This window comes from Staurois parvus, unplaced genomic scaffold (assembly GCF_062004578.1).
Source record: "Staurois parvus isolate SC_StPar_1 unplaced genomic scaffold, SC_StPar_1.0 ptg002043l, whole genome shotgun sequence".
Classification (NCBI taxonomy): domain Eukaryota; kingdom Metazoa; phylum Chordata; class Amphibia; order Anura; family Ranidae; genus Staurois; species Staurois parvus.
Window position 1 is genome coordinate 213,148 of NW_028319839.1, and position 144,179 is coordinate 357,326.

Here is a 144,179-nt window from a genome sequence, read left to right on the forward strand (position 1 = left end):
TAGGGCGAATACGTCTGGAGGAAAAGAAATGTAATCTCCAAACACGGAAAGGTTTCTTCACAGTGACAGATGTGAAAATGTGGATAAGACTCCCTCAAGAGTTGGTTCTGGCCAGCTCAGTGGATTGCTGTAGGAAAGTCCTGGATTCTTTTCTAGATACACAGAATATAACTGGATATAACATTTATAGGTAAAGTTGATCCAGGGAATATCCGATTGCCTCTCGGGGGATCAAGAAGGAATTTTTTTCCCCAGCAGGAGCAAATTGGATCATGCTTTGCTGGGTTTTTATGCCTTCCTCTGGATCAACTGTGGGTATAGGATTATAACTTTTTTTTTTCTATGGTTGAACTGGATGGACTTTTGTCTTTTTTGAGCCAGACTAACTATGTAACTATGTAATTATGAATAGGCAGGAACAAGAACAACTCTGACAAGAGAAAAACCTGGCGCCAGATCGATGTGTACAGAAGCGTGACAGCTGGTACCATTCCAGTCAGTAAGCTGTCCTTAGAAAATAGGAATAACATTCTAGCATGGACCTGGCAAAGTTCTTTGAGGATTATTGGGTGTAAGCCATCTGGTCCTGGTGATTTGTTCACATTAAAGTCTTGTTAATCTGAAAGGTTGGCTCCCCTTCCCCGCTCCCTCTGTAGACCTGCAGTGTCTCCCGCCGTCCTCCTTGCTCTGAGTTCAGCGGCGGTGGCAGCAAGGCGGTACATTCAGAGGAGGAATCCTTTCTTCCATTCCTCCTGCCCTCTTCCCTGCTGTGAGTTCAACAGCATTGGCTGCAGCAGGCAAGTACATGTAGAACAGGAGTCCACCCTGCCATTTCTCCCACCCTCCACAATGCTGAGTTAAGGTAGGGGGAAGATTGTGGGGAGAAGGGGGCTGTGATGTCAGAGGGGGGATCTGTGATATGGGGGGCTGTGAGAGACAGGAACTGTGATATGGGGGAGCTGTGATATGGGCGGGTTGTGATGTGGGGGGGCTGTGAGAAGGAGAAGCTGTGATATGGGGGCTGTTAGAAGGGGGAGCTGTGATATGGGGGGCTGTGAAGTAAGAGAGAGGAGCTGTGATATTGGGGGCTGTGAAGTGAGGGGGGAGCTGTGAAATAGAGGGGCTGTGAGAGGGGGGAGCTGTGATATGGGGGGCTGTGAAGTGAGAGAGGGGAGCTGTGATATGGGGGGCTGTTAAGTGAGAAGGGAAGCTGTAAAATTGGGGGTTGTGAGAGGGGGGAGCTGTGATATGGGCTGCTGTAAAGTGAGAGGGGGAGCTGTGATATGGGGGGCTGTAAAGTGAAAGGGGGAGCTGTGATATTGGGAGCTGTGAAGTGAGGAGGTAGCTGTGAAATGGGAGAGGGGAGCTTTGATGTGAGGGGGCTGTAAAGTGAGAGCGGAAGCTGTGATATTGGGAGCTGTGAAGTGAGGGGGGAGCTGTGAAATGGGGGGCTGAGAGGGGGGATCTGTGATATGAGGAGCTGGGAAGTGAGGGGGGAGCTGGAAAATGAGGGGGGCTGTGAGAGGGGGGAGCTGTGAAGTGAGAGGGTGAAGCTGTGATATGAGGGGCTGTGAAGTGATGGGGGAGCTAGGAAATGGGGGCTGTGAGAGGGGGAAGCTGTGATATGGGGGGGCTGTGCTGTTAGAAGGAAAGCTGTGATATGGGGGGTGAAAGAAATTAATTAATCAAATTTATAATTCAGCACTTATATTGATGGCAAGCTTGCAAAATATTTGGTTTTTATGATTAATCATAATTAATATTAATATGTTTGAATGGTCGCCTTAAGCCGATGATATTATTTAATTCTTCAGTAATAGCTGAGACAGTAAAATATGAGTTAGTTAAGCTGAGACCAGCTAAACCAGCTGAAGACTATATTTAGGCATAGCTGGTTAGATGTCTCTAGTAAATGTCAAAGGTATTAGAAGTGACTTACTATTACTTAATGTATTTTTAATAGTATCTGTGTGTATTTAGTATAATATACAATATTGATACATATATAGATTAGTGATTATACATTTATATGCTGTAAAGATATGTTAAGTTATATTATAATTTAAATATGAATAGCTGAGGCTTATAGTATTATGTACATCAGCATGTACCTGTCCATCAAACATCATATATATAGTGTCCCGTCTTCTATGATATTGCTTTGCTAGCAGTACTGACTTCCTTACAAGCTATGACACTCATTCGCTGCATAAAAGGTCCATAAGGGACAGTGGACAGAGACTCTTTCGCTGACACACACACACACGTCTAAGAACCTTCTGAGAGACTGCAACAGGTGCATGCTGCAAGACAAGATCGTCACTTCCATCTATTTCCAGCTTCTTCACAAAGTCTCGAGAAGGACAAGGAGAGCATGGACATGGTGCACATGGTCAGATAGCCATGAGAATAATGGTGACTTTCCTTTAAACTTCTGCTTGATATTTCTACAGTAGTTTTATCTACATGGAACTGTTCATGATACGCTTTACATTGTTATTTTAAGCCATTATGTGCTAAAATAAAATCACGCTTTATTTTTTATTTCAAACGGCTCTTTCATTCATAATCGCCTCAAGACACTAAAAGAAGCAATATATGTGTCTAAAATCCAACAGGGGGAGCTGTGATATGGGGGAACTGTGATGGTAGAAGATATGAAGGGTCTGTAATGTCAGGAGGGGGAGAGCTGTGATGTGGGGGATTGTGGTTGCAAGGGGGACTGTGATGTGAAGGAGGGCTGTGATCTAAGCGGGGCTATAATGTTGGAGGGCTCTGATGTGTAAGGGATTTGTGATATACGGAGGCTGTGATGGGAAAGGGGGGACTGAGGACATTAATGTAAAGGGGACTGTGATGTGAAAGACCTGAGTAGTAGAAGAAAAATTAGATTTGGACTTCTGCAGAAAGAAAATGTCACCAACCGGACCTCCATGAATTTTAATTCAGTACCCCAGCTGTATGGGGTGAATGTGATTTTGACTTTGCCTTTGTACTATTTATATATTTAAAAAATGTTACACTTACAGAAATGAAAGCCAATGGGTTTGTGAAAGACAGTCTTTCCCATGAGCTTAGTTCTGTTCCAGTCATATATCAGTTAAGACCATATGGCCCTTACACTAATGGAATATCCCTTGGATTACAAAATGTAAGCATTATATACAGTACAAGGTGTGACAATTTAATTCCTTAAGACTCTGGCGTTGCTCCATGGTGGTGACTCAAAGAGCCATTCACACTTGTGCGTGTTCTAACATGTTCTAACCTGCACTTGCCTGAGTCGCAGACAGGTTGACTTTTTGGAGAAGTAGAGGAAATAACGTGTGTGTTTTGCGCTGTTGGCAGAAAATGAGTGACAAAAATCTGGAGCAGCGGATTAACATCACATTTTGAATGAAAATTGTCAAAAGTGCAAGTGAAACTTTAGCTGTCTTACAATAGGCTTATGGTGAACATTCCTTGAAGAAATCAAATGTTTTTAAATGGCATAAATGGTTTAAAAAGGGGTGGGAAGATGACCACGATGATGCAAGAAGTGGGCAGCAAAAAATGCAAAGGACGGATTCAAATGTGAAAAATGAAAAGGTTGCGGGAATCTGTTTGGAGAAATAGACCAGAACTCTGGCCTAACAAGTGGATTCTCCACCACGACAAGGCTCCTGCACATGATGCATTAAGTGTTTGCGAGTTCCTGGCCCAGAACTCCAGTCTGAAACTTGACCCTTGACCTTATTCCCCTGACTTAGCACTCTGCAAACTTTGGACTGTTTCCAAAATTAAAAAACTTCTTAAAAGGATATAGATTTGATGACATTCTGGACATCTAGCTGGGCAGTGTTCTGGTAAACAAATTCCAGGTATGTTTTCGGCAGTGGCACAGCCATCTAGGAAAATGCATCCTTTCACAAGGGAACTACTTTGAAGGTGAGAACAGCCGCTAGGGTATTGGTAAGCAAATATTGTTTTTTTTTTACAGCCCATTCCTGGTATTAAGTTGTCACACCACATACATTGTACAGTTTGCTATTAATAAATTTAAGGCTTGAGAAATATAACTTGTCCGCATTTACAAAAGCTTATGTTTTCCCAAACATACATTTTTTCGGTTGTAATGCTGCTTCATGTGAACTCCATGATATTTCCTAATAAATACATTTACACTTACAAGCCACTTTATTAGGTACACTGTGCTAGTGCCAAGAAAATATCCCCCACACCATTACACCACCACTACCAGCCTGAATGGTTGATACAAGGCAGGATGGATCCATGCTTTCATGTTGTTTTCACCAAATTCTGACCCTACCATCTGAATATCGCAGCAACCAGTCTGCCCATTCTCCTCTGACATCAACAAGGCATTTTCCTCCACACAACTGCCACTCACTGGATATTTTCTCTGTTTTGGACCATTCTCTAAAAACCCTAGAGATGGTTGTGCGTGAAAATCCCAGTAGATGAGTAGTTTTTGAAATTCTCAGACCAGCCCGACTGGCACTAACAACCAAACCAAAGGTGCCAAATGTTAACTTAAATCCCCTTTATTCCCTATTCTGATGCTCATTTTAAACTTCAGCAAGTCATCTTCACCACGTCTAGATGCCTAAATTCATTGAGTTGCTGCCATGTGATTGGCTGATTAGCAATTTGTGTTACCGAGCAATTGAACAGGTGGACCTAATACAGTGACCTGTGAGTGTAAATCTTTAAGCCCAATCTCTTTAAAAAATGGTCATAAAATACTTGAGTTTCCGTTGTAGAGCTGACTTCACATCTTTATTTTTCAGGCTGTAAATGAAAGGATTTAGCTTGGTAATCACAGCTGTGTTGAGCAAAGACCAAAATTTACTAGACTTAGTGGTGCTGATTGGGGTTAAGTATTGACAAACAAGACTTGCATAGTAAAGAGTAACAACAGTTGGGTGTGAGGAACAAGTGTAGAAAGCTTTAGATCTCCCTGTACTAGTCTTCATTCTCATTCTGGTGGCAATGATGAATGAGTAGGAGATGAAGGTGAGGAGAAATGGGGTAAAGGTTGAGAGTAAACCCCCCTGTGTGAACATCAACAGCTCTAAAATAGAAGTGTCACTGCAGGAAAGTTTCATCAGTTCTACAAGGTAACAGAAGAAATGGTTAATTTCATTGGAAACGTAGCATGAGAATCTTGAAAATATACCCATTGCGGGTAGAATTTGTAGAAGACTAAATGACCAACAGAATATGGCCAAACCAGCACAGACGCTACAATTCATGACAGTTGAATAATGAAATGGTTTGCAAATGGCAACAAAACGATCGTAGCTCATGATAGTAAGAAGGATTAACTCATTGCCGCATAACCATCTAAAGAAATAACCATCCAAAGAAATACACCTGTGCCATGCAGTCATTGAAATATACTACATTATCTCATGTTACAAAGATAACAAGGATCCTGTGTACTGTTACAGTGGTAGAAGAAATGTTGACAACAGACAGATTACAAAGGAAGAAATACATTGGAGTGTTGACCTGAGGATCCAGACAAACCAATAGAAGAATGGACATGTTGCCACCAAGAGATATGAGATAAATGAGAAGAACCAGGAAAAATATAGGAACCTGTAATTGGGGGTAATCCGAAAGCCCATTAAGAATGAAGAAGGTCAACATTGTCTCGTTTTTCTCATTCATTTTTTAACTTTAAGAATTTAGCTAATCAGTAAGATTACCTTCGGTAAACTATTAGCCAACCAGACGCGGAGTACACAACACGTTTACCAACCTCCTACTGACAGTCTGTCCATAGGTTAGATTTTGCAACACACTTGCGGACTAAACTGAAAAATGTAAAGAGCGCTAGGTATCAGTGTATACTACCAAAAAATACAACTTCAAAAAAACTTTTAAACAAGAAATATTTTTTCCGGATAAAGATCTACAAATATTGTGCTATCAAAAAAGCCAATGTGTCCATAAATGTCCACAACCAATAAACCAGCTATGGTGCCAGTAGGGATCTATGCAACACTCTTGAATGTGCTCCAAACATTGCTTGCAAAAAAGTGCTCTTCAAATAGTGATCTTCAGTGGTCCCACTCCTTTCCCTGAGACTCACCAAACCTTTAAACCAAGCAGTAAACAGATCTATATGCGCTTGTGTACTGTTTCCGGGATCTGTATCTCCATCTTCCTCTATGTCCCCTTATATGCACTCATTAACTCAGGGATAAAAGGCCATAAACAGGATCATTGCACAACCAGTTTAATAGAAAAAAATGTATCACAGACAAAGAGGTAAAAAAACACTCACATGCTCTGTTGCCAAGACCGGCACCCAGCGAATCCCAGCAATGGAGAATTGGCATGCATTCCACTGGCCGGAAATTGCACCACTGGAAGTGATATCAATGGCTATGTGACCTCGGCTCAATGTGTTTCACCGTCATCGGCATCTTCAGGAAGCTAATTTGCAGACTAGGGGCTTACGATTAATGAATCCTCTCCTCATTTACTCAATTCAACCCTGTGCCTAGCCAAGTCAAATGAAAATATATTTCACTGTCGAAGAAGAATAACACTTGATCTCTGTTTCCTTATTTCATGTAATACAACATTTTGGTAAGTCACCCACAACAAATTATTGACTGACCTTTTGAAGAGCTTTTTTTACTCAACATCAGCTGGATCAACTGTGGGTATAGGATTATAACTTTTTTTTAAAATGGTTGAACTGGATGGACTTTTGTCTTTTTTCAGCCAGACTAATTATGTAACTATTCTCAATGAAGAGATCTTTTCCTCACCCGTACACCATTTTGCAGAAACTGTGTTGTGCAGGCTTAATGTAGTATGTGGGCTTTTCTTTCTTATGAGGAAATAGGACGATGGTAAGAATTATTTTTAAATATCTGCTCTGTCTGCATTAGGGCACACCACCGTTAAACCATTCGAAGAACTTTTCTATCATTTGACCTGGATGTCATAATATTCATAGCAGGTGCATATAATATGGTACATGGTATGGTTATTAGCATGTATCTTCTTGGTACTGTGGATTATATGCCAACGATATGTACCCACACTACTCTGATCATTTATGTTAAGTTCTATCCATGATTAACCCCAGTGGGTGTCGGGGTGTGTGGCTTGGATGGAACTAGGCTGAGGCTGCTATTATCTGTGTGACGGAAGGGCTTGCACAGTGTGCAGCGATTAATATATTTCCTTTGCCTTCACGTTCTATTGGCTTGTGTTTATAATTGCATGCCCATTGGTGGGACAATTGTTGGTTGGGAGAAGGGACTCTTCCTGGGTTGACATTTAATGGTTTCTTCCCTGTAAACCATGTTAAACTTTCAACAAAAATTTAAAAAAATATATTTTGCCTGATATCTGGACATTAAGTCCTCATGCACACTAGACGTTTTTACAGCGGCTGTTTTTGGCTTTTTGGAGATTTGCACCAGATTTTGTACTCTCCAGTTTTAGTAAATGAACCCCAATGTGTCTCTCTTGCCCATCTCATATAGTTGGGAGCTATGTTTTATATATAGATAATGGAGCATTTAATACACTGCAAAGGATTTACAGAGCACTAGGGGATACCTAAAGAGACAGCAGAGCAGAAGCAGCCCACTTTGAGGCAGGGGTTGTCTCATTAACCACTTGAGCCCCAGAGGATTTACCCCCCTTAATGACCAGGCCTTTTTTTGCTGTTTGGCGCTGCACTAATTCAAATGATAATTGCGCAGTCATGCAATGCTGTACCCAAACTAAATTTACGTCCTTTTTTTCACACAAATAGAGCTTTCTTTTGGTGGTATTTTATCACCTGTGCACTTTTTATTTTTTGCGCTATAAACAAAAAAACACGAAAATTTTGAAAAAAAACCCAATATTTTCTACCTTCAGCTATAAAAAATATATCGTAAACTCAAAGTTAGTCATAAATTTAAGCCAAAATGTATTCTGCTACATGTTTTTGGTAAAAAAAAATCCCGTGCATTAGCGGGCAAACTCGCGCTATCTGGGAGGGGTGCTAACACTATCGGAAGTCACCAGTGACACTAATACAGTGATCAGTAAAAATCTGTTCACTGTAATCAATGACACTGGTGACAGGGCAGTGAAGGGGTTAACTGGGGGGGGGGGCGATCAAGGGGTTAGATGGGATTACTGGTGTATTAGCGGGCAATCTGGCGCTATCTGGGAGGGGCGCTAACACTATCAGAGGTCGCCAGCGACACTGATACAGTGATCAGTAAAAATCGGTTCACTGATCAGTGACACTGGTGACAGGGCAGTGAAGGGGTTAACTCGGGGGGGGGGCGATCAGGGGGTTAAATGGGATTACTGGTGTACTAGCGGGCAAACTGGCGCTATCTGGGAGGGGCGCTAACACTATCGGAAGTCGCCAGCGACACTGATACAGTGATCAGTAAAAATTGGTTCACTAATCAGTGACACTGGTGACAGGGCAGTGAAGGGGTTAACTGGGGGGGGGGCGATCAGGGGGTTAAATGTGTCCTAGAGTGTTCTAACTGTGGGTATGTGCTGTTTTACTCACTGTTTGTATGTCTTCTCTGTCTAGAGCGGAATGTGTCCAGGCAGAGAAGATTGACATCATATCCTGTCCTGTGTAACTGTCAACACAGGACAGGATAGGACAGGGACCAATCATCTGATTTCAGCCAGACATCACTGGCTGAAATCGAATGATTGATCCCTCCAGGATCAAATGGTGTCACCCGTGGGTCGGCAGGAACGCGCGCGCCCCCTGCCGGCGAAAACGTCGGGAGTGCGGAGCCCGTTTTAAAACGTGCTTTTGCGCCCCAGTGCCGCCCTGCACACGTGTATATGCAGTGGCAGGGCGGCAAGTGGTTAAGAGGTCAGTGCTGGTCTCTCCCGATGTTCCATTCTGCTGTGCAGCCACTGAGGGATCCAGCTGCGGCTGGACTCTAGTGGCCCAGACTCTGCCTGAGTTCCATTGGAGTAAGGGGGTCCCCAGAAGCCACATCAGCTCTGCCTGAGACCACCACACCAGCTTTGTCTGAGACGCTGCCGGCTCTATCTGGGACTATCACATCAGCCCTGCATGAGTGTATGCTTCTCCTGTGTTGTCTGACCTGTTTATGAACTGCCTCTTACCTCCCTGTTGGATTACAAAGTGCTGTAGAGACTTTAACTTTGCCCTCCGGGGCTGAATTACAAAGTATTTTGGGCTCTCTCTCTGCACTACTCCCCATTCAGTGACTGTTGTCTGTTTTAATAAAGCTTTAAGTGTTTGCCATCTGCCTTGTGTGTTCTGTCCCGCTTACCCTCCATCACAATATCCAAACAAGGAGACAGTCAAGTCTTTAACTGAAGGCTTTACAAACGGTTTCCAGTTCCTGTATTTTCTGGATCAGGTTGTATTTTAGTTAACAATTTGAAGTCCGTTTCACAATTTCCACATATAGTTAGGGAAAAATTAAACAAAGAACTTCTAGAAGGCCGTATGGCCGGACCATTTACAAATCCACCTTTTTCATGATCACTTTGTCTCCACCTGTTGCTGTGCCCGTCTCCCGACCTTCTTCCTTTTCTTTCCTCTCTTCCTTCAATATCTTTACATCTGGTGTCTCCCCCCTCCCCCCTTTTTTTCTCCTCTCTCCTTTTCTCTTTCCTCTCTGTCTGGGTGTATTCTCTTGGTTTTATGGAATTATCTCATTACTGTTGAATATCGCCTGTCTGAGGATGCCCCCCTTGTATCTATGTTTGGATTCATCTTCCTTCATCCCCATGGATCATACTGATACCTATGTTGTTGTTTTTTGCCCATTCCATTGTCGATGTTCTTATTATTTTCTTATATTGGACATTTGTGTACATCACATTGCAGTGTCAGTGGGCGGGGCGGTGGGTCCTCTGGTGGGAGGAGATTGGACATTTGTGTACATCACATTTCTCTTTCACTTTCCTCTTCTATACATTGCATTGAGCCATCCTGAGCACACTCCCTCTACCCGGCAACTGGTGATCAGCTCTGAGTTCATTTTCCTATTGGACAGAGAGCCAAAATCATCCAATCAGCACACAGTTCCGCCCTCCTGTACACAGTCCTGACTCACCGTGTGACTCTCCCTGGGCTGTGTACGGTGGACGGAGCTGAGGTTTGGGGTCTCTGTGAGGCGGAAGAAGATGATCCCCCCCATCCTGATTATTATCGGGGTCTCCGGGGTGTATGGAGGTGAGTCTGGGGGGAGGGGCTGTTACTTATAAATATGATGTCATATATTTCCTGATATTAGGAGAGACAATGTTATATATTAGTGATGTCACACCTGTACGGATATCTCCTGTATATGGAGAGCGGTGATGTCACACCTGTACGGATATCTCCTGTATATGGGGAGTGGTGATGTCACACCTGTACGGATATCTCCTGTATATGGGGAGTGGTGATGTCACACCTGTACGGATATCTCCTGTATATGGGGAGCGGTGATGTCACACCTGTACGGATATCTCCTGTATATGGGGAGCGGTGATGTCACACCTGTACGGATATCTCCTGTATATGGGGAGCGGTGATGTCACACCTGTACGGATATCTCCTGTATATGGAGAGTGGTGATGTCACACCTGTACAGATATCTCCTGTATATGGGGAGTGGTGATGTCACACCTGTACAGATATCTCCTGTATATGGAGAGTGGTGATGTCACACCTGTACAGATATCCTGTATATGGGGAGTGGTGATGTCACACCTGTACAGATTTCCTATGTATATGGAGAGTAGTGATGTCACACCTGTACGGATATCCCCTGTATATGGGGAGTGGTGATGTCACACACAGATATAAATGTACAGGGGTGTACAGCCCCCCCTCTATGACCAGCTGTATGCTGTACCAGGAATGCTGCAGTTTTCCTCTAGACATATCACACGCTCGCTCAGCATTCTACCGCTCAGCCGGAATCCTCACAAAGCCGTATTTTCTGCGTTACAATTTGATATAAAATACCTCGTAGCGTTTTTCTAACATTTGTTTGCAATTCACAAAACAAGAACAATACTAAAACACGGCGTGCGGCATTTATCTCAGGACGTGATATCCAGGGGGGTGGATACAGTGGGGAAGGATTAGAACCCCTGTCAGTTTTTATTGCTAATAAAGAGGTAAAATGGTTTGTGGCCAGTTCCCACTCCGTGCGTTTCTGCCGGGTTCACACTCCATGCGTTTCTGCCGGTTTCACACTACACGCGTTTCTGCCGGGTTCCCACTCCATGCGTTTCTGCCGGGTTCCCACTCCATGCGTTTCTGCCGGGTTCCCACTACACGCGTTTCTGCCGGGTTCCCACTACACGCGTTTCTGCCGGCTTCACACTCCGTGCGTTTCTACCGGGTTCACACTCCACGCGTTTCTGCCGGCTTCACACTCCATGCGTTTCTGCCGGGTTCACACTCCATGCGTTTCTGCCGGGTTCCCACTACACGCGTTTCTGCCGGGTTCCCACTACACGCGTTTCTGCCGGGTTCACACTCCGTGCGTTTCTACCGGGTTCACACTCCATGCGTTTCTGCCGGGTTCACACTGATGCAGTGCGACACATCACATGGGATCCGCAGAGGAACCACACCGCATTCCTGTGCAAACCACATGTGGTCTCTGCGGTGCAGTTTCAGCCGTACATTTTTTATGGCTCAGATCGCACCGCATCGGCACCAAAATAGTTCAGGACCCTTGTTTTGTCGGCACTAGTATCGGATTGCAGGATATTCTCACCCATGTGATCCGATTCTGCACATCACACTGCGTTCTGCGATACGATTTCGGGGTGTTAACTTAACATTCACACCCGCAGTCGTTTGCATGAACGGGGTGCAATCAAGATGCGGTGTGGAAATCTCACAGAAACCGGAGTGAATCCGGCACCACATCAGTGTGAACTCGAGCTCAGCTGCTTTTTTTCTGCATCCAAAATGCACAGAAAGTAGGTGATATGGTTGTCAGTGTCATAGTTCACATCAGTGCTTGCAGCTCCAGTGCGTTCCGGATGCAGAAAAAAAGTAGAACACGCGGCATTTTTCCTGCACAGAACTGTACTGTAACGTGGTAAAATGCATCAAAAATGCACCGGAACGCACATGTCCATATTTAAATTGATGAAAAAGAGAGGGGGAAAAATGAACTGGAACACATCAAAAACGCACCGTAACGCGTCAAAAAACATATAAAATGCACCAGGATGCATAAAAATGCATCCAAACCGCGCATGCAGAAACGCATCTGGACTGCGTTTCCATAGTGTGAAGCGACTCTTATTATTATTATACAGTATTTATCAAGCGCCAATAGTTCGCTCAGCGCTGTACATTACAAAGGGGGACAGAACATGTGACAGAACAATACCAATACAATGCAAAACATGAGGGGATTGAGGGCCCTGCTCCTTGGAGCTTACAATCTAGGAGGGAGGGGATAGTGGTACAGGAGGAGATAGCTGTGGGGGATGGAGTGGTAGGAAGAGTGGAGGAGGTCGGCAGGTTAGCAGGGGGTGGGGTAGGCTTCCCTGAAGAGATGGGTTTTCAGGGTGCACCTAAAGGAGAGGAGAGTAGGTGATAATCTGATGGGTTGGGGCAGGGAGTTCCAGAGGATGGGTGACACCCTGGAGAAGTCCTGGAGGCGGGCATGGGAGGAGGAGACCAGGGAACTAGAGAGAAGGAGGTCTTGTGAGGAGCGGAGTGTGCGTGTTGGGCGGTACTTGGATATTAGGTCGGTGATGTAGTTCGGGGCAGTATGGTGGACGGCTTTGTACGTCAGTGTTAGGATTTTAAATTTGATCCGTTGCGCAATCGGAAGCCAGTGGAGGGATTGGCAGAGGGGGGTGGTGGAGATGGAGCGGTTGGAAAGGTGAATGAGTCTGGCAGCCGTATTCAGGAAGGACTGAAGCAGGGATAGCCTGTGGTGAGGCAGGCCAGTGAGGAGGGAGTTGCAGTAGTCGAGTCGTGATATGATGAGGGAGTGGATGAGCTGTTTAGTGGTTTCTGGGGTTAGGAACGTGCGGATTTTGGCGATGTTGCGGAGGTGGAGTCTGCACGAGTTTGTTAAAGATTGGACTTGGGGCTGGAAGGATAGGTTGGAGTCCAGAATGACACCAAGTACTCTGGCCTGCGGGGCGGGTTTGATATTGGCGTTGTTGGATGTAATGGAGAAGTCAATGGGGGGTGGGGTTCGGGCTGGGGGGAAGACAAGAAGCTCGGTTTTGGAGAGATTCAGTTTAAGGAAGTGGAGCGACATCCAATCTGATATGTCGCTCAGTAGGTGTGTGATTCGGGCTGAGACCGAGGGGGTGAGGTGGGGGGTTGAGAGATAGATTTGTGTGTCGTCGGCATAGAGGTGGTAGTTGAAGCCGTCAGAGTGTATGAGTTGGCCAAGGGAGGAGGTGTAGATGGAGAAGAGAAGGGGCCCAAGGACAGAGCCTTGAGGGACCCCAACAGAGAGGGGGAGTGAGGGGGAGGTGGTAGCATTATAGGTAACGCTGAAAGAGCGTTGTGACAGGTAGGATGAGAGCCAGGAGAGAGCAGAACCTCTGAGGCCGAGGGAGTGTAGTATTTTGAGGAGGAGGGGGTGGTCAACTGTGTCGAAGGCCACAGAGAGGTCAAGGAGTAGGAGCACTGAATAGTGGCCATTAGCTTTGGCGGTTAGAAGGTCGTTGGAGAGTTTGAGTAAGGCGGTTTCGGTGGAGTGTAGGGGACGGAAGCCCGACTGTAGGGGATCGAGGAGGTTGTTGTCGTTGAGGTGAGAGCATAGGCGGGTGTAGACGAGGCGCTCGAGGAGTTTAGATGTAAGTGGGAGCAGGGAGATGGGTCTGAGGTTGTTCGGGTCATTGGGGTCCAGGGAGGGCTTTTTAAGTATGGGGGTGATGTGTGCATGTTTCAGAGGGGAGGGGAAAGTGCCGGAGGAGAGGGAGAGATTAAAGATGTGGGTGAGGGAGCGTAGGATGGAGGGGGAGGGAGGTCGTAGGAATTGTGAGGGGATAGGGTCGAGGGGGCAGGTGGTGAGGCGGGCATCAGAGAGGATCTTGGAGACTTCCTCGATGGTAGTAAGGTCAAAGGTGTGGAGTGTTGGGGGAGCTTCAGTATGAGGAATGTAGGGTGGGGTGGAAGTGGAGGTCAGAGCAGTGGTGGGGCCGTGGGAGAGGGGTGATGAGGGGGTAGCTGAGTGAGGGGGAACGGGGTTGGAGGGAGTTTGAGGAGTGACGAAGTCCCTGCGGGTGAGGGGGAGGGGGGATGAGGGGGTAGCTGTGTGAGAGGGGACGGGTTGAGAGGGCGTGTGAGTTGCGGCGATGTCCTTGCGAATTGTGTCAATCTTGTTTTTGAAGTGATTGGCAATCTCAAGGGCGGTGAGTGAGGTGCTAGGTGGAGGTGGGGGTGGAGAGAGTAGAGAGTTGAAGGTGGAGAAGAGTCGGCGAGGATTGGAGGAGAGGGCCTTGATGAGGGTCAGGAAGTAGGCTTGTTTGGCTGCGTGGAGGGAGGAGGTGTAGGTGCGGATGGCAGATTTGTAGCGGGTGAAGGCTTGTTGGGATTTTGTTTTGCGCCATAGTCGCTCCAGGGCACGACTGTGTCGTTTGAGGGTTTTGGTGTGATCAGTCTGCCAGGGCTGGAGCGGTCGGGGTCTGATGTTGCGTGTGGTTAAAGGCGCTAGTGAGTCAAGGGCTGCTGACAGCGCATTGTTGTAGGCAGTCATAGCCAAGTCGGGGCAGGACAAGGGGAGGATGCTGTCATGAAGTTGATCAGCTGCAGAGTGGAGGGGGGCAGGGTTAAGGTTGCGGAGGTTACGGCTGGTAGTGTGACATTTGGAGGGGTAGGCTTTGGAGGACGAGGAGATAGAGAAGGTAATCAGGTTGTGGTCAGAGAGAGGGAAGGGGGTGTTAGTGAGGTTGTGGGGAGCGCAGTGGTTGGAGAAGACAAGATCAAGGATATTTCCGTCGGAGTGGGTGGTGGATTGTATGCACTGCGCAAGTGCAAAGGAGGAGGTTAAGTGGAGGAGATGGGATGTGTCTGGGTTGTCAAGGTTGACAGGGATGTTGAAATCCCCAAGAATGATGGTGGGTAGCTCAGAGGAGAGGAAGAAGGGTAGCCAGGAGGAAAAGTCATCCAGGAAGCGGGGTATGGATCCAGGAGGCCGGTATATCACAGCAATCTTCAGGGAGGTTGGGGAGAATAGTCGGACGCAGTGGGCCTCGAAGGAGGAGAAGGATAGGGAGGGGGGGTTTGGGAGGACTCGGAAGGTGCTCTGCGATGACAGGAGCAGACCAACCCCACCACCTTTACGACCGTTGGGCCTGGGTGAGTGGGTCCAGGTGAGACCTCCGTAGGAGAGTGCAGCAGGGGAGGTAGAATCAGTGGGCTGGATCCAGGTTTCTGTAATCGCTAGGAGGTTGAGGGAGCGGGAAACAAAGAGGTCGTGGATGGCGGTAAGCTTGTTGCACACCGATCGGGCGTTCAGGAGTGCACATGAAAATGGGGGGAAGATTTTAGGGAGCAGGGGGACAGATACTAAGTTGTGGGGGTTGCGGTAGGACGTGGAGGCGGGAGGGTGTTGTGCGGGTGAGGGAGGTGGAGGGCCAGGATTTGGGGAGATGTCCCCCGCGGCTAGGAGGAGGAGAAGGGTGAGAAAGGTGGCATGGGAGCGGGATGTGCAGGAGCGTGAGAAACTACTAGTGGAGGTGTTCGGGTCAGTGGGAGAGTGGAGTAATAGGAGGAGGTGGTGGGTGCCATAGAGGGGCGAAGGAAGCAGTGAGGACACAATTTACAATTATTTAGGAGGAGCAGAGGGATATAGTGAATGGATTTTGGGAACGGAGGAGAGGAAAATGAGAAGGAGGAGTAGAAGAGGCATTTTGGGGGGGTTATGAGAGCAGTAGTAGGGAGATGATAGCAATAAGGGGGGAGATGTACCGCAGAAATCTGCCAACTCACTCAGTCAGCGCGCTCCCTGCTGCATGTGTATTAATACAGAAGAAGAAAGGTGACTGGGATACAGTGAAGGGAAGCTGATCCCACAGGACACACGCGGCGTATCAAACACAACGAAGTCCAATGAAGGAAATACAAAATATCTATAAATGTCAAATATTGAATGAAAATAGTCAAAAATCAGACATATAAATTCCCTTCTTCCACCAATAAAAAACACAGCATTGCCATTGGGGAGATTTCCCTTCACTTCCTGTCCCATAGCCAAAACAGGAAGTGAGAGGAAATCCCTACAATAAAGGGAATACCTTGGGGCCCCCCAGGTCACGAGGACTAGTGCCCCCATCGGAAGATTTCCCCTCTATTACTGTTCTGGGGACAACCCAAAATGTGGGAATTTCTTTCACTTTCAATGATGATGGTAAACAGGACAAATAGAGAGGGGGGTCTCCCTATCGGGGCCACAGACAGCAACAAACACCTGAGCGGGGTTCTAATCCATCTCCACTCTGTCCAACACTAAGTCCCCGGTCACATTGGATGTGAATTGCCATGTGATTTGTATGCCGTGTGACTTGTGAATCGCATGCCAAGTCGCACCCCATTGTCCGCAATTAGAGCGGAGCCGCCCCGATTCCTGGAGTAGTCCATGCGCTGCTTTTGGTGCGATTTGTATAGAGATCTGTGTCATGTCTTACAAATCGCACCTGAAATCAGCTTGTCATCCGACTTCACTGTAAGTTGTACGATTTCAGAGTCGGGTTTGGTGTGAGCGGCTTGTAACACAAACGTTTTGCCTTTAGTTATACTTTATGTAATCTGAACCCGATGATTCCGTGTTTTTCCATATTTTGGTTTTTATACATTACTCTTTATCCACTCGCCCTCCTGAGGATTCCCCCCCCCCTCCCCCCCCTCCTGACCAGGACATTGTTTGCATTACAGCACTGTGTTACTTTACCTGACAATTGCGCGGTCATGCAACGCTGCACCCAAATGAAATTTACCTCCTTTTTTCCCTATAAATTGAGCTTTCTTTCGGTGGTATCTGATCGCTTGTGCGGTTTTTTATGCTATAAAAAAAAGACCGACAGTTTTGAGAAAAAAACAATATTTTTGACTTTTTGCTATTAAACATGTCCAGTAAAAAAAAATTAAAAAATCTAATTTCGTCATAAATTTAGACCAAATTGTATTCTGCTCCATGGCTTTGCTAAAAAAAATCCCATTACGTGTAAATTAATTGGTTTACGTGAAAGTTATAGCGTTTACAAATGGTGGTATAGATATTGGGATTTTTTTTTTCTTTATTTTTAATTAGTAATGGCGGCAATCAGTGACTTATAGCAGGACTGCGACGGACATTCTGACACTGGGGGGGAACTGACTTGGTGTCACTGACATCCCCAGTGACACCAATACAGTGATCAGTGCTAATAAAAAGTACTGACACTGTACTATAAAAGGGGTTAACATGAGGGGCGATCAAAGGGTTAACTGTGTGCTGTGTGTGTTTTACTGTGTGCCAGTGTGTTTGTGCTTCACTGTAAGCACACTGCTTTGCATGGCTGTACTATGCACAGCCAAGCAAAGCAGTGTGCAGGAGCTGACAGGAGAGAGAACTCTTTTGCTTACTGTACTAATGGCACTGGGCAGGAAGGGGTTATTTTGGGGCTATCAAAGGGTTAACTTTGTGCTGGGTGTGTTTTACTAGGGGGCGGGATGTGTGTGCTTCACTGTAAACACATTGCTTTAGATAGCTTTGCACAGCCATCCAAAGCAGTGTGCACAAGCTGACAGGGAGGAGAACTGTTAGTAAACAGTTCTCCTCCCCGTCGGAGATCTTCGGCAATTACTGGGCACCAGTGAGTAATCACCGGCTGGGACCCAGTGATTGACAGCCATGGCTGCGAATGGCGGGTAGGGTGCACACCCCCCACACAGAAATGCAAAATCACGTATATATACATGTGATTTTGTGCACCCCTGTAGCTGTATTTCTGCTATAGAGCAGTTGGGAAGCTGTTAATTAGGGGCTGTGACATGAAAGACCTGAGTGATAGAAGAAAAATTTTATTTGGACCTTTGCAGGAAAAAAATGTTACCAAATGGACCTCCCGTGAAATTTAAAGCAGTACCCCGGTATAAAGTGTGGTCACCTTAAAGAGGAGATTGCCCCCCTCCCCCCCAAAAAAAAATAATACTTCAAAGTCAGCAGCTACAAATACTGTAACTGCTGTCTTTTCATATTCGGGCACTTACCTGTCCAGGCATCCAGCGGTGTCCTCTCCTGAGCCGATTCTTCAGTCATCTATTGGGTGATGGCACCGCCATCTTGACTAAGGGAAACTGGCAACGAAGCCTTGTGGCTTCCTACTGCGCATGAGCAAATCGCTCTGCATTTTGTGAATGGGCCGCAGTCTTTTGGGATCTGTAAAGTGTTCCAGAAGGCTGTGGAGGAAGGAGGGGGGGGGGCATGGTAAACTGAGTCGGGAGTGGGAACCTGTCAAAACCAGGTACCTGCTCCCCCCAAAAAAATGCTAAATATGGCAGCGAAGGGGGGGGGGGAGGCAGACAAGTGGAGCTGTTGGGTGGAGCTCCACTTTAAGTAGCCAGTGTCATTAGAGTCCAGTTATCCGATCCAACAACATTAAAGTGATATTAAAGGCAATTAAACCCCCCCCCCCATAAAATAGTGGATCTGCACTGCATCTGAGCACCCCAAACCAAACACACTATTTCATTCATTTTTATTATTCAAAGCAAGCTCCCCCATCCCTCCATGTCTCCATGCTTTATTTTACTGAGAAATCACTTAGAAAAATACCCCCAGGCATTTCTGGCTGTGGCCATTTTGAGTAAGGGCAAATGACTCATGTAGCATATACTTCCTGAAATCCATCTGCCCTTAGCTCAGGCATGCATAGGGTGCTTAGCTGAGAAAACTCCTCCTCTCCTCCCCTTCTGAAGACTCCTGGGATGTATGACATCATCTGCCTAGGCATGGAAACCAGGAAGTAACTGAAGAAATTAAAAAAAAAAAGTTATACCTTCCTATCTATTTACTAATGCTGGCAGCATAAGGATGAAAAATAATCAATGTTGATTGGAGAGTGAAGATCCTCTTTAATGGAAGGTTTGCCACCATTTTGACTAATGTCTTCCTTACAGAATTAACCAAATTTCAGGGTTTCACTCCGGGAGAATGTTGGGGTTCTCCACCTTTTCACAGCCATATTGGGAAATGTCTGAAATCCATTAGGACGGCAATCTGACTTCTTGCTGATTAACTAGTTACCGACCGCAGATAGCCGAATGACGGCTGCACTGGGGCCGGCCAGTTCTGGGAGGGCGTCATATGACGTCCTCCCAGAATGCGCTCTCCTGCGCGCCCTAGGGGGCGCGCATCCGGCGATCTCCGTGATTGCTGTGTCCTATGCACACAGCTGATCACGTGATGTGGTAAAATGTCAATCACAGCGGCCTTTTACCACGTGATCAGCCGTGTCCAATGACACGCTGATCACCGGGAAATGCAATTGCCAGTTCTTGGCTGCACTTTCCTCACGCTGTCAGAGAACCGGCAGTTGTCAGCAGGGATCGGCACCGATCATCAGGGGACTGATGATCAGTGCCCTGATGATCGGTGCCCAGGAGTGTCATCCACCATTTCCTCCCACCTGTTCCCAGAAGTGCCACCCACCTGATCCCACCAGTGCCCATCAGTGCAGCCCAGCGGTGCCACCAATCAGTGCCACCTATCAGTGCCGACTATCAGTACCCATCATTAGTGCCACCTATCTGTGCTACCTCATTAGTGCAGCCTATCAATACCCATCAGTGCTGCCTGTCAGTGCAGCCTCATCAACTCATATCAGTGAAGGAGAAAAATTACCTGTTTGCAAAATTTTATAACAGAAACAAAGAAACATTTTTTTTCAGAAAGTTTTGCTCTTTTTTTGTTTATAGCACAAAAAGTAAAACACCCAGTGGTGTTTAAATACAACCAAAAGAAAGCTCTATTTGTGAGAAAAAAATAATAAAAATTTCATATGGGTATAATGTTGCATGACCGCGCAATTGTCATTCAAAGTGCAACAGCGCTGAAAGCTGAAAATTGGCCTGGTAAGGAAGGGGGTACAAGTGCCCGGTAGGGAAGGGGTTAATCAGACCTTTTTGCGGTGCCTGTAATGGTTCCGTGCACTTCAGGTGTAATGCATCTCTCGATATCTGACATTTGTGGATCTCGGGGTGTTGGACGGCCCGCTTCGGTCTGACTGTATGAAGGGTCTGGTAATGTCCTCCCAATACCTCAATCCATCACACCTTTTGTTGGGTTCTCTTCTATCACTCTCTAGAGCCCGGTGGGGGTCAGACCTGGGGGAATAATGGAGGAAGTTTTATGGGTCCAAACTAGCGTTTCTTTGTTTGCTAGTCACAGATTGCAACAACTTTTACTTTCCATCATTTTTATTGTTTTAGTAGAAAAGAAAAAAGAGTTACAGACATTTGATAAGACAGAGGACTGAGTAAGACACAAGGAATCGCCAACTAGGTACAAGTATACAGAGAACACGGCACAGTGTCATAGAACTGAACTCTGCATAGATGGAATAGTTGGAGCTCCTCGTCTCTACAGAGAAATAGTCCATGTCAGGATTTGTAATAGTCCACATGGCTTATCAATCCCCTGGAATTCCTCCACAGGATAGGTATACAGGACTCCCCTAATTGCTCTAATTGTGGGCTTCCCCCAAGTGACCTTATCCACCTGATATGCCAATGCCCAAAAATATTTAGATTTGTTTTTAGAAACGCGTCGGGCAGAACCTCCCTTGTGACGTCATCGCGTAAGAATTACCATTTTTACAGTTCCTTGTTGTTTGAGGATTTAATGATTGCTATAAAGTTCATGATGGTTGTAAGTGCGGTTCTTTTGTTCAATAAATGTTTTTTAAGTTATTTGCACTATGAGAGGCACCTTTTTATTTTTACATGAGTTCATGTCAACCCTACGAGATCGGGACGGTCTGAGGAGTCTTTGATGATACATGTGGTCTGACTTGAGTTATATGAGTCTGGATGGAAGTATTCAGAACAGGCGTTTGTTGACCCCCCTATAGTTAAGGTGTGACAGGATCTGGTAAGCCCCCAATTTGTCATCACGGTGGTGCAGGACTCACATTGGTGGTTATATTGGAATGAAGATTTTTGGCTATTCATCACAAAACACGGGGACTGTTCTATAGACCCTCTAGGGACTGTTACACATATGTCAGCCCTATTCACACCACAACTTCTGGCATTGGTTCACCATTGAGCAGTTTTTTCCCTGTTTATCATTGGTTATGTAATAATTGTACACTATTTCTGTATTATTTCATTTTTGTTTTTTATTTAGCGCAACACTAGAGGTTTATTTGTATTTGTGATTTAGAGAGGATATCCTCTTGGTGTGTTTGCTGCTTTGTACATAATTCGGTTTGAGTATTTGCGTGGATATTGATCAGGGTGGATTTGATTTAAATCACTAGTCAGTAAGGCTTGATGTAAATCCTAGTTTTCTACATAAAGACTAATTCTTGCCGGTATAACTTTAATATACAAGTAGATGAAGATTTTTAGAATAACTTTTCATATTAGTTTTTTTATCCCCAGTTTAATAGGTTAATCATTCATATCACTGTTCAACAGCTAAAAAGTTTTGGGCATAAAATTAGCTAATCTTACATAATTTTGGGGTGCTGAAAACGAAAATGACCCTAAAAAATGTGGATTGGCTCTAGTTTCCATGATATATTCACCCATCTAATGACGTAAGCCATTCAAAATTATGATGCAACTTCAGCTGCATATTGCGCAATTGATATTAGTGACCAATAGAAAATTGCATGTATACTGAGATGATGCAATATTAGCCTTTAATTGCATCACTTCACTGCATAAAAGCTGCAGTATCTGTAGCTGATTGTAGTTCGTCTTTACATTTCGTTTTATGCTTATATAGGCTACTCAGTAATGCCTCGAACTTGTGTGAATAAAGCAGATAATTTCTGCTATATCTGCGGTGAAATAACTTTTATCTCACAAATAAGGAGGATAACAGGAATGATTAAGAAAGCCTACAACTTGTATTTTGGCTGCAAGATAGGAGACCAGGACAAGAGCTGGGCACCACATATATGCTGCAATTCTTGTGGGACGGCACTGGAGCAATGGTTGAATGGAAAAAAGGCATCTATGCCTTTCGCTGTGCCAATGATTTGGAGAGAGCCAACAGATCATGTTAGTAATTGTTACTTTTGTATGGTGCCTCCAATTGTAAAAGGGCTAAATAAAAAGAAAAAGTTATCTGTGCACTATCCAAATATTCCATCGGCAATACGTCCAGTTCCTCATGGAGAGGGGCTACCAATTCCTAAAGCACCAGAATCCTTCGTGGTTGAGTCAAGTGAGGAAGAACCTGAAGCGTGTAGTCACGTGCAGTTGTAAGAGATAGCCCTTTCCTCGAATACAAGAGAAAAGCCAAGAGAAGCAAAACCGACACAAACTGAAGACAAAACTAGTGAGAATCCTAAGTATTAAAATGATTCAACTTAGCTTATGGCTATAATTTTTCTTGGTAATCCTATGCAATATATTATGCCATTTAGGCTTTGTTATGTAGTCAATATCACTTGCTTTATATTTGTGGAAAGACATCTATCTATATAATTATTGTGCATTATGTAGTCATTACGCCTATAGTAGAAAACTTTCCGTTTACAGAAAAACTAGAGCCAATTGACAAATTTCATTGTTATATTTGAACTCAGAATGTGAAATTCATTAAGAAATGGATCCTTTTGTTTCCAAAACTGGCAAAAAATAAAAATTTGTTGAACAGTGTATTTGGACAACTTTTCTGTTGTACTTAGGAAGGAGAAAAATAATCATTACCTTAATAATAACAATTTAAATAGATTTATTCAACTGAAACAGAAACATTCCAGCATATGTGATTTGCTTAAACATCCATGTTTGGTAACTAATTTGGCTAAACAAAATCTATATATTTGAAGAAACTTAGACTGTCAGCCCCTTCCTCCTCCTCACACTTAGTTTCACTTTCTTCTTGTGCAGATCTATTCCACTCCAAACAATCAGAAAAATATTGTTTCTATTCTATTCACTGAACTTCTTGAAACTTAGCAGTGAAGGGGCTGATTCTGTATTCATAGGTTTGTAGAAGTTAGGATGAAGGTCTTTTTCTTAACTCTGTTCATGTTATAACATTTTTGCTGTGAAGAAGAGGCATGTGATCTCCGCTGAGTCCAATTCAGTTTTGAGAACTGCAAAAGTAAACCAACATCTGTGATAATATCTTGTAGGCAGAGAAACTGCCCAATAATCTTACAAAGACCTCTGGAAGAGCATGACATTGTGAATGGATTCATGGAATTTATTTACCAAAAAAATTAAACATATACAGCCTTCTTCTACATAATTAAAAAACAAATCTTTATTTCATGATGGAATAACCTTTGGATGGTAATATATTTTCCTCAAAAAGTATTTTATTTAAAAAAATCTGATTTAAATAAAAAAAAATCCGATTTAAATAAAAAAAAATCCGATTTAAATAAAAAAAATCAGATTTTTTTTTGATTTTTTAAAAAAAATCATTGATTTTTATCCACCCTGATATTGATTTAATATATGATCATTAAAGTCAGTTAAAGTAATGCAGCGCCGTATCACAAAAAATGGCCTGGTCAGGAAGGGGGGTAAATCCTCTGGAGGGCGAGGGGCTAAAGAGTCTCCTCTCTGGAGGGGGTGAGTTATGCATGCTGTTGCTGGTTTATAATCTGACCAGCCATTAGCTCTGGTGAGTTCATTTAATCTCCTTTGGTGGTGGATTTTTCACAATTGGTTCAAGTCACTGAAGATATATATATATATATATTTTTTGGACACGAATTTATGTTTGGACACTATAATTATTTATTTTAAACACTAAATGTTTTTGGATGATGATATACACCTTTGTATAAGTTTGTTATTAGCGCATACCTTTTAATTAGGATTACACTCAGGAATACTCTGCAGCGTTGCTCCGGGATCCCTGTATCACTTACCTTGTCCTGCGCTCCCGTGATGCCCCCCCTGCAGTGTCCCCAGCCATCTCCTCCAGCCAATGCCGGCATCCATCTTCCAGGTTCCGTTCCCTGTGAGCGGCGGGACGTACGGGGAACGGAACTGGCGGGAAATTTAAAAATATTAAAAAGTGACATTCACTAAATAAACTAAAATCACATAGTATAACTTTCCTGTATCAAACCATTTCACATACATTTTGTCCCGAGTGCTTTGTCCGGCGCCCTGCCTGCATTTTTACTGTTCTTTCTGCCTGGAAACTGAGAAACGTCCATGGCGTCCAAAAAGCGTCCCTTTACGTCAAAATCGGTTTTAGACCGTCTAGAGAACAGCGATAGTAAATCAGAACGACTTGCAGAATTGAGTGATAATGATTCGTGGGGGAAATTCGTCATCAGACACTGAAAACGATTCTGCGACTTTGCTCAGCGATGTGCGAACTTGGCGCTATATTTCAAATTTCAGTGTTTTTGGTTTGATTACATTATTGAATTAAATGTATTATTTTTTATGATTATTATATTATAATTTATGATTTTGTGTTTCAAATTTTATCATACCCGGGATGTTTACTAGACTCTTGTTCGGACAGATTTCAGTGAGTTATTCCTAAGAATTACAGGCTTACAATAAAAAAAATTACATATTTCCATGCAAAAAAAGTACCGCTTTGAGCACAGAAATACTGACATAATCAGACCGCTAGGGAGGATAATTAAACAAGCTGAAGTTAGGAGCTGATTGGCTCTCATGCACAGCTACACCAGATTCTGAGTGCTCCAGTTTTAGTAAATCCCCCCCTGTGTACTCGGTACGAATTGCACCTTTGCCATTACTGGCATTTCTTCTGAGGACTCTGGTTGCTCGGCTGTCATGTACATCCACAGGCTTCGGTGCTGGCTGAGTGATCAGAGGAGTGCAGCAAGTAAAGGTCGGACTTGTCTTCGTCTTACTTGCACCCAGCAGTGAGTAGCAGGAACTCCAGCTTTGTCTTGTATACAGAATATTGATCTGTGATGTGGCAATGTTCTAGGGGTGTGCCAAGAATAATCCTGAGCCTAGGCTGCCCCCCCTCATTGACCTAACAGTTACTGCGGGGAAGGTCTTTGCTGCCGACACTTACATAGACTATTCTGCCTGGCAGGGGGCAGTTTAGGCCTCATGTACACTGGGCATGTATCCGGGGGGGGGGGGGGGCATGACACTCCAGCATATAGGTACAGACAGAAGGCACTGGTGCACCATTCAGCCCCGCTGCTGGCCGCCTGTACAACTCTATAGGATTCTGACAGCTGCTGGATGGTGCACCGAGCACTACTAATGTTTAGAGCGATCAGTCTGTCTGCAGTCGCAACGAAACGCACCAAAATCGCACTGGAATGCACATGTCCCTATGTAGATTGAAGGAAAAGAGAGGGAAAAAGTGAACCAGAAAGCATCAAAAACACACCGAAATCCATCAATAACATGCATCCGGAACACATCTGGACTGCGTTTCTATAGAGTGAACCGGCCCTCAGAAAAGTCCATTCTCTTGCTCTCAGCCTCCTCCAAATCTTCAGATTTCTATTTTTGCTGCTGTGATCCAACTTCCCGTTAGAGGGTAGCCATGTTTATTGTCTATGGTCCCACTGGATGTAGGGACTACCCATCCTTGCTTGTACTAAGATGAACTAGGGACTATGGACAATGGAAGTTGTAGTGTGCAGAGAGCAGTGTACATGACTGCCACTAACATGCACTGCTCATTCCAAACATGAAATGGAAGTGAGGAGGAAAAGGAGAGGTGTGGGAGCTCACAGAGGACAATATACAGAGGAAGAAACATAACAGAAAAAAAAATCATGACAAATAGTTTACAGGACTTGTAAGTAGTGGATGTAAATGGATTATTTTCAGAGAAAAAGATACAGTTTAGTGTCATTTTAATGGTTCGATCATCTGTCAGACCTCTGTTGCTTCCTGGGTCCCTGTTGTAGGGCCAGTTCACACTCCATGCATTTCAGTTGCTTTTTTCCTGCATCCAAAATGCACAGAAAGTAGGTGATATGGTTGTCAATGTCATAGTTCACATCAGTGCTTGCAGTTCCAGTGCGTTCCGGTTGCAGAAAAAAAAAGAAACGGACTGCATTTTTTTCTGCGCAGAACTGGAACGCGGTAAACATGCACCGGAACACACCAAAAATGCGCTTGAACGCACATGTCCCTATTTAAATTGAAGAAAAAGAGGGGAAAAATGAGCAGGAATGCGTCAAAACCGTATCAGAAATGCTCATGCAGAAACACATCCGGAACACATCTGGACGGCGGTTCTATGGTGTGAACGGGTCCGGAGAGTTTGGCCTTCACAGGTGCAGAGAAATCTCTCCAATAAGGACTCAGCAGGATTGTAAATTGTGAAATAAAACCTCCCATCTGTCATCATTCCAGACTCGTTACCCAACTTAACAATAACAATCATTGGTGGGATTATAACGGAAGTGACAAAAAATAATTTGCTGAGAATAAAAAATCTTCTCCCTTGTTTTACCCAAAGCCTGGGCAGCCTAGATCCCATGGTGTGCTCTGTGTACATGACACACTCCTGACCCCTGCACTATGGATGCTACCTGGTTGTCACTATGCTTGCTGCCTTTTTCTTCTCCTCTGAGTACCCAAGAGGGCCCCTGTCAGATCGGTTGTATAGGGCCACCCTGATTGTGATTCATTGGCTGTACAGGTAGTGCAGTCAGCATATGTTTGGAAATCTTCTCAGTCTGATAGTTTGCTGGGTGATCACACTGATCCTCATAGCACTCCTGCAGGTGATGTCCTGGAAATGTGTGTTGGGATTTGTATTTCCTCTCCCATGATGACGTCAGTCTAGGCTGAATATATACAGTGCTGTGTAATGGGAAATTGTCTATTCCTTTTATTATTGCTAAGTGCAGTAACCCATGGCAACCAATCTGATTTCACTTTACAGCTGTCAGGTGACTGAGAGGAGATCTGATTGGTTACTATGGATTGTTACATTCAGAACTTGGCTATTTGTGTTACTGAATACCCTCCATGTCTCTCTATCAGACAGTCACTCTCTGCGGTATTATGTGACTGGAGTCTCCTCTCCGGGATCCGGGCTCCCTGTGTACTCTTCAGTCGGATATGTGGATGATAAGGAGATAGAGAATTATAACAGCGACACTCGGCAGAAACTTCCCAAGACTGAGTGGATGAAGAAACTGGGACCTGACTACTGGGAGAGGAACACACAAATAAGTCGGGGCAATGAGGCTAGTTTTAAGTGCAGAGTACAGACATTGATGAGACGATTCAACCAGACTGGAGGTGAGACAATTCTTACATTTCTATTTCTTTATTACACCAAATACAAACATGGAATAAAATGTATACAAATGTGCCAGAAATGTGTCTGATGTATGAAAAGATTGGGGGCCGTTTACTGAATGCTCAGTGAGTATGGTATACATCGGGGGCCGCAACCCGTCAATCGTGATCGACTGGTAGACCACGGGGAGCCCGAAAGGTCGATGATGACCGCGGTTCTGCCTCCCCCCAGCCTCCGCCGCTCTCATGTTATCAGCAGAGCAGAGAGCAGGAGGCAGCATAGTGCTGGATGGAGGGCGGGGTCAGGGGCGGAAGCTGCTCATTGATTGGTTGCTAGGCTGTCCTAGCAACCAATCACCAGCTTGGTATTATGAACTCCGGCAGCTCCTGCTCCCGCCTTCCACCCAGCACTGTGTTGTCTTCTGATCTCCGACTGCTCTACACACGCTGACAGGTAGGCAGTGCTACCCGTGTGTGATATGGGGGGGCAGGAGACACTGTGGGGGGTGAGGGGCTTAGGAGACACAGTGTTGGGGGACAGGAGACTGTGGGAGGGGGGACACAGGAGACACTGCTGGAAGGGGGGTGACAGAGTAAACTACAGTGTGGGAATTTTGTTGAGAAAAGGACAGGGGACACTGCTTTGGGGGATGTGAAGGCAGAGGACACTTTGTGTGTGTGTGTGTGTATGGGGGGGGGGTACTGCTATGGGGCAGGGTAGAGGACACTACACGGGGGGAGGTGATGTAAAGGAGGGCAGAGGACATTGGTTTGGGGGGGGGGGGTACAGAAGACAACTGGGGGGAATGGGCCAGAAGGTATGATAATGGTTGGATGTGGTGTGGAAGGGGGCAGAGGACACTGCTTTGGGGGGGTACAGAACACTAATGTGGGCAGAGGGGGGCAAAGAACACGGCATAGGGGGTAGAAGACACTGCTGTGGGGGGAGGGGGCAGAGGGCACTACAGTGGATGGGGGTGATATCAAGGGGGTGGAGGACACTACATTTGTGGGGAGGGTACAGTACACTACATTGGGGGGTGATGGGGGGTCATCCTCTGAAAGGTTGCCTACCCCGGTATACATGGTGAAGTTGTGTTCATTCCAATTATCAAAAGCAGTGTGCAAACAATCCTGTCTTTCCTTTCCCTTGTACATGATTGGGTATATAACATGAACAGAGCTCTGTCTTATTACTAAGCTCAGTGAATGTTCCCTTTGCATTGTGATCTGTCTTTTCCTTTAGTAGATGAACCCCATTGCTGTGACTTCACAAAACAGCTAAAGTTGGAGAGATGACATGAACAGCGATCCCAGAGAAATCTCTTGTAGCAATGCTGTCTGTCTCAGGGCTGGAGAGCTGTGACCCACCACCGCTTTAGGATTCTTATAAAGACAGTAATGATCTGAAGTCAGAGAACGTCACTAGATAAGAAGTTACCCCCAGAGTCCTGTATGTGGTCCCCAAAAACTAGATTTGTCTGGTCCTGTATTTATAGGATTACCAGGGACATGTCTAGTACTCTGTATGTACACCGACATTCCATGTGACCTCAGATCATGAAATCAGAGGATACTACAAAGATTACTACTGTACAGAAAGTGTGCAGAACCTTTGTAAGGCTACGTTCACACCTATGCAGGTTGTGTTTGACCTGTTTCTGCGTTGCATTTTTTTAAAATTTATTTTTCTTGTTGCTAGGCAGATTTAAAACTTTTGTCGGTTTTGCTCCCGCACTTATTCCCTTGGTTCTATCTAAGATTATAAATGTAATAAGTGATTACAACCTTTTGTCTATACATGAATTTAGCCAATCCTGATGTGGCTAATACCAATAAAGTTAATACCAAATGATAACAAATGTGCAAAAAATAAAGATCTAATTTATTTACACAGAAAAGACGCTTGTTATTAATCAGATATAACAAAATATAATGTAGCCGTATAACTTTAAAAGTAGTAATATTACAATGCAAATACAGAATGTTACCAATACACAGAGATGACTACAGGAAAGACAGTTACAGAAAAGAAACAGAATAATACGTTACACAGACATCCTGATGACTGGGCTTCCAAAGAGAAAGTGTGAGTCTTGCTTTGGTCTTATATACTCTTTGAAAAGACCACTCCTAGACACACCCACCCAGGTAAAGTCACACCCCTCCTCATATCTTCACCTCTAATGGGTGGGCTCAGGACAATAGTCAGTTTAGGTCACCAGCTGCCTTCCTTCCCCCTCACCTCAATCCAGTCTTTTGAAGTGACATCCCCCACAGTTATTTGTCACTTTATTACAGCAGTTCTCAAAATGTCCAGTTTCTGGAATTTCTTTAGAACTGAGACTTAGATACCTATCAAAAGTTCACAATATTGTTCATGAAGGTAAAAATTATTGTAAGCCCAAAATAGCCATTACAAAACGCGGAAAAAACGCAATACTTTCTTTTCTGCAGCGTTTCCATTGAAGTCTATAGAACAAAAAACGCAACATTTTGCTTTCAAAACAGTCCCCGGCCCTTTCAAAAAACTCACCGGGTGAAAACGCGGAGATGTGAACATGTCCCATAGGAAATCATGTTAAATGGACTGTACTGCATTTCTGCAAAACGCTGTGGAAAACGCTTATGTGTGCACCTGGGTTCAGATGGGGCCCAATCCTCCAGAATTTACATCTTATTAACAAACATTCTTACCCAGCAAATTCTAGAGAGATCTCGGACTATGAGGCCCTATTCACATCGTGTAGCAGAAATGCGATTTTGACAGGCGATTATCATGCGATTTTGAGTGTTGCATAGGGTAACCCATTCACTTGAATAGGCTGTGCTATGCTCGTTTGTCACCTGTAGCAAACTTGCTCATCAGAGTTGGACGCGGAGTTCCCCCTTTTTTCTTTTCTCGTAGTGGAAGCATTCCTCAGCCCTCACTCCCTACCCCTCCCTTCCTGAGAGGCAAACGTTATCTCCTGACAGATGGTGGGGGGACAACACAGGCTAGGCCTTCCTAATTTGGTACCAGCCGTGTGTGTAAGTGTAACCTTTTTCACCCATCATAAAACAGATAATAGCTTCTCTCCCGGACTTAAAAGAGAATTGAACATTCCTCAGGTCAACTGTATGTTTCATGTCATGGATTATGAAGCTGTTAGTTTTAACTGAGAGTCCACTGACATCCTGGCCAACATATTGTATTGGGCAGACGCAGAGCCACCCCCCCTTGCCGGGGGGGGGGGGGGGATTTTAAAAAGAGGATAGCAAGTCTGAGAAGGAGAGTTAGAGTTGTTACAGATCTCCTCAGCTTAACACCGGAACGAGGAGAGCAAGAATCATCCTGCTCTGCAACTTGGATCTGCAAACCAAGGCAAGGGCAAGTAACTTAACCCTGTAATTTCCTTCCTAATTATCTCTTTGCTGTGTCTTTATATACATATATATTTTTTTGTGACATCTCTTTGTAAATATTTTATTGCACCTGTTTGACTCTTTTAGTAAAAAATCTTTCTTTCTGAAAGTGTTAAACTGTTTTTAAGCGCTTACCTGCAATTCACAAATTCCTGCCTTTTGAAGAGACGCTACTGTTTGTTTACTCCCTGCCCAATTGACCATATTGGACAGGTGACTTTTCAATCATTATAGTGTATTTCTGACAGAGTCCATCTTTGTACATTTCAAGACGGTGGTGGCAGTAGAAGGGTTAGTTGCGTAATTAACCCGACCCAGTAACAATCGCATTCAGGCTGCAGGCACCGATTGTAGTCCATTAGCTGGGCAATCGCTGTGCTGGGTGCAGCTGGGTGGGGCCTTGTTATGCGCGTCACACCGCGGTTTTAGATCGGCCGGTCCTTCAGTCACGAGTTTGGTGAGAAGGTCTGGGGTCTGACGCCGTGGGCGTGACGTATTACTGTTAGTCGCGGTCGTGTGATTGTCGCATGTTGGTGGTGACCGTGCGATTGTGACATCACCTACAAAGCTCCTGCTCCTTTTCCGGTGACAAGCTTCACACTATTTTGAAGGGGGCAGTTTGCCACAATAGCCGTGCAAAAATCGTGTCAGAGTCGCATCCCGTTTGGGGTGTCATTGAAGGATAATGTTTTTATGTTGTTCTGCAGCTGCCACACGATTTAGGATCGCAGGAGGAATTGCATCCCATTTGGGGTGTCATTGAAGGATAATGTTCTGTTGTGCTGCAGCTGCCGCACAATTTGGGATCGCAGGAGGAATCGCAGCGATTCTTCTCACAATCCCAAATCGCGAGATGTGATCGGGGCCTAAAATCTCATAGCTCCTATGGGCTGGTTGTGGTCACATGGTTCTGTGCAAACATAATGATGTCACACTTGTCCTCATTATTAGAGTAATAGCAAGCCTTTAAAGGGTACACCCTGGACTCTCCCTCCAGTGTTGTAGTCACCCCCTGGACTCTCACTCCAGTGTTGTAGTCACCCCCTGGACTCTCAGTCCAGTGTTGTAGTCACCCCCTGGACTCTCACTCCAGTGTTGTAATCACCCCCTGGACTCTCACTCCAGTGTTGTAATCACCCCCTGGACTCTCACTCCAGTGTTGTAGTCACCCCCTGGACTCTCACTCCAGTATGTTACAGATGGGGTTCCAATCCTTAGGCAAACATCTCATAACTCCATCATCATTTAGGGATGTCATCAATCAGCAGCATATTCCCATGACATAGCCTAGAGCAGCTTCCTGGAACGTTATACTGCTTATTCCAATAGTAAAGATGGCCGCTCCGCCACTTCCGGTTTGCGTATTACGTCAGATGTCACGTCCCTTGACGTGTTTCGTCACTTCTGGACTTCTTCTGAAGGGATACCGACGTCTGAACGACAGTTCCTCTTATCTCAACCTGCATCAAACTTCTGACGAACAGATGGAATCTTTTTCCTGCTCTTTGGTTTTCCAGGTTTGGCCGCAGTTCCTAATGCACTGGGTCCTTCAGGAGAGGAAATAAGAATTTAGCGGCGAGTAAGAATAGCCAAGAGGAGATGATTATGGGAGCGGACATTTCCTTGTGTGAGGAGCCGTCACGTTTTCACCCAGAGCTTCACTCAGACTCTTCTTGGCCGCCTCCAGTTCGCTCACAAAGTTCACTCCAGTTCGCTCAAAAAAAATTGGTCACAGCAGGTCACATGGTACTGGAAACGGGGCCGGTACACAGGTCTGTCATTGGCCGTGCCGTAAAAGGACGCCGCCATATGGCGTCCACCCAGGGGGGCGAGCTGCTCACCTGGCCGCCTTTGTGCTATTGGCCGGGGGGAACCGGTTAATGTTAAGCCTGCTGTCTTACCCTCTCTGTGCCTTACCCCTCTCTCTTTTCTCCCCCCTCTCTCTCTTCTTCCCCCCCTCTCTCTCTCCTTCCCCCCCTCTCTCTCTCTTCCCCTTTTTCTTTTAACCCCCCTCTCTCTCCCCCCCCCTCTCTCTCTCTCTCCGCTCTCTTTCTCTCTCTCCCCCTCTCTATCTTCTTTCTCTCCCCTCTCTCTCTCCCTTCTCTCTCTCCCTCTCCTCTCTCTCCCCCCTCTTTCTCTGTCTCTCTCCACTCTCTTCCCTTCTCCCCCCCTCCCCACATGAAGCTGCATTGCTGTCACAGGGGGTCGGGGATCACACACTGACCTGCTGCAGGATACAAGGCATTCCAGCTCAATGATGACTCCGCTCTCTGCTCTGCCCGCCCCTCCAGTTCTCCATCTTCAGCCCCCGTGGCAGGGATGTGGCCCCGCCCCTCTGCTGAAACTCCGAGGAGGAGAGGTGTCTGTAGTGCCCACCCCTGCTCTGCCCCACCCACCAACACTTTCTGATCCAGCCCCTCCAATGGTCGTCCTCCGCTCCTTCTCCCCACTTACTACATGAACCTCGCTGTCCGTCCCCTCAAGGCTTTCTTATTTCCTCCTTTTAGCATCGGCACATACAGGGAGGACTGAGCCTCTCATGGGGCCCTCTAGTAACCCCGGGCCCTCGGGCAGTGCCCCTGCCCTGTACATATCTCCTCCCTATACCATCACCTCCTACATATCACACACATGACACCCTCTGATCCCGGCTCACATCTCCCTCTTCTCTCTGCAGGGATCCATATCGTCCAGAATATGTCCGGCTGTGAGCTGAGAGATGACGGCACCACTGCGGGGTATGATCACCACAGATATGATGGGAGAGAATTCCTGTCTCTGGACACACAGAGATGGATCTATATCCCGCCCATGAATGAGGCTCAGATCACCACACAGAGATGGAACAGTCCGGAGGAGAGAGTGGGGGAGAGAAAGAAGAATTATCTGGAGAATCTCTGTCTGGAGGAGCTCAAGCAATTCATAGAGTACGGGAGAGAAGATCTGGAGAGGAGAGGTGACTGTATACATGTTTATTATCCACACACAATGTATACACGCTCCACCCTATGTACACGCTCCACCCTATATACACGCTCCACCCTGTATACATGCTATACCCTATATACATGCTACACCCTGTATACACGCTACACCATATATACACGCTACACCCTATATACACGCTCCACACTGTATACACGCTACACCCTACATACACATTACACCCTATACACATGCTCCACCCTGTATACACGCTACATCCTGTATACACGCTACACCCTATATACACGCTATACACTGTATACACGCTATACCCTGTATACACGCTCCACCCTATATACACGCTCCACCCTGTATCCACGCTATACCCTTTATACACGCTACACCCTGTATCCACGCTATACCCTGTATACACGCTCCACCCTATATACACGCTCCACCCTGTATCCACGCTATACCCTTTATACACGCTCCATCCTACATACATGCTACACACTGTATCCACGCTACACCCTTTATACACGCTATATACTGTATATACACTACACTCTATATACATGTTACACCCTATACACATGCTACACCCTATATACATGTTACACGCTACACCCTATATACACGCTACATCCTATATACACACTCCACCCTGTATACACTCTACACCCTATACACCCTGTATACACTCTGCACCCTATACACCCTGTATACACTCTGCACCCTATACACCCTGTATACACTCTGCACCCTATACACCCTGTATACACGCTACACCCTATACACCCTGTATACACGCTACACCCTATACACCCTGTATACACTCTACACCCTATACACCCTGTATACACTCTACACCCTATACACCCTGTATACACTCTATATACACTCTACACCCTATACACCCTGTATACACTCTACACCCTATACACCCTGTATACACGCTACACCCTATATTCCCCGTATACACTCTGCACCCTATATACCCCGTATACACTCTGCACCCTATATACCCCGTATACACTCTGCACCCTACATACCCTGTATACACTACACCCTATATATCCTGTATACACTCTACACCCTACATACCCTGTATACACTCTACACCCTATATACACGCTACACCCTATATACACTCTACACCCTATATACCCTGTATACACTCTACACTCTATATACCCTGTATACACTCTACACTCTATATACCCTGTATACACTCTACACCCTATATACCCTGTATACGCTCTACACCCTATATACCCTGTATACACTCTACACTCTATATACCCTGTATACACTCTACACCCTGTATACACTCTACACCCTATATACCCTGTATACACTCTGCACCCTATATACCCTGTATACACTCTGCACCCTATATACCCTGTATACACTCTGCACCCTATATACCCTGTATACACTCTACACCCTATATACACTCTACACCCTGTATACCCTGTATACACTCTATATACCCTGTATACACTCTACACCCTATATACCCTGTATACACGCTACACCCTATATACCCTGTATGCACTCTACACCCTATATACCCTGTATGCACTCTACACCCTATATACCCTGTATACACTCTACACCCTATATACCCTGTATACACGCTACACCCTATATACCCTGTATGCACTCTACACCCTATATACCCTGTATGCACTCTACACCCTGTATACCCTGTATGCACTCTACACCCTATATACCCCGTATACACGCTACACCCTATATACCCCGTATACACTCTACACCCTATACACCCCGTATACACTCTACACCCTATACACCCCGTATACACTCTACACCCTATACACCCCGTATACACTCTACACCCTATATACCCCGTATACACTCTACACCCTATATATCCCGTATACACTCTACACCCTATTTACCGTGTATACACTCTACACCCTATACACCCCGTATACACTCTACACCCTATATACCCCGTATACACTCTACACCCTATATATCCCGTATACACTCTACACCCTATTTACCGTGTATACACTCTACACCCTATTTACCGTGTATACACTCTACACCCTATATACCCTGTATACACTCTACGCCCTATATACTCTGTATACACTCTACGCCCTATATACCCTGTATACACTCTACACCCTATATACCCCGTATACACTCTACGCCCTATATACTCTCTATAAGATCTGGAGAGGAGAGGTGACTGTATACATGTTTATTATCCACACACAATGTATACACGCTCCACCCTATGTACACGCTCCACCCTATATACACGCTCCACCCTGTATACATGCTATACCCTATATACATGCTACACCCTGTATACACGCTACACCATATATACACGCTACACCCTATATACACGCTCACACTGTATACACGCTACACCCTACATACACATTACACCCTATACACATGCTCCACCCTGTATACACGCTACATCCTGTATACACGCTACACCCTATATACACGCTATACACTGTATACACGCTATACCCTGTATACACGCTCCACCCTATATACACGCTCCACCCTGTATCCACGCTATACCCTTTATACACGCTACACCCTGTATCCACGCTATACCCTGTATACACGCTCCACCCTATATACACGCTCCACCCTGTATCCACGCTATACCCTTTATACACGCTCCATCCTACATACATGCTACACACTGTATCCACGCTACACCCTTTATACACGCTATATACTGTATATACACTACACTCTATATACATGTTACACCCTATACACATGCTACACCCTATATACATGTTACACGCTACACCCTATATACACGCTACATCCTATATACACACTCCACCCTGTATACACTCTACACCCTATACACCCTGTATACACTCTGCACCCTATACACCCTGTATACACTCTGCACCCTATACACCCTGTATACACTCTGCACCCTATACACCCTGTATACACGCTACACCCTATACACCCTGTATACACGCTACACCCTATACACCCTGTATACACTCTACACCCTATACACCCTGTATACACTCTACACCCTATACACCCTGTATACACTCTATATACACTCTACACCCTATACACCCTGTATACACTCTACACCCTATACACCCTGTATACACGCTACACCCTATATTCCCCGTATACACTCTGCACCCTATATACCCCGTATACACTCTGCACCCTATATACCCCGTATACACTCTGCACCCTACATACCCTGTATACACTACACCCTATATATCCTGTATACACTCTACACCCTACATACCCTGTATACACTCTACACCCTATATACACGCTACACCCTATATACACTCTACACCCTATATACCCTGTATACACTCTACACTCTATATACCCTGTATACACTCTACACTCTATATACCCTGTATACACTCTACACCCTATATACCCTGTATACGCTCTACACCCTATATACCCTGTATACACTCTACACTCTATATACCCTGTATACACTCTACACCCTGTATACACTCTACACCCTATATACCCTGTATACACTCTGCACCCTATATACCCTGTATACACTCTGCACCCTATATACCCTGTATACACTCTGCACCCTATATACCCTGTATACACTCTACACCCTATATACACTCTACACCCTGTATACCCTGTATACACTCTATATACCCTGTATACACTCTACACCCTATATACCCTGTATACACGCTACACCCTATATACCCTGTATGCACTCTACACCCTATATACCCTGTATGCACTCTACACCCTGTATACCCTGTATGCACTCTACACCCTATATACCCCGTATACACGCTACACCCTATATACCCCGTATACACTCTACACCCTATACACCCCGTATACACTCTACACCCTATACACCCCGTATACACTCTACACCCTATACACCCCGTATACACTCTACACCCTATATACCCCGTATACACTCTACACCCTATATATCCCGTATACACTCTACACCCTATTTACCGTGTATACACTCTACACCCTATACACCCCGTATACACTCTACACCCTATATACCCCGTATACACTCTACACCCTATATATCCCGTATACACTCTACACCCTATTTACCGTGTATACACTCTACACCCTATTTACCGTGTATACACTCTACACCCTATATACCCTGTATACACTCTACGCCCTATATACTCTGTATACACTCTACGCCCTATATACCCTGTATACACTCTACACCCTATATACCCCGTATACACTCTACGCCCTATATACTCTCTATAAGATCTGGAGAGGAGAGGTGACTGTATACATGTTTATTATCCACACACAATGTATACACGCTCCACCCTATGTACACGCTCCACCCTATATACACGCTCCACCCTGTATACATGCTATACCCTATATACATGCTACACCCTGTATACACGCTACACCATATATACACGCTACACCCTATATACACGCTCCACACTGTATACACGCTACACCCTACATACACATTACACCCTATACACATGCTCCACCCTGTATACACGCTACATCCTGTATACACGCTACACCCTATATACACGCTATACACTGTATACACGCTATACCCTGTATACACGCTCCACCCTATATACACGCTCCACCCTGTATCCACGCTATACCCTTTATACACGCTACACCCTGTATCCACGCTATACCCTGTATACACGCTCCACCCTATATACACGCTCCACCCTGTATCCACGCTATACCCTTTATACACGCTCCATCCTACATACATGCTACACACTGTATCCACGCTACACCCTTTATACACGCTATATACTGTATATACACTACACTCTATATACATGTTACACCCTATACACATGCTACACCCTATATACATGTTACACGCTACACCCTATATACACGCTACATCCTATATACACACTCCACCCTGTATACACTCTACACCCTATACACCCTGTATACACTCTGCACCCTATACACCCTGTATACACTCTGCACCCTATACACCCTGTATACACTCTGCACCCTATACACCCTGTATACACGCTACACCCTATACACCCTGTATACACGCTACACCCTATACACCCTGTATACACTCTACACCCTATACACCCTGTATACACTCTACACCCTATACACCCTGTATACACTCTATATACACTCTACACCCTATACACCCTGTATACACTCTACACCCTATACACCCTGTATACACGCTACACCCTATATTCCCCGTATACACTCTGCACCCTATATACCCCGTATACACTCTGCACCCTATATACCCCGTATACACTCTGCACCCTACATACCCTGTATACACTACACCCTATATATCCTGTATACACTCTACACCCTACATACCCTGTATACACTCTACACCCTATATACACGCTACACCCTATATACACTCTACACCCTATATACCCTGTATACACTCTACACTCTATATACCCTGTATACACTCTACACTCTATATACCCTGTATACACTCTACACCCTATATACCCTGTATACGCTCTACACCCTATATACCCTGTATACACTCTACACTCTATATACCCTGTATACACTCTACACCCTGTATACACTCTACACCCTATATACCCTGTATACACTCTGCACCCTATATACCCTGTATACACTCTGCACCCTATATACCCTGTATACACTCTGCACCCTATATACCCTGTATACACTCTACACCCTATATACACTCTACACCCTGTATACCCTGTATACACTCTATATACCCTGTATACACTCTACACCCTATATACCCTGTATACACGCTACACCCTATATACCCTGTATGCACTCTACACCCTATATACCCTGTATGCACTCTACACCCTGTATACCCTGTATGCACTCTACACCCTATATACCCCGTATACACGCTACACCCTATATACCCCGTATACACTCTACACCCTATACACCCCGTATACACTCTACACCCTATACACCCCGTATACACTCTACACCCTATACACCCCGTATACACTCTACACCCTATATACCCCGTATACACTCTACACCCTATATATCCCGTATACACTCTACACCCTATTTACCGTGTATACACTCTACACCCTATACACCCCGTATACACTCTACACCCTATATACCCCGTATACACTCTACACCCTATATATCCCGTATACACTCTACACCCTATTTACCGTGTATACACTCTACACCCTATTTACCGTGTATACACTCTACACCCTATATACCCTGTATACACTCTACGCCCTATATACTCTGTATACACTCTACGCCCTATATACCCTGTATACACTCTACACCCTATATACCCCGTATACACTCTACGCCCTATATACTCTGTATACACTCTACGCCCTATATATACTGTACACACTGTGTACGCACTATACACTGTATACCAGGGATTCACCAATATACCAGAGCTCAAAATGTATCAGCCGAAAATATTGTTAGCATTTTGCCTATAGGAAAAAAAGGAGCCGATAATGGCTGTTGAAAATGTGCAATTTTACCGCGATTAGGGTGCGTTTTTCATAGTCATGTGACTCAAAAAACATCAAGACGCAACACGTGCATTTTTTATGCATTTTCAATGCATTGCAGGCTTGGCTCACACCAGCAATTTGTGTTTTTGTCTGTTTTGAATGTGCTTTTTTGACGTTTTTTTTTGGCCAACTTGCTGGGCAGATTAAAAACGCAAAATGCATCAAAAACTAAACACAGGAGTTTTTTATGCATTTTTGCTGTTTTCAGTGCATTTCAGCCCTGTTTCATACCAATGCAGTTTGCGTATTTTGTCTGTTTTGCTGTTCTTTCTCAGTGCATTTTGCGTTTTTGATGTGCTTTTTAAAGCATTTTTGGGGGCCAACTTATTACTGGGCAGATTAAAAACTGAAAATGCATCAAAAATGAAACTCATGAGTTTTTGATGCATGTTTGCTGTTTTCGATGCATTTCAAGCCTGTTTCACACCAATGCAGTTTGCGTATTTTGTCCTTTTTGCAGTTCGTTTTGCCTTTTATTCACGCACGTTTTTGACACATTTCTTGATGCGATTTATGTTTTTAGTACCTTTTTTTTTTTTTTTTTTTTTTTGCCCACCTTGTCACTTGACCCATGTGTGTCTTTTGATACGCTTTCAATGCATTTCAGGCCCGATTCACACCAATGCAGTTTAAATTTTTTTTTTCCATTTAGTAGTGCATTTTATTTTTTATTTTGTTTTTGTGTCCAACTTGTTGCTAGACTGAATAAAAACACAAAATGCATAAAAAAAAAATGTGCATTTTCAGTGCATTTCAGGCCTCTTGCATACGAATGCAGTTTGCCTTTTGTCTGTTTTGCAGTTCTTTTTCAGTGCATTGTGCATTTTTGACGTGCTTTTTAAAGCATTTTTTTATTTTTTGCAAATTTATTGCTGGGCAGATTAAAAACACAATGCATAAAAAACGCAACACGTGTGCATTTTTTATACGTTTTCAGTGCATTTCAAGCCTGGTTCACACCAAAGCAGTTTGTTTTGTCTGTTTTTGCAGTGCTTTATTGCATGTGCGATTGACGCATTTTTTTTTTTTTTTTTTTTTTTTGTATTTTGTCAACTTGTTCCTGAACAGATGCAAAATGCATCAAAAACACAACACCAGAGTTTTTATGCATTTTCAATGCATTTCAGGCCTGTTTTATACCAATGCAATTTGAATTTTGTCTGTTTTGCAGTTTTTTAGTGCGTTTTGCATTTTTGCACTCCTGTTTTTTTTTTTTTTAATTTAAATATTTATTTTTCAGATATGACAATACAAAATCCACTATAAAAAGGCAACAAAAAAAAACATTCTCATAAAAACACTTATTTCATATCATTTTCCTCCCCTTAACCCACTTCCCACCCTCCCCCCCCAACCCTCTTCTATGGACCCCTGACATCTATCTAAACAACTTTTATCTCACGTCCTCTGGATACAAAGATTTAAAAGAGAGAAATTAAATTACTATATATTTTTCTTTTTTTTTTTTTTTTTTTTTTGTATTTAATTACAACTTTACTTATTTGCTCTTTGTTTTAAATTCCTCCCATTTCTCCCATTTCATATAATATGCCTCCATCCTATCTTCCTGTATGTAGTATAGTTTCTCCAATCTAGCAATCTGGTCCACTCTATTCCTCCAATCCTCTTCCTCCGGCGCCTCAACTTTACGCCAAAACCTTGGTATCAAACCTTTTGCTGCATTTAAATAGCATAATATACCCAGTTCTTTATATTTATTCACTGATATTTTTGTATTATGAAAAAGACAAGTTTCAGGGTCCAATCCAATCTCAGTTCCAGTAATAATCCTAATTTGATGTACAATTTTTCTCCAAAATACTTGTAAACATCGTGCCCAACCCTCCACACCCTCGCCAACACCAAGGTTGTTTCTCCCCACTCATCTTGTGCTCTACCGTCGGAGTAACATACCACCTTATCAAACATTTGTAGTTCATTTCCACATCACGCATACTGACATTCTCATGTACCAGTCTATATATTTTTCTTTGTGCGTGCTCCTCCCACTCCACCCCTAAATCCCTTTCCCATTTTTCTATATATCTTAATTTTAACTTATTATCTAAATCAGTGAGGATTTTATATACTTTTGCAGTGCCGTGCTTCCCATAACCTCGAACTTCCAAATACTTCTCAAATAAATTCCAATCTTCTCTAATTCTAAGAGGCTTCATCAATTTCCCCACAAATTGTATCAATTGGTTATACCTCCATATATCTATCTTAGTGAAAATCTTTCCCTCTTCCTTTTTCAAATCCTCCAGTGTCCTTAAATTTACCCCCTCCATTACATCTCTCAGCTGAGCATCTTCCTTCTTAATCCATTTTCCTGTAATTTCCTCTTTACCTGGGGGAAAAAACTCTGAATTTCTCAATGGCATTAGCAGTGAATTAAAAACCCAATTCCTCTGTTTGTGCATTCTATCCCACTCCCTTAATACAACCGAAGTATATGGACTCGTGCTCTCAGCTAATTCTCTAAACTGTGTTGACACCCAAACAATCCTACTCAAATCCTTTCCACTAAGTGTATTTTCTATTGTGACCCAATTTTTACCCTTTGAATTGTGCATCCAATCAAAGATTCTTGCTAGGATAACTGCCCTGTAATATCTTCTGAGATCCGGTACTCCCACTCCACCTTTCTCTTTGTTTCTACTTAGCACTTCGTATGCTATTCTAGGTTTTCTATTTTTCCATATACCGTATATACTCGAGTATAAGCCGACCCGAATATAAGCCGAGGTACCTAATTTTACCACAAAAAACTGGGAAAAACTATTGACTCGAGTATAAGCCCCATCATTAGTATCAGTGGGAGGAATAGTGCCCCATCATTGGTATCAGTGGGAGGAATAGTGCCCCATCATTGGTGTCAGTGGGAGGAATAGTGCCCCATCATTGGTGTCAGTGGGAGGAATAGTGCCCCATCATTGGTGTCAGTGGGAGGAATAGTGCCCCATCATTGGTATCACTGGGAGGAATAGTGCCCCATCGTTGGTGTCAGTGGGAGGAATAATGCCCCATCATTGGTGTCAGTGGGAGGAATAATGCCCCATCATTAGTATCAGTGGGAGGAATAGTGCCCCATCATTGGTGTCAGTGGGAGGAATAGTGCCCCATCGTTGGTGTCAGTGGGAGGAATAGTGCCCCATCGTTGGTGTCAGTGGGAGGAATAATGCCCCATCATTAGTATCAGTGACACCAATGATGTGGCACTATTCCTCCCACTGACACCAGTGACACTTGCTGACCCCTGTTGCAGTATGGTGCTGCTGCAGCCAGCATATGTGGTTGCAGCAGCACCTCTGCACTGCACACTTACCGGCTTTTCCCTCACTCGATTTTCGCGGGTCCGCTCGGCTCCGCCTCCTCGCCCGTGATTGGCCGCCTGTGTACCTTTCCTGAGCTACAGTTCTGGCGGCCAATCACCAGTGAGGAGGCGGAGCCGAGCGGCAGGAGTGAGGGAGTGGCCGGAGTGACGGAAGGAGCAGCGCTTCCTGGATGGATCATCGTGGGAGCCAGGTAAGAGACAGCAGCCCTCTGCCCACCCCTGTACGCGCCCCCTTGACGGTGACTCGAGTATAAGCCGAGGGGGCCGTTTTTCAGCACAAAAAATGTGCTGAAAAACTCGGCTTATACTCGAGTATATACGGTATATCTTGTTACCATTCTCTTAATTATCCTAAAATACAGCTCTGGGAGTTTAATGGGGATCATCTGAAATTTATACAGGATCTTAGGAACAATTACCATTTTTATCAAATTAATACGCCCTAACCAGGAAGGGTTTCCTCCACCCATTTTCTTCAGTTCCTCCCTAATTTTGTTTAACAATGGGATATAATTTGCTTCATACAGATTTTTCTGTGAAGGGGTAAGTTTCACTCCCAGGTAATTTATTTCTCTATCTTTCCATATAAAGGGAAACTCTCTCTGTAGCTTTACTCTTTCACTTCTTGGAAGATTTATATTTAATATCTCTGTTTTACACTCCTGTTGTGCACTCCTGTTTTTGACCTTTTTTCTTTTTCATTTTTTTATGCGGTTTCTTTAAAATAATAGAAAATAAAAAAATATTTTTTTTTGGCCAACTTGTTGCTGGGCAGATTAAAAAGCAAAACTTGTGAAAATGTGTCATAAACGCACATAATTAGTTTTTTGCGTCTCTGTTGATTTCTGTTGCACCGAACATGCAATGTTTTGCATTTAAAAAAAGTCCCTGACCCTTTCCATAAATTCAGCGGCTCGAAAAGCATAGATGTGAACGTGTCCCATAGAAAGCCATGTGTAATGGACTGTACTGCGTTTCTGTAAAAAAAAGCCGTAAAAAACGCATTGATGTGAGTCACGCCTCAATGGGGAGGTGCATTTTTGGTGCGTCTTTTTTTTTATTTTTGTTTTTTTACTTCCCAAATATGCACCAAAAATGCAGCAAGCAGGATTTAACACCACAAGGGAAGCGCAACGGACCAGTGTAAAGACATACATTGAATTTAAAGGGATGCATTTTTCTTGAGCTTTTCTTGTGCCGCCTTCTACTTTTTTTTTTTTTTTTATTTACTCAAAAGCGCTGCAAAAACTGCTCAGTGTGAAAGCAGCCTATTGCTATGTAGGTCCCCGCTGCTCCATTTGTATATTCGCACACAGAGCTATGGCTTGGCCCGCCCCCTCTCTGCTCACTGGCTGTGATTGACAGCATTGGAAGCCAATAGCTCCTGCTTCTGTCTCAGCCAATGAGAAGAGGGAGGTCCGGGATAGCCGAGACTCCAGTGCACATCGCTGAAGGGAGAGGGTTAGCTGAGTATATGGGGGGTCTTGGGGGGATTCTGCACACAGGTTTTTTACCTTCATGCATAGAATCCATGGTTACATAGTTAGTCTGGCTGAAAAAAGACAAAAGTCCATCCAGTTCAACTAGAAAAAAAAAAGTTATAATCCTACACCCACAGTTGAGGAAGGCAAAAAAACCCAGCAAAGCATGATCCAATTTGCTCCTAGAGGGGAAAAAATTCCTTCCTGATCCCCCAAGAGGCAATCGGATATTCCCTGGATCAACTTTACCTATAAATGTTATATCCAGTTATATTCTGTGTATCTAGGAAAGAATCCAGGAGTTTCCTACAGTAATCCACTGAGCTGGCCAGAACCAACCCTTGAGGGAGTCTATTCCACATTTTCACAGCTCTTACTGTGAAGAAAACTTTCCGTGTTTGTAGATTAAATGTATTTTCCTCCAAACTTGAAGAGTGCCCCCTTGTCCTCTGTGATGACCTCAGGGGGAATAACTCTACACCGAGTTCACTGTATGAACCACTGATGTATTTATACATGGAGATCATATCCCCCCTTATGTATTATACATGGTGATCATATCCCCCCTTATGTATTATACATGGAGATCATATCCCCCCCTTATGTATTATACATGGAGATCATATCCCCCCTTATGTATTATACATGGAGATCATATCCCCCCCTTATGTATTATACATGGAGATCATATCCCCCCTTATGTATTATACATGGAGATCATATCCCCCTTATGTATTATACATGGAGATCATATCCCCCCTTATGTATTATACATGGAGATCATATCCCCCCCTTATGTATTATACATGGAGATCATATCCCCCTTATGTATTATACATGGTGATCATATCCCCCTTATGTATTATACATGGTGATCATATCCCCCCCTTATGTATTATACATGGAGATCATATCCCCCTTATGTATTATACATGGAGCTCATATCCCCCCTTATGTATTATATATGGATATCATATCCCCCCTTATGTATTATATATGGATATCATATCCCCCCTTATGTATTATACATGGAGATCATATCCCCCCTTATGTATTATACATGGAGATCATACCCTACCTTCTGTATTATACATGGAGATCATATCCCCCCTTATGTATTATACATGAAGATCATATCCCCCCTTATGTATTATACATGAAGATCATATCCCCCCTTATGTATTATACATGGTGATCATATCCCCCTTATGTATTATACATGAAGATCATATCCCCCCTTATGTATTATACGTGGAGATCATATCCCCCCTTATGTATTATATATGGAGATCATATCCCCCCTTATGTATTATACGTGGAGATCATATCCCCCCTTATGTATTATATATGGAGATCATATCCCCCCTTTTGTATTATATATGGAGATTATATCCCCCTTATGTATTATACATGGAGATCATATCCCCCCCTTATGTACTATATATGGAGATTATATCCCCCCTTATGTATTACACATGGTGATCATATCCCCCCTTATGTATTATACATGGAGATCAATATCCCCCTTATGTATTATACATGGCGATCATATCCCCCCTTATGTATTATACATGGAGATCATATCCCCCCTTATGTATTATACATGGAGATCATATCCCCCTTATGTATTATACATGGAGATCATATCCCCCTTATGTATTATACATGGAGATCATATCCCCCCTTATGTATTATACATGGAGATCATATCCCCCTTATGTATTATACATGGTGATCATATCCCCCCTTATGTATTATACATGGAGATCATATCCCCCCTTATGTATTATACATGGAGATCATATCCATCCCCCTTATGTATTATACATGGAGATCATATCCCCCTTGCATGGCCGGGTCAGAGCCCAGACTTAGCCACTTCAATACTGGGCACTTTTACCCCCTTCCTGCCCAGGCCAATTTTCAGCTTTCAGCTCTCTGGCACTTTGAATAACAATTGCGCAGTCATGCAACGCTGTACCCAAACGCTGTATAGGAAAGAAGAATTTATTTGCTATAAACAAGCATTTAACTGAATTAAATCGATTCACTCAGGTTTTTTGGTTGTGATTGGCCACAGCTAATCACATAAACACAGATGGGCTGTGATTGGCCCAGTCTGTACATGTGAGCAATCACAGCTAGTGACACAATTGTGTATAATGGATGGCATGAATGGAAGCCATCCATTGTTTACAATTATCATGTGACCTGCTGTGATTGGTCACAGCAGGTCACGTGGTACTGGGCCGGTACACGGATCTGTCATTGGCTGGGTTGAAGGTACACAGCCAGTGACAGATTTCGTCATAGTGCAGCGAGATCCCAGAAGGACGTCATGACGCTCACTCGGATCGATGAGAGACCCGCTCGGCCATCATTCTGCTATTAGCCGGATGGGAACAGGTTAAAGACGGCCTTGATCTTGTCTGTAGAGCTGAGAACACGATCCATCACTTCCCCTAGTAAAAGCACCACTTAGTGTACACCAAGCACATAGCTAGGCACACACTTAACCCTTTGATCACCCTAGATGTTAACCCCTTCCCAGCCAGTGTCATTAGTACAGTGTCAGTGCATATATTTAGCAATCCGGGCGGCAGCGGACACTACTAGGGCCCTGGAACACCTGCGGCCCCCGGTGAAGCATCCAGGAGGGGTGCCGATCAATTTTGCCCCCCCCCCCGAAACCGCGGCCTACCGCGACCCACGAAGCCGCAGCCTCGATTAATTCACGGGCCAAATCGCGGCGCCACTGCTCCTTCCCTCGGCCCCTGCCCTCTGACACACAGCGGGGTGGTCCTCCCCAGGCGGCCCCTGACCCTCTCCACCGTCTCCAGGGGCCACAGCAACCTGACGCAAGGCTACAAGCACCTAACAAGGACCACCTCACTAAGATCAGCCTCGCAAGGACCACCAAGCAGACAGCAACCTAGGAAGGACCGCAGCCTAACAAGGACCACCTCAGGATACCCGCACGGCAGCACCACCACCCGCACAGCCACCACCACCAGAATGGGTAAGCCGCCACCACCAGAATGGGCCACAACGAACCGGGACGCCTCCGCTCCAGCCCGAGAGGACACTACCACCCCCACCCGTGAGGAGAAGCCACCAGCGCGGACAGGGTAAGCCACCACCACCAGAGCGGCACCCCTGCTCCCCACCGTGTGCCGCCCCCCCCGTGCCCTGCCACCGCATAGCCCCGTGCCCCATCACATGAGCCTGCCACGCGGCCTACAACACCCACAGACGCCGGGCCCTATTACACCTACAGGCGCCAGACCCTGCCGCTCCCACAGACGCTGGGCCCTACAGCACCCACAAGCGCTGGTGGGAGAGGGCGAAACAGCCATCACCCCTGGGACGCCGTCGCACCGCCGCTCTTCCCCATTGCGAGAGGTAAGCAGCCATTACCCCCACCGAAACTGCCACCACCAACACGGGATGCCACCAGCACCTAGAGGGATCCACAGCAGCGCACAAGGCTTCAAGGACCACCACAGGCAACCCGCACACCAGCACCACCACCCCTCCACCTGAACCCTGCCAAGCAAGTCTCCGCATCGCCCAGACACCACACACACCGACCCCAACCCAGCTCGACCCAAAGGACAAGTAACAGTCGCACAGCGCTTCAAATCCGCCCATCTAGTGACCACTCACACCGGCCCCAGCTCAGCTTGTCCTAAAGACTAGGACCCTAGATGTTAAACACCACAACGAGAGACCCCACTGCACTCCAGCCTGTCTCCAATCAAGCGCCCCTGGAAACCACCCATCCACACCCGATCCCCTCTCCCTAAACTCCAACTACCAGAATATACAGCAATGAGATACGCCACTGCACACTGGACTATCGACAGCCAAGCCTCCCACCACCCGGGCACCTCCCTAAAAAGCCTCTTCCACTCCTCATATTCCTCTCCTCCGTCCCCAAAATCTATTCACTACACCCCTCTGCTCCTCCCAAACAACTGTATATCGTGTCCTCATTGCTTCCTTTGCGCCTCTACGGCACCCACCACCTCCTCCTAATACTCCACACTCCCACTGACCCGAACACCTCCACTGGTAGATTTGCACGTTCCTGCACATCCCGCTCCCATGCCACCTTTCTCACCCTTCTCCTAACCGCGGAGGACATCTCCCTGAACACCAGCTCTGCACCACTTCGCTCACCCACACAACACCCTCCCGCTTTCACGTCCTGCCGCAACCCCCGCAACTTAGTATCTGTCCCCCTACTCCCTAAAACCACTCCCCATTCTCGTGTGAACTCCTGAATGCCCGATTGGTGTGCAACAAGCTCACCGCCATCCACGACCTCTTTGTTTCCCGCTCCCTCAACCTCCCAGCGATCATGGAAACCTGGATCCAGGCCACCGATTCCACCTCCCCTGCAGCACTCTCCTACGGAGGTCTCACCTGGACCCACTCACCCAGGCCCGACGGTCGTAAAGGGGGTGGGGTTGGTCTGCTCCTGTCACCACAGAGCACCTTCCGAGTCCTCCCAAACCCCCCCTCTCTATCCTTTTCCTTCGAAGCCCACTGCATCCGACTATTCTCCCCAACCCCCCTGAAGATTGCCGTAATCTACTGGCCTCCTGGACCCGTATCCTACTTCCTTGATGACTTCTCCGCCTGGCTACCCTTCTTTCTCTCCTCCGAACTACCCACCATCATCCTAGGAGACTTCAACATCCCTGTCAACATTGACAACCCAGACACATCCCAACTCCTCCACTTAACCTCCTCCTTTGCACTTGCAAACTGCATACAATCCACCACCCACCTCGACGGTAATATCCTGGACCTTATCTTCTCCAACCGCTTCGCTCCCCACAACCTCACTAACACCCCCTTCCCTCTCTCTGACCACAACCTGATTACCTTCTCTATCTCCTCGTCCTCTAACGCCTACCCCTCCAAATGTCATACTACCACCGGCCGTAACCTCCACAACCTGAACCATGGCCCCCTCCACTCTGCAGCTGATCAACTCCATGACGACATCCTCCCCCTGTCCTGCCCCAACCTGGCTATGACTGCCTACAACAAAGCGCTGTCAACAGCCCTTGACTCACTAGTGCCTTTAACCACACAAACCACCAGACCCCGACCGCTCCAGCCCTGGCAGATTGATCACACCAATACTCTCAAACGACACAGTCGTGCCCTGGAGCGACTATGGCGTAAAACCAGATCCCAACCAGCCTTCACCCGCTATAAATCTGCCTTCCACATCTACACCTCCTCCCTCCACGCCGCCAAAAAAGCCTACTTCCTGACCCTCATCAAGACCCTCTCCTCCAATCCTTGCCGACTCTTCTCCACCTTTAACTCTCTACTCTGTCCGCCCCTACCTCCACCCAGCACCTCACTCACCGCCCTTGAGATTGCCATTCACTTCAAGAACAAAATTGACACAATTCGCAAGGACATCACCACAGCTCACACTCCCTCCAGACCCACCCCCACTCACACAGCTACCCCCTCATCACCCCTCTCCCTCGACACAACCCGCAGAGACTTCATCGCTGCTCGAACTCCCTCCAACCCCGTCCCCTCACACACAGCTACCCCCTCATCACCCCTCTTCCACAGCCCCACCACTGCTCTGACCTCCACCCCACCCAACATTCCTCACACTGAAACACTCTCAACACTCCACACCTTCAACCTTACAACCACTGAGGAGGTCTCCAAGGTCTTCTCTGATGCCCGCCTCACCACCTGCCCCCTCGACCCTATCCCCTCACAACTCCTACGACCTCCCTCCCCCTCCATCCTACTCTCCCTCACTCACTTCTTTAATCTCTCTCTCTCTTCCAGCGCATTCCCCTCCCCTCTGAAGCATGCACACATCACCCCCATTCTCAAAAAGCCCTCTCTGAACCCCAATGACCCGAACAACCTCAGACCCATCTCCCTGCTCCTATTCACATCCAAACTCCTTGAGCGCTTAGTCTACACTCGCCTAAGCTCTCACCTCAACGACAACAACCTCCTCGATCCCCTACAGTCCGGCTTCCGTCCCCTACATTCCACCGAAACCGCCTTACTCAAACTCTCCAATGACCTTCTAACCGCCAAGGCTAATGGCCACTACTCAGTGCTCCTACTCCTTGACCTCTCCGCAGGCTTCGACACAGTCGACCACCCCCTCCTCCTCACAAAGCTACACTCCCTCGGCCTCCGAGGCTCCGCTCTCTCCTGGCTCTCATCCTACCTGTCACAACGCTCCTTCAGCGTCACCTACAATGCTACCACCTCCCCCTCTCTGTTGGGGTCCCTCAAGGCTCTGTCCTCAGGCCCCTTCTCTTCTCCATCTACACCTCCTCCCTTGGCCAACTCATACACTCCCACGGCTTCAACTATCACCTCTATGCCGACGACACACAAATCTATCTCTCGACCCCTCACCTCACCCCCTTAGTCTCCACCCGAATCACAAACCTACTGAACGACATATGAGTCTGGATGTCGCTCCACTTCCTCAAACTGAACCTCTCCAAAACCGAACTCCTAGTCTTCCCCCGCAGCCCGCATACCACCCCCCACTGATTTCTCCATCACGTCCAACAATGCCACGATCAGTGATTGTAAATCCTCCTGCGCTTCTATGGAAAACCCCCCTCCTAATTGATATGCGGGACGCCATTTTCCTGGTTATCAGGAAGTATTATCAGAGGTTTGCAGTTTGCCCATATAGGGACGGAATTGCCGCTGTACAACTGAATGTGAGTTACATTTTGGCTATATGTGATTAAACCCTTACATATTGGAAATACTACACTATGGAGGATCTGTTTTTTCACTCACTATTTCTGTGAGAGAGAGTTTGCAGACAATCTCTGGTGAGGAGCCTGTGAGGCATAACAGTGAAGGAGTGGAGGAGGCCTGATAGGAGGAATATCAGGAAGGTGCCAAACCAGGAATTTTGAGGATCCAGGGTGATCCTAAAGGCTTGTGGGCCCCTAGGGGTCGCAGGAAGGAGGTGAGCAGGCATTGCAGCCGAAGTGGAAAGAAGTGTGTTGGTTCACGAGTGGCACTATCTATATATAAACACTGTGCATGTATATCTCTTAACCAGACAAACGCATTGACTCCTGCTGTTCTTCTTTGGGTAACTGCATTTATCTGCTACCTCCACTCTTAACCAGACAAACGCATTGACTCCTGCTGTTCTTCTTTGGGTAACTGCATTTATCTGCTACCTCCACTCTTAACCAGACAAACGCATTGACTCCTGCTGTTCTTCTTTGGGTAACTGCATTTATCTGCTACCTCCACTCTTAACCAGACAAACGCATTGACTCCTGCTGTTCTTCTTTGGGTAACTGCATTTATCTGCTACCTCCACTCTTAACCAGACAAACGCATTGACTCCTGTTAAATTCTCACCAAATGTTGTAATTATATCTGTGTATCTGTTGACTTGTCCTCACCTCTAGGCGCACTCAGGTTTATGACTGTGGCCTGGTTCCTAAGAATCATCCCCCCCTATTCATGTGAGCCTTATCAGCTTCTAATTGGGGCGGAGTTGAATGCTCATTTGAGCATCTCCCTATAAATTTAGTTCAGCTCATGGGGGAGATCTCTGATGGGGGGCACAGTCTCTGATGGGGGTGCTGCTTATGATGGAGTGCGGCTTTGAATGAGTGCAGAGCAGTTAAACACAGCAGTTGAACTAAAGCAGCAGGAAGACACAACAACAGCAAGAAACTCTACTGCATGCTGGACAGACTGCAAGGAAACACCCTGGGAAACATCTCTTACACACCTGAGTCCCACTCCGTGTACCTTTATATAATACACCCCTCTTCTGCTCTTCATATTACTATCCTCTGTTCACAAATCTCATTTCTTTACCCCTCTGCTCCACCCCAAAACTTGTACATCTCCCCCTCATTGCTATCATCTCCCTACTATTGCTTTCATCACCTCCCCAAAATGCCTCTTCCACTCCTCCTTCTCATTTTCCTCTCCTCTGTTCCCAAAATCCATTCACTATATCCCTCTGCTCCTCCCAAACATTTGTATATTGTGCCCTCACTGCTTCCCTCACCCATTTATGGCACCCATCACCTCCTCCTATTACTCCACTCTCCCACTGACCCCAACACCTCCACTAGTAGTTTCTCACGCTCCTGCACATCCCGCTCCCATGCCACCTTTCTCACCCTTCTCCTCCTCATAACCGCGGGGGACATCTCCCCGAATCCTGGCCCTCCACCACCTCCCTCACCCGCACAAAACCCTCCCACCTCCACGTCCTGCCACAACCCCCGCAACTTAGTATCTGTCCCCCTGCTCCCTAAAATCTCCCCCCCGTTTTCATGTGCACTCCTGAACGCCCGATCGGTGTGCAACAAGCTTACCGCCATCCACGACCTCTTTGTTTCCCGCTCCCTCAACCTCCTGGCGATTACGGAAACCTGGATCCAGCCCACTGACTCTACCTCCCCTGCTGCACTCTCCTACGGCGGTCTCACCTGGACCCACTCACCCAGGCCCAACGGTCGTAAAGGTGGTGGGGTTGGCCTGCTCCTATCACCGCTGAGCACCTTCCGAGTCCTCCCAAACCCCCCCTCCCTATCCTTCTCCTCCTTCGAGGCCCACTGCGTCCGACTATTCTCCCCAACCCCCCTGAAGATTGCTGTGATATACCGGCCTCCTGGATCCATACCCCGCTTCCTGGAAGACTTCTCCTCCTGGCTACCCTTCTTCCTCTCCTCTGAGCTACCCACTATCATCCTTGGGGATTTCAACATCCCTGTCAACCTCGACAACCCGGACACAGCCCGTCTCCTCCACTTAACCTCCTCCTTTGCACTTGCACAGTGCATACAATCCACCACCCACTCCGACGGTAATATCCTTGATCTTGTCTTCTCCAACCGCTGCGCTCCCCACAACCTCACTAACACCCCCTTCCCTCTCTCTGACCACAACCTGATCACCTTCTCTATCTCCTCATCCTCCAACGCCTACCCCTCCAAATGTCACACTACTACCAGCCGTAACCTCCGCAACCTTAACCCTGCCTCCCTCCACTCCGCAGTTGATCAACTCCATGACAGCATCCTCCCCCTGTCCTGCCCCGACTTGGCTATGACCGCCTACAACAATGCGCTGTCAACAGCCCTTGACTCACTAGCGCCTTTAACCACACGCAACATCAGACCCCGACCGCTCCAGCCCTGGCAGACTGATCACACCAAAACCCTCAAACGACACAGTCGTGCCCTGGAGCGACTATGGCGCAAAACCAAATCCCAACAAGCCTTCACCCGATACAAATCTGCCTTCCACACCTACACCTCCTCCCTCCATACTGCCAAACAAGCCTACTTCCTGACCCTCATCAAGGCCCTCTCCTCCAATCCTCGCCGACTCTTCTCCACCTTCAACTCTCTACTCTCGCCACCCCCACCTCCACCCAGCACCTCACTCACTGCCCTTGAGATTGCCAATCACTTCAAAAACAAGATTGACACAATTCGCAAGGACATTGCCGCAACTCACACGCCTTCTCAACCCGTCCCCTCTCACACAGCTACCCCCTCATCCCCCCTCCCCCTCGACATAACCCACAGGGACTTCGTCGCTGCTCAAACTCCCTCCAACCCCCTTCCCCCTCACTCAGCTACCCCCTCTACACCCCTCTCCCACGGCCCCACCACTGCTCTGACCTCCTCTCCCACCCCACCCTACATTCCTCATACTGAAGCTCCCCCAACACTCCGCACCTTTGACCTTACTACCATCGAAGAAGTCTCCAAGATCCTCTCTGATGCCCGCCTCACCACCTGCCCCCTTGACCCTATCCCCTCACAACTCCTACAACCTCCCTCCCCCTCCATCCTACGCTCCCTCACCCACATCTTCAATCTCTCCCTCTCCTCCGGCACTTTCCCTTCCCCTCTGAAACATGCACACATCACCCCCATACTTAAAAAGCCCTCCCTGGACCCCAATGACCCGAACAACCTCAGACCCATCTCCCTGCTCCCATTTACATCTAAACTCCTCGAGCGCCTAGTCTACGCCCGCCTATGCTCTCACCTCAACGACAACAACCTCCTCGATCCCCTACAGTCCGGCTTCCGTCCCCTACACTCCACCGAAACTGCCTTACTCAAACTCTCCAACGACCTGCTAACCGCCAAAGCTAATGGCCACTATTCAGTGCTCCTACTCCTTGACCTCTCTGCGGCCTTTGACACAGTCGACCACCCCCTCCTCCTCAAAAAACTACACTCCCTCGGCCTCAGAGATTCTGCTCTCTCCTGGCTCTCATCCTACCTGTCACAACGCTCTTTCAGCGTTACCTATAATGCCACCACCTCCCTCTCACTCCCCCTCTCTGTTGGGGTCCCCCAAGGCTCTGTCCTCGGGCCCCTTCTCTTCTCCATCTACACCTCCTCCCTTGGCCAACTCATACACTCTCACGGCTTCAACTACCACCTCTATGCCGACGACACACAAATCTATCTCTCAACCCCCCACCTCACCCCCTCGGTCTCCGCCCGAATCACACACCTGTTGAGCGACATATCAGACTGGATGTCGCTCCACTTCCTTAAACTGAACCTCTCCAAAACCGAGTTTCTTGTCTTCCCTCCAGCCCGGACACCACCCCCCATTGACTTCTCCATCATGTCCAACAACGCCACCATCAAACCCGCCCCGCAGGCCAGAGTACTTGGTGTCATTTTGGACTCCAACCTATCCTTCCAGCCCCAAGTCCACTCTTTAACAAACTCATGCAGACTCCACCTCCGCAACATCGCCAAAATCCGCACGTTCCTAACTCCAGAAACCACTAAACAGCTCATCCACTCCCTCATCATATCGCGACTCGACTACTGCAACTCCCTCCTCACTGGCCTGCCTCGCCGCTGGCTATCCCCGCTTCAGTCCATCCTGAATACGGCTGCCAGACTCATTCACCTTTCCAACCGCTCCGTTTCCGCCACCCCCCTCTGCCAATCCCTCCACTGGCTTCCGATTGCGCAACGGATCAAATTCAAAATCCTAACACTGACGTACAAAGCTGTCCACCATACTGCCCCGAACTACATCACTGACCTAATATCCAAGTACCGCCCAGCACGCACACTCCGCTCCTCACAAGACCTCCTTCTCTCTAGTTCCCTGGTCTCCTCCTCCCATGCCCGCCTCCAGGACTTCTCCAGGGTGTCACCCATCCTCTGGAACTCCCTGCCCCAACCCATCAGATTATCACCTACTCTCCTCTCCTTTAGGCGCACCCTGAAAACCCATCTCTTCAGGGAAGCCTACCCCGCCCCCTGCTAACTTGCCGACCTCCTCCACTCTTCCTACCACTCCATCCCCCACAGCTATCTCCTCCTGTGCCACCATCCCCTCCCTCCTAGATTGTAAGCTTGAAAGAGCAGGGCCCTCGATCCCCTCATGTTTTGCATTGTATTGGTATTGTTCTGTCACATGTTCTGTCCCCCTTTGTAATGTACAGCGCTGAGCGAACTATTGGCGCTTTATAAATACTGAATAATAATAATAATAATAAATATAGAGAACACTTGGAATAGATGGATTTGAATTGGAATATTGGACATTAAATGAAGTTGAAGTGGCACCATCACCCGATATTGATTTATTTATTTATTTATTATTTTTTTGAAGTGGCACTATCACAATATATTTTTATGGAATATGATTATAGTTTTTTATTTGTAATAGAGTGATATTTATGGGGGTATTTAGTGGTCTAAGAGCACTTATCACAATAAGGATCACAGCACTTATCACAATAATTATATATTATATATTATTTATTATAATGGTCCTGTTTTATTTGTATGTTTAAGCGCTACACTAATTTATTTATATTATAATGCCACGATCAGGCCCACCCCGCAGGCCAGAGTACTTGGGGCTGGAAGGATAGGTTGGAGTCCAGAATGACACCAAGTCCAATCTTTAACAAACTCATGCAGACTCCACCTCCGCAACATCGCCAAAATCCGCACGTTCCTAACCCCAGAAACCATGAAACAGCTCATCCACTCCCTCATCATATCACGACTCGATTACTGCAACTCCCTCCACACTGGCCTGCCTCACCGCGGGCTATCCCCGCTTCAGTTGATCCTGAATACGGCAGCCAGACTCATTCACCTTACCAACCGCTCCATCTCCGCCACCCCCCTCTGCCAATCCCTCCACTGGCTTCCAATTGCACAGCGGATCAAATTCAAAATCCTAACACTGACGTACAAGGCTGTCCACCATACTGCCCCAAGTTACATCACCGACCTGGTATCCAGGTACCACCCAACACGCGCACTCCGCTCCTCGCAAGACCTCCTTCTCTCTAGTTCCCTGGTCTTCTCCTTCCATGCCCGCCTTCAGGATTTCTCCAGGTTGTCTCCCATGCTCTGGAACTCCCTACCCCAACCCATCAGACTGTCACCTACTCTCCTCTCCTTTAGGCGCACTCTAAAAACCCACCTCTTCAGGGAAGCCTACCCCAGCCCCTGGTAGTTTCAGACCTCCTCTACTCTTCCTACCACTCCATCCCCCACAGCTATCTCCTCCTCTGCCACTATCCCCTCCCTCCTAGATTGTAAGCTCGAAAGAGCAGGGCCCTCGAACCCCTCGTGTATCGCATTGTATTGTTGTTGTACTGTCGCATCTATTGTCTCCCATTGTAATGTACAGTGCTGAGTGAACTGTTGGCGCTTTATAAATACTGTATAATAATAATTTTTATTAGATATGTTTTATAGCAGAAAATAAAAATATTTTTTAAAAAAGTGTCACTCTTTTTTTTGTTTATAGCACAAAAAGTCTGTAAATTTCATTTGGGTGCAGTGTTGCATGACCGCGCAATTGTCAGTTAAAGTAACGCAGAGCTGTATCGCAAATAATGGCCTGGTCAGGAAGGGGGGTAAATCCTCTGGAGGGCAAGTGGTTAAAAGACAAAAGCGCTGATCAGTGTGAGTCATCCTGGGGGTCAGACAGGCCGCTTCCTGTCAATGAGATGTATGATGGATCGTCTTCTGAAGGAATGTCCTCAGGACTGCTCTGTGTTGATGGATCTACACCCCACTGACATCACTGACAGCTCACCTTCTATTAGAGTGAATGGTGGGGACTGTGGCCTCATAGTTCTATGCTGGAGATCATCATACTGTATGTGTCCACATTCATCTCATAGGACAACATAGATTACATTTGTCAGTAGATCACATACCTTGTTTTCTCTCTCTCAGTGCATCCAGAGGTGAAGGTGTGGGGCCGCCGTCAGTCGGATGATGTGACCAGACTTCAGTGCCTGGTGTACGGGTTTCACCCCCGACCTGTGGATGTGAAGTGGATGAGGAATGGGGAGGACCATGTTCCTTCGGATGAAATGACTCCAATTCTCCCCCATCCTGATGGCACCTATCAGATCAGAGTGAGTGTGGAAGTCCCAACCAAGAAGGGAGACACTTACTTCTGTCATGTGGACCACAGCAGCCTGGGGGATGAGACTCTCCAGTGTGAAATGGGGTGAGTAAGTAGGACTTCTGCTATCTGTCCATACACCACGGGGTTATTTACTAAAATGTGGTGCAGCTCTGTATAGAAACCAATCAGCTTCCAGGTTTTATTGTCAAAGCTTCATTGAACAAGCTGAAGTTAGAAGCTGATTGGCTCCCATGCACAGCTGCACCAGATTCTGAGTGCTCCGGTTTTAGTAAATCTCCCCCTGTGTGTTTATCACAAGTAATGCTAAAATGGAAACATCCTTTGTAATAAGCCGGCTGTGTTTGTGTCACTAAATGAAGGAGAACGAGTGCAACCGAGGAACAAAACAAAGTACTGAGATACAGAAATAGCATTCAGACCGTACACAGCAGTATCTGGGGTAGTATTTCCCAGCACTGTGGCTGGTCGGTGATTTGTTGAGATTTGAAATCCATTTACAATGAAAGATCTGCCTTTGTATGGTTATCTGTAGAAAATTCCAGAATCTCCATGTCATTGGCATGTCATCATTTCATATTGTACCAATGATCACTGTCAGAGATATAAGATATATTGTTCTTGATATATTAATCATTAGTAAAAGTATTTCTCCCATGTTCTGTTCTGTAACATTGCCAATGGAGGGATTTGTTCTCCTTTTGTACCTCGGTAACTCTGGATTTAAAGGGTTAGTTCATACATAACTGAGAATTTACAGATAAAGTGTTACTAAACCCACAACAGTAAAATCAGTCTGTATATGTTGTAAATCATACTTATTATACTCACTGTGGAACTTAAGAGGGTAATCCTCTGCCTTGTGTAAGAAAGGCTGTTTGATCCTGTCTTCTCTGATCCTGATCTTCTTTTGCTGTCCCCAATCCATCAGCTATAGATAGAGCAGCACTGGCAAGTCTACACATGCTCTGTTTACTGTGTATTGATAGGTGTGTTTTTCATTTTTGTTTTTTCTTTTGGGAGGGTGCATGTGATCAGCACAGGGCCAATCAGCGCTGTCCAGACAGAGGGTCAGGGGTTATGCGTCTTTGTAGGATAGTCAGAGGAGAATGAAAACTCCTCCTATAAGATTAGCCAGTGCTCGGCCAGACATTGATAGAAGTCACAAGACTGCTACATACTGCTGGTGAGAAAAAGTATTAAGCAGTTTATATTTGCTAAAATAATTGCATTTCCATGTTGTGTGTACTGTGGGAGATCAGATGTAGTGAAAGCAGGGTCCGGGGAGACCGGATATAGTGAATGCAGGGTCCGGGGAGACCGGATATAGTGAATGCAGGGTCCGGGGAGACCGGATATAGTGAATGCAGGGTCCGGGGAGACCGGATATAGTGAATGCAGGGTCTGGGGAGACCGGATATAGTGAATGCAGGGTCCGGGGAGACCGGATATAGTGAATGCAGGGTCCAGGGAGACCGGATATAGTGAATGCAGGGTCCGGGGAGACCAGATATAGTGAATGCAGGGTCCGGGGAGACCGGATATAGTGAATGCAGGGTTTGGGGACACCAGATATAGTGAATGCAGGGTACTGGGATTTGTAACACTTTAAAGGAGGCCATAGAGGCTGCCATTGCTGACTGGTTGATAATTGCCTGTTTGTCACACTGACCCTTTTGGCTTCACAAACCTAGAACAGGTATACAAATAAAGAGTCCAAATTTTACTCTGACTTAGTTGATTTGCATATTTTGTTCCAGGTCAATAACATAGAAAATAATGAAACCAGAGGGTCAGCATGACAGCCAAGTAAATGCTGGTTGCTCAGGACTCCCGGTGGGATGGGAAATCCCGAGAGAGCAGTGGAAGGCGTGGGGGGGGCTCCCCTCCTGCTGCTTGTGCAAGCAATTGAGCAGCTAGTTAGCCGCTCCGATTGCTTGTACAAGAGAGCCGACCGCCAGCTCTAAAAATATGTATTGGGGTGATGCCTGCAGCTGCAGGCATCACTCCGGTACAACCACCAGAAACTCCAGAAGTGGCTAAGCTGCTCATGGCCGTGGTTGCACTCTTGCCCCCTCCATTGACAGTTAATAGTGAAAGGACCACACATAGGCTGGAGCTTTGGGTGGAGAAGAGGACAACACTGGACTGGGGGTGAGGGTTAATTGTATTGTTTGATTCTACCCCCTAGACCTACTCCCACTACAAGGGTAGATTTTGACTAACTCCTGTAGCTGGGCTTTACAGTAATGGGGCAGGAGCTTTTTTTGTGCAATGAGGTGCATTGATGGTCTATTCAGAAAGCTCTATTACAGTGAGAATGGGCCCCAGTTATCTGCTTATACTATTTAGTTGCTGTACCATACCAGTGCACTGTGCTGTAAACAAACATTATACTTGTAACGCTCCCGCTTCCCTGTCCGTACACTGTCCACAGACACCACCGCTGACCATACAAGACTAGACAACACCAGTCTTGTACTAAACCAGGAAATATACTGCTTTATTTTAACACAGACACAAGATATATACATTAAAGGGAACAATTCTACCCTCCCTGCATAAGGACACAGGGCGGGGCAAATCAAATCTAGCAACCAGAGACACGTCAGCAGACACCCCCCCCACCAAGCCAATACACAAACACATACATCCCATAATAGTTTGCTTCCAAGCAAGACACACAATAGAACGAAGGGATACAACCACATGACATTAAACAATGAACAACCCCCCACCCCACCTATACATGTCTACACAATATCAGAACATTTCACCCTGCACCCCTAACAGGCACAGGGAGACTTACACATAAGAGGGATATGGGAAGCTGAGACGGGTCTCCCCACCCCTCCAAAGTGAGCTGTGTTCCATGGGCCCCCCACCCAAAGTGACTCCCGTCACATATCTCCCCTTTCAGCAGGAGACTAACACAGGAGGAGACCCCAGACGGGTGGACTCTGAAGTTAGTCTGTACTTCCAGTCCCCCAATGCCAGCGCCCACACAGTACCCCAAACAAATTGTCCCAAACATAGCATTACTCACCCAGCCAACCTCTGCCTCTCTCGTAGAACATACCCGCCGCTGGGGAGAAATATGGACTGGTCCTTCTCCCTGAAGTCCTCTCAGCCGCTGAAGAGAATACATGGTGGCTGGGCCGACTCCATCATGCTGTTGGGGATCTGGGCCGACTGCCCAGCATCCCTGTGGTATCCAGGTGGTGACTGTAGTCTCATCCACTTTGACTTGATGGACATCACCCAGTGTTCGCAAAGTAAGGCTGACATCTTCTTGTCCCAATGCCAGACCCTTTTCTGGGGTTGTGTCAGTGGAGACCGAAGTCCCATCCACGGACATCAGCTCAAGCTGCAGTTGTGAGGTGCCGATTGCATGCTCTTCCTGTAACTCCTGCGGTGCTGATTGTTGTGGGCAAAGGTCAACAACGCCCTGCCCTGATGTCAGCTCTTCTGCTGGAGGTGCGCCGGCTGGTTCCCCCTCAGCAGAAACGTAAGTCCCCAGTCTCTGGAACTGGTGTCTGGGGATAGGGGTTCACCATTTCCTGTCCATGGAACTCAGAAGATGTTACCAGTGCTGGGCAGAGTTCAGAAATGTTTGGCCCCGTTGCCAGCTCTTCTGCTGGAGGCTCACCGACTGGTTCCTCCTCAGCAGAAAAGTCAATCAAATCCCCAGTCTCTGGAATTTCCACTGACGATTCTTGGGCATGCTGCTGAACATGTTTTAGCAGTTGCCTGTATGCCCTTTCCAGATCCTGTTCTTTCATCAGCAGGTATTCCAGATCTGGTTCAAGCTCTGAGACCCTTGTGAGACCGAACATAGCCTCTCTGTCTTCTCGCAGGTCCTCCAGGGTAGGTTCTACTTCATCGCCAAACACAAAATTATCTGTAAGGCTCTCCCACAGCAATCCAGGGCCACCAAAGTCATATCCCTCCGGAGAGCATTCTGTTGTCAGCCCTAAATATTCCTGCTCTGCGTACCATTGCAGAGCCCGATATCGGTTGTCCATCTCTATCTCCTGCTGGGCCAGCCTGTCCAACTCAGTCATCCATTGCTCCTGGGGTCACTCTCCCAGGAATGGCATCCGTAACTTCCATAACTGGGGTATGCTGCAAGAACGATCAACAGCAGCCCTGGGAACTCTGATGCCAGGTCCATATCTCCACTGGGGTGACCGACGTCTACTTTCCTCATCTTGAATCCCAGTTTTGGTTTGGACGTCTTCAGAGCTTGGAAGCACAATCGCACTGCTTGCCACCAATGTAACAGAACCGGACCCCGACTGCACTTGGGTATTTCCGTTAAACTCCCGCTTCCCTGTCCGAACACAGATCCACGGACACCACCGCTGACCATACAAGAATAGACAACACCAGTCTTGTATTAAACCAGGAAATAGACTGCTTTATTTTAACACAGACTCAAGATATATACATTCAAGGGAACAATTCTCCCCTCCCTGCATAAGGACACAGGGCGGGGCAAACCAAATCTAGTGACCAGAGACACATCAGCAGACACCCCCCACCAAGCCAATATACAAACACATACATCCCATAATAGTTTGCTCCCAAGCAAGACACACAATAGAAGAAAGGGATACAACCACATGGCATTAAACAATGAACAACCCCCCACCTATACATGTTTACACAATATCAGGACATTTCACCCTGCACCCCTAACAGGCACAGGGTGACTTACACATAAGAGGGATATGGGGAGCTGAGACAGGGGTCTCCCCACCCCTCCAAAGTGAGCTGTGTTCCATGGGCCCCCCACCCAAAGTGACTCCCTTCACAATACTGTATATAGAATCTCTTTAGCACACCTTCTCTTTGCAAATGATTCAGAAGAATTTCCACCCTTCCCGAGGTGTTATTTCCACGATGATCACACTAATGCCTGCTAACTGCACTGTGTTATTTATGGTGGACTGGTGATTGTTATCCTTCATGTTCCCCCCCCAACACCGCACACATGTTTATGAAGTGTCAGGTCTGTTCTACACATTCCAGAAACCCAAATCTCTGTGGACCTGGCTGTGCTCAAATCCATCCTCCTGGCACTGACATCATCCATGTGTGAGTCTGTTTCTTCATTATAGATGATTATATCTCATTTAGTGAATTATAATGTGCACTTGTAATGATATGATGGAACAATGCAGGAACAATGTGCTTCTATGACCTGCAATCAGCTGATTCTGGGGCTAAATACACAAGACTGTCAGTAGATCTCACATCATGTTACTTCTGTGTTTCCCTCAGATCCTCCTAAGGACAATATTCCTATAATTATCGGGGTTGTTGTGGTCGTTGCTGTAGCGCTGTTTATCGGGGCCGTTATTGGAGTCGTCATATACAGGAAACGCTCCGTTTCAGGTGAGATTACTGCACATTACACACCAGAGCTCTATTCATCATATAGGAGAACCAGACATGAGTCCTACACACTGATCAGGAGGAAGCCCTTGTATATGGACAACGAAGAAAATGATATGTCAGCACAGAGGGAAATTTAAAGTGGTTGTAAAGACTCAAGGATCTTTTGCCTTCATGCATTCTACGCATGAAAGGAAAAAACCTGTGTGCAGCAGTGCCCCCTGTCCCCTCATTACTTACCTCAACCCCATTGAGATCCAGCGATGAGCACAACAGCCTTGGCTGTCCCGGGTCTCTGCCTCCTCAATGGCTGAGATAGCAAGCGGGAACCATTGGCTCCCACTGCTGTCAATCATAGCCAGTCAGCCAATGAGGGGGGGGCCAAGCCACAGCTCCATGTGTAAATGGACACACCGAGCAACGACTTGGGAACACACCTGCTCGGGTGCCCCCATAGCTAGCTGCTTGCTATGGGGGCACCCGACAGAAAGGAGGAATGCCGGCAGGGGACCCAAGAAGAGGAAGATCCAGGTTGTTCTGTGCAAAACCACTACACACAGCAGGTAAGTATAACCTGTTTGTTATTTTATTTAAAAAAAAAAGAACCTTTTAGTATCCCTTTTTAAAGGCCTTCATATGGTTCTGTTATCAAACATTTCTAAAAGCAAGCTCTCTAATTACAGTCCCTAGTTCAGTATTTTAGATTTTAAAGTTGTAACAGAATTGGTAATTGGCCAGACGGTGACTGTAACTCGCAGTTCACTAAAGCTGGCCATACATTATACAATGTTCTTGTTCAATTTCCTTTAGATCTACCTTCACCTATGTAGTGCAAGGGCCTGCCTGATTGCATACAAACTGAAAGTGTTTAGGTTTGAACTAATGAGATACGGTTTTGGTAAATCTAAAGGAAAATTGTATAATGTATGGCCAGCCTAAACCGGTACAATGTTAGAATCTATCATGCAAAACAAGTCCAGAATGGGGGGAAAGCATGAATACACTGCAGAATAATACACAATAGATGATGAAAGCTGCACTAACATGGAGTCCTCCCAGCAATGTCTATGTGGCTCAGTCATGGTAACATGTGGCTGTATAGTATAGTCTCTATTAGAAGTCTGGCTGAGAATCATCACTTCAGTAAACAGTTCACAACAAGAACAGCTTCCTGCTATTATCCTCATAAACCGCGTCCCTCACAGTGAAGTCCAGGGTGGCTCCGGTAACACAGGCAAACGGCTGGAACAGATATTGTACAGATATTGTTCAGGATTATCTAAAGTTTAGGGCAATTTGTGAAGACCATTGATGTCATTTGGAACAGGAAATCTCACCGACCAGCATCAGTGAAAACCATCCGAAGGTCTCCACTTCATTAAAAACAAAGTACCAGCAAATACAGAATAGAGATGTATACTTTTTAATGTGATAATTAATTGAAGATATTTGCGTGACTTATTATATATGAAGAGTTTCAAAAACAATTTTCTGGTTCCTAATTTATCAAATTCTGGTTTACTTTAGGACAAATGCCTGCTGATCGCAATATTTATGTTCCGGCTCCCAGTAAGTAACATTATTATGTGTTCTGTCCCCTCTGCAGTGTTATATTATGGGGGCTGAGCTGTAGAGTGATGCATATTGATCTGATATTGAGGCAACATTGTTTACAGACATCGCACTGGGGACAGGAGAGAAAATGATCTGGCAACAGATTGCATGCTGCGGGTTCATTCTGTGATGATCTATTTTCCAGTCTATTAAAGTAAATGTGAACCCTCCCTTGTAAAACAAGCCATTCAGTTTAAAATATAAATGAAAGGCAAAACATTTGTGTATAGATATAAAAACCTTTATAAATACATTTTTTTTTTGTTTTTTCTTAATAAGGCCTCATGTACACAGGTCATTTTTTTACAGCCACGTTTAGGGGCGTCAGTCGTATTATTATATTTTATTTTTCTTCAAAACAGCCCTCCATGTTATCCTGTGTCCATGCACACATAGACTTTTAGAAGTTTTTAGTAGCAGTAGCGTTTAGCAGCAGGAAAAAAAAAAAACAGGATCAGTGCATCCAGCAGCAGCAGTGTTTTTGGCAGAAAAAACACTTGACATGACTAAACGCATCTGAACTCGAGGCGCGTTTAGCACTTGAGCGTTAGTTCATTTCAGTGGCCAGAATAAATTATCATTCTGGCCAATAAAATGAATTAATGCCCAAGTGCTTGATGCCAGGAGGACAGCTTCTAGGGGAGTTTTTTTGTTTTTTTTTAAATGTCCTGTGTGCAAGAGGTCTTAGTGATCACATTCTCTCAGCTCTCAGCTGCATAAGGAGCTCAGGGAGCTGGGGGAGGAGAAACAGTGACACACTGCCATTGGGGATGGCATGTCAGGACAAGTCTGATCATAGGAGGAGAGCAGGCTGAGTTCCCAGCACAGCTATAGAACTGACCACGCTTGTACTCTCATGCCTAGTGTGGTCAGTTTTTGATTGGAAAGCAGAGGGACTAGCAGGAACACCAGGGATTTCACACAATGGAAGCAATACAAAGAGAACCGAATACCCTCTGACAGCTGAAACATTAGCGCTTAGTTTTCACAACTAAAATACCGCATGACTTGATAAAATATAAAATAACTCATGCAGTATTTTAGTAGAGTTTTTTGGTGAATTCAAACGTGTTTTTTTTTTATTAACAAATGTGGTATCCTACTGCATACTCGGATGTGGTAAGATACCGCTCAGTGAATTGTGTCCTGTGTTCAGTAAATTTTCATGTCTGTGGTAAGTTTTGTGTTGTGTAGCATTACCTTTAGTGAACTAAACAAAATACTATCAAAATAAGCAAAAACGCACAAAATATAGCGCTAGTGTTACACCTTTTTTGGGTTGAGTCTAATTTTCATGTGAAGGAGTAAAATATTTTATCAATGGCTGCCAAAGGGTCCCTCCACCCAGATCTGATTGGTGGGCTGGAGCTCACAGCTTCACCTCCCTTCCCATAGAGTCTGAGAGCTGCATGAACACTCTCTGTGCAGAAATATAAATAGGATCCTACAGCAGGGTTTCCCAACAAAGGTTCCTCCAGAGGTGGTTAGGGGTTCCTTGAGCAATGAGCAATGTGCCTCTCCGATAAGTTCCCATTGACACCATTGATCTTTATAGCTATTGTGGGAACTCGCTTCAAATGGTAGAGCTCTTCTTGTTAAAGCACACAGCAACTCGCTTCATTAGGGCTTTTTTGCCCACTTTTATTTAAAAGAAAAAGTTCAACAAAAATGCTTCCCACGCAGGGGTATCCACCATCAAGCAATACCAACAAAGATTCAGCCTCCTGGCTTGTACACAGTTCATTGTCTGTCTCCTGCAGACTCTTCCCAAATTATGGCCACTAGCACACAGCTAGTCTGGCTTCCACCTGACTCCAAGGCAGAGACCTCCCGTCTGCCAGGGTGGAGCCCTCCTGACTCCTGTCTGCCAGGGTGGAGCCCAGAACCATGGTTAGGCCTCTATAAAAAGGCCTGCACACACCTGTGCAATCAGTGTGCTGGGGGTTCTCAAAACACGGACCCCGGATTGGAGATTTCATCCCTCCCAGATCTCTTTGAAATCTCCACGCTCCAGATCCCAAAACAAACTTAATGAATAAATGAGGAAACCGAAAAGTCAGTTTCTTCTGCAATACATCAACTCTCTGGAGCCCCTCAACCTGCCTGGTTGAGAATCCAGGGTTTTCAGCTTTATTTTGACCGTGGCAGGACACCGCACTGCCACACTATCTATAAGGGGCTAATTCCTCCCAATGACCACAAATGTAAGGAACATTCTTCCCACTGACCATCACACGAATGTATCATGAGTTGTAGATATAGAATTTTTAGCGGAGGCTCCCTGAGATCGGAGAGTTGTGTTGGGTTACTCTGTGTTGAAAAGATTGAGAAAGTCTATCCTACAGGGAGACTGAGACCTTTCTATTAGATACACCAGGTGTGAGGACCCGTCCACCTACTGTATGCCACCAGATCAGGAATTAGTAGTTTGACATCTTCCCATATCTAATACTGAAACATCCATTTGGGGGGATCTCATACTTTAATAGAAGATGTCAGATAATATAATGGAATCATCAGATTTAGATGAGTTTTATAGTCACAACGTTCATTTTATAACATCAGCATTGTAATAACAAAACAACCAACTGTTATTCTTCACAATCCAATATAAGTGTACTTCAAACATCTCCTTTCTTGTTATGAGTGATGCATGTCTGCTGGCCCTCAATTTCCACAACTTCCTGGATTCCCAGCATGCTTTGCAGCTTTTCCTCTGCTGTTTGCTTTCCATTTCTACGGACTACATATCCCATGGTACCTTGCTGCTTGCAAGCAGTGATTTTTGTACTGACTCCGCCTCCTGAGACTCCTCCTCCCAGCACCCAGTTCAGAAGGCAGGCTCTGTGAAATGTGTGGCACAGCAGTGCCTATGAACAGGGCAGAGTGAATACGTGTGACAACGTATTTTAAGATCTGAGAATACAAGTTTGTTTTCTTCATATTAGACACAAACCCTGGAGCCCCTCACCATGTGTAGGAGAAAACCCAACGTGACACATACTGTATCCACCGTCTACAAGCCGGCCACCCAGGGACTTACTGTACAATATACAGTATATTGCAGCGCTGGAAATATGTGAAATGTTAACCACTCGCCCTCCAGAGGATTTACCCCCCTTCTTGACCAGGCCATTTGTTTGTGATGCGGCGTTGCATTATTTTAACTGACAATTACACAGTCATGCAACACTGCATCCAAATTATATTTAGGTCCTTTTTTCCCCACAAGTAGAGCTTTCTTTTGGTGATATTTGATCGCCTGTGTGTTCTTTTATTTTTTTGTGCTATAAAAAAAGCAAAAATGTTGAGAAAAAAAACAATATTTTTTACTTTTTTCTATTAAACATGTCCAGTAAAAAAAAAATTTTAAAATCAAATTGTCATAAATTTAGACCAAAATGTATTCTGCGACATGTCTTCGCTAAAATAAATCCCAATGCATGTAAATTAATTGATATATATAATAGAGGTGTAGCGCTAAAAAATCCATATAAAACAGATAAGTATGCCAATATGTCCACTGATATTATTTACAAACGTATGTCAGACCATAAATGGATACAACGTCTGATATAACAGCAGATGAACTTCCGACTCCAACCAAAAGTGAAAAATGCGTACTCACCGGAAGCGCCTAGATAATGCGCATATATATCCTCAAGGTATAATGGTCAATCCGGTGAACTTTTCCTCATGGTGCAGTCATCAAACCGTTAAGGAAGCGTTTGAATCCACTGGTTCCGAGGATCCTCCTTAAGGTTGGTGGGATAATCAGCCTGGATAAGGATCTCCAATTCCTCCGGATATGCTGGGTACTAACTGCTGCCTGTGGGCTTAAAAGCTCCAAATAGGAGCCACAAAAGAGGTGCCCATAGTGTAGTATATTGAATAACTTTTATTGGTAGTACCACAAGAGACAGATAGGGTATAGCGATGAGCAAATAAATATCACTATACCTCCATTAAAATGGCCGCCTGGGCTTCCTTCTAGCTCCAGGTGGCAGTGTTGTCATGTGCGGTCTGGTTTCTCCTGAGGCCTTTCGTGCAATGGCACTTCTTCAGAGGGAGAACCGACAGCCATGACTAGTGTACAGGACTTATATAGAGTGAGTGGCACGTGCGCACCGCGCCACCACCATTTTGTCGGAGTTCACCGCAGTGCGCATGCGCGACTCTCCGTCGGCCATTTTGCTATAGGCTGAATATCATAATACATTGCTGTGGATGGGAAAGGTAAGCAAACACAAGAGGTTGAACACTCCACCTCTTTACAAGGTTGTAATAAGGGTACAGACCGCACCATACTATTGAAGCATAAGCGCAGTGCGCATGCCCAATCCCGGCGCGGCCATTTTGCCTTAGGTCTAGCTATAAGCACGCTGAAATCAATATATTTACTGTATACAAGGGTAAAGTGCTTGTACAGTAAGTATGTAAGGGACCCATGCCCCAATGTCAGCCCCAATGTTAGATCTGTACCAGACCCATACTACACAGTTACAGGGGCAAACAGGATGACGCTTCCCCAAAAATAAAAATAATAATAATGAAAACGGTATGTATACTGAATAGTGATACAAGCCAGTATCACATCCACAGCAATCAAAGTGTAAACAATTTTAGATAAAACATAGTAAATATATATATATATATATATATATATAAAATGATAAAAGACTATTCTGTCAATAAATACATCAAGTCAGAACCAGAAATTAGATATAAGCATGAATATAAAGATATAAATTCATGCCAAAAAATGGCGTATAAAAATATATAATAATAAAACCAATAAAACAGTAAAATGAACAGAGAAAAGTTAATATACCGTATTTGCCGGCGTATAAGACGACTTTTTGACCCTTGAAAATCTTCTCAAAAGTCGGGGGTCGTCTTATACGCCGGTACACATGTTAGGGGGGCTGCGGCATTAAGTACAGGGGTTTGCAGGGGCTGACGTCTCTTACCTGGATCCAGTCCCACGACGATCCGGTCCAGGAAGCGCGGCGTCTCCTTCAGTTCGGCCACTTGATGTTCGTGCGGCTGCGCGGCTCCGCCTCCTCACCGGTGATTGGCCGCCAGAACTGTAGCTCAGGTAAGGCACACAGGCGGCCAATCACCGGCGAGGGGGCGGAGCCGAGCGGCCCCACGAAAATTGAGTGCCAGAGCAGCAGGTAAGTGCTCTGTGTAGAGGTGCTGCTGCAACCACATATGCTGGCTGCAGCAGCACCATACGAGAACAGGGTCAGCAAGTCTCAGTGGGAGGAATAGTGCCCCATCATTGGTGTCACTGATACCAATGATGGGGCACTATTCCTCCCACTGATACCAACGATGGGGCACTATTCCTCCCACTGACACCAACGATGGGGCACTATTCCTCCCCCCCACTGACACCAACGATGGGGCACTATTCCCCCCCCCCCACTGACACCAACGATGGGGCACTATTCCTCCCCCCACTGACACCAATGATGGGGCACTATTCCACCCCTCACTGACACCAATGATGGGACACCATTCCTCCCACTGACACCAATGATGGGGCACTATTCCTGCCACTGATACCAATGATGGGGCACCTATTCCCCCCACTGATACCAATGATGGGGCACTATTCCTCCCACTGATGCCAATGATGGGGCACCATTCCTGCCACTGATACCAATGATGGGGCACCTATTCCCCCCACTGATACCAATGATGGGGCACTATTCCTCCCACTGATACCAATGATGGGGCACTATTCCTCCCACTGACATCAATGATGGGGCACTATTCCTCCCACTGGTGTGCATTGGAAGAGGGGTAGTCTTATACGGCGAGTATAGCCCAAACACTACATTTTAGCAGGAAAAGTAGGGGGGTCGTCTTATACGCCCAGTCGTCTTATACGCCGGCAAATACGGTAATGTGGCAATATGGACAATATCAAGATCAGCTATTGGCAACAAAGCAATTTATATCCAATTCAATATTGAAACCAAGCGGATGCAGGGTGCACAATTCATACACCCACTTTGTCTCAGCTTGGGAGACAGCCCTGGTTTTATTGCAGCCCCTCCAGTGTGGTTTGATAACATCAATTTCTGTAAACTTAAGGGTGGAGTGGTCACAGTTATGATGAACCCTGTAGTGGTTGGACAAGGAGTGTTCCTTGTAACCCTTTTTAATATTAGAGACATGTTCTCGTAATCGGTCTCGTAGTCTTCTAGTAGTGCGCCCCACATATTTCTTGCGGCAAGGGCACTGCAGTAAATATACTACATATCTATTGTAGCAGGAAACAAATTTATTAATTTTATACGTCTTGCCAGTGCTTTCAGAGGTAAACGCATTTATTCTGAATTTCCTGCCAGAGCTACATTTGCACATAATGCATTTATTGCAAGGGTGGAATCCGTGTAGGTCGGAAAACAAAGAGATCGTTTTTGGCGGGTCCACTACGTTAGGGGCAAGAGTGTGTCTCATAGATATGGCCTTACGATATATAATCTCAGGCTTTTCTGGAAGAATACTAGATAGCACTGGGTCAGCTTTCAAAATGTTCCAATTTTTCCTAATAATACTGGCAACATTTTTGTGTTGGATAGAAAAAGTAGAAATAAATGGGCAGATATTTGGTCGTGTCACTACTTTGTTGCTATCCCGTAACATATTACTCCGATCCATATTTGCAACAGAATCAATGATAGTATCCAGAGTAATAGCATTATATCCCTTTTCCTGGAATCTATTTTTTTAAATCTTGGCCTGTGTGTAGTATGAGTTGAAATCTGTACAATTACGTCTTATCCTCGTAAATTGGCCCTTTTGGGATATTTGCCAACCAAGTCGGATGATGGCAACTGTCTATTGGGATATAACTATTACGGTCAGTTGGTTTGAAAAAGGATTCCGTAACTATTTTGCCATTTGTAATAGTCAATGTGAGATCTAGAAAATGAATGCTGTCCTTGCTATACGTATAAGTCAAGTTAATATTGGCTGTATTGTTATTTAATGTACCAAAAAAGTTGATAAGGGATTCTTCATCTCCTTTCCATAGTAGGAGGATGTCATCTATATATCTTTTATAAGTTATTAGTTCTGGCCAGTCTCTACTGTAAATCATAATCTGGTTCTGATTTGATGTATTTATTGACAGTATAGTCTTTTATCATTTTATATATATATATTTACTATGTTTTATCTAAAATTGTTTACACTTTGATTGCTGTGGATGTGATACTGGCTTGTATCACTATTCATTATACATACCGTTTTCATTATTATTATCTTTATTTTTGGGGAAGCGTCATCCTGTTTGCCCCCTGTAACTGTGTAGTATGGGTCTGGTACAGATCTAACATTGGGGCTGACATTGGGGCATGGGTCCCTTACGTACTTACTGTACTAGCACTTTACCCTTGTATACAGTAAATATATTGATTTCAGTGTGCTTATAGCCAGACATAAGGCAAAATGGCCGCGCCGGGATTGGGCATGCGCACTGCACCTATGCTTCAATAGTATGGTGCGGTCTGTACCCTTATTACAACTTTGTAAAGAGGTGGAGTGTTCAACCTCTTGTGTTTGCTTACCTTTCCCATCCACAGCAATGTATTATGATATTCGGCCTATGGCAAAATGGCCGACGGAGAGTCGCGCATGCGCACTGCGGTGAACTCCGACAAAATGGAGGCGGCGCAGTGTGCACGTGCCACTCACTCTATATAAGTCCTGTACACTAGTCATGGCTGTCGGTTCTCCCTCTGAAGAAGTGCCATTGCATGAAAGGCCTCAGGAGGAACCAGACAGCACATGACAACACTGCCACCTGGAGCTAGAAGGAAGCCCAGGCGGCCATTTTAATGGACGCATAGTGATATTTATTTGCTCATCACTATACCCTATCTGTCTCTTGTGGTACTACCAATAAAAGTTATTCAATATACTACACTATGGGAACCTCTTTTGTGGCTCCTATTTGGAGCTTTTAAGCCCACAGGCAGCAGTTAGTACCCAGCATATCCGGAGGAATTGGAGATCCTTATCCAGGCTGATTATCCCACCAACCTTAAGGAGCATCCCCGGAACCAGTGGATTCAAACGCTTCCTTAACGGCTTGATGACTGCACCATGAGGAAAAGTTCACCGGATTGACCATTATACCTTGAGGATATATATGCTCATTATCTAGGCGCTTCCGGTGAGTGCGCATTTTTCACTTTTGGTCGGAGTCGCAAGTTCATCTGCTGTTATATCAGACGTTGTATCCGTTTATGGTCTGACATACGTTTATAAATAATATCTGTGGACATATTGCCATACTTATGTTTTATATGGATTTTTTTGCGCTACACCTCTATTATATATATTTATTACTGTTGAGTGTTTGGTACCTCTTGGTGTTTTAGCGGCTGTTTTTTAGGAGCGCTCACTTCTTACAAATTTTTTTACATGTAAATTAATTGGTTTACGTGAAAGTTATAGCATTTAAAATGGTGATATATAAACTGGAATTTTTTTTTTTAATAGTAATGGCGGCGATCAGTGACTTATAGTGGGATTGCAGCAGGCATTCTGAGACTGGGGGGGGGGGGGGGGGATCTGACTTGGTGTCTCTGACATCCCTAGTGACACCAATACAGTGATCAGTGCTAAAAAAAAAAGCACTGACACTGTACTAATGGCACTGGGCAGGAAGAAGTTAACATGTGGGCGATCAAAGGGTTAACTGTGTGCTGTTTTACTATGGCGCTGTGCGTGTGTGTTTCACTGTAAGCACACTGCTTTGCATGGCTGTGCTATGCATAGCCATGCAAAGCAGTGTGCAGGAACTGACAGAAACAGTTCTCCCACCCCCACCCCCCCTGTCGTAGCTGCTAGACAATCACCGGCTCACCCCCTACCCGGAACTGCAAAATCACGTATGTATATCTACGTGATTTTGGGCACCCATTCCGCCCTGTAGCATTTCTGCTATAGGGCGGGCGGGAAGCGGTTAAAGGTATATAAAATTATTTAACGTAAATATTACAATAACTAATACTATAAGCTCACATATTCTCCTTTACATTGGTGACATTGGGCCCCATCGAGAGAAAGGTGACAAAGTGTCAGATCAGAGGTCCTGGTTAGTACAAAGACTTCTGTCATTTATATTGTAACATTTACATTGGAGTACAACCAAAAATAAAAATCTCTGTCTTTACAGGATGACAATTGTCTGAAGATCATCAACAAAGAGACGGAAGATATTAAGCCGTTCTGCTTTCAATCTGCCGGCTTGTTTTAGCGTTTATTCTCTATTTCAGGTGGACCCGTCTTCTATTGAATAATGAGCACTTTGTTCAGGATGTTTGGACCGAAGAATCATTTTTAGATATAAATTTATTTTTAGCATTCTGTTTAAGGACCTCCCCTTCCTGTATTAATTTTGGATGGATGAATTTTTATTGGTGTCTATTACCTGATTGAACGATTTTATCATACTTCCTGTTCTGACACTCCTCAAAAGAAAGGAATTGGAGGGAAATTTCCCTGACAGGGTCCACACAGCAATAACAATTTTATAGTCCCAACTCTTCCCTACTTTGTCTATAATAAACAAAAAAAAGTGTTTAATAAAAGTATTTGTTAAACTGATTTTGCCATATGTGAAATCAGATCTGTGTATTTCAGAGTAGATGGGAAGAATGAACAAATCCTATTTTATTATTAAGTTGAACACTAGGTTTGCTTTTTCTTGCACAGTTACATTGGCCTGGCTTAGATCAATGTATGTATGTATATCACATACCTCACACATCTGATTGATGTTCGGAGAGCGGACCGCGGCTCCTTCTTCTTCCCAATGCTGCTGCCAGTTTGAGCCCAGGCTATAGTAGTTGCAAGATCCAGGGAGTAACGAGCTGGTTGACCATGAGCGGTCCTGGCGTGGTGCTGTTTGTGTGTTTTGTTAGCCATCTTTTCTCTGGACTCAGGGCAGATGGGAGAGCGACGCAGTGGCAGAGGAGTCTTATTCATGGAGGATCCAGTTTGGTGATCCTACAGGTGTTTTGGCCGTTTTCGGGTCAAAGCAAGGAGGTGAGCAGGTATTACAGCTATTTGTGGATATCTTTTTGTGGTCACGCACATCCACCACCCACGTTCACGGGTGTTTGACACATTGGACTACGTGGTGTTTCAACACCAATGTGGACATTTGTTCACGTATTTTAATTCTATACACAATATTTTTTTAGTGTCATGCATTTATTATAATTTTTTATGTTTATTTTCTGTGACAGTTATATACGCAAAACACATTTGTGGTCACGTGTGTGTTTTGTTTACACAATTTTTGTTTTGGAGTTAATATTTGAATTAGGGAATATTATTATTTGGGAGATTTTTTGCATCGTTTTGATTTACGTGCGTTGTTCATTCATCTTCATTCCCATTTTGGACAGAGTTTATGCTTGGTCCCATTTGGACTATTTGTATGTTCACCATCACTTTTAGATCCCAATTAGGATCAATTCACAGACATTATTGTGTGATTATTATAGCCACTTTCTTTCATCACTTTGTGGATTGATACTCACTTTTCTCACCTTAAAGATCCCTGGAGGATCAAGTCACTTTCGGACACCATAGTAGTATTGTAAGAAGTTTATGAGGACTAAGTCACATAGGTAATACATTGTTTTTGTATTTTGTTATATATTTTTTCACTTATGTTCATTTTTGGATATTCTGGTTATGTTATTCACATATGCATTTATTATTCAATATAGCGCTACATCATTTACTGTGCAACTTATGTAGGAGGATTTGTTTCATCTCTGTGTATCACCTGAGGCCAGTCACTTCACTAGGTATATGTAAGGATTTACAGCCACTTTCAATCTGTATTGATCCTTCAATCCATACAGCAGCAGGCTTGGTGAGGGCATGTCACTTTAATGAACTGCTACATGTTTGAGGATCCCTATATAGAGAATCTGACTTTACCCGCTCAGAACAAAGTAACAGTCTATTTACAGGCCACCCAACATACCTCATCATTTCCCCCGACTCCATTGCTTTGCAGTCTTTACCTCTGTGTAGGCTCCATGTCAGATGGGATTGGCTCTTTTATAGGATGATGATGTCACCCTCCTCTCTCACTTGTCAGGGTTCTGGCTGGTCGCTCATCCCCAAGCACTGCTTTCTGGGAGGATGTTACATCCTGTCCCACACCCAGGTATTTTTGGGGGGCTTCAACAAAGTGGGGTATCACTGGCCATGGAGACGCAGTAACAGAGCAGAGATGGTGGGAAAAGGAGCGAAGCGGAGCAAGAGGTATGGCGAGTAATATTCTGCAGAGTACCTATACAGAGGGTCCTGGAGATTGCATTGGAAGGATATTGGAGGAGGATCATTATCAGGGGACCATAGGTGATCCTGAAGGCTGGTTGGAGATATATTGAAGGAGGAGAGCTATTAGCTGGTGATGTGAAGGATCGAGGGTGATCCTGAATGCTTTTTGGCCCTTTGTGGTCACATAAAGGAGGTGAGGAGGCACTGCAGCTGGAGTGAAAAAAGTGTGTGCTGGCACTTTCACAAATTCATCACGTATTGCATGTTACATGTTTTTAGAAACACCTTTTGTTGCTATTTCATGGACTATTAGAATGTTTATTTATGAGATTTGAAGTGACACTATCACGTTTATTTTATTCATTTTTTGTGTGTCACTTGTATAGGTCACTAAGGTGACCCCAGCACTATTATTGTTTGTGTTATATGTAAATATTGCCATCACTTTCACTAGTCACAATATTGATTGAGTAATTTTATTATTATTTTTCCTATTATCATTTATTTATTCTTAGTTTGTAGCGCTACACTATTTTTTACATTTGACATACAGATTGGTTATCGGGTTTGAGTGTTAGCTGCTAGAGATTAGGGCTTACTTCCTTATCAGCGCAGGAGGATTTTTTCTAATACTGGAAAGGGAAATGTAAATGAGTTGGGGGAGTGAGCTTTAAAGAGACCCTGTCACTTTGCCCTGAACTCTGAAAGTAGCAGTCTCTATTATATTTGATAGCAGGGTGTTTGAGACCCCAAATATAAAAATGTGTCAGCATTATATGTATTGTGATTGGATAAAGACGTACATCCCCCCAGCCTAACATCCTTCTACCCTGAATATATTAAACCCATCATATTGTTAAGCTGGGTTTTCTCTTCTTCTATGATGACACCCGTTAGACAACAGCAATCCGAAGCCTAAACCATGAACATGTTGTGAGGTTTTATTGGGTTTGAAATAAAAATAATTTGTGAAGCTCCGAATCATTTTGCTTTAATGTCTACCTAAACCTTCTCATGTCCTGAAGCATATGTACCTTCTGTGATAAGAGTGACTTTTAGGGGTGGGGGGACCCCTGTATCAGCTCCCCAGATTCCTCTTATGTGTAACCCACCCTGTTCCTGTTAGGGGTACAGGGTGGTTGTGGCGGAACCGTTCTGCCTGGGCTTCCTGGTGCGGAACAATGCGAGCTCAAAACCAATCCTTCCCTGCTATCCCAAACCATGAGTCGGAACTTCGTGTAGGGTGAAATGAATCAATCTTTATTAAACACAGCTCAGTATATACAGCTTCACCCCCACCAGACAGCCTGGCACCGGGTTTTCCCCACCCACAACAAAACCCTACCACCAATAATATAGTATGAACTCTATAGAAGTGAAAGACTACAAGGTCACATTTCCCAAAACAAACAGTGTGGAATGCCTGTGTACATAACAGCTGCTAAACATATACAGCTTTACTAAGGGGAGAAAACTGAAACAGAAAGGGCAAAATGTTATCACAAAGGGATGGTTCATCACAGTGATCTGTCCTGATATTGTGTAGATATGTATAGTTGGGGTGGGGGGTTGTCCATTGTTCACTGCCATGTGTTGCTGCATCCCATTGTTCTATTGTGTCTTGCTTGCCAGCAAACTATTATGGGATATATGTGTTCCTGCCACCTGGTGTATCCCTTTGTTCTATTGTGTGTCATGGTTTGCTGGGGGGTGTTTCCAGCAGCCCTTCCCCCTGATGGGTCGGCCTGCAGATGTGTTTCCTGTTCCTGGTTGTATTTCCCCGCCCTGTGTATATATCTTGTGTTTGTGTTAAAATAAAGCAGTTCTACTTCCTGTCTTAAGAAGAGTCTGGTGAATTGGTCAGCTTGCACTGCACTGAATCACATGTGAATTGTACAGAATGCAGTGTGCATCCCTGTGTGATCCATAGTGGGAACCTAGGCTAACCCCCGCTAGATATACCATGACCTGGATACATTTCACCCTTCACAGATATATTGCCAAATCTGCATGAACAAGTTACAAGTACAGATATCAAAATAATTTGACCGTCTTTATTTGTAAACATCGTTACTTTCCTGAAAAAAAAAAAAACAACTGAATCTGGCAGTTATCTATGCAGAATTTTGTAATGTAATCAAGATAAATTGTATTTTAATACATTGAAATGTTTAGATGATTACAAATTTCCTTCTTACATATTTGCACTGTCAATAAATCTTTTCTAAACAAGTTTCTATATGTTTCTTATTTGTGGGATGGGGTCCCTGGTGGCACAAATGACTACACTGGGTTTGTTCAGTAAGGCACCACATAGAGAAAGGATGCCATGCAGTAATCTCTATCGACCAATCACATTCCAGTATAGTCAGCCTGTGCTGAGAAGGGTCCTATAGTGGGGCAGTGGAAGGGCCGATGTGTGAAATCTGTGAACTTGTCTGCCGTGGTATTAGGGAAGTTGAGCCTCTAGTGAGCGTGATATAATGTATGGTGTGATGAGTGTAGTAGAGTCCGGCTGGCAGAACTAAAGGGGTTCTCTTTCCAGTACGAGTGACTGGCCCATAATCAGTCGGTCCCTGGGGGAGCACCATGGGTGTCCCCACAGTATAGAAGTGTGGGATATGACACCCTGTGTAAAATGAAAGCACGGCCATGCATAGACACAGGGATGTGTATCAGGAGCTCTACTGCTCTTCACTTGTTCTCAGAAAAAAAGACTTTCTACCATAAAGTATATGAATTTACCATCAAGTCAAGAATATTAAAGCACAACTTCTTTAACCGCTTTCCTGCCGCCATATAACAGATATACTGCTACAGGGCAGCAGGAGTGCGCAAAATCACGTATACAAGCATGATTTTAAATTTCCAGGTAATCACTGGGTCCCGGCCGGTGATTACTCACCAGCACCCGGTGATCGAGGAGCATTACTGACGGGAGAGAACTGTATGTAAACAATATAGTTCTCTCCCGTCAGCTCCTGCACACTACTTTGCATGGCTCTGTATAGCATAGCCATACAAAGCAGTGTGCTTACACAGTGGAAAGCACTAACACAGCACACAGTTAACCCTTTAATCACCCCATATGTTAACCTCTTCCTGCCCAGTGCCATTAGGACAGTGTCACTGCTTTTTGTTAGCACTGATCATTGTATTGGTGTCACTGGGGATGTCAGTGACACCAAGTCAGTACCCCCCAGTGTCAGAATGCCCACCGCAGTCCCACTATAAGTTGCTATAACTTTCACATAAAGCAATTAATTTACACTTATTGTTCGCAAAGACATGTCGCAGAATACATTTTGGCCTAAATTTATGATGAAATTTGATTTTTTTTTTATTTTTTACTGGACGTTTAATAGCAAAAAGTCAAAAATATTCTCTTCTAAAAAGTGTTTGTCTTTTTTTTTAAAACGCAAAAAATAAAAAACGGACAGGCGATCAAATACCACCGAATGAGAGCTCTGTGTGGGGAAAAAAGGATGTAAATTTAATTTGGGTGCAGTGTTGCATGACCGCGCAATTGTCAGTGAAAGCAACGCTACGCGGTATCACAAAAAATGGCCTGGTCAAGAAGGGAGGTAAATCCTCTGGAGGACAAGTGGTTAAAAGGAAACCTGTATTTGGAGGAATCTAGAGGCTACCAAACCTTGTTCAGTGAATGCCGTTTGCATTGTTTTCATGGGGATTCGGTAGCTTTTGGTGTTTTCATTGAGTCGTGGATCCAGAATAATTATGCAGAAATGAGAAGTGAAATTTAGGGGATCTATACAGAAAACAATTTCTGTGCAAATGTTTCAGCATTCAACAGCCGCCACAAATAATCCCTGAAATGTGGCTAATATGTTTGTCTGTGATTGGCAGCTCCCTAGGTCAGGGTTAGATTTGGGGGTCAAGGTTGGGGTCAAAGGTTAGGGTCAGTGTATTTTAAGTAGGATTAAAAAAAAAACAAAACGTGTGCTAATGTTTCTGGGCCGTACTACGGGTACAAACAACAAATAACACACATATGTGATATCACTGCCATCATCAGGAGCTGGAACATTTATTTTGGGCTTTTTGTTGGTTGGTGAAAAAATAGCATTTGGTACTAGTTTGTACCAGTTTTCTTTTAACCACTTCCAGTCCGGACACTTCCACCCCCTTCCTCCACGGGCCAATTTTCACCTTTCAGCGTTGTCACACTTTGAATAACAATTGCGTGGTCATGCAACACTGTACCCATATGAATTTTTTAGCCTTTTTTTAGACAGATAAAATTTTATTTTGGTGGTATTTATTCACCACTGGGATTTTATTATTTTTTTTGCTATACAAACGAAAAAGTCCAAAAATTTTGAAAAAAGTGTTTTTTTTATAAAATTTTGCAAATAAATAATCTTTCTTCATAAATCTTGGCCAAAATTTATTCAGTTATCTTTTTAGTGAAAAAAAATAACCCAAATTAGTTTATAACCAAAAATTATAATTTTTTAAAAACTCTTTTTACATTTTTTTTTTACATTTATGTTTTGTTTTTGTTTTTTCTAACATACTGTCACCCTAGCAGTACAGTGTCACCATGGTGACACTGTACTGCTTGTGGAGGGTGATGAAGATTTTTTTTTTTTTACACCGATTGCTTTTTCACCCATAAAGGCTATAGAAGCAATCATTTCTCCTTCTCTCTAGCTGCACTCTTGCAGCTATTGAGAACTACTGTGTGAGCTGCAATTGGTCACAGCTTGTCACATGGTACAAGGCTGTTGCGAATAGCCTTGTACCATGTGATCTCGGTGATCATTCACAGATTTCACACGTAGTAAGCAATGATGTCAGGAGGGACATCTTGCTTACTATGCATGTGATCACTGATTGGCCAATCAATGATCACACGATCAGGACCTCGCACAGAGGTCCCCTATGACAGTCGGTGTTCCACTGAGGACACAGTGGGCACCAGATCGCGGTGCTGCGCACTCCCAGAGAATGGCAACCCGCCCCTGGACTGCCACCGTCCGGCCGTTTATGTAAAAAAGATATGTATATACATATAAGGTTACTGTGCCTTAGTTTGGGCGGGAAAACAAGTATCACGTGACCTGGGAGAACATTCCAGAAGGTCACATGACTGGTGGAAAGTTGTAGAAAGTGGGGCTCATTATATATAGGAGCTCCATCGGCGGGAGATTGCCAGCTGGTCGGTGTCAGTACAACGAGCTCCAGGGAACCTGCACCTGACCATGAAGACGCTGATGAGGAGAGTGTTGGAGGGAGCGGGCACCAGCGGAGGAGGAGAACGGCTCAGAAAATGCCTACATATGGCTGAAGAGGATGAGGAGCGGTGGAAGCAACTGGAAGAGACAGCGGAAGACGAGGCTGAAGACTCACCAGGATGTGGTCGGGACAGAGGGAGACCAGCGGCTAGGAGTCCACATAATCGCCCACAGAACTGGCGTGGCCCGCCGCTGCGTTCACATCCTTCCCCGGGTCACCAGGAGGCCGGTCTGGAGCAGCAGGAAGAGGCGGCACCAAGTGTGGGACGCAGCAGAGTAAATCCCCCTGAGAAGAAGAAGAGGAGGGGCCAGTCCCCATCCCCGCCCAGAAGGCCTGGTAGGAGGGCCCAACACTCAGCTTCACATGAGGTGGCTTTGGAGGCAGCGGCGGCTGAAGAGGTTGCTAGGCAACCGACTCTGCTTTCCTCAGGGCGGGAAGGTCAGGTGACTGACACAGAGGAAGAGCCTGTGCATGTTATCCCGGCCATAACCAGCGGGGGCAGAATTGGTCAGCACAGGGCTCCTATGGAACAAGTCATTGAGACAGAGACATCTAGTGGTGAGTTAACAGATTTATTGCATTGTATTTTGGATTATTTAAAAAAATTGCTAATATTATTATTATTATTATTTTATACTACAGTATTTATAAAGCGCCAACAGTTCTCTCAGCGCTATACATTATAAAGGGAGACAGAACATGCAACAGTACAATAACAATACAATGTGATACACGAGGGGTTCGAGGGCCCTGCTCCTTCGAGCTTACAATCTAGGAAACAATATTCCTGCTTCTGTTAATACTGATACTAATTATGCGGCTGTTTGGTCAAATGCGTTAGGTAGTTCCAATTCAGGGGATAATATTTTTCCCATCAATCATTCTATAGGAAATTTTGTGAGCAATGCTTTGCCTTTGGTACAGTCTACAACACCTAATTTGTCTATTAATAATTCAGCAGTTCCTGAGACGTGTCTAAAGGAGGTATTGCCTTGTGAAATATCGCCGCTAGGTTATCACCTCTCAGCTCAGATAAAAGAAAACATTTGGAAAGGGGATCTTTTTTAGTTATTTTGTCTTTACTCCCATTTTACACATAAATTGGAAAAAAAATTGGATGAAAAAACTGATAATGACAGACGGAGACCAATGGTGAGATCATTTAACAATTGGTTACAGGCTTTCACTATTTATTCTAGTGTTTTGGGTGAAAAACACCCAGAATACTGCAGCGGTTTATTCCAACATTTGGAACATGTGTTGGAAGCATAGAAAAGCTTTGGTGGATTAGGTTGGTATCACTATGACGAGTCTTTTAGACAACAATGATCTATTTACCCTTCTTTATAATGGGGAATGAAAGATGTAGGATTGTGGCTTAATCTGATTCTTCCACAAAAGCTGCATATGTAACACTACAATCTACACCCGCCATCTCTCCTTATAAAGAGGTTACTGCTCTGCTTTTAACAAAACCCAGTGTAAGTGGGGAAATTCTTGTAAATACAAACATGAACGCTCCTTTTGTTCAGGACAACACTCTGTACTTAAATGTCGCATTTCAAAACCAAAGAGATAACTTTCCAAAAAGCTTACACACCAGTGAAATTAACAAACATGCTTAATTGGCTGGAAATATATCTGTCACGGTATAGGGGCCCGGCCAATTATTAATTCCAGAGTGTCACGATATTGGTTCTCTGCCAGCCCAGTTATTAATTCCCAGTTATTAATTCCTTGTTCCTTTAGTCCCTCCTGGCCATAGGAAGAGCATCCTCCAATTAGTATTCTACTCCTGTGTGCCAAAGGCCCCTAGCTGTAATTAACGCGCCCCCTCCACAAAAGGTCCCAAATTCAATTAGTGTATTCTCCCCATTGTTATCCGGTTTACAGATACAAATTCAATTATTGTGTTTCCTTCCCTATCCTTCTTGCCCATCCTGGTTTGTATCCAAATGTATATTCTTCCCCACTGTTATCCCGTTTACAGCTGCAAATCTAATTACTGTGTTTCCTTAACCATCCTGTCCGACCTGCTTTTCTGCCCAACTGTAACATCCTCCCCACTGCCCTCCTGTTTACAGCTACAAATTCAATTACTGTATTTCCTTTCCTATCCATTCCCTCCATTGTCATCTAAAATGTCCCTAAACTCAATTAAGGCCTTCCATCCATTGTCATCCTGCTAATGACCCCCCCTCCACCTCTCGTCCTGCCCCAGGGTTTAACCACTTGAGCTCCTGAGGATTTACCCCCCTTAATGACCAGGCCTTTTTTTGCTGTTTGGCGCTGCACTAATTCAAATGATAATTGCGCGGTCATGCAATGCTGTACCCAAACGAAATTTACGTCCTTTTTTTCACACAAATAGAGCTTTCTTTTGGTGGTATTTTATCACCTGTGCGCTTTTTATTTTTTGCGCTATAAACAAAAAAACACGAAAATTTTGAAAAAAAACAATATTTTCTACTTTCAGCTATAAAAAATATATCGTAAACTCAAAGTTAGTCATAAATTTAAGCCAAAATGTATTCTGCTACATGTTTTTGGTAAAAAAAAAATCCCGTGCATTAGCGGGCAAACTGGCGCTATCTGGGAGGGGCGCGAACACTATCGGAAGTCACCAGTGACACTAGTACAGTGATCAGTAAAAATCTGTTCACTGTAATCAATGACACTGGTGACAGGGCAGTGAAGGGGTTAACTCGGGGGGGGGGGGGGGGGGGCGATCAAGGGGTTAGACGGGATTACTGGTGTATTAGCGGGCAATCTGGCGCTATCTGGGAGGGGCGCTAACACTATCGGAAGTCGCCAGTGACACTGATACAGTGATCAGTAAAAATCGGTTCACTGATCAGTGACACTGGTGACAGGGCAGTGAAGGGGTAACTGGGGGGGGGGGCGATCAAGGGGTTAAACTGGATTACTGGTGTAATAGCGGGCAATCTGGTGCTATCTGGGAGGGGCGTTAACACTATCGGAAGTCGCCAGCACACTGATACAGTGATCAGTAAAAATCGGTTCACTGATCAGTGACACTGGTGACAGGGCAGTGAAGGGGTTAACTGGGGGGGGGCGATCAGGGGGTTAAATGTGTCCTAGAGTGTTCTAACTGTGGGTATGTGCTGTTTTACTCACTGTTTGTTTCTTCTCTGTCTGGAACGGAATGTGTCCAGGCAGAGAAGATTGACATCATATCCTGTCCTGTGTAACTGTCAACACAGGACAGGATAGGACAGGGACCGATCATCTGATTTCAGCCAGACATCACTGGCTGAAATCGAATGATTGATCCCTCCGGGATCAAATGGTGTCACCCGCGGATCGGCGGGAACGCGCACGCGCTCCCCCTGCCGGCGAAAACGTCGGGAGCGCGGAGCCTGTTTTAAAACGTGCTTTTGCACCCCAGTGCCGCCCTGCACACGTATATATGCAGTGGCAGGGCGGCAAGTGGTTAAGAGGTCAGTGCTGGTCTCTCCCGATGTTCCATTCTGCTGTGCAGCCACTGAGTGATCCAGCTGCGGCTGGACTCTAGTGGCCCAGACTCTGCCTGAGTTCCATTGGAGTAAGGGGGACCCCAGAAGCCACATCAGCTCTGCCTGAGACCACCACACCAGCTTTGTCTGAGACGCTGCCGGCTCTATCTGGGACTATCACATCAGCCCTGCGTGAGTGTATGCTTCTCCTGTGTTGTCTGACCTGTTTATGAACTGCCTCTTACCTCCCTGTTGGGTTACAAAGTGCTGTAGAGACTTTAACTTTGCCCTCCGGGGCTGAATTACAAAGTATTTTGGGCTCTCTCTCTGCACTACTCCCCATTCAGTGACTGTTGTCTGTTTTAATAAAGCTTTAAGTGTTTGCCATCTGCCTTGTGTGTTCCGTCCCGCTTACCCTCCATCACAATATCCAAACAAGGAGATAGTCAAGTCTTTAACTGAAGGCTTTACAAACGGTTTCCAGTTCCTGTATTTTCTGGATCAGGTTGTATTTTAGTTAACAATTTGAAGTCCGTTTCACAATTTCCACATATAGTTAGGGAAAAATTAAACAGAGAACTTCTAGAAGGCCTTATGGCCGGACCATTTACAAATCCACCTTTTTCATGATCACTTTGTCTCCACCTGTTGCTGTGCCCGTCTCCCGACCTTCTTCCTTTTCTTTCCTCTCTTCCTTCAATATCTTTACATCTGGTGTCTCCCCCTTTTCCTCCCCCCCCTTTTTTCCTCCTCTCTCCTTTTCTCTTTCCTCTCTGTCTGGGTGTATTTTCTTGGTTTTATGGAATTATCTCATTACTGTTGAATATCACCTGTCTGAGGATGCCCCCCTTGTATCTATGTTTGGATTCATCTTCCTTCATCCTCATGGATCATACTGATACCTATGTTGTTGTTTTTTGCCCATTCCATTGTCGATGTTATTATTTTCTTATATTGGACATTTGTGTACATCACATTGCAGTGTCAGTGGGCGGGGCGGTATTAGTGGGCGGGGCGGTGGTCCTCTGGTGGGAGGAGATTGGACATTTGTGTACATCACATTTCTCTTTCACTTTCCCCTTCTATACTTTGCATTGAGCCATCCTGAGCACACTCACTCTACCCGGCAACTGGTGATCAGCTCTGAGTTCATTTTCCTATTGGACAGAGAGCCAAAATCATCCAATCAGCACACAGTTCCGCCCTCCTGTACAGAGAGTCCTGACGCACCGTGTGACTCCCCCCGGGCTGTGTGAGGTGGACGGAGCTGAGTTTTGGGGTCTCTGTGAGGAGGAAGAAGATGATCCCCCTCATCCTGATTATTATCGGGGTCTCCGGGGTGTATGGGGGTGAGTCTGGGGGGAGGGGCTGTTATTTATAAATATGATGTCATATATTTCCTGATATTAGGAGAGACAATGTTATATATTAGTGATGTCACACCTGTACGGATATCTCCTGTATATGGGGAGTGGTGATGTCACACCTGTACGGATATCTCCTGTATATGGGGAGCGGTGATGTCACACCTGTACGGATATCTCCTGTATATGGGGAGTGGTTATGTCACACACAGATATAAATGTACAGGGGTGTACACCCCCCCCTTCTCTATGACCAACTGTATGCTGTACCAGGAAATGCTGCAGTTTTCCTCTAGACATATCACACGCTCGCTCAGCATTCTACCGCTCAGCCGGAATCCTCACAAAGCCGTATTTTCTGCGTTACAATTTGATATAAAATACCTCGTAGAGTTTTTCTAACATTTCTAGCAATTCACAAAACAAGAACAATACTAAAACACGGCGTGCGGCATTTATCTCAGGACGGGATATCCAGGGGGATGGATACAGTGGGGAAGGATTAGAACCCCTGTCGGTTTTTATTGGTAATAAAGAGGTAAAATGGTTTAGGGCCAGTTCACACTCCATGCGTTTCTGCCGGGTTCACACTCCATGCGTTTCTGCCGGGTTCACAATCCACACGTTTCTGCCGGGTTCACACTCCACGCGTTTCTGCCGGGTTCACACTCCACGCGTTTCTGTCGGGTTCACACTACACGCGTTTCTGTCGGGTTCACACTACACGCGTTTCCGCCGGGTTCACACTCCATGCGTTTCTGCCGGGTTCACACTCCATGCGTTTCTGCCGGGTTCACACTCCATGCGTTTCTGCCGGGTTCCCACTACACGCGTTTCTGCCGGGTTCCCACTACACGCGTTTCTGCCGAGTTCACACTCCATGCGTTTCTGCCGAGTTCACACTACACGCGTTTCTGCCGGGTTCACACTGATGCGGTGCGACACATCACATGGGATCCGCAGAGGAACCACACTGCATTCCTGTGCAAACCACATGCGGTCTCTGCGGTGCAGTTTCAGCCGTACATTTTTTATGGCTCAGATCGCTCCGCATCCGCACCAAAATAGTGCATGACCCTTGTTTTGTCGGCACTAGAATCAGATTGCAGGATATTCTCACCCATGTGATCCGATTCTGCACATTGCACTGCGTTCTGCGATACGATTTCGGGGTGTTAACTTAACATTCACACCCGCAGTTGTTTGCATGAACGGGGTGTGATCAAGATGCGGTGCGGAAATCTCACAGAAACCGAAGTGAATTCCGCGCCGCATCAGTGTGAACTCGAGCTCAGCTGCTTTTTTTCTGCATCCAAAATGCACAGAATGTAGGTGATATGGTTGTCAGTGTCATAGTTCACATCAGTGCTTGTAGCTCCAGTGCGTTCCGGATGACGAAAAAAAGTAGAACACGCGGCATTTTTCCTGCACAGAACTGTACTGTAACGTGGTAAAATGCATCAAAAATGCACCGGAACGCACATGTCCATATTTAAATTGATGAAAAAGAGAGGGGGAAAAATGAACTGGAACACATCAAAAACGCACCATAACGCGTCAAAAAACATAAAAAATGCATCCAAACCGCGCATGCAGAAACGCATCTGGACTGCGTTTCCATAGTGTGAAGCGACTCTTAAACCGCAGAAATCTGCCAACTCAGTCAGCGCGCTCCCTGCTGCATGTGTATGAATACAGAAGAAGAAAGGTGACTGGGATACAGTGAAGGGAAGCTGATCCCACAGGACACACGCCGCGTATCAAACACAACGAAGTCCAATGAAGGAAATACAAAATATCTATAAATGTCAAATATTGAATGAAAATAGTCAAAAATCAGACATATAAATTCCCTTCTTCCACCAATAAAAAACACAGCATTGCCATTGGGGAGATTTCCTTCACTTCCTGTCCCATAGCCAAAAATAGGAAGTGAGAGGAAATCCCTACAATAAAGGGAATTCCTTGGGGCCCCCCAGGTCACCAGAACTAGTGCCCCCATCGGAAGATTTCCGCTCGATTACTGTTCTGGGGACAACCCAAAATGTGGGAATTTCTTTCACTTTCAATGATGATGGTAAACAGGACAAATAGAGAGGGGGATCTCCCTATCGGGGGCACAGACAGCAACAAACACCTGAGCGGGGTTCTAATCCATCTCCACTCTCCAACACTAAGTCCCCGGTCACATTGGATGTGAATTGCCATGTGATTTGTATGCCGTGTGACTTGTGAGTCACATGCCAAGTCGCACCCCATTGTCCCCAATTAGAGCGGAGCCGCCCCGATTTCTGGAGTAGTCCATGCGCTGCTTTTGGTGCGATTTGTATAGAGATCTGTGTCATGTCTTACAAATCGCACCTGAAATCAGCTTGTCATCCGACTTCACTGTAAGTTGTACGATTTCAGAGTCGGGTTTGGTGTGAGCGGCTTGTAACACAAACGTTTTGCCTTTAGTTATACTTTATGTAATCTGAACCCGATGATTCCGTGTTTTCCCGTATTTTGGTTTCTATACATTACTCTTTATCCACTCGCCCTCCTGAGGATCCCCCCCCCCCTCCTGACCAGGACATTGTTTGCATTACGGCGCTGTGTTACTTTAACTGACAATTGCACGGTCATGCAACACTGCACCCAAATGAAATTTACCTCCTTTTTTTCCTATAAATTGAGCTTTCTTTCAGTGGTATTTGATCACTTGTGCCGTTTCTTTTATGCTATAAAAAAAGACCGACTGTTTTGAGAAAAAAACAATATTTTTGACTTTTTGCTATAAAACATGTCCAGTAAAAAAAAATTAAAAAATCTAATTTTGTCATAAATTTAGGCCAAAATGTATTCTGCTCCATGTCTTTGCTAAAAAAAAATACCAATACATGTAAATTAATTGGTTTGCGTGAAAGTTATAGCGTCTACAAATGGTGGTTTATATACTGGGATTTTGTTTTGTTTTTTTTTAATTAGTAATGGTGGCGATCAGCGACTAACAGCAGGACTGCGACGGACATTCTGACACTGGGGGGAGAACTGACTTGGTGTCACTGACATCCCCAGTGACACCAATACAGTGATCAGTGCTAATAAAAAGTACTGACACTGTACTATAAAAGGGGTTAACATGAGGGGCGATCAAAGGGTTAACTGTGTGCTGTGTGTGTTTTACTGTGGGGCGGTGTGTTTGTGCTTCACTGTAAGCACACTGCTTTGCATGGCTGTACTATGCACAGCCAAGCAAAGCAGTGTGCAGGAGCTGACAGGAGAGAGAACTCTTTTGTTTACTGTACTAATGGCACTGGGCAGGAAGGGGTTATTGTGGGGCTGTCTAAGGGTTAACTGTGCTGGGTGTGTTTTACTAGGGGGCGGGATGTGTGTGATTCATTGTAAACACACTGCTTTAGATGGCTGTGCTATGCAGAGCCATCCAAAGCAGTGTGCATGAGCTGATAGGGAGGAGAACTGTTAGTAAACAAAACAGTTCTTCTCCCCGTCGGAGATCCTCGGCAATACCGGGCGCCGGTGATTGACAGCCACGGCTGCGAAAGGCGGGTAGGGTGCACGCCCCCCACCTGGAAATGCATAATCACATATATATACGTGATTTTGTGCACCCGTGCCGCCCTGTAGCTGTATTTCTGCTATAGGGCAGTTGGGAAGCTGTTAATTAGGAGCTGTGATGTGAAAGACCTGAGTAATAGAAGAAAAAATAGATTTAGACCTTTGCAGGAAGAAAATGTTACCAACCGGACCTCCGTGAAATTTAATTCAGTACCCCGGTATAAAGTGTGGTCACCTTAAAGAGGAGATTGCCCCCCTCCCCCCCAAAAAAAAATAATACTTCAAAGTCAGCAGCTACAAATACTATAGCTGCTGTCTTTTAATATTCGGGCACTTACCTGTCCAGGCATCCAGCGGTGTCCTTTCCTGAGCCGATTCTTCAGTCAGCTATCAGGTGCTGGCACCGCCATCTTGACTAAGGGAAACTGGCAACGAAGCCTTGCGGCTTCCTACCGCGCATGAGCAAATCGCTCTGCACTTTGTAAATGAGCCGCAGTCTTCTAGGATCTGTGAAGTGTTCCAGAAGGCTGTGGAGGAAGGAGGAGGGGGGGGGGGCATGGCAAACTGAGTCATAAGTCTGAGTGGGAACCTGTCAAAACCAGGTAACTGCTCCCCCCAAAAAAATGCCAAATATGGCAGCAAAGGGGGGGGGGGGGGGGGGAGGCAGACAAGTGGAGCTGTTGGGTGGAGCTCCGCTTTAAGTAGCCAGTGACAATAGAGTCCAGTTATCCAATCCAACAACATTAAAGTGATATTAAAGGCAATTAAACCCCCCCTCCCCCTCATAAAATAGTGGATCTGCACTGCATCTGAGCACCCCAAACCAAACACAGTATTTCATTCATTTTTATTATTCAAAGCAAGCGCCCCCTTGCTTAGAAAAACACCTCCAGGCATTTCTGGCTGTGGCCATTTTGAGTAAGGGCAAATGATTTATGTAGCATATACTTCCTGAAATTCATCTGCCCTTAGCTCGGGCATGCATAGGGCGCTTAGCTGAGAAAACTCCTCCTCCTCTCCTCCCCTTCTGAAGACTCCTGGGATGTATGACATTATTTGCCTAGGCATGGAAACCAGGAAGTAACTGAAGAAATTTAAATAAAAAGTTATACCTTCCTATCTATTTACTAATGCTGGCAGCATAAGGATGAAAAATAATCAATGTTGATTGGAGAGTGAAGATCCGCTTTAATGGAATGTTTGCCACCATTTGGACTAATGACTTCCTTACAGAATAAACCAAATTTCAGGGTTCCACTCCGGGAGAATGTTGGGGTTCTCCACCTTTTCACAGCCATATTGGGAAATGTCTGAAATCCATTAGGACGGCAATCTGACTTCTTGCTGATTAACTAGTTGCCGACCGCAGATAGCCGAATGATGGCTGCACTGGGGGCGGCCAGTTCTGGGAGGGCGTCATATGATGTCCTCCCAGAATGCGCTCTCCTGTGCGCCCCCGGGGGCACGCACCCGGCGATCTCCGTGATCGCTGTGTCCTATGGACACAGCTGATCACGTGATGTGGTAAAAGGTCAATCACAGCGGCCTTTTATCACATGATCAGCCGTGTCCAATGACACGCTGATCACCGGGAAATGCAATTGCCAGTTCTTGGCTGCATTTTCCTCACGCTGTCAGAGAACCGGCAGTTGTCAGCAGGGATCCGCACCGATCATCAGGGGACTGATGATTAGTGCCCTGATGATCAGTGCCCAGGAGTGCCATCCACCATTTCCTCCCACCTGTTCCCAGAAGTGCCACCTACCAGTGCCCATCAGTGCAGCCCAGTGGTGCCACCAGTCAGTGCCCAGCAGTTGCACCAGTCAGTGCCACCTATCAGTGCTGACTAACAGTACCCATCATCAGTGCCACCTATTAGTGCCACCTATCCGTGCTACCTCATTACTGCTGCTGACTATCAGTGCCTATCAGTGCAGCCTCATCAACGCACATCAGTGAAGGAGAAAAATTACCTGTTTGCAAAATTTTATAATAGAAACAAGGAAACTTTTTTTTTCAAAATTTTTGCTCCTTTTTTGTTTATAGCGCAAAAAGTAAAACACGCAGCGAAGATTAAATACAACCAAAAGAAAGCTCTATTTCTGAGAAAACAAATGATAAAAATTTCATATGGGTATAATGTTGCATGACCGCGCAATTGTCATTCAAATTGCAACAGCGCTGAAAGCTGAAAATTGGCCTGGTAAGGAAGGGGGTACAAGTGCCCGGTAGGGAAGGGGTTAATCAGACCTTTTTGCGGTGTCTGTAATGGTGCCATGCACTTCAGGTGTAATGTATCTCTCAATATCTGACATTTGTGGATCTCGGGGTGTTGGACGGCCCGCTTCGGTCTGACTGTATGAAGGGTCTGGTAATGTCCTCCCAATACCTCAATCCATCACACCTTTTGTTGGGTTCTCTTCTATCACTCTCTAGAGCCCGGTGGGGGTCAGACCTGGGGGAATAATGGAGGAAGTTTTATGGGTCCAAACTAGCGTTTCTTTGTCTGCTAGTCACAAATTGCCACAGCTTTTACTTTCCATCATTTTTATTGTTTTAGTAGAAAAGAAAAAAGAGTTACAAACATTTGATAAGACAGAGGACTGAGTAAGGCACAAGGAATCGCCAACTAGGTACAAGTATACAGAGAACACGGCACAGTGTCATAGAACTGAACTCTGCATAGATGGAATAGTTGGAGCCCCTCGTCTCTACAGAGAAATAGTCCATGTCAGGATTTGTAATAGTCCACATGGCTTATCAGCCCCCTGGAATTCCTCCACAGGATAGGTATACAGGACTCCCCTAATTGCTCTAAATGTGGGCTTCCCCCAAGTGACCTTATCCACCTGTTATGGCAATGCCCAAAAATATTTAGATTAGTTTTTAGAAACGCGTTGGTTAGAGCCTCCCTTGTGACGTCATCGCGTAAGAATTGCCATTTTTACCGTTCCTTGCTGCTTCAGGATTTTATGATCTATAAAGTTCATGATGCTTGTAAGTGCGGTTCGTTTTGTTAAATAAATGTTTTTTTAAGTTATCTGCACTGAGAGGCACCTTTTTTATTTTTACATGAATTCATGTCAACCCTACGAGATCGGGACGGTCTGAGGAGTCTTTGATGATGTATGTGGTCTGACTTGAGTTATATGAGTCTGGATGGAAGTATTCAGAACAGGCGTTTGTTGACCCCCCTATAGTTAAGGGGTCAAAGGATCTGGTAAGCCCCCAATTTGTCATCACGGTGGTGCAGGACTCACCTTGGTGGTTATATTGGAATGAAGATTTTTGGCTATTCATCACAAAACAAGGGGACTGTTCTATATACCCTCTAGGGACTGTTACACATATGTCAGCCCTATTCACACCACAACTTCTGGCATTGGTTCACCATTGAGCACTTTTTTCCCTGTTTATCATTGGTTATGTAATAATTGTACACTATTTCTGTATTATTTCATTTTTGTTTTTTATTTAGCGCAACACTAGAGATTTATTTATGATTTAGAGAGGATTTCCTCTCGGTGTGTTTGCTGCTTTGTACATAATTTGGTTTGAGTATTTGTGTGGATTTTGACTTATTATATGATCATTAAAGTCAGTTAAAGTAACGCAGCGCCGTATCGCAAAAAATGGCCTGGTCAGGAAGGGGGGTAAATCCTCTGGAGGGCGAGGGGTTGAAGAGTCTCCTCTCTGGAGGGGGTGAGCTATGCATGCCATACTTGAAAATTGGCCAATTTTTCAGCCGAAAAAAAAATAGGCCGATTTTCGCACCATTAGTGGGTTAATTGGTCGGCCGCTTCGGGGTTTTGGCACATTTTACTGTATATCGGTAAAGTTGGAGACTTTGTGGCCGATTTTCCCGGCAATGATGGGCAAATCGGCCAATCGTTTTACCGATAAAAAATCTGTGCATGAGCTGTGACCTGCAAGAAGAAGAAAAAGAAGAATAATTCCTGTCCGCCATTATATTTTATATGAAAAGTCTTGCGGTTGCAACAATGTATCTACAGTATTTGTATCCGAATAAAAACATCTGTATCCGAAATGGATACAAATGGATACATTGTTGCAACCACAAGACTTTTTCATGTCAAATATAATAGCGGAGCTCTCTGCGAGGAACAGAAGTAATTAAATGCCGGCCATAGACGGGATCAAAATCGGCCGAATTTTTTTACCGTTGGTGGAAATGTCGGACGATCAAACGACCGATTTTTTTTAGTTTTTTTATTAAAAATCAGCCGATTTTCGACCCGTCTATGGCCTGCATTAGGCAGCAGGGCTGCATGTACAGAAGGTTAGGAATGCTGAGTACACTGTGGGGGTGATTTACTAAAACTGGAAAGTGCAAAATCTGGTGCAGCTCTGCATAGAAACCAATCAGCTTCCAGGTTGTAGTGTCAAAGCTTAACCCCCCTGGCAGTATTCCCGAGTTTAGCTCGGGGAAAACTTTCAGTACCAAAAGCGGTAATCCTGAACTACACTCGGGAATACTCTGCAGCATTTCTCCGGGTTTCCTGTATCACTTACCTTGTCCTGCGCTCCCGTGATGTCCCCCCTGCAGTGTCCCCGGCCATCTCCTCCAGACAATGCCGGCATCCATCTTCCGGGTTCAGTTCCCTGCGACGTCGGGATGTACGGGGGACGGAACCGGCGGGAAATTTAAAAATGTTAAAAAGTGACATTCACTAAATACACTAAAATCACATAGTATAACATTACTGTATTAAACCATTTCACATACATTTTGTCCCGAGTGCTTTGTCCGGCGCCCTGCCTGCATTATTACTGTTCTTTCTGCCTGGAAACTGAGAAACGTCCATGGCGTCCAAAAAGCGTCCCTTTAGCGATAGTAAATTACAACCACTTGCAGAATTGAGTGATAATGATTTGTGGGGGAAATTCCTCATCAGACACTGAAAACGATTTTGCGCCTGAGCTCAGTGATGTGCGAACTTGGCGCTATATTTCAAATTTCAGTGTTTTTGGTTTGATTACATTATTGAATTAAATGTATTATTATTATATTATTATTTTTTATGATTATTTAATATATTATGATTTATGATTTTGTGTTTCAAATTTTATCATACCCGGGATGTTTACTAGACTCTTGTTCGGACAGATTTCAGTGAGTTATTCCTAAAAATAACAGGCCTACAATAAAAAAACGACATATTTCCATGCAAAAAAGGTACCGCTTTGAGCACAGAAATATGGACATAATCAGACCGCTAGGGAGGTTCATTAAACAAGCTGAAGTTAGGAGCTGATTGGCTCCCATGCACAGCTGCACCAGATTCTGAGTGCTCCAGTTTTAGTAAATTCCCCCCCCTGTGTACTCGGTACAAATTGCACCTTTGCCATTACTGGCATTTCTTCTGAGGACTCTGGTTGCTCGGCTGTCATGTACATCCACAGGCTTCGGTGCTGGCTGAGTGATCAGAAGAGTGCAGCAAGTAAAGCTCGGACTTGTCATCGTCTTACTTGCACCCAGCAGTGAATAGCAGGAACTCCAGCTTTGTCTTGTATATAGAATATTGATCTGTGACGTGGCAATGTTCTAGGGGTGTGCCAAGAATAATCCTGAGCCTAGGCTGCCCCCCCTCATTGACCTCACAGTTACTGCGGGGGAGGTCTTTGCTGCCGACACTTACATAGACTATTCTGCCTGGCAGGGGGCAGTTTAGGCCTCATGTACACTGGGCATGTATCCGGGGGGGGGGGGGGGCATGACACTCCAGCATATAGGTACAGACAGAAGGCACTGGTGCACCATTCAGCCCCATTGCTGGCCGCCTGTACAACTCTATAGGATTCTGACAGCTGCTGGATGGTGCACCAAGCACTACTAATGTTTAGAGCGGTCAGTCTGTCTGCAGTCGCAGCGAAACGCACCAAAAACGCACTGGAATGCACATGTCTCTATGTAGATTGAAGGAAAAGAAGGAAAAAAAATGAACCAGAAAGCATCAAAAACACACCAAAACGCATCAAAAACATGCACCCGGAACGCATCTGGACTGCGTTTCTATAGTGTGAACCGGCCCTCAGAAAAGTCCATTCTCTTGCTCTCAGCCTCCTCCAAATCTTCAGATTTCTATTTTTGCTGCTGTGATCCAACTTCCCGTTAGAGGGTAGCCATGTTTATTATCTATGGTCCCACTGGATGTAGGGACTACCCATCCTTGCTTGCACTAAGATGAACTAGGGACTAGGGACAATGGAAGTTGTAGTGTGCAGAGAGCAGTGTACATGACTGCCACTAACATGCACTGCTCATTCCAAACATGAAATGGAAGTGAGGAGGAAAAGGAGAGATGTGGGAGCTCACAGAGGACATTATACAGAGGAAGAAACATAACAGAAAAAAAATCATGACAAATAGATTACAGGACTTGTAAGTAGTGGATGTAAATGGATTATTTTTGGAGCAGAAGATACAGTTTAGTGCCACTTTAATGGTTTGATCATCTGTCAGACCTCTGTTGCTTCCTGGGTCCGTGTTGGAGGGCCAGTTCACACTCCATGCATTTCATTTGCTTTTTTCCTGCATCCAAAATGCACAGAAAGTAGGTTATATGGTTGTCAGTGTCATAGTTCACATCAGTGCTTGCAGTTCCAGTGTGTTCCGGTTGCAGAAAAAAAAAGTAGAACAGGCTGCATTTTTTTCTGCACAGAACTGGAACGCGGTAAAAACGCACCAAAACACACCAAAAATGCACATGTCCCTATTTAAATTGAAGAAAAAGAGAGGGGTTAAAATGAGCGGGAATGCGTCAAAAATGCATCAGAAATGCTCATGCAGAAACACATCCGGAACACATCTGGACGGCGTTTCTATGGTGTGAACGGGTCCGGAGAGTTTGGCCTTCACAGGTGCAGAGAAATCTCTCCAATAAGGACTCAGCAGGATTGTAAATTGTGAAATAAAACCTCCCATCTGTCATCATTCCAGACTCGTTACCCAACTTAACAATAACAATCATTGGTGGGATTATAACGGAAGTAAAAGAAATAATTTGCTGAGAATAAAAAATCTTCTCCCTTGTTTTACCCAAAGCCTGGGCAGCCTAGATCCCATGGTGTGCTCTGTGTACATGACACACTCCTGACCCCTGCACTATGGATGCTACCTGGTTGTCACTATGCTTGCTGCCTTTTTCTTCTCCTCTGAGTACCCAAGAGGGCCCCTGTCAGATCGGTTGTATAGGGCCACCCTGATTGTGATTCATTGGCTGTACAGATAGTGCAGTCAGCATATGTTTGGAAATCTTCTCAGTCTGATAGTTTGCTGGGTGATCACACTGATCCTCATAGCACTCCTGCAGGTGATGTCCTGGAAATGTGTGTTGGGATTTGTATTTCCTCTCCCATGATGACGTCGGTCTAGGCCGAATATATACAGTGCTGTGTAATGGGGAATTGTCTATTCCTTTTTTAATTGCTAAGTGCAGTAACCCATGGCAACCAATCTGATTTCACTTTACAGCTGTCAAATGACAGAGAGGAAATCTGATTGGTTACTATGGATTGTTACATTCATAATTGGCTATTTGTGTTACTGAATACCCTCCATGTCTCTCTATCAGACAGTCACTCTCTGCGGTATTATTACACTGGAGTCTCCTCTCCGGGATCCGGGCTCCCTGTGTTCTCTTCAGTTGGATATGTGGATGATAAGGAGATAGGGAATTATAACAGCGACACTCGGCAGTATCTTCCCAAGACTGAGTGGATGAAGAAAGTGGGACCTGACTACTGGGAGAGAGAGACACAAATAAGTCGGGGCAGTGAGGCTGTTTCTAAGCACAATGTACAGAGAGCGATGAGCCAATTCAACCAGACTGGAGGTGAGACAATTCTTACATTTCTATTTCTTTATTACACCAAATACAAACATGGAATAAAATGTATACAAATGTGCCAGAAATGTGTCTGATGTATGAAAAGATTGGGGGCCGTTTACTGAATGCTCAGTGAGTATGGTATACATGGGGGGCCGCAACCCGTCAATCACGATCGACTGGTCGACCACGGGGAGCCGAGAGGTCGATGATGACCGCGGTTCTGCCTCCCCCCAGCCTCCGCCGCTCTCAGTTATCAGCCCATGGAGAGCAGGAGGCAGCATAGTGCTGGATGGAGGGTGGGGTCAGGGGCGGAAGCTGCTCATTGATTGGTTGCAAGGCTATCCAAGCAACCAATCCATAGCTTGGTATTATGAACTCCAGCAGCTCCTGCCCCTGCCTTCCACCCAGCACTGTGTTGTCTTCTGATCTCTGCTCTGCTCTACACACGCTGACAGGTAGGCAATGCTACCCGTGTGTGTGATATGGGGGGGACACAGGGGACACTGCTTTGGGGGATGTGGAGGCAGAGGACACTTTGTTAGGGGGGTTAACACTTCTATGGGGCAGGGTAGAGGATACTCCACGGGGGGGGGGGGAGATGTAAATGAGGGCAGAGGACATTGGTTTGGGGGGGTACAGAACGTGGGGGGGGGGGTGTGGAAGGGGGCATAGGACACTGCTTTGGGGGGGGTACAGAACACTACAGTGGGCAGAGGGGGGCAAAGAATACAGCATCAGGGGTACAAGACACTACTGTGGGGGAAGAGGGCAGAAGGCACTATAGTGGAGGAGCGGTACAGGACACTACATTGGGGGGTGATGTAAAGTGAGGACAGAGGGGAGGGGGTGATTTTTTTTTTTTTTTATCTTAAGGGCGCCACCTTGTATCCTACCCCCCCAAGGGGATCTTTGCTTTACTCCATGTTGTCCAGGTAGACCTCATCCTCTGAAAGGTTGCCTACCCCCCCGGTATACATGGTGAATTTGTGTTCATTCCAATTATCAAAACCAATGTGAAAGCAAAAGATCCTGTCTTTCCTCTCCCTTGTACATGATTGGGTATATAACATGAACAGAATTAAAAATTAGTGAAGCGCTTGTATCACATGAATACAATCATGTATCTCCATATAGTGTAATTATAAATCAAAGTGACCACTATATATAATAAATGTGTGTTGACTCCCTCTAGTGGAAAGAAAAAATAGTGTCAACCAAAATAACTAAATAACACACATTATGAAACTAAATATATAGTGCATAAATCAAATATAATGAACAGAATATATATACGTGAAAACAGAATATTGGCCACATACAATGGTGTCTAAATCATACATAAATGATATATGCCATAGGTGAAAAAGACAATATCAAAAGTGAAAAAATATTCCATGCATGTGACTGTGCTTTAAGCTGGAACACATACGTGATCTCCACTTCTAAGTGCAAGTACTCTCCTTCAAATGGCAGCAATGCCTGCTCACCTCCCTTCCTCGACCCACACAGGGCCTCAAAGCAGTTACCACCTCAGTGGTGTATTCCTCTGGCAGACTCCTTATTCCTCCTCCTCTCTTATGCAACTCATAAAAAGACAAGAAAGCCTTCCATAGTGTAGTAAATTTAATAGGCAAAGTTAAAAATTACAAAGTTTTCCACTCACATGCTCCTTTCCATAAAAAAGCGTTTTTCCCAGCCTGTGGGTAGATATGCATGCACCTGGGGGAATCCAATATGGCCACTGCGTCCGGACATGAAGTTCAAAATATGGAGAGGGAGTCACTTTTCCCAGAGGTTATGTTACTCCATGTGCTGGCATCCATGTTGGATGGATGCCAGCACATGGAGTAACATAACCTCTGGGAAAAGTGACTCCCTCTCCATATTTTGAACTTCATGTCCGGACGCAGTGGCCATATTGGATTCCCCCAGGTGCATGCATATCTACCCACAGGCTGGGAAAAACGCTTTTTTATGGAAAGGAGCATGTGAGTGGAAAACTTTGTAATTTTTAACTTTGCCTATTAAATTTACTACACTATGGAAGGCTTTCTTGTCTTTTTATGAGTTGCATAAGAGAGGAGGAGGAATAAGGAGTCTGCCAGAGGAATACACCACTGAGGTGGTAACTGCTTTGAGGCCCTGTGTGGGTCGAGGAAGGGAGGTGAGCAGGCATTGCTGCCATTTGAAGGAGAGTACTTGCACTTAGAAGTGGAGATCACGTACTGTATGTGTTCCAGCTTAAAGCACAGTCACATGCATGGAATATTTTTTCACTTTTGATATTGTCTTTTTCACCTATGGCATATATCATTTATGTATGATTTAGACACCATTGTATGTGGCCAATATTCTGTTTTCACGTATATATATTCTGTTCATTATATTTGATTTATGCACTATATATTTAGTTTCATAATGTGTGTTATTTAGTTATTTTGGTTGACACTATTTTTTCTTTCCACTAGAGGGAGTCAACACACATTTATTATATATAGTGGTCACTTTGATTTATAATTACACTATATGGAGATACATGATTGTATTCATGTGATACAAGCGCTTCACTAATTTTTAATTTTATTTTGCACTTATTGGTATCAGCTAAGTGACAGCAGCTGTATTTTGTCAATTATTCCCATGAGCGCAGGAGGATCCCTTATTATATAACATGAACAGAGATCTGTCTTATTACTAAGCTCAGTGAATGTTCCCTTTGCATTGTGATCTGTCTTTTCCTTTAGTAGATGAACCCCATTGCTGTGACTTCACAAAACAGCTAAAGTTGGAGAGATGACAAAACACAAAACAGCTAAAGTTGGAGAGATGACATGAACAGCGATCCCAGAGAAATCTCTTGTAGCAATGCTGTCTGTCTCAGGGCTGGAGAGCTGTGACCCCCACCGCTTTAGGATTCTTATAAAGACATTAATGATCTGAAGTCAGAGAACGTCACTAGATAAGAAGTTACCCCCAGAGTCCTGTATGTGGCCCCCAAAAGCTAGATTTGTCTGGTCTTGTATAAGATTACCAGGGACATGTCTAGTACTCTGTATGTACACCGACATTCCATGTGACCTCAGATCATGAAATCAGAGGATACTACAAACATTACTACTGTACAGAAAGTGTGCAGAACCTTTGTAAGGCTACGTTCACACCTATGCAGGTTGTGATTGATCTGTTTCTGCGTTGCATTTTTTTAATATTTATTTCTTTTTCTTGTTGCTAGGCGGATTTAAAACTTTTGGCGGTTTTGCTCCCGCACTTATTCCCTTGGTTCTATCTAAGATTATAAATGTAATAAGTGATTACAACCTTTTGTCTATACATGAATTTAGCCAATCCTGATGTGGATAATACCAATAAAGTTAATACCAAATGATAACAAATGTGCAAAAAATATAACAAATTATAATGTAGCCGGTATAACTTTAAAAGTAGTAATATTACAATGAAAATACAGAATGTTACCAATACAAAGAGATGACTACAAGAGTTACAGAAAATAAACACAGAATAATACGTTACGCAGACATCCTGATGACTGGGCTTCCAAAGAGAAAGTGTGAGTCTTGCTTTGGTCTTATATACTCTTTGAAAAGACCACTCCTAGACACACCCACCCAGGTAAAGTCACACCCCTCCTCATATCTTCACCTCTAATGGGTGGGCTCAGGACAATAGTCAGTTTAGGTCACCAGCTGCCTTCCTTCCCCCTCACCTCAATCCAGTCCTTTGAAGTGGCGTCTCCCACAGTTATTTGTCACTTTATTACAGCAGTTCTCAAAATGTCCAGTTCCTGCAATTTCTTTAGAACTGAGACTTAGATACCTATCAAAAGTTCACAGTATTGTTCATGAAGGTAAAAATGATTGTAGGCCCAAAATAGTCATTACAAGATGCGGCAAAAACGCAACTCACGGTTTTCTGAAGTGTTTCCATTGAAGTCTATAGAACCAAAAATGCAGCTTTTTGTGTTCAAAAAAGTCCCCGGCCCTTTCAAAAAACTCACCGGGTGAAAATGCGGAGATGTGAACATGTCCTATAGGAAATCATGTTAAATGGACTGTACTGCATTTCTGCAAAACGCTGTGGAAAATACATAGCTGTGCACCTAGGGTCAGATAGGGCCCAATCCTCCAGAATTTACACCTTATTAACAAACATTCTTACCCAACAAATTCTAGAGAGATCTCGGAGTATGAGGCCCTATTCACATCGTGTAGCAGAAATGTGATTTTGACAGGCGATTGTCATGCGATTTTGAGTGTTGCATAGGGTATCCCATTCACTTGAATAGGCTGCGCTATGCATGTTTGTCACCTACAAAGCTCCAGCTCCTTTTCCGGTGACAAGCTTCACACAATTTTGAAGGGGGCAGTTTGCCACAATAGCCGCGCAACAATCGCATCAGTCGCATCCCATTTGGGGTGTCATTGAAGGATAATGTTTTTATGTTGTGCTGCAGCTGCCACAGGATTTGGGATCTCAGGAGGAATCGCAGCGATTCTTCTCACAATCCCAAATCGCGAGATGTGATCGGGGCCTAAAATCTTATAGCCCCTATGGGACTGGTTGTGGTCACATGGTTCTGTGCAAACATAATGATGTCACACTTGTGTGATATAATTGGAGCTTTCAGTGGGTGGGTGGAGCCTGCAGGCTGATTTAGAGTTCCTGCTCTGATTGGTGGATCAGGTGAGATGGGAGCCAGAAAATAAATGTTGGTTGTCTTACAGATATCACTGCAGTGCACAACCATATACATTGAATAATGCAGCATTTCTATATAAAAAGCATTAACAAAATTGTATATAAACACAGAAATCACACAGACAGTCTATTCATGTGAGATCAAACTACAATAAAAATCCCAGAATTCCAAACTGAATGACGCTCACCAGACTTTTATCTTTCTGGTATAGAAAGGTAAAAGGCATTTTATCAGACCTCCATGGCAGCACACCTCCAGCTTGGTCCACTCCGCCCTCCACTGTACTTCTCCAACATCCAGGTAAACAATAAAAGGCCCAAAGAACAAAACTGCAATAGTGCAAAATCATGTTTCTTATTTAATAAACACAAAATGGTACATATAGACTCCCATTTGTCTTGTGCAGCAAAGCACTATGTAATAAAGTGCTAGTAAAGGTGCCAACCAGTCCGCCTAGTCAGCTCCCCATCTATCATGCTGCAGCTCATCTGCCAGATACATCCAGCTGCCAATTTGCACCAAGACTCTGCCCTTCTGTGATGTCATCAGGCTCCGCCTCCATGCAATTTGTTCCAAATGGAGTTTGTCAGGAGTACAGTCTGGTCATGCATTCCCGCTGCTGTATAACCCATTATCATGGTCAATTAGACTCCAGATGGCAGCAATCTCCTTCTAGTTATTATTATTATACAGGACTTACATAGCGCCGACAGTTTGCTCAGCGCTTTACATAATGGAGGGAGACAGTACAGTAACAATACAGTTCAATACAAGAGGGATTAGAGGGCCCTGCTCCTTGGAGCTTACAATCTAAGAAGGAGGGGATAGTGGTACAAGAGGTAATTAGCTGTGGGGGATGGAGTGGTAGGAAGAGTAGTGGATTCCAATATTAGCTGGGGTCGGGGTAGGCTTCACTGAAGAGATGGGTTTTCAGAGTGCGCCTAAAAGTGAGCAGAGTAAGCGATAGCCTGATAGATTGGGGTAGGGAGTTCCAGAGGATGGGTGAAGCCCTTGAGAAGTCCTGGAGATGAGCATGGAGGAGGAGACAAGGGAGCTAGAGAGTAGGAGGTCTTGCGAGGAGCGGAGAGTACGGTTTGGGTGGTATTTAGAGACAGATAGAGAGATAGCCGGATGCAGTGGGTCTCGAAGGAAGAGAAGTATAGAGAGGGAAGGTTAGGGTGGACCTGGAAGATGCTCAGCGGTAACAGGAGCAAACCAACCCCACCACCTTTATGCATGTCTTCCAGTTCTGGTGTTCGGGTCAGCAGGAGAGTGGAGTATCAGGAGGAGGTGAGAGCAGTAGTAGGGAGATGAAAGCAGTGAAGGTGAGATGTACAGTTGTTTGGGTGGAGCAGAGGGACGGAGAAAAGAGATTTTGGGGACGCAGGAGAGGAATAGGAGGAGGAGGAGTAGAGGAGTCATTTCCAAAGGTAAGCGGAGTGGGAGTCAGGTGTGGAGAAGAGGTTCCTCGGGTGCTTGATTGCAGATGGCCCAGTGTGCAGTGGAGTCTTCGTAGATGTGTCTTCTTGCAGCTAGAGTTCTCGTGCTTAAGTTCGGTAGAGTTCAGTTACGTGTCTTGTGGCCAAGGGTGGTACTGGTCCCAGGGGATCTATGGCGCCCGGTGCCGGTGTAGAGGAGTAGTGGCATAGTTGGAATCTGGCTACAAGTTCCAATTTGTGTAAGCTCTAGATTGTGAGGTGAAATTTGACTCGGGGCAGTGAGGGAAGGATGTCAGCTGTACTTACGGGGTGTAGACAGATGGGTCTCAGGTCCGGGTCAGGCCACGTCATAGTAGGCTGTGGCAGGGATCATCTGCTGGGTTCGGGTGAAAGTAGGCCCGCTCCAGTTTCCTTCTTCAGGTGTGGGTAGGGATGTGTGTGCGAGGTTCTGTTATGCTGCAGGCTCACTGCTGATCGGTCAGGAGATGGGGGAGTGTGCCGTGGTGGGCTGCGATGGTTCTTTTAGGCTGCAGGCTGTAGGCTCATTGCTACTTGGACTTCAGGGGGAGTGCGCTGTTGTAGGCTGCAGGCTGTAGGCTCAGTGCTGCTTGGGCTTCAGGGGGAGTGTGCTGTGGTAGGCCGCAGCAGGCCCTGCCAGGCCGGGTGCTGAAGTCCCTTCGGAGGGGGGCCTAGGTGACACAGCTCCCCTCCTCCAGGTACAGGTGGGGTTGGGGAGGCCACCGGAGCTCGCCCTCCACTGCTATACGGGTGGCAGTAGATAGGCAGGCGGCCGTATGGATCCGGGCCCCGGACTTGATTGCTGTAGGCCGTGCAAGCCCTGTCAGGTCGGGTGCTGCGGCTGGGCTCCGGACCGTGCTCCTGGGGGCTCAGTGTATGGTCAGGGAGGCCTTTGGTGCCCGCCCTCAGCCGCTGATCGGCCAGCAGCAGACTGTCCGGCCACGATCCAGGACCTCAGCTGCTTCTCGCACCCTTACCCGTCAGACGCCATGGCGGGGGGCTCCGGCGGCACCACTCCCCCGTCCAGGTGCAGGGAGGGTCGGGGAGATCCCCGGTGGCCGTCGTCCACCCGCTGGCCCCTGATGGGAGCGAGTAAGCAGTCAGATGTTGAACAAGAATATTACTGTACTATTAACCCTTCCATACCAGCGGTATTAATGCAAAGGTGAACAGAAGTGGATTCATGGAAACCTACAAATGAAAGCAATTATCAATTTCAAAATGAAGAATTACAAGTACATTAAAATGGGATATGAATCAATAGATTAAGCATGTGCAATATAATAAATATCCTTAACCACTTGCCTTTCAGAGGATTCACCCCCCTTCCTGGCCAGGACATTTTTTTTTTTTGTTCGGCACTGTGCTATTTCAACTGGTAATTGCACGGTCGTGCAATGCTGTACCCAAACAAAATGTATGTCCTTTCTTCACACAAATAGAGCTTTCTTTTGGTGGTATTTGATCATCTCTGTGGTTTTTATTTTTTGTGCTATAAACAAAAAATGACTGAAAATTTTGAAAAAAACCCGATATTTTATTCACTTTTAGTTATAAAAAATATCCAATAAACTCAAAGTTAGTCATAAATTTAGGCTAAAATGTATTCTGCTAAATGTCTTTGGTAAGAAAAAAAATCTCAATACATGTATATTAATTGGTTTGTGTGAAAGTTATAGCGTCTATAAACTATGGTATATATATTGGAATTTACGGAGCTTTTACTTTCTGACTGCCTATCACATTTCTTCAGGTGCTAAAATGCCAGGGCAGTACAACCCCCCCCCCTCAAATGACCCCTTTTTGGAAAGTAGATACCCCAAGGATTTTGCAGAGAGGCATGTTGTGTCTATGGAACATTTTAATTTTTGCCACACATTTTTTGAATATGACAATTTTTTAATTATTTTGTTTGACACAAAGTTGTCACTTTAATGATATATTGCTCATGCATGCCATGGATATATGTGGAGTAACACCCCAAAATGTATTCTACTTCTCCCGAGTATGGGGATACCCACTACGTATCACAGTTTCAGAGGCTCTAAAATGCCAGGATAGTACAACCCCCCCCAATTGACCCCTTTTTGGAAAGTAGACACCCCAAGGAATTTGATAAGAGCCATGGTGAGTATTTTACAGATATCATTTTTGTCACAGGGCTCTGAAAAAAAAGAAAAGAAAAAATAATTTTTTTGTTTTCTTTCTTCAATTTCTAAAAATGTGGCAACAAATGAGATCTGCAAAACACTCACCATTCCTCTTGGCAAATACCTTGGAGTGTCTACTTTACAAAAAGGGGTAATTTGGGGGGTTGCTTCTACTATCCTGGCATTTCAGGACCAACATTAGAAGCTTATGCCACACATCACCGACTCTTGAAGACCAAGACTTTTCTGACACATGAAAAAAAACCTTTTTTTTCTAGAAAATTACTTTGAACCCCAAACATTATATATGTTTTTAAAGCAGAGGCCCTAGAGAATAAAACGGTGGGTGTTAAAATTTGTGTAGCGATTTTTCAAACGCAGATCTTTTGGGAAAAATATACTTTTTAGAATTTTAATGCACAAAAACACAATATATTGCCCAATTGTTTGATACAATATAAAAGATGATGTTACGATGAGTAAATAGATACCAAACATGACATGCTTTAAAATTGCGCATGCCCGTGCAATGGCAACAAAGTACATACATTTTTATTATCAATAGGCGATGCTTTAAAAGCCTTTACAGATCACCAATTTATATTTACACAGGAGGTCTAGTGCTAGAATTACTGCCCTCGATCTGACGTTGGTGGCGATACCTCACGTGCATGGTGGAACTGTTATTTACATACCAGCACAGGGTCAACGCTTGCATGCGCAGGGGAGCAAGGGTGTTGTTTTTTTTTTTTTTTTAGTTATTTTGATTTTTTTTATTATTTTGACTTTGTCCCTTTCATTTTTTTTTTCATCACTTTTGATGCTATCACAGGGAATGCAAATATCCCCTATAACTTCAATGGGCATTGTCATAGATTCTTTTTTGAGAAATCTGGGGTCTATCAGACTCTAGATATCTCCTCTGCCCTTACATTGTCTAATCTCACCAAGATCCGTGTGATCAGATGCTTTCCCAATTTACAAATCGCGCTTATGACGGGAGTCACTTTGGGTGGGGGGCCCATGGAGCCCGTCTTACTTTGGAGTAGTGGGGAGACCCCTGTCTCATTTCCCCATGTCCCTCTTATGTGTAAGTCACCCTGTTAGCCATTCCAGAGACTGGGGATTTGATTGACTTTCCTGCTGAGGAGGAATCAGCCGGTGTGCCTCCAGCAGAAGAGCTGGCATCAGGGCATGGCATTGTTGACCTCTGCCCACAACAATCAGCACCGCAGGAGCTACAGGAAAGGGATGCAATCGGCACCTCACAACTGCAGCTTGAGCTGATGTCCGTGGATGGGACTTCGGTCTCCACTGACACAACCCCAGAAAAGGGTCTGGCATTGGGACAGGAGGATGTCAGCCTTGCTTTGCGACCACTGGGGGATGTCCATCAAGTTAAAGTGGATGAGACTACAGTCACCACCTGGATACCACAGGGATGCTGGGCAGTCGGCCCAAATCCCCAACAGCATGATGGAGTCGGCCCAGCCACCGTGTTTTCTTTCCAGCAGCTAAGAGGACTTCAGGGAGAAAGACCAGTCCATACTTCTCCCCAGTGGTGGGTATGTTCTACGAGAGACGCAGAGGTCGGCTGGGTGAGTAATGCTTTGTGTGGGACAATTTGCTTGGGTTACTGTGTGGGTGCTGGCATTGGGGGACTGGAAGTACAGACTAACTTTGGAGTCAACCCGTTTGGGGTCTCCTTCTGTGTTAGTCTCCTGCCGAAAGGGGAGATATGTGACTAGAGTCACTTTGGGTGGGGGGCCCATGGAACCCAGCTCACTTTGGAGAGGTGGGGAGACCCGTCTCAGCTACCCATGTCCCTCTTATGTGTAAGTCACCCTGTGCCTGTTAGGGGCACAGAGCGATCTGTCCTAATATTGCGTAGACATGTTTAGGAGATAGGTGGGGTGGGGGTTGTGGATTGTTTGGTGTTGTGTGGCTGCATCCCATTGTTCTGTTGTTTGTCCAGCTTGGGAGCAAACTATTATAGGATGTATGTGTTTGTGTGTCTCTTGTTGCTAAGTGTAGATTGTCCCGCCCTGTGTCATTGTGCAGGGAGGGAGGATTGTCCTCTGAGTGTATAAAAAGCCAGTTTGAGTTTCAAATAAAGAGTTTCACGTTCAGATAAACGGGTGTCGTCTAGTCTTGTATGGTCGGCTGTGGTCGGTGTTCGGGCGGGGAAGCGGTATTCTAACGGAAGTACTCAAGCACAGCCTGGGTCAGTTCCTTTACAGCGCTGTTTATATCCTGCGACACTGAAGTGATGAAATTCTCATAGCTTCTGATTTCTTAGATTATAGAGGTGATTGGAGTCACTGTGGTCTCTGACCAGCTCTATGGTCAGCCAACAGAACTGCTGGCTGCATTCTTGGATTCCCCTGTGGGACAGGAGAGCCCAAGAAAACTGTGAAAGGCAGCGGGGGGGCGGGGGATGAAATGTCCCTTCCCGCTGCTTGTAAAAACAATTCAGCAGCTAATTGGCCACTAGAATTGCTTTTACATGAAAGCTGACCTCCAGCTGAAAAAATTATACCAGGATGATGTCTGTAGCTGCAGGCGTCATCCCGGTATAACCACTCAAAGTCCAGTGACGTACCAGTGCATTGCTGGTCCATGTTGGGCATATACAGTATGTAATAGCAGAGAACACGGGCGTATGATGAATAGGGTCTTTGGATCAATATGACCGCAAATCATTATTTTTGTAATGCCCATGTTGAGGGTTAGGCCCAAAAAAGTTTTAAATTTAGAAACTGTGATACATTTCCATGTGAATTGTCTGGCAAAAGCTGAATTTGGGAGGGCGGCAATGTATTGTGCGTATAAATTGCCTTGGCCCACAATCAATTGATACAAATCTTCAGTGAAAAACGGCAGAGGGGCTAAACGCTAGTGCTGGCAGCGAACGTGGCCAATCCTGCTAACTCTGCATTTTTGGGGACACGATACAAAGGAGGCACTAGTATAGTTCGGTACGTGATCAATATCTTGATCCCTACAACCAGCCACAGGCGCGCACAAACCTGTAAACCTGAAAGTTTGTCATGATGCACTTGTATGTTGTGTTGCTCGGGGGAGCTGACTGTCAGCAGTAAAATTACTACTGACCAGTCCATAAGTGGTTAAATAGAACTATTTATAACCCCAAAGGACCAATAAGACCATATATTGTCAAGTTCCTGCATGGCATTGTGTAAATAATAAGTGTGCCTCTCAAAGGCAATACACCTGTTTAGTTCACATATCCGCTCTTCCACCAAAGGAGCTGTTAAAGCGGTATTAAACCCAAAACCAAAAATGTAATAAATTGCAGCAGGGAGTGTTAGATGTACTGGCAGATTTAGATACCCAAGCAGTTACAGCAACAGCTTTTTCCTTTTGGGTTAAAGGTTTTACATAAATAAAAGCTGATCATTGTAAGCATCTCTGCCAGTGGTAAATGGTTTGTCTCAACCCTCTAAACTGCTACATCTGCAGAGTACAAACACTATACTAGTAATGGTGATGATAAGCGACTTATAGCGTGAGTGCGGTAGTCTGCAGGCAATCTAACGCTAGCTGACCCTGGCTGGGTGGGGCGCTAACTAACCCTGATGCTATCGGATGTCGCTAGTGGCAGGAATGCAGTGATCAGTGAAAAATTATGTATACTAATGGTATTGGCTGGGTGATGGGGCGATCAAAGGGTTAATAGGAGCGATCAAAGGGTTAAATGTGCTAATCTACCGTGTGTGTAAAATGTAGCACTTTCACTCGGTGCTGTGTTCCGTCTTCTCTTCCTGGACCGACCAGGGGGCAGCGATGCGTGCAGGCGCGTTCATACCCCAAAATAGGAAGTGACACAAGATTATGTCGCTTTGCCAACAGCTGCTGCTCACCCGCAAAATGTGGGTAAGTGGTTGGCAAGTAGTTACAAAAAAAAAACTTAAGAAAAAAATTCTCAATATGGTTTTTTTTTTTTTTACATTTCTTTGATTAATATTTTTTTAATACTATTATCAGAATAGTACAATGTTACCATAGTAATATTGTACTATTGTGTGTGTGTGGGGGTGGTCAGGGATTTTGTTTTTTTATTTTACACTTTGCAGGAGAAATTAAGATCATTTCTCCTGCAATGCAAAGCTTGCTGTCATTAACCTAACTTATTCATGAACGGTCATGAATGAGTTAAGTGTTGACAGCTCAGGATAGTGATCTGTGATTGGCTGGAGCTGGGCACATGGTACAGGGTGCTGTGATTGGCCCGATGCATCATGTGACAGCTGTGGGGTAATCACAGCTCTCTAGGAAGAGGAGCAGACTTGTTATGAATGAGATTGATTCATAACAGCTTTGCTTACAATGTGATCGCATAGCGATCACATGATCACCGGGACCCGTTCACCGGGATCTTCATTCCGCTGTGTCCGCTGGATACAGCAGTCATGAGGGGGGAGTGCTGCACACCCACTAGTGCAGCCAGAGTGAAGTATGGGTATGTTGCTTTGCCTGCAGCTGTCGCCCTGTCTCACTACATTGCAGGAGGGAAGCAGTTAAAAGAGGAGCCTAATTGAGTCTGTGTCTGAGCACCACAAACTGAAAATGCTATTTAACTACATGCCGCCCAGCCACTGTACATATACGGTGGCAGGGCGGCACTCGCAGGCAAAACCACGTTTAAGACGTGTGTTTTGTAAACAAATAGGGGGCATGCGCGAGGCGCGCTGCCGCCCTATCTGTCCTGCGGATCACCGCCGCAGATGTCAGTCGCCAGGTCACAGCCGCTCGTTAGCGGCTATGTTCCAGCGATCGGCGGCAAACAGTGACAGACAGCACAGCTGCAGTAGCTGTGCTGTCTGTCACTTCCCTGTCAGCTCGAGGATGAGCTGATCGAGAAAGAACAGTTTCTCTTTCTCGATCAGCCTTGTCCCGCCCAGTACACACCCCCCCCAGTAAAACACTCCCCTCACTCCTATAACCCTTCCCTGCAAAATAAAGTTAACCCCTTCCTCCCCATTGCCATTAGTACAGTGTCAGTGTTTTTTTTTTTTGCACTGATCACTGTATTAGTGTTTTTGGGGATGTCAGTGACCCCAAGTCAGTACCCCCCAATGTCAGAATGTCCGCCGCAGTCCTGCCATAAGTCGCTGGTCGCTGCCATAAGTCCCTGATCGCCGCCATAATTCACTGATCGCCGCCATTATTAGTATAAAAAAAAACCTAAAAATCCCAGTATCTTTCCCGCCATTTGTAAACGCTATAACTTTCACGTAAACCAATTAATTTACACGTATTGGGTTTTTTTTTTAGCAAAGACATGTCGCAGAATGCATTTTGGCAGAAATTTATGACTAAATTTGATTTTTGCATTTTTTTTTACTGGACATGTTTTATAGCAAAAAGTCCAAAATATTGTTTTTTCTTCCTCAAAATTGTCAGCCTTTTTTTTTATAGCGCAAAAAATAAAAACCGCACAGGCGATCAAATACCACCGAAAGAAAGCTCAATTTGTGGGAAAAAAAAGGATGTAAATTTCATTTATGCACCGTATTGCATGACCGCGCAATTGTCCGTTAAACTAGCGCAGCGCTGTATAGCAGAAAAATGGCGTAAGTTGCAGTATTTACACCATAGTTTGTAAACACTATAACTTCCACACAAAACAATCAATATACACTCATTGGGATTTTTTTTACCAAAAACATGTAGCAGAATACATTTTGACCTAAATTTATAACCAACTTTGAGTTTACTATATATTTTTTATAGCTGAAAGTAAAAAATTGTTTTTCTTCAAAATTTTTGGCCTTTTTATGTTTATGAAAAATAAAAAGCGCACAGATGATCAAATACCACCGAAAGAAAGCTCTATTTGTGTGAAAAAAGGACGTAAATTTTGTTTGGGTGCAGCATTGCATGACCGCGCAATTATCAGTTGAATTAGTGCAGCGCCGAGTAGCAAAAAGAGGCCTGGTCATTAAGGGGGGTAAATCCTCTGGAGCTCAAGTGGTTAATTCATTTTTAATATTCAAAGAAAACTCCCCCATCCATCCATGTCTCCATGCTTTATTTTATTGAGAAATGCCCCTAGCATTTCAAGCCACAGCCATCTTGAGTAAGGGCAGATGATTCTTGTAGCATTTACTTCCTGATATCCGTCTGCCCTTAGTTTAGACATGCAGGCAGGAGAGTGTGCTTAGCTGAGAAAGCCCCTCCTCCAGATAAAAAAAAAAGTCCATGAAGATTCCTGGGATGTATGACATCATTTTGTCCTAGGCTAGAAACCAGGAAGCAACTGAAGAAATGTAAAAAAAAAAAAAAAAAAAATGCTTTAAAAAAGTAAATCTAATGTACCTTCCTATCTATTTACTAATGTCAGCAGCATAAGGATTACAAATAGTTAACCATTTCAATACCGGGCAATTTTACACCTTCCTGCGCAGGCCATTTTTCAGGTTTCAGTGCTCTCACACTTTGTATTTCAATGGTTTTTATTAATTTTAAACAGTATAAAACAGAGGCAACAAAACACACCCACGCAGGGGCTATCAATTGCACCAATAAAAAAGGCATAATAGAGCAGACAACGCTCTAATTCCAATAAGGCAAAACGTATGCCCACGCAGGGGCTATCAATGGCACATAGGTTACAATAACATCAATAAGACTCTGACTATCGCAACTAAAGACAGCTGTCCACTGTCACATCAAAACAAACAGAAAAGGAGAGAAGAAGAGCAGAGAAGAAAGGGGAAAAAAACAAACAAACCAAAGAGCAGGGGTCCATGAGCGCCAATACCAAACTCCATTACCTCCCCACACTGACCGGGGGGAGCGTGGGAAAGGCGTATTGCAACCCCGGCTCCCATACTTTCAAAAATTTATGTTGAGAGTCGTTGCATATACTCGACATCTGTTCGTTGAGCATCATAGTAGTCATACGATCCCGCACCCCCTGGAAAAGTACAAACGGACTCTTCCAGGCCTGAGCAATTGTCCTAGTAGCCGATAAAAACAAATAGGAAGCCAACCGCTGCTGACGAGCCAAGAGGCCCGGTATGGGGCAATGAAGCAAAGCATACCGAGCATCCCGGCGTATGGGGAGATGGAACAAAGTGAAAAGGAGGCCAAACACACGAGACCAAAAACGAACCAACCTCGGGCATGACCACCAGATATGCAGTACATCGCCATGATGGCCACAACCCCGAAAGCATCGATCACTACAGGCAGGGTTAGCCTGGGCCAAACGAGCCGGAACCCAGTACCAACGGAACAATACCTTGTAGGCTGCTTCCAGCGTGGTCGTATTAAATGAACATTTAGCTATGAGTGACCAGGCCCTACTCCAGTCCTCCGGATCCACAGCCACTCCCAGGTCGCGTTCCCACTGAACAACATATGAAAGAGAAGTGTGAGACGAGCGTCTGTTCAAAGCTGCGTAAAGAAGGGAGATAAGGCCCGGGGCGCCCGGGTGCTGCTGGCAAAGCCGTTCAAAGGCAGATTTCTGATATGGGAAAGCAGAAGTGGCCCTCAGCGAAAGTAGCCAGTGCCGCAATTGTAGGTACCGAAAAAATTCCGCTGGGGGAACATCCCGAGACTCCCGAAGGACATTCCAGGCGGGAAAGGACCGAAAAGTCAAAAAGTGTTGCACCTGTGAGAAACCATGAGCCACCACCAAGAAAATGCCCTCGGGCAATCTAGACCCGGTGGGAAAAGAGGGTTGTTAACGATTGGAAGCAAGGGCAAAAAGGGTGACATCAGGCCAGTGGAGTAACGTACCGAGTCCCAGACTTGTAGGCCATGGAGCAACATCGGACTCAGCGCCATAGGGCGCAGGGCAGGGGGAAGCCATAGGAGTGTCGACAGTGCGATAGGGGTACAATTAGGTAGTTCCAGCAGGACCCAGAGAGGAACATCGGAGGAAGCGTGCAACATAGACAGCGGGGCAATCTGGCTCGCCTGATAATACTTAGCTACATTGGGTACCCCAAGACCACCCTGGAGTCTATGAGCAAAGAGCGTATTTCTAGAGACTCTGGGGTGTTTATCGGCCCAGATAAAATGCATAAACTTCGCTTGAAGCAACCGAAGAAAGTGAGGGGGAACCCGCACCGGGAGGGTGCGAAAATAATATAACAATTTCGGCAAGATGGTCATTTTCACTGAATGAACCCGTCCTATCTAAGACAGGTGCGGAAATTGCCAGGAATGCATAAGAGAAGATAAAGAGCTAAGCAAAGGATAATAATTTGCAGCAAAAAGGGAGTCATAGGTGGGGGTCAAGCGAATGCCCAAGTATTCCAGAGAAGAGGAAGCCCACCGGTAAGGGAAGTGGGATTGTAGGCGCGAAACCAAATCTGAAGCCAAAGTAATATTGAGAGCGACGGTTTTATCCAAGTTGATACGTAGACCCGAAATCAAGGAGAAGCGCTCAAGAACTCGTTGCAAGTTAGGAAGCGTCGTCAGAGGATTAGTAAGGGTCAAGAGGGCATCGTCCGCAAAGAGGCTCAGCTTAAACTCCTGTCCCGCGTATGGAACCCCCGATATATTGCAATCGGTCCGGAGCGCTAAAGCCAGTGGCTCAAGCGCCAGGACAAAGAGCGCCGGGGACAGTGGGCAACCCTGCCTCGTCCCTCGCCCAACAGGAAAGGGATCCGAGAAATACCCAGCGTATTTAACGGAGGCCGAAGGAAAGGAATACAAGGCCTGAATCCAAGAGAGAATAGAATCCCCGAAACCCCAACGAGACAGCACAAACCGCAGATATTCCCAAGATAAAGAATCAAAAGCTTTATATATGTCCAAGAACAGTAGGAATCCTGGGATTTTCCGTTGTTGCAGAAAATGTATAAGATGGACCACCTTACGGACGTTATCACCCGCCTGCCTCCCGGGGTTGAACCCTACTTGGTCCCGGTGGACCAGGCTACACAAATATTTATTGATGCGAAAACTAAGGATCTTGCCCAATATCTTCAGGTCTTCATTAAGAAGAGAAATGGGCCGGAAGGCTTGCGGTTCCTGCACATCGTCGGTCGTCTTAGGAATCATTGAGATATGTGCCCTAAGTGCGTCCGGAGACGGCAAAGAGCCCTGTCGTAACTCATTGAAATAGGCCGCTAAAAAGGGCGCCAATAGGGCTGAGAATTTTTTATAATAGAGACCGGAGAAGCCGTCGGGACCTGGGGCCGCGGTGGACCGTAAAGATTTGATCGCTTGGAGCACTTCCGGTACGGTGACACCAGCGTTGAGGGCCGCCTGTGCTGCCTCGGTTAATCCGGGAAGATGGAGGTCTTGAAAGAATGCCTCTGCCTGGGCCACAGGGAAAGGATCTGGGGCAGCATAGATGCGCGAAAGGAAGTCCAAAAATCGGGAAACAATCTGCTGGGGATTAGAAGTACAGCCACTTGTGGAAAGTCGAAGTCAAATCGGTTTATGGGGTTTCCCCACAGAATTGAGTTTCCTGGCTAGCATGGGACCGGGCTTATTAGCGCAGGAGTAAAATTTATGTCTGGTCCAACGCAGGGCCCGTTCCACCTCCGAAGAGGCGAGGAGGTCCAATTCTGTCGCCAGAGCGTCCCGAGCGCGTTTATGGGCCACGGATGGAGATGACTTCCAACGCGCATCCGCAGAGGCCAGGAGAGAATGAAGCTCCAAGAGTCGGCGTTCCCGCTCCCGCTTCCGGACCGCAGCCAGCTGTATAACATGACCCCGCATCGTGGCCTTATGCGCTTCCCAAAGGGGCACTGCTGAAGAGACCGATCCCGAATTTTCCGCAAAGTATGTCCGTAAAAAGAATTCTATTTGTTGGCAGGTAGCCTGAGTGGTAAGCAAAGAGTCATTGATGCGCCAATGAAAAGGGCGCCGTTCTGACCCAGAAAGGGCAAGGAGGAGTACCAAGGGATCATGATCTGACCAGGGTGAGGAGGGAATAGTTATCCGCCGGACCGAGGGGAGCTGCTGGACCTGCATGAATATATGATCAATTCTACAAAAACTGTCATGAGGATTGGAATAGAACGTAAAGTCGCGTTCAGTTGGATGAAGTTCCCTCCAGACGTCCGCTAGCCCCGCCGTCCGCAAAAGAGAGGGCATACGTTCCTCTAGCACCAAGTCTTGAGAGGGGGTCGCTCCCCGTGCCTAGCGCCTATCCAATGTGGAATCCAAGGTAACATTCGAATCCCCCATAACAAGAGGAAGACCCTTAGAGTGTCGAGAAACAATGGTGCAAAGATGCGAAAAGAATTTATGCTGGAAACGGTTAGGCGCGTAGTAAGAGACAAAGGTAACCTCCTGGTCCCAGAGGGTGCCTTGCAGAAGCAAATACCTGCCCATGGGGTCCGCTATATGCCTAGAACAGACAAAGGGGAGATTGCGTTTAAAAGCTATCAGAACACCCCGACGCTTCTCAGGAGCCGAGGCCGTGTAAAAGATGGGATAGTGAGGTGAAAGATAACGCGGAGCGGAGAACTGAGAAAACCTGGTCTCCTGTAGACATACCACATCAATTTGTTGCGATTTGAGGTGATGAAAAACTTTAGCCCGTTTCTGAGGCGAATTGAAGCCTTGAACATTTTGTGAATGTATTTTCAAAAGGGGCGAGGCCATGGCGGTATCAACGCAACACGCTCAGCAGAAAAAAGCCCAAAGCAGCCAGCAATCTCCACTCCTAATGGCGATCGGACCATGGCGTCCCGGAACCCTGCAGAAAACAAAAACGAAAAAAAACAGAGAAAAAGAAAAGAACAAAGAAAGGAAAAAGACACAAAAAGTATACACAACAGTGCAATTGTGTCACACCAATGGTGACGTGCATCCTACACATGAAGGATACAGTTAGGGGTAACTCTACCACCAGACACATGGCTGCAAATGGAAACATCAAAACAGAAGCCCTCAGAGGGCAAAAAGGCAATAAACATAATATAATGTAGTAAAACTTAATAAAACTAAAAGTCCCAGGAGCAGGGACCTCCGCGATAACTTCCCCATAGAAACCTGGAGAACCATAGGGGCCAATCCCCTTCCACCCAACCAGGCCCACCGGGTCAACCTCCCACCCCGGAGCCCGAGGAGCAGTATCAACGCGGAATGCAAACAAACTGGGGGAGCCCCAAGGCCAAACTCACGGTCCCGTCAGAGAGTTCATCGGTGAGATGATACATGGAAAATCCAGGATGCATCTTCAGCCCGGAGAAGAACAGGAAGGACTTGATCGCGAAGGGGTCTGAGAAAGGGCCCTCTTCCTATTGGACGACCGCTCCCAGATGCGGCTCGGAGGAAGCGGCCTCGCCGGGGATCCAGATGAATGAACTGGGCTCCGATCCGCAGCCTTTGGCGAAAGAAGGTGTAAGGATTCCAGGAGAGAGTGAGCCTCCTCTGGTGTAGTCACAGAGTGACTGCGGCCCTGGTAGGTGAAGGTGAGGCGGAACGGAAAGCCCCAGGCGTATTTAATACTATGTTTCACCAGGACCGAAGTGAAGGGCTTCAACTGGCGGCGTTTTTGAAGAGTGGTCTGGGAGAGGTCCGCGAAGAGCTGATAGCGATGCCCCTGGAAGCTGAGATCAGGTTTATTTCTGACCGCCAAGAGGATGGTTTCCTTAGTGCGGTAATAAGTGAACTTGATGATAATGTCTCTCGGGGGCCCATCCGGTCGTCTGGGGCCCAATGCACGATGTATTCGATCAAATTCAAGACGGTCAATGGGAATGGCGGACGTCAGCTCCTGGAACAGAGCAGTAGCAGTGGAGGTAAGATCCGTAACCGTTTCCGGGATACCCCTTAACCGCAAATTTCCACGGCGGGAACGATTTTCAAAATCCTCAAGCCGTAGCAGCGTGTCCGCCAATTCTTTCTTGAGGTCGCATAAATCCTGTTCGTGATTTTCAAGGACCGTAGCCGCAGCATCCATTTTATCTTCAAGGTCGTTTGTCCGGCTGCCCAACTCCCGAATTTCCCGTGAGAGACGGTCGGCCAGCTTGGAGGTAGCGGAGGACAATTCTGATTGTAACATAAACTGGAAGCGGCGCAGGAGCTCAGCATCCCGCAGAGATGGCATGGGAGACTGCTGGGATGGCTCCAATGGCATGGGAGACTGCTGGGACGGGTCCTCTACACTGCCATGATCCTACCCACCTGCAGATGGTGATGGCATGGGACCCAAAATTGCGGCTGGGGCTCCATTTAAGGTCTCCGGCGGGAGCCGCGAATCCGCGGCTGGGGTCCTGGAAGTGTTCGGCGGCCGGCCCAAAATCGAGGCCGCGGCTTCAGCCGCGACCTCCGGCGGGTAGGCCGCAAACTCCGGCGCCGCCCGCCGGGAGCTAGAGGCACGGGCGGCCGGCATTTTTTTGCCCATCGGGGCACCAGGGTGACAAGGGGCCAGAGAAGAAGCAGGGGGACCCCCCCTGAGGAGCAGAAATCGGCCGATGTGTCCGGCGGCCAAAGCACAGATTTAGAAGGCAGCCATCCTGGCTGCTGGTCACAAGCGCCCCCCCAGTGCTCTCACACTTTGAATGACAATTGCGCGGTCATACAACATTGTACCCAAACTAAAATTTTATCATTTTCTTCACACAACTAGAGCTTTCTTTTGGTGGTATTTAATCACTGCCGGGGTTTTTATTTTTTGCTAAATTAACAAAAAAAGGCCAAAATTTTTTTTAAAAAAACACGTTTTTCTTTGTTTCTGTTATAAAAGTTTACAAATAAATAATTGTTCTTCATACATTTAGGCCGAGATGTATTCTGCTACATGTCTTTGGTGAAAATAACCCAAATTAGGATGTATTATTTAGTTTGTAGGAAAGTTATAGAGTTCAAAAACTATGGTATAGATCTGAATATTGATCAATCCTGAAGTACTGACGGCCAATCTAATTTCTTGAGGTCCAAGAATGTCAGAATAGTATAGATATCCCCCAAATGACCCCTTTTTGCAGAGTAGACAGTCCGACGTACTTCATAAGAGGCATGACGAGTTTTTTGAAGTTGTATTTTTTTTGTCATAATTTTTCGGAAAATGAAAAAATTATTTTCACTATTTTTTTTTTTACATACTGTCACCAGTGCAGTACAGCGTCATCATATAACTGGCATGGCGGTGATCAGGGACACTGACTGGTGACAGTTTGAAAAAAAATTATATATATATATTTTTTGTATTTTTTTTTGTATTTTTTTTATTTTTAATTTTTTATTAAATTTTTTTTTCTTTTTCAGATTTTTTTTTCAGATTTTACTATGACCAAAGTAGTACAATGTTACCATAGTAACATTGTACTACTTTGGGGAAGTGATCAGTATTTTTTTTTTTTACACAATTTGCTTATAGCAAAGAATTACTTTGCTATAAGCAAGCATTTACCTGAATGAAATAGATTCATTCAGGGTTTTTTTTTTTTTTTGTGCGATTAGCTGTGATTTGGCCACAGCTAATCACATGACATGTGCATGTGACCTGCTGTGACCATTCACAGCTAGGCAGTAGTATACAATGGATGGCATGAATGAAGCCATCCATTGTATACAACTGTCATGTGACCTGCTGTGATTGGTCAGAGCAGGTCACATGGTACCGGCAACGGGGGCCGGTACTCAGATCTGTCATCGGCCGTGTCCGAGGTACACGGCCGGTGACAGATCGCGCCGCTGCGCGGCTCTGCAACCGCGCAAACTGCGCATATGCGGGAGCACGCCAAATGGCGTGCACCCGGAAAGCTACAGCATTTTTGCGGCCGCCAAACGGCCATTGGCCGGGCGGCTAATGGTTAATGTTGATTGAGAGATTTTAATTCTGTTTTAATGGCAAACGACTCTGTATAATTATAACTCTACAATGCGGAAACGTAACAACACGGAGTTAATGGTCCACTTGAGACAGCTCACTGAGTCTAGGTTCACGCTGCTGTGCTGCAGTAATCGTTGCTGTGCCTTATTCTGGGAGTTACCGTATTTTTCGCTCCATAAGACGCACTTTTTTCCCCCAAAAAAAGGGGGGGAAATGTCAGTGCGTCTTATGGAGCGAATATAAAGCGGCCGGTCTGGTATTTCTGCCGCCACCATGTCAGAATACCGGGCCGGCCGCTCAGCTGTTCTCTCCTGCTGGGCCTCACCTGTTCCTCGCTCCAGCGCTGTACAGTCTTCCCGCGCTGGCTTCTGTGACAGCCGGGTGCCCACTGCGCATGTGCTGCGCTTTGTGAATGATCCAGTGTCTTCTGGGACACATGACAGGTCCCAGAAGGTGCCGGGCCATTCACAAAGCGCAGCGCTTCTCGCGCATGCGCAGTGGGCACCCGGCTGTCACAGAAGCCGGCCCGGGAAGAAGGAAGGAAGGACAACTCCGCGGAAGTGGGAGCGGGTACCTGTCTAATTCAGGTACCCGCTCCCCCTCCCTCTCCAAAGGTCAGCAGTCTCTGGTCATTCCCTGCACTGTCTGCAGTCTCTGGTCATTCCCTGCACTGTCTGCAGTCTCTGGTCATTCCCTGCACTGTCTGCAGTCTCTGGTCATTCCCTGCACTGTCTGCAGTCTCTGGTCATTCCCCGCACTGTCTGCAGTCTCTGGTCATCCCCTGTACTTTCTGCAGTCTCTGGTCATCCTCTGTACTTTCTGCAGTCTCTGGTCATCCCCTGTACTGTCTGCAGTCTCTGGTCATCCCCTGTACTGTCTGCAGTCTCTGGTCATCCCCTGCACTGTGTCCGCAGTCTCTGGTCATCCCCTGCACTGTGTCCGCAGTCTCTGGTCATCTCCTGCACTGTGTCCGCAGTCTCTGGTCATCTCCTGCACTGTGTCCGCAGTCTCTGGTCATCTCCTGTACTATGTCCGCAGTCTCTGGTCATCTCCTGCACTGTGTCCGCAGTCTCTGGTCATCTCCTGCACTGTGTCCGCAGTCTCTGGTCATCTCCTGCACTGTGTCCGCAGTCTCTGGTCATCTCCTGCACTATGTCCGCAGTCTCGGGTCATCCCCTGTACTGTGTCCGCAGTCTCTGGTCATCCCCTGTACTGTGTCTGCAGTCCATTGGTTCAGAATATTTTTTTTTCTTGTTTTTCTCCTCTAAAACCTAGGTGCGTCTTATGGAGCGAAAAATACGGTATTCTGCATTACATGAAAGCAGCCGATTCATTTACAACTACTTTCTGCATCAAATGGCAAGGATGTGTACATGTTATTTTATGTTCTGTATTATGATATTATATGTAACATATATTTTGTAGCACAGCACAGTCGTTGGCGGTGCATTAGTTGTGTTCTGATGCACTTCTTTGGCAAAGTGCATTGAGATGCCATTAAAGGAGAAGTATAACCAAAGCTTTTTTGGCTGCACTTCTCCTGTGGACAACAGGACTGCAGATAGCTCTACACTTATGTGATCCGGACTGAAGCCCGTTGTCAGCTGATGTCACAGAGCCAGACCAGTCTCTGGAAAGATCCCAACCATATGGACAGGATCTGCCCAGAAGCCTGGACTGGCAGCTAGTTCAGGCTCTCTGTGATCTGCTGAGAGCCTGAGCCAGCCGTTCCCTCCCTCTCCACAGTCCAGCACTCCAGTGAGCGCTGGAGGGGAAAGCAGAGAGCTGGAGACTGACAGTCACAGCTCTCTGCTCAGAGTGGAGGAGAACTGAGCGTTCAGTGGTATTTGATCACTCAGTTCTCACTACAGAGCCAGCAGGGGACAGATGCAGCACTGGATCAATGTTGCATTCACCTAGGTGAGTATAAATGTTTATTTTTTTCTAGACACATACTTCTCTTTTAAGAACAGATCTCCAATGTGCAAAATGTTTTTCCACTAGTTGTGGCAATGCGTGTGCTACCCCAGCACAAAAGTGTGAACTAAAGCTAATAGTTGAAAATAGAAGTATGGGGTTATTTTTTCCCCCATTATACTTACCTAGGTGGATGCAGTATCGGTCCGATGCTTCATCTGTCCCCAGCCGGCTCTAAGGGTGAGAACTCAGCGATCACATGATCACTGATCACTGAGTGCTCCTCTCTGCTTTGAACAGAGAGCGGGACTATCAGTCACTGCTCTTTGCTCAGCTCCCCCCAGCATTCACTGGAGCGCTGGGCTGTGGAGGGGGAGGGAGCGACTTGCTGAGGCTCGTGGCGTTTCACTGAGAGGCTGAGGTAGGTGCCACTCCAGATTCTGGGGTGGATCCTGACTGTGAAGTCGCCATCTTTCCCCGGTCTGGACCGGCTGAGTGACGTCAGCCAACAACAGGCTTCAGTCCGCTGTCAGCTGAAAACAGGTCACAGGAATATGGAAGGAACTGCACTTCTGTGATCCACATGAGGAGTACAGCCAGGAGAGCTTTGTCTGTACTTCTTTAATTCACATTTGCTCGGGACTTCTCACTGAGGGGTAAATGTACATAGACCACTGCTATTACAGCCAATCAGTGAGGTCTGTGTGCTGTGGGGACCATCTCGCTACCTGGATGGGTGCTGGGAAGTGATGTGTATAGGGGGGGGGGGGGGTACAGGGAACCACCAATGTGTCTGCTGGGTTTGTACGAACTTTCTCTGTTAAGCTAAATTCAAGAATGGAGGCAGAATCCCCCGAGAGAAACCAAAAGTGGCACTTAGGCTTTAAAACATTTGTAACCAGAAATCATTGATGCCTGGATGTTCTGGCAAAAATGATAAGTGTCAGTATGGGGTTGATTTACTAAAACCAGAGAGTGCAAAATCTGGTGCAGCTCTGCATAGAAACCAATCAGCGTCTAACTTCAGCTTGTTCTGTTAAACTTTGACAATAAATCCTGGAAGCTGTTTGGTTTCTGTGCGATTTTACACTCTCCAGTTTTAGTAAATCAACCCCTATGTGTCTGGAACTGGAAATAATTCTGTGACTTAGTTGCTTACCTAAATATTTGTTATATATTTGTAAAGCACATATATTTTTTATCTGGTACACCATGTGCTCTAACTGCAGACTGTCAGCTTTAATTTGAGGGTATTTACATCCAAATCAGGTGAACGGTGTAGGAATTACAACAGTTTGCATATGTGCCCCCACTTGTTAAGGGACCAAAAGTAATGGGACAATTGGCTTCTCAGCTGTTCCATGGCCAGGTGTGTGTTACTCCCTCATTATCCCAGTTACAATGAGCAGATAAAAGGTCCAGAGTTCATTTCAAGTGTGCTATTTGCATTTGGAATCTGTTGCTGTCAACTCTCAAGATGAGATCCAAAGACCTGTCACTATCAGTAAAGCAAGCCATCATTAGGCTGAAAAAACAAAACAAACCCATCAGAGAGATAGCAAAAACATTAGGCGTGGCCAAAACAACTGTTTGGAACATTCTTAAAAAGAAGGAACACACTGGTGAGCTCAGCAACACCAAAAGACCCGGAAGACCACGGAAAACAACTGTGGTGGATGGCCGAAGAATTCTTTCCCCGGTGAAGAAAACCCCCTTCACAACAGTTGGCCAGATCAAGAACACTCTCCAGGAGGTAGGTGCATGTGTGTCAAAGTCAACAATCAAGAGAAGACTTCAACAGAGTGAATACAGAGGGTTCACCACAAGATGTAAACCATTGGTGAGCCTCAAAAACAGGAAGGCCAGATTAGAGTTTGCCAAACGACATGTAAAAAAGCCTTCACAGTTCTGGAACAACATCCTATGGACAGATGAGACCGACATCAACTTGTACCAGAGTGATGGGAAGAGAAGAGTATGGAGAAGGAAAGGAACTGCTCATGATCCTAAGCATACCACCTCATCAGTGAAGCATGGTGGTGGTAGTGTCATGGCGTGGGCATGTATGGCTGCCAATGGAACTGCTTCTCCTGTATTTATTGATGATGTGACTGCTGACAAAAGCAGCCGGATGAATTCTGAAGTGTTTCGGGCAATATTATCTGCTCATATTCAGCCAAATGCTTCACAACTCATTGGACGCTTCACAGTGCAGATGGACAATGACCCAAAGCATACTGCAAAAGCAACCAAAGAGTTTTTTAAGGGAAAGAAGTGGAATGTTATGCAATGGCCAAGTCAATCACTTGACCTGAATCCGACTGAGCATGCATTTCACTTGCTGAAGACAAAACTGAAGAGAAAATGCCCCAAGAACAAGCAGGAACTGAAGACAGTTGCAGTAGAGGCCTGGCAGAGCATCACCAGGGATGAAACCCAGCGTCTGGTGATGTCTATGCGTTCCAGACTTCAGGCTGTAATTGACTGCAAAGGATTTGCAACCAAGTATTAAAAAGTGAAAGTTTGATTTATGATTATTATTCTATCCCATTATTTTTGGTCCCTTAACAAGTGGGAGGCACATATGCAAACTGTTGTAATTCCTACACCATTCACCTGATTTGGATGTAAATACCCTCAAATTAAAGCTGACAGTCTGCAGTTAAAGCACATCTTGTTTGTTTCATTTAAAATCCATTGTGGTGGTGTATAGAGCCAAAAATGTTAGAATTGTGTCGATGTCCCAATATTTATGGACCTGACTGTATACGTCTGTTTATTTATTAAAGGCTGATGTGCAAAAATGTTTTTACATTAACTTGTTTTTTTTTTGTTTTTTTGTGTGCATGTTAATAAGATTTTTTTGTCATGTTTCAAACATTTGTCATACACACAAAACAGAAACTTGCATGCTTAGGATTACCTTATTAACAAGAACAGAGAAAATATAGCGGTAGAGCTTCTTGTTTTGATAATATAAGTACAATTTCTCTCAGATATTAGAGATGGGATCAGTCATTACAAAGTTTTTTAACCACTTTGGAAGGTTTTACCCCCTTCAAGACCAGGGCATGTTTTGCAATTCAGCACTGCGCTACTTTAACTGGCAATTGCTTGGTCAAGCAACACTGTATATTGTTTTTTTCACACAAGGTTTTTGACTGCCCCTGACTACCTCACCAACCTGATCACCAGGTACCACCCTACCCGTACCCTTCGCTCCTCACAGGACCTCCTTCTATCCTGCTCCCTGGTCTCCTGCTCCCATGCACGACTGCAGGACTTCTCCAGGTCCTCCCCCATCCTCTGGAACTCACTGCCCCAATCCATCAGACTGTCGCCTTCTCTATTCACATTCAGGCGCTCCCTCAAAACCCATCTCTTCAGGGAAGCCTACCCCACCCTCACCTAACGGCCATCCTCCCTCATTCCTCCTACCACTTCATCCCCCTCAGCCACTTCCTACTGTACCTTTACCCCCTCCCTCCTAGATTGTAAGCTCGTAAGAGTAGGGCCCTCTTACCCCTCGTACGCTGTCTGTTTTTGTTGTACTGTGCCATGTATTGTCCCCCCTATTGTACAGCGCTGAGCAAACCCTTTGGCGCTATATAAACTCGTAGTAATAATAATAATAATAATAATAATTTTTGTATTCTACTTCCTGTTATAAAGCTTATCCAATACAATCAAATTCTTTCATAAGTTTAGGCCAAAATGTATTCTGCTACATGTCACAAGTGCTGGCATAAGCTAGGCTGATCTTGCTAACACTGCAATTTTGGGACACTATACTATTGGAGCCACTAGTATAGTTCTGACTGCTCAGGATACTGATCTGTACAGGCACTATACTAGTGATAGTGTGGCGGGCAATCAGGGACTGCCGCTAACTGACACTGGCTGGGAGGGGAGATCAGGAGGACAATCAAACGGTTAACTGTGTGGCTAACAAGTCTACATGTACTGCTTTTACTCACAGACTGGCTGACTTTTCTTCCTGATTTTAGCTCTGAACAGTAAGTGAAATCGGTGAGAAAAAAAAACAGGCAGATCTGTGTTGCTTTTACTAAAACACACATATCTGTGCTGTGATTGGCCACAGCAATGAGCAGGTTCACAGCCAAAATCATTGACTGCAAGCCTGCTGATGAACTACAGCATGAGAGACACCACACAGGCGCACACACCTGTAAACCTGAAAGTTCAGCATGACGCACTCATACGTTGTGTTGCTCGGGGGAGCTGCCTGTCAGCAGTAAAATTACTACTGACCAGTCAGCAAACGGTTAAATAGAACAATTTATAACCCCAAAAGACCAATAAAACCATATATTGTCATTCCTGCATGGCATTGTGTAGATAATGAGTGTGCTTCACAATACACCTGTTCAGTTCACATCTCCACTCTTCCACCAAAGGAGGTATTAAAGCGGTATTAAACCCAAAACCAAAAATGTCATAAATTGCAGCTTCCCAATCATTAGATAAGTTGGCTGCCTTAAAGTGTTACTAAACCCACAACAGTACAATCAGTCTGTATATGCAGATAAGCATGCTTGTTATACTCACTGTGGAACCTAAGGGGCTAATCCTCTGCGTTGTTTAAAAAGGCTGTTTGATCCTGACTTCTCTGATTCTCCTCTTCTTCCAGTGTCCCCCTCTTATCTCCTAATAAGACATATTGTGTGGAGACACTCTGCACATGCTCAGTTTGGTGTGTATTGCTAGATAGTTGTTTTTTTTTTCTTGGGAGAGTGCATGTGATCAGCACAGGACCAGTCAGCACTGTCCAGACAGAGGTCAGGGGTTCTGCATCCTCCTAGAGCAAAATTAAAACTCCTCCTACAAGCTTCAACATGTGCTGAGCTGGACACTGATAGAAGTCACAAGACTGCTTTAATTGCTGATGAGAAAAGGTAATTGGCAGTTTATATTTACTAAAATAATTGGGACAGACTTAAACATTTAATGTGAAAATGGCTTAATGTAGCTTAACGTGTAATAAACTGCCTAAATCTCAATCAATTGACTTGAAACTTTGCACAGCCCAAGTTCTCAACTCCCCTAACGTCCTAGAAGTTTCATAGATTCCGGCCTTCCACAAAGAAAATGGGGGACAATAAGCATGTTTTTTGGGAGCTTAATGTACAGAAAAGAGCTTTGATGTTTACCAATTTCCCCCAAACTTCACACAATAGAAGACTCCTATCTATGGGAACATGTTCTGAAATTTTTTTTTTGCATAAAAATAACAAACATGATACTTCCTCTGTTGCAGTTGGATTTGCACAGAACAGCCCGAATCATCCTCTTCTCGGGTCCCTCTTCTGGCCCCTCCCTCCTTCAGTGCCCCCAGAGCAAGCAGCTTGATATGGGGGCACCCGAGCTGTGTCACAGCTCCGCGTGTCCATTCAGACACAGAGCCTCGACTAAGCCCCACCCCCTCTCTCTTCTGATTGGCTAGCTGACTTTGCTTGACAGCAGTGGGAGCCCATGGCACCACTGCTTTGTCTCAGCCACTCAGAAAGGAGAATCTTCAAAGGCTGAGAAAGTCATGGTGATCGCTGGAGAGAGAGGTAGCTAAGGTAAGTGTTAGGGGGGCTGCTGCACACAGAAGGCTTTTTATCTTAATGCATTAAGATAAAAAACCTTCTGCCTTTACAACCACTTTAAGCTATATTTTGCAGTGCTAAAACATTTAATGTAAACAACTTAATGTAAAAAGCTTAACACACCATAATGTGCCTAAATCTCAATCAATTGACTTGAAACGTTGCACAGCCTAAGTTCTCAACTTCCCAAACATGTCCTAGAAGCTTCATGGGTTTTGATCTCCCACAAAGCAAGTGAGTGACATTAAGCTTGTGTAGCCCCTACCACCTTGTGTAGTGGCTGTAGAGTGGGACAGCCAATGGGGGAATATTATGAGTGTTTGTGGCTCACCAGCCAATCACTGGGGATTACTTGGCTTGTGGTGCATGCTTGGGAAGTGCATACTTCCAAGTTCCAAATACCAGTCAATATTGGCAAAAAACCTTCAGGCTTCTGCTAGAAAGCTGAACATGAAGAGGACCTTCATCTTTTAGCATGACAACGATCCAAAGTATACATCCAAATCAACAAAGGAATGGCTTCACCAGAAGATGATTAAAGTTTTGGAATGGCCCAGCCAGAGCCCAGACCTATAACCGATGGAAAATCTGTGGGGTGATCTGAAGAGGGCTGTGCACAGGAGATGCCCTCGCAATCTGACAGATTTGAAGAGTTTTTGCAAAGAAGAGCGGGCAAATCTTGCCAAGTCAAGATGTGCCATGCTGATAGACTCATATCCAAAACAACTGAGTGCTGGAATCACATGAAAAGGGGCTTCAACAAAGTATTAGTTTGAGGGTGTGCACACTTATGCAACCATATTATTTTAGTTTTTTATTTTTACTTCCCTCCACCAAAAATCTTTCAGTATGTTTTTCAACTGAGTTGTACAGTTTATAGGTCACATTAAAGGTGGAAATTTTTCTGAAATTATTTTTCTTTGTCTCATTTTCTTACATCACAGAAACCTGACTTTTTTAACAGTGGTATGTCAACTTTGTATATCCACTATACATATTCATGAGAATTGCAATGTGCTCAATCTTAGTTCAGTCTACCTCCAGGCCAAAATCTATGAAACGTCTAGGACATGTTTGGGAAGTTGAGAACTTGGTGTGACGGAAGTCACTTTGGGTGGGGGGACCATGGACCACAGCCCCCTTTAGAGAGGTGTGGAGACCCCTGTCTCAGCTCCCCATATCCCTCTTATGTGTTAGTCACCCTGTGCCTGTTAAGGGTACAGGGTGGAATGTTCTGCTATTGTGTAGACATGACATAAAAATGGGGTGTGCAGCGCTACACAAATAAAACACACTGTCATAAGTATGACAAAATATGACAAAAAAGTCCTATAAACTGAATAATATACAGTCCAAGGTAATATGATATCAGTCCAAAAAGGTATATTCCAGTGGTGGAGTGTGAATGACTTCAATCCAAATGGGTATATTCCAACATCATGACATGAAGGTGTAGAAAAATTGCCCACTCACCGGAAGTGCAATTTAATGTGCACATAGAAATTCCATGAAGCCGGAAGTCCCGTGAAGGTACAGCCTGATGGTGAAGGTGCCCTCTGGTGGTAAATGGGGTAACGGCTGCCAGAGATGATGACCTGGACCTATATCCCAACTTCTCCTGCCTGGGTGGACTCCTGGAATGCTGGGCTGAGATGTGAGGGCTCAGTGCCAGGTAATAGAGATGGAAATACTCATGGTGTAGTATTATGAAATATATTTATTAAGTAAAGATCATCATGATAAAATAAAATAGAACACGTACAGGGTTAAAGTACCTATATAGATATAATGTGAAATGAGCTCTTTGAATACACTGACCAGTGGGTAAAAAGTGATGGCCACCGGACCTCCTGATCCGGTGGCGTAACGTCAAGGCGTGCAGAGGCTCCTCCTAGACGCGCTTCGTGTAATAACACGTCTCCTGTAGGGGTGATGCCATGCCTGCCTGACGTTTCCTTGCTCCTATTTATATGAAAAAATCGCGCCAAAAGTGTCCAGGCGCCGTTTTGCCGGTTTTCGGCCCATTGCGCATGCGCGGGCGCCATTTTGCCGGCTATTTGGCCTAATGCGCATGCGCGGGTGCCATGTTATTGGTGATATTGAAATCATTCCAAAATGGTCGGCAAACGGTACACTGCGCATGCGCGAGAGTTCCGGCGGCCATTTTATTGGTTTGAAAGCATGCCACAGACCTTCAAACTGCGCATGCGCGAGCCAAACGATCGTAGCTAATGCCTTCAGAGCAGTCTAGGTGGTATCATACTGTGCCAATGGCCAGCATGTACCCAACCTAGCAATGGGAAATGATAGTTAGCAATAAGTCTGCTGCTGGTGTACTCATATATTATATGAAATATGTATATATGCATATGCATATAAAAAACACAAAAAGTGCATATAAAAACTATATACAAAAAGGTGCCTATAAAAAGATTACATATAAAAAAGGTGCATATAAGAAAGGGTGGGGGGAGGAAAAAGCTAAACAAGCAGTCGCTTGGCAAAACGGCGCCTGGACACTTTTGGCGCGATTTTTTCATATAAATAGGAGCAAGGAAACGTCAGGCAGGCATGGCATCACCCCTACAGGAGACGTGTTATTACACGAAGCGCGTCTAGGAGGAGCCTCTGCACGCCTTGACGTTACGCCACCGGATCAGGAGGTCCGGTGGCCATCACTTTTTACCCACTGGTCAGTGTATTCTAAGAGCTCATTTCACATTATATCTATATAGGTACTTTAACCCTGTACGTGTTCTATTTTATTTTATCATGATGATCTTTACTTAATAAATATATTTCATAATACTACACCATGAGTATTTCCATCTCTATTACCTGGCACTGAGCCCTCACATCTCAGCCCAGCATTCCAGGAGTCCACCCAGGCAGGAGAAGTTGGGATATAGGTCCAGGTCATCATCTCTGGCAGCCGTTACCCCATTTACCACCAGAGGGCACCTTCACCATCAGGCTGTACCTTCACGGGACTTCCGGCTTCATGGAATTTCTATGTGCACATTAAATTGCACTTCCGGTGAGTGGGCAATTTTTCTACACCTTCATGTCATGATGTTGGAATATACCCATTTGGATTGAAGTCATTCACACTCCACCACTGGAATATACCTTTTTGGACTGATATCATATTACCTTGGACTGTATATTATTCAGTTTATAGGACTTTTTTGTCATATTTTGTCATACTTATGACAGTGTGTTTTATTTGTATAGCGCTGCACACCCCATTTTTATGTCATACTCTTAGAAAGGCTTTTGTGGTTCCTTTTTGTGCATTAGCGGCTTCACTTGGTGCGCTCGCTAACTTATACATCTACACTTTATACCATACTACAATATAGCTGAGCAGCATCGCATTCATTATGGACATTTTTGAGCTTAGACAAAAAAGGCTCAATATTCCAGAGGATACTTTTTCTGTTGATAAAGATACTGAAAATATTAGTGGCATATTTCTGCACCTACAAAATATCACCTCTTCAGAAATAAGGACACTATGGGACATATCATTATTAGAGAGGTATATAAAGGACAACATGGTTCCCAGATCTCTGAGGTGGGAAGTCCCCCCAGAAACAGGTGACATTAATAATGAGCAAGAGTGGTACCATTTTTTCAACAATATGGGCCTTGATCTCCTGAAATTCCTTATAATTAGGAAAAAGAAGAAACTCACACATTTAGACAATGAAATAAACAAAATTAGAGAACAGCTTACACAGTTCAAGGGCACACCTGAATATACTACAGAATCCAATAAACTACAAGCACACCTGGAAGGTGTAGAACGCACACAGAAAAACAAAAAGCGTAAGAAATTTTCCAGGGACACTAGTGATTACCAGAATAAACAAGTATTCAAGTGGCAAATTCCCAAAACAGATACCCCGCAGGATAATAATTTTTCCTCAACACCCATGAACAAACCCAATATGCATGGTACTCCCCATACAAGGGATAATAATCAATATACATACAGACCATCCAGAAGACCCATGACTAACAATAATGTCGCATTCGTCCCCATTCAAAACAGATTCGAACCTCTCTATAATATGGAGGATGAGGATATTGGCTCGAGGGACATGAGATGGCACCCGGTTCAGTCTAAGAAACCACGCCATAATAATAAATTTCCTTACCAACAGCAATATAACCATAATAACACCAAATCTTCTCATCAACAACAATATAGACAACCAGGGAATCAAAATCATTACCATAGTACACCTAAGAACCAAAATTACTACCATAGTACACCTAGGAAAGCTCAAGGTCCCCGACATCCTAGCTCCCATCATAATGGACAGTCTTATCACTCTCCACAGAGAAGAGTAACTTATCCCAATACCCATAATCAAGGGAATTATAACTACCATACTAAGGACCATAATCATCAGAATGGCCCAAACAACTATAACCATCAAAATAGCAATCATAACATGGATTCACAACCACGTCCACATTTTTTAGGAGGGGGATGCACAAGAAAAAGAAGTGCAAGCACAGAGGATGTAGAGGAGGAAAGAGGATTAACAGACCCAAAGAAAAGGAGGACGTAATAGGCAAGGGCATATACAACCTAAGTGGTACTGCTTTAACAACACAGGAACTTAAAGTTTTAGATAAGGGTTTAAAGTATGCACCCAAATCAAGACTTAATAAGTTTCAAACCTATGTGGACATTCACAAGTTCACAAGGAAATTGTCAATTAAAAGACACTTTATGAATAAACCCATAGGATCCAGTAATTTAACCAATAACTCCCATCATTCCAACCTCAGAAATGCATCTCTATTCAACCCCCCACCATACAAACAATCATACATCAATATTTTTAAGGAACTAGTTATCAAGGATATTGAAGCAATTAGAATAAAACAACCACGCAATCCTAAAGATCTAGATATAGGCCTTAAATCTCTATTAAATAACAAAGATCTTGTTATACGGCCCGCAGACAAAGGAGGAGGTGTAGTGGTCTTGAATAAAACAGATTATATTACTGAAGCCTTAAAGATCCTTGGCGACAAGGACACTTATACCATACTTCCAAAAAATCCGCTCATCTCATACAAAAAGTCTCTGAAGAGCCTTATTAAACTGGGGTTTGACCATCATGTCATTAATAATAAAGAAAGAGATTATTTATGCCCTAAGGCACCTAGACTTCCAGTTTTTTACTACCTTCCTAAAGTACACAAAGACCCCATACATCCTCCAGGTAGACCAATAATCAGCGGAATTGGCTCGCTATGTTCTAAAGTCGGGGAGTATATTGACTACTTCTTGCAACCTCTGGTTGCATCTACCCCATCTTATATCAAAGATACCAAACAGGTATTAAATGAAATAAGTGTACTTAAGTGGGACCCCGATCTTATAACTTTTCTGGTTACTGCTGACGTAACGTCGTTATATAGTAACATCAATCATAATGATGGTATGATGGCAGCAGATTATTACCTGGGTTTAGCAGAGAATATCTCTATAACCCATAAAACATTCATTCTGGACCTATTAAATTTTGCAATGAGTAATAACTACTTCTGGTTTAATAACACTTTCTATCTACAAACCAGAGGCGTTGCAATGGGGGCCAAGTTTGCCCCCAGCCTGGCCAACCTGTTTATGGCCAGGTGGGAGGAAGATAACATCTATTCCAGGGAATGGCCAGAACTGCTCTTCTATAAGAGGTATATAGATGACATTCTCCTATTATGGCAGGGGGAAGAAACTGCCTTGGTAAATTTCTTTGGCACATTGAATTATAATAATTTGAATATCCATCTCACCTACGAATACAGTACAGATAAAGTTAACTTTCTAGACATTTCAATTATCAACAAGGGAGGCTACTGTATCACTGAAGCGTACTTCAAACCATCGGATAGGAATGGGTACATCCCTACTGACAGCTGCCACCATCCACGCTGGCTGACAGGTATTCCTAGAAGCCAATTTATGAGAATTAGGCGTAACTGCACTGAGATTGATACTTATCAAGACAAAGCACGGATTTTAAGACAGAGGTTTCTGGATAAGGGCTATACAGCAGACACTTTAGACGCAGAGATTGACAGTGTTGCCTGTATGAACAGACAGGATATGCTCTCTGGACCACCAACCTTGAAAAGGAGTATGTTCTGTCCGTTTATTACCCCATACTCTATTCAACATAAAACTATACGCAATATAATAAAGAAAAATTGGGAGGTACTCAGAGCGGATCCCATTCTTGCTGGGGCCTTACCAACCAATCCAGAAGTAGTTTTTAGGAGAGTACCATCTTTACGCAATACGATTGCACCTAACATAATTGACCCCCCACCCCATCCGAGCTTATTTGGTAACCTGAAAGGCTTTTTTCCGTGCAGAAAGTGTCAGATCTGTAAACATAGCAGAATGTCAAAAAAGAAAATTGAGTCCTTCACCTCGACTACAACAGGCAAAAATTACACCATTTCCAACTTTATTTCTTGTAACACCCGGCACGCGGTATATCTTCTGGAATGTCCCTGCCGGAAACAGTATATTGGCAGGACGACCAGAAGGCTACGTGACCGGTTCCGCGACCATGTATACAATATTAAAAGAGGGTTCCGCGAGCATTCACTTTCAAAACATTATAAGGAATTTCATCATAAAGATCCCTCTTCTCTTAAATTTATAGGGATTGATATTGCACAACACCACTGGCGCGGCATTAATAAATCAAGACAAGTCTCACGTCTAGAAACGAAATGGATTTTCGAAATGAAATCCATGGTCCCTCTAGGACATAACGTTGAAGTGGACATCAACTGCTATATAGATAATAGCTGATCTGGCATTATATACATAACTTGTACTATGAAATAGGACTTTTTCTGACATACTGCACGTACATATGTTGTATGGACCCAATGTTATGAAAGGGATACATACCAGATTGATGTCTTTATGATTTTATTTAGTGTTTTTTATATTTTAAATACCATTATCATCATATCTACATGATTTAATATTTGATTATGGCAATATTCATTTATTATCATTATGTGCTATATACATATTTTATATGGTTTTATATGATCTATTTAGTATTTTTATTATGAGGTGTATATATATATATATTTGTATTGAGACAATATTCCTAATTAGGACAATATGCTATTTATCATATAGCTATAGGACAGTTTTCCGACTCACATATCTGTTCATATACGTGAGGGGAGACCATATGCCTGTTAACTGTCCGAGCTTAGTTCAGATCTCCAATTAAATGGCGACTGCTTGTTTAGCTTTTTCCTCCCCCCACCCTTTCTTATATGCACCTTTTTTATATGTAATCTTTTTATAGGCACCTTTTTGTATATAGTTTTTATATGCACTTTTTGTGTTTTTTATATGCATATGCATATATACATATTTCATATAATATATGAGTACACCAGCAGCAGACTTATTGCTAACTATCATTTCCCATTGCTAGGTTGGGTACATGCTGGCCATTGGCACAGTATGATACCACCTAGACTGCTCTGAAGGCATTAGCTACGATCGTTTGGCTCGCGCATGCGCAGTTTGAAGGTCTGTGGCATGCTTTCAAACCAATAAAATGGCCGCCGGAACTCTCGCGCATGCGCAGTGTACCGTTTGCCGACCATTTTGGAATGATTTCAATATCACCAATAACATGGCACCCGCGCATGCGCATTAGGCCAAATAGCCGGCAAAATGGCGCCCGCGCATGCGCAATGGGCCGAAAAACGGCAAAACGGCGCCTGGACACTTTTGGCGCGATTTTTTCATATAAATAGGAGCAAGGAAACGTCAGGCAGGCATGGCATCACTCAAAAAAGGGGGGTTTGTGAAAAGAGATTCACAGAAAAGCGGCTACATTATGAACAGACCGTGACACTCAGAAAATTTTCCAAAAATTATGCTTTATTACACAGATATAAATATGACATATGGGCATTCGCCCTGGTTTACCATCACCTCAGTATGAGACAATAACACACAGACCTAAAACCATATAAAATGACATCAAGACCGGTCTAAATGTATGTGCAACAGAAAAAGTGACTGCAAGAGTCTAATATCTCTGTAGTACAAACACATAGGTAAACACTTCCCTGAAGAGGTGTATCCAAAAATTATACCATAGGTATACCATAATATTAAATAATGAATTTACACCAATATCATAATGGTGAATCCCGAACAGGGAATCCAAAAATTATACTATGGATATACGTATATCACATGTATGAAATGCAGTAAGCACAATAAGCGTAAAAGAGGGGAACAGTAAGCCTCAGGCCTGTTTGGAAAAAGACATAAATGTCAAATATATGATGCAATACATTCCTGTGCCGGCACACGTGGTTGGGGCCCGTTCATCTGTTATGTGAACAGCTGTATCATAAAACTCTTGAATGGAAATAAGCCCTATTTATTCCCAGGATGGGAGAAAAGGTGCAGATTGCAGCACTCTGCTTGAAATGGTGTCTTCACCACTGTATGTGGACTACACACCACCCTTTGTAGGAAAAGCAAAACATATCCCAAGGAATCTTCTGCCTGTTGAGCTATATGCGGTATGTCCTGTATCCTACACAAAGCACCATAATGTCCCCATCCTGTAGTGAAACAAATAATGTGGGAAGTCACTGACAGAGCTTGCACTCAATAAGATATGTAGGTCATATTGATCACAGAGGACCGTATATCTAATGTCCTGTAACAATCCACTCACCACCTGTGCCGTGGATAAAGGGAATGAAAGAAATGTCCTTCATGGATATTGCCAAACACGGCCACAGAGGCCCAGGAACCACCGCTGACATCCGCCGATATACCGCGGGTTCCAGCCCCCTCTCAGCGCCTGTACTGCTCACGCTTGCCTCATGGCATGTGAAGATGGCTTCCTCCTTATGGGTCAGCGTGCGTTCCACCTAGTGCGCATGACCGGAAGTGACGTATCTGACGTATGACGTCAACGCGTTTCGCCGATGGGCGTATCTCACTCAGCTTCGTCAGGACCAATGGGACAGCTGCATTTCAATATCCTATTTATAGTGGGTAAAGACCCACCCATTTATGCAAAAGAGGTGACCTGCAGTTGTTCCTAATGGAAGAAAACAAGGGGGGGGGCTAAATACTTAGCACAGCTACTGGTCTTAATTAAAATTAAAAAGGCAGGCGGCTGGAGTCCACACTCCACCACTGGAATATACCTTTTTGGACTGATATCATATTACCTTGGACTGTATATTATTCAGTTTATAGGACTTTTTTGTCATATTTTGTCATACTTATGACAGTGTGTTTTATTTGTATAGCGCTGCACACCCCATTTTTATGTCATACTCTTAGAAAGGCTTTTGTGGTTCCTTTTTGTGCATTAGCGGCTTTACTTGGTGCGCTCGCTAACTTATACATCTATTGTGTAGACATGTATAGGTGGGGGTTGTTCATTGTTCACTGCCATGTGGCTGCATCCCATTGTTCTATTGTGTGTCTTGCTTGGGAGCAAACTATTACGGGATGTGTTTGTGTATTGGCTTGGTTGGGGGTGTTTCCAGCAGATCTTCCCCGTGATGGGACTGCCTGCTGATGTGTTTCCTGTTACTGAGAGCCTTACAGATCTTTTTGTGTTTGGCGATGAAGGAGAACCTACCCTTGAGGACCTGCGAGAAGACATAGAAGCTATGTTCGGTCTCACAAGGGTCTCAGAGCTTGAACCAGATCTGGAATACCTGCTGATGAAAGAACAGGATCTGGAAAGGGCATACAGGCAACTGCTAAAACATGTTCAGCAGCATGCCCAAGAATTGGCAGTGGAAATTCCTAAGACTGGGGCTTTGATAGACTTCTCTGCTGAGGAAAAGCAACCTGGTGAGCCTCCAGCAGAAGAGCTGGCAACAGGGCCAAACATTACTGAACTCTGCCCAGCACTGGTAACATCTTCTGGACTTTACAGACAGGAGATGGCGAACCCCTATCCCCAGACACCAGTTCCAGAAACTGGGGATTTGATTGACTCTTCTGCTCAGGAGGAACCAGCCGGCGCACCTCCAGCAGAAGAGCTGGCACCAGGGCATGGCTTTGTTGACCTCTGCCCACAACAATCAGCACCACAGGAGCTACAGGAAGAGGATGCAATCGGCACCTCACAACGGCAGCTTGAGCTGATGTTTGTGGATGCCAGAAAAGGGTCTGGCATTGGGACAAGAGGATGTCAACCTTACTTTTCAAACACTGGGGGATGTCCATCAAGTCAAAGTGGATGAGACTACAGTCACCACCTGGATACCCCAGGGATGCTGGGCAGTCGGCCCAGATCCCCAACAGCATGATGGAGTCGGCCCAGCCACCCTGTCTTCTCTCCAGCGGCTGAGAGGACTTCAGAGACAAGGACCAGTCCATACTTCTCCCCAGCGGTGGGTATGTTCTATGAGAGAGGCAGAGGTTGGCTGAGTGAATAATGCTATGTTTGGGACAATATGCTTGGGGTACTGTGTGGGTGCTGGCATTAGGGGACTGGACGTACAGACCTACTTTGGAGTCCACCTGTCAGGGGTTTACTCTTGTGTTAGTCTCCTGCAGAAAGGAGAGATGTGTGACGGGAGTCACTTTGGGTGGGGGGCCCATGGAACACAGCCCCCTTTAGAGAGGTGGGGAGACCCCTGTCTCAGCTCCCCATATCCCTCTCACGTGTAAGTCACCCTGTGCCTGTTAGGGGTACAGGTTGGAATGTCCTGCTATTGTGTAGACATGTATAGGTGGGGGTTGTTCATTGTTCACTGCCATATAGCTGCATCCCATTGTTCTATTGTGTGTCTTACTTGGGAGCAAACTATTATGGGATGTATGTGTTTGTGTATTGGCTTGGTGGGGGTGTTTCCGGCAGCCCTTCCCCCTGATGGGACTGCCTGCTGATGTGTTTCCTTTTACTGAGTGTGTATTTTCCCGCCCTGTGTATATATCTCGTATCTATGTTAAAATAAAGCAATCTATCTCCTGGAATCCTTTAAGTCTGGTGCTGTCTCCTCTTGTATGGTCAGCAGTGGTGTCCGTGGATCTGTGTTCGGACAGGAAAGCGGGAGTCTAATGGAAATACCCTAGTGCAGTCGGGGTCCGGTTCCGTTACACTTGGGCTGTGCAAAGTTTCAAGTCGATTGATTGAGATTCATGCACATTATTGTACGTTAAGCTCTTTTTACATTAAGCTGTTTACAGTAAATGTTTTAGCATTGTAAAATATAGCTGAATGTAAATAACTTTTGGTGTGATTTAGCAAATGATCAGTAATTTTCAGAATATGTTGCCATAGATAGTCTTGGGGAAATTGGTAAACATCTAAGCTCTTTTTTTGTACGTTAAGCCATATTAAGCTCCCCAAAAAAACAAGCTTAATGTCCCCCATTTTCTTTGTGGAAGGCCAAAATCTATGAAACTTCTAGGACATGTTTGCGATGTTGAGAACTTGGGCTGTGCAAAGTTTCAAGTCAATTGAGATTTAGGCAGTTTATTACACATTAAGCTACATTAAGCCATTTTCACATTAAATGTTTTAGTCTGTCACAAATAATTGCACGTCCTTGTGCTGTGTACTGTGGGAGACCACAGTGAATGAAGGGTCCTGGGATTAGTAACACTTTAATCTGGCCAATAACACACCTCCTGTATTAGAGTGATCCACTCTGAATGAATGAGCACAGAAGGCATAGCAGACAGCAACCTTGTTAGTCTATGGGGAGGGGAGTGTTAGATGTACTGGCAGATTTAGATACCCAAGCAATTACAGCAACAGCTTTTTTCCTTTTGGAATAAAGGTTCTACATAAAGCTGATCATTGTAAGCATCCCTGCCATTGGTAAAAGGTTTGTCTCAACCCTATAAACTTCTACATCGGCAGGAGAGCTTGTTTTGTTGAAAAACAAGAGAGTTGCTGGCCAGATCACCAGGTGAGAATAAAGGAAAGAAAACCAATGCAGCCATCACATCTAAGAATTGGTATGCTGCAATATAATAAATGTTTTCTTTTGGGTTTAATACCGCTTTAACTCTTTCACTGCCAGAGACGGGTTTTTTTTTTTGCACACTTGTTTAACCACTTGCCCTCCAGAGTATTTCCCCGCCTTCCTGACCAGGCCATTTTTTGCATTACGGCGCTGTGTTATTTTAACTGACAATTACGTGGTCATGCAACGCTGCACCCAAATGAAATTTACATCCTTTTTTTCCCCACGAATAGAGCTTTCTTTCAGTGGTATTTGATCGCCTGTACATTTATTTTTTGCGCTATAAAAAAAAAAACGACAGTTTTGACAAAAAAACTATATTTTTGACTTTCTGCTATTAAACATGTCCATTAAAAAAAAATTTAAAAATAAAATTTCCTCATAAGTTTAGGCCAAAATGTATTCTGCGACATGTCTTTGCTAAACAAAATCCCAATACATGTAAATTAATTGGTTTACGTGAAAGTTATATATACACAGTCAGGTCCATAAATATTGGGACATCAACACAATTCTAACATTTTTGGCTCTATACACTATCTTGGAAATTCGCTTTCAACAAATTTTTCCTTACCGTGAGTACCTGCAGTTGGATGCGCAGCAATCCCCCATAAAGCTGTGCGAATTTCTCTGCAGCCGTATTACGCCCTCCACTTACCGCGACTGCAGCTTAGCTCTACGATTCCTGCGCCTCCAACCGGTATGCAAAGGTATTTAGCTCTTTTGAAATGTAGGAAAAATGGAGCTCCTGTGACCCAGGAATAATCAGATGACACTCTCAGGTTGGAGTTCGAATTCACTCTGTCCGGCTCTAACCCCAGACTCCTGTTTTATTCACTTACAAAAAAAACACACACGCCCCCCCGCACGGGGGGTCAGGTCAATCCCCTCCCATAGAACAATGTATAGGGAATGTCCATACACGAGAATGTACATTCTGCTTGGAGTGTAACGTTTCCTCTTAAAACCAGTTAAACCAGCCCTCCCCCTCCCCCTGGTCCCATCATTTACATGCTATCAGCTCCTAGCAGTATGTACATTGTCTGTACAAGTATCCCTTAGATTAAACAGTGCCAGTCTGTATCTGAATGGGCCTGATATGATCTTTATTAAAACACATCCATCCAGATACAGTTCAGGTCGGTAGCGGCTTGTAGAGATATATATGAGCCTACACACGGAGTTCGCACTGCCCGGCGCCTAGCCATACGAAGTCCATGTGGTACTATGCTGCTGATATGTGGATATAGGCCCGTGGGCTACCGCCGGCAGCATTCGCATCGAATGCTGTGGTGGTATACACGCCGATCTATAAGCGCAGATCTGCCATCTCATCCATTACCGAGCTGAGTACTGTAATATATACATTGTAAATGCGCATTGCCTAATTGCAGCCTTCAGAGCTTTAATTAAGCCACACGAGAGACATATGAATAACACTAATATATGACACATTTAAAGTTCAACCTGTAATACAAAATTTCCATGACATTCCCTCCTGTTTTATCATATTCTCCTCGTGTCCCTTCTTGACCTTCTTCAGCTTGATGGGTGTAGTCTCAAAACCTTAAAGAGTTGGTCTTAGACCAGAGTTCCTGTAGTTGTCCCTGAGAATAAAGCTCCACTGGGTACCTGAAACAACAAGATCCGACGCAGACTCGATGCAAACAGGCATGATTGAAGCGATGATCCTCAAGAGCGTTGGAGCCTTCACTACAGGAAGGCTCTTGCAAAAACCACAAACAGACTTGTGGTATAAATAAGGCTTGTGATCCCACGGTTGTCCGGGGAGATCCAGCAGCAGATTCTCAAATTGCCCTTGCAGACGGGGCCACACAAGGCTGGTCTCGACCCAGACGGTTTTCCAAAACGCAGACACAACGATGTGGCTTGAAGCTTGCTTGGAGGTCTTGGAGAACATGGTCTTCAGGGAGATAAATTAGAGGGAAGCCAGGACGTAACCTGCAGCGAAGGTGGCTGGTTGGTGAGGTCTTCCTCCGATCAGTGGTTGGAGTGGGATCCCAGGAGCGGGCATGGAGATGTGGTCATCTGCCCGAGCTTGGCTTACACGGTTGATGAGGCAACAGGAACATCTCACCGTGGCATATAAGAGGCAGAGGAAAAAGAGAAGCATCAGGACATACACTCCCACTTCCTTCAACCAAGATCTGATGGAGAACAGGAAATCTCCCAATCCTCCCAAACCCTTGAACGGATTCCAACCCTCTATAGCTCTAGCTTTTCCCTGTAGTTCACTAACTTTGTCCATATGGGCCTGGACCTTGTCATCGGTGTCTTCTATCCAAGTACAACAATCCTCTCTGATGAACTTACAGAACCCCCCTTTGGCGGCTAAAAGGTAATCAAGGGCCATCTTCTCCTGAGGCACTAAAATTCCCATCTGCCGTTGTTCATGGGCAATTTCTCTGACAGCCTCTACGGTCTTGTTAAACATACTATCCACGATGACAGAAAAATTGTTCAGGCGCTTCATAAGTTCTATTCCCCAACCTGTCCATGAGGGGAACCAAGCCCATGCCTGGTCGCCCTCAGAGAACAGCTCCCTGCGAACTCTCCCTGCCATCCCTACCTTCTTGTGGACCATCAACTCTTCATGATCCATCACTACATAGGATGCGGGGACTAGCTTTATGAGGGCACACAAACCTTTTGCGTTCTGGGGAAATGTTCTATAGGCTGCCGAACCACACAGAAAATAGTACGGACCTGTCAGAGCAGAGCAGGAGGAGTTCTTCGTTCGGCCTCTGGCACTGAGTAACGGTTGCACAGACTGGGGGATTGCTCCCTCAGTCTGCACATCACATCCGTCCTTCCAACAAACGTGGTCTGGTCGGTCAGTGTGGTTACTCAGAAGGGAAGTCTGGTTAGTCAGATTGACAGTTATACCTCCCTTGCAGGTGGTAGTCCCAACAAACTTGTTACCTGAACCAAAGCTGATGTTAAAGCACACCTGAGGGCTGCCTAGCTGCCCAGTTACCCATAATGGACTGACGAGGGCCCTACAGGAGCTAGAGCTAATATTGGTACTGAAACTGATGTTACCTGCTAAAAATGTGTCATTAAGTTCTACAGACAAATGTCTACGTGGGGGCTGACCAGGGGTCCCTTGTTTTTTTTCATGCCGACACGGATGTCATATAGGGCATGAACAGAGGCCATTGCGGACATGTGATGACTGGGTGGGGGCTTAGAGCATACCCAACAGTTGGTTTTGTTGGCGGCTCTGGCTAATCACAGATGCATTTTAAATAAAAGGTTGGGGCATCTGCCGTCTTTTCCTCCGTTCACACACATGTAAGACATACAAACAAAAAGAAAAAGGAAAATGACACCCCTCATTCTCTGGTGTAGCTGAAAAGCTTCTTGAAGTGGCTTGTGTGCACCCAGTTGTCTCGTCCCTCGAGCTTGAGTGAGGTAGGTGTCGTCAGCTGGACTTGGTATGGTTCGGTGAATCGTGGCTCGAGTCCGGTTCTTTGATGTTTCTTTAGGACGACCCAATCACCTGGCTCAATAGAAAGAACACCCATTATTGCATTTGGATCCGGGAGTGATTCGCGAACCCGATGGTGTATCTTCTGCAGCTCCCGTTGCAGAGATTGCACGTAAGCTGTGAATGCAAAGACGACAACTGTTGAGGAAAGTACAACCCTGTTTTGGGAGGTCCCCCAAACAACACCTCGTAGGGTGACAGCCCATGTGGTTGCCGAGGGGCATTCCGGATGGAATAGAGGGCAATGGGGAGACACTCAGGACAAGGTTTTTGGGTATCGGCCATGATTTTGGAGATCCTGTTTTTAAGGATTCCGTTGAGACGTTTAACCTTACCGCTACTCTCGGGGCGATACGGGGTGTGTAGCCCTTGGTTGATGTGAAGGGCTTTACATACCTCTGCAAAGATCTTTCCAGTGAAGTGTTACCCCCTATCGGACTCGATGGTTTCAGGTAGACCCCAGCGGCACACAACCTCAGACAGGATTTTCTTCGCCGTGGTACTAGCGTTGGCACACGTAATGGGCCACGCCTCAGGCCAGCCTGGAAACATATCTA

The 144,179-nt window shown here is 45.1% G+C and overlaps 1 protein-coding gene and 1 pseudogene across 1 annotated transcript; both read left to right on the forward strand.

Moving 5' to 3' along the window:
* Positions 1–10,076: 10,076 nt before the first annotated feature.
* Positions 10,077–65,567, forward strand: LOC149432939 (class I histocompatibility antigen, F10 alpha chain-like). The gene is made up of 7 exons (XM_089664789.1): positions 10,077–10,213; positions 27,155–27,415; positions 33,498–33,776; positions 58,395–58,662; positions 59,022–59,032; positions 63,877–63,990; positions 65,518–65,567. Exons 1-7 carry the CDS (start codon positions 10,165–10,167, stop codon positions 65,565–65,567), a joined length of 1,032 nt encoding a protein of 343 aa, XP_089520915.1. The 5' UTR covers positions 10,077–10,164.
* A 16,593-nt stretch (positions 65,568–82,160) lies between these two features.
* Positions 82,161–83,849, forward strand: LOC149432940 (uncharacterized; annotated as a pseudogene).
* The last annotated feature ends 60,330 nt before the right edge of the window (positions 83,850–144,179 follow it).

Coding starts and splice junctions, on each gene's coding strand:
- LOC149432939 (XM_089664789.1), top strand. CDS start 10,165: ATGATCCCCCCCATCCTGATTATTATCGGGGTCTCCGGGGTGTATGGA. Junction 10,214..27,154: donor GGTCTCCGGGGTGTATGGAG/GTGAGTCTGGGG, acceptor TCTCTCTATCAG/ACAGTCACTCTCTGCGGTAT. Junction 63,991..65,517: donor CAGGAAACGCTCCGTTTCAG/GTGAGATTACTG, acceptor GGTTTACTTTAG/GACAAATGCCTGCTGATCGC.